The sequence below is a fragment of the Sinohyriopsis cumingii genome, unplaced genomic scaffold (assembly GCF_028554795.1).
Source record: "Sinohyriopsis cumingii isolate HCF-2022 unplaced genomic scaffold, ASM2855479v2 utg000233l, whole genome shotgun sequence".
NCBI lineage: Eukaryota > Metazoa > Mollusca > Bivalvia > Unionida > Unionidae > Sinohyriopsis > Sinohyriopsis cumingii.
Window position 1 is genome coordinate 29,932 of NW_028315880.1, and position 144,179 is coordinate 174,110.

Genomic DNA, 144,179 nt, shown 5'->3' on the forward strand with positions numbered 1-144,179 from the left:
AGAAAGAACCCTATTACGGAATCAAGTAATGAATTTCAGGTAAGTAGTATATCGTTGTACGCGTCACACGTTAGTCTCTATAAACAAATATGAATCACACAATTTAAATGAATAATAAAGTTAAAGCAGGGTAACTTGCATAAATAAAACAACTACATACAATAAGCTATTACCTGACACCTCTTTTATTTAAAAATAGCCTTTCGAGAAATAACACAATAGTTTGGAAAAGCAAAAGCAGATAAAACTGATATAACATAATGATACAAAGGTATTAGATTGTTTGATTGCTAAGCACTTAGACATATATTTTATATGTACACGTATACATACATGCATACGTGGATGATAAATACATACACACATGCATGCATACATATATACGTACATACATACATACGTTCACACATACATGCATTGATACTACAGATGCATGCATACATACATACGTATATGCATACATACATGCATACATACATACATACATACATACATACATACATACATACATACATAGATCCGTCCATGCATACAAACATACACACACACACATCCATCCATCCATCCATCCATCCATCCATCCATACATACATACATACATACATACATCCATCCATCCATCCATACATACATACATACATACATACATACATACATACATACATACATACATCCATGCATACATACATCCATACATACATACACACATACAAACAAACATACATACATACATCTACGAGAGACGATGGCATAGCTCCAAAGTAGTGTTGTGCCGACGCCGTACGACGACGCTGGAGTGTCCTCTCCAGTGGAGCTATGAAGCCTGGGCTGGGTGGTATGGAGAATCAGCTGTTGCCCATGCAGTAGATCCCCCCTCTCCACGCAGCTGGTGTGCCCAAGGGAACGACGAATGCCGATACAGCTTGGCACCAACGGCGTCGCAGGAGTTACCGGAATGACGTTGAAGTCAATGTCATACCGCCTTAGGGACTCCATCTCCGGATTTTCTGTCGGGGTTTACTCCCTTAGCCTTTCCCATGAGTGGGTATAGCCACAAGGCAGCAGAGGTTTGGAATCGGAGTTTTCCTTCTCCTAGATGAGCTACCATCCAAGGTTTACGAGTCCCATCTACCCGAAGCAACTGGTTTTAAGGCGCCAGTGGGCCGCCTTCACCCCTTCTCCTGTTAGTAGAAAACATGGTCTGCCGGGCTTCAAATCTAAGCCACTCGCGAAGGCCAGGAGCTGGATTTTAGTTGACAGAGGCAGTAAGAGACGCAGGCCGTATGGGGCATTTTGGAGGATTGGGGCGCTTGTCTCTAACTCCCACCCCGGGCAATGTCAACCTTAGACCACATACATACATACATACATACATACATACATACATACATACATACATACATACATACAAACATACATACATACAAACATACATACATACATACATACATACATACATCCATCCATACATACATACATACATACATACATACGCACATGGATACTACAACGAGAATATTAAGCTCTTTTTTCAATTAGCAAAGAAGAAATCAGTTCTTTTCATTTATATGGATTCTTTTTTTCTTCAAACCTTGCAATAACATGTATAATTATGTAAGAAAGTGTTTCATTTGTTTCTTCTATTGTTAGAGGAAATGAATCTCACTGGTGGCTCGGGAACAAAGCAATGAGAGTCGGGCGGATTCATACCGTGTGTGAATGGTTGATGTAATTGAGGAAAAATAATGTAATAGATGTCGAACTATGCCAACATAGCAAACGTATAATGATGCAATATAACGAATAATGCAGAAGGATTCACATTTAGAACCCAAGAGGTAAATATAACGTCTTTGGATAAACCCCGTTGTTGATTTAGTTTTCTATTCATGATTGCTGATAGCAATAGTTTGAAATGGAACCTAAAATTCAGGTCAATATACTTGTGAGAACGACAGAAAACATTTCTTGTTCGACTCTCGTAATTTTTGCGTGTACCGGACCTTTCTCTTTCTTCTGTTCTCAGCGCAAATTATTCATCTGTCTTGATACTGCCTCGATGTCTTGACTGACTTGACACCATTTACGTGATCAATTATGATATATTTCGGTATAAGACCCTTGCCTTGGCACAAAAATAAAACTATGAGTGCTCACTACTGTTTGTTATTTACCTGTTCTGAGAACTGCAAATAAAATGAAACCATTATTATTCGAAGTCTTGTTAAATATTTTATAACGCAATATATAACGGATACCGGCGCTCTCATTTGCGTCATTCAGATTGAAGGTTTGGTGCTTTCCCCAAACCGTGATACAGCAAATTGTCTCTAATTGCACCTTGTATGTTTGTACAGTTGATATAAACGTTGATATAGGAAACATACGTATGCCACGTTTCACAAACATTATATGACAATGCGGCTAGTATGCGCACAAAAACATTGTATATCCCGGATGCTTGTCACCCTGGATCATTTATTTCCTCATCATCTAATGAATTGCTGAATCGCAATCGTAATTCAAAAGAGCGTTAGTATGAATCCGTTTCGGAAACTGATTGTGCCCATAACCTTGTCAACTTCCTGCAACTGTTTCATTGCATTCTCGTACATAGAAGTCAGCGTATATCCGTATTTTGTTTTATCGTAATTGGCCATAAGATTAGAGTAGCCCTGCCCGATTGCTGCATATTTTATTCGTCAAAATAACGAGAATAAATTCTTTCATCATTCATGTATCCATTCAGCCATTTGAATTTATTCATGTATATGTTAAGTTATTTTGATAGTGTGCTATAATTTTTGTTAGACTCATACCTTTGCCAAAATTCTTCCACAATTTTATAAATAACTGTTATATGTATTCACTGTGAATTTTGCTAAAACATAGCATGGTTTAATACATTTACTTATACTTTTATGACAATACGTTCTGAGTGATTTTTGTACAGTCAAGTATATGTTACAAATAATATTTGTTTTTATTTTGTGACGCGCCTTACGTCATAAACAGTATGTTTTGTTCTGCATGTTATATGAAAAAGCTGCCTTGTTTAAAATGCAGTGTACATAAAAAGACATCTCGAGTACGGTTACAGTTAGTTGTACAATTGCACTTGTATGATCAAAAAGTTGTAATGTCTGAAGCACAGTTTGCAAAAAGTTGTTTTGTCAGAGGATTTGCTTATGGGAGAAAAAGTGAGCGTTAATCTATATTATACAGTACAAATGTGATGATGTGATGAGGTAGCCATTGTTACATGACCTGCGTTGATGTTAATTACTATGGAATGTGAAATTAAAACAAGACATTGTGAACAGATGAAGTGAAAGCCATCTTGACATTGGTCCGGGTTGAATAAGATTAAATTTAATCACATATGAAAACAAAACTTGGGGTTTCCTATAAAATAAACCAATAATCAGTCTGACTGAAGTTTCTGCTGATTAAATAAACGTTTCATAAAAATTAACGAAGCCAAAGAACGGAGATACTGGCAAAACTGTAAATTGTACATATTATTGATGGGGAGTAGAAATGTCCCAGTTGGATACAATGTGGGTTATTACTCTTTTATCACACAATCGATATATTTTAAATACAGTATGTGCAGTTCCGTCCTTTTGATACAACATCATAGAACATATTATTTTTTATAATGATTGGTTCAAATGTTCCCTTTAACTTATTACGCATTTTTCTGTATATATATATATATATATATATATATATATATATATATATATATATATATATATATATATATATATATATTATATATAGCTATTGTGATTCTAGACCAGAAGAGTTCACATGTTGGTCTGTTCACCATTGTACATACATCCATTCAGCACAAAGCTGATGCTATAGCAGGTACTTCTAAAGTACTTAGTGTATTGCCTTGAAACTTCATATATACCTTACGGTCTTATTGATCCTAAATGAAAATGGTGCTCCTAGGATACCTAACATGGCTACCACAATCGCCATATTTTAAACCTTGTTATCACTATGTCCTTTGAATAGAGGGCCATATCAACTAGGGCATTTCGCTAGAAGACTTTATTTGAATGGATACCACAGTTAACATCTTGGCAAATATTTTATCCAGATTCATCTTACATGAATGATTATATTAAAATGTAGTTGCCACTAAAAGACTTCGTATGTTGTCTAGTTGATCCCAGATTAAAATGGTGCCGAACTGATTTCTAATATGTCCGCGATGGAAGCCATCTTGTTATCACTCTTCTTGAAGAGAAAGTCATTTTGTCAACATGGGATTTTGACCAATAAACTTCATATATTGCGTAGTTTGTGTCAATGGCTGTCTTGAAAATATTGTTGTCACTACCCGTACTGAATGAATCATCATTATGACATGACATTTTCGGCAAAAGACTGTTATACCTACTTGTCCCCAATGAATTCGTATTATTGTATTCAATTTTAAAATTGTAAATGTAAGTACACAGCACGCACGTTGTTTATATTGTTGCAATACAAGATTTGTTTTTCTTCTAAGAGGGGTTTGAAGATAATGATGGTGGCGATAGAAACATAAAGATAGGATTGATTGGCTCATATTATAGCGTCAACCCTAATTACTGTATTCCGTTTAGATACTTATCTTTTCAAATAGAGATACATATACAGTTACAATGTAAAGAGTTGTTTTATAGGTGCGGTGGTTGTGATGGTGCTGGTGATGGGTGGTGATAGATACTGGCTAGAAGGTGGGGAGACAGATATGTCTGAAAGCTGATAATAGATGGTTTTTCCTATTTTGAATGTCAGACAAACTTTCCCTTTCATTCAATTTAACTTTTGGCTATATTTTAACCAATTATATAATAGAATTGATTCTATATGCCAAAGTAAGAGCTTTCCTTGTAGTATTTACAATCTTAATCAATTTTTACTATGCTGTTATATTTTTGAGTCTAAGCTCACACCAACTGAAATAGATTCCCATGCTAATCAGTTTGGGCAACGTTAGTACAGCTATACAATTTAACACTTTCTCTATTTATAGGAAAAATAGACGCTTAGATGCATGCAGAATAAAAGCTGAGATCTACACGTTACTATAGTGACTCTTTGTATTTCTAATTAGGTGCTTACAATAACTAACTATATACTCACCTCGTTTTCAGGTCTTTTATCAACATTATTTATAACCGTCGCTGCCAATCTTAAATGGATAATTCAGCCGTCTCGCATAGTATCACCTTACTAATGTTTGGTAAATTCTAAGCAATTGTACCATCTTGAAAAGTTGTGACCAATCAGATGGTCAGATGTTGTTCACAATTTAGTTACAGCCATGAACACCATACTGAGTGCGAATGTACATCACGAAGGAATGGATTACATCCAATTTTCTTCTTCTGACGCCGCACTGGCGCATTGCATGTATGTCAAAGGTCGGGATGTTCACATTTTGTCGAGTCTTCATTTCTAAGATTGCTTATATATTTTTGCATTAATTACATTTTTGCCCACATTTTTGTTTTAGACGGATATTACTTATTCGCGGTAAATACATTTTTCGTTGGTAATGCATACAAAATCTATAGAATATCAAAGACAAAAAGAGCTACTTCTTGCTACACGAGAAATATATAAGACAAATTAGTGGTTCTTTCATGGTTCTAATTACTGGCTGTATTTAAATTGATTTCATCTTATATACGAAAATAGGAAATGAGGGGGACAAATCAAGATATAGTTCAGGCGCAATTCAAAGTTGTGTTTGCAGGTTATTTTTGTTTGATCTAAATTTCGACACCGTCACAAAGTTCTAATGATACTAGTAGTATTAACAAAACAAACAAACAAACAGGCATCTAATACGCTTATTTTATGCATTGTAAGGCTTAATACTACAGGTTTTTATACGAACAGGCTACACTCTATATATTAACATACAAGCGTGTGCGTGCCGTAAAGACAAATTTTACAACTTTCTTGATGTAATAATGGTAGGTGTTTTTAGAAATTATTTCACTATTTTCCATTACAATTAATTGATTTGGAAAATGAATTGTTCTCAAAATATTGCATGGTGCTCATTTGGAACCATCAGTGAAAGAATTGCTACATTAATTAGAACAAATGTTATAGCATATTTCAGCCTGAGTGATACTAACTAAAAGATTGTTAGTTTTGTTGGGTATATAGCAGAAGTTTAAATAGTAAAAATTAGCACGTGAAAACAACATTATCTGTTTTTTTAAAGAAAATCAGAACGATTATCATGAAACGGAAAAACGAATTAAAAAGTAACTGTATACAAGTATCTGTCAATTTGTGTCACGAAACATAAATGCGCCTTAAAAGCTAAAGACATCGTTCTCAGACTGAGGAAATAAATTCTATTATATTCGTTTTATCAGAGTAACAAATATAGATCTTTAAAACGAGTTATCACTCAAATTATGTGACCAACTAATAGATTCTAATGTTTCATATGGATCAAAAGTGTGTGAAAAGTCCATGAAGGTTTCCTGAGAAATGTCTAAATTTACTAAATAAAACACAATGTATTATATTGCATAAACTTAATTGCTCACTTAAAATGGTTAACGTGCTAGTAGAATCATCACCAGGAAATTCAATGATATTGATTTACCTCTTATATGTTTCGCCACGATTTAAATCAGTGGCATAGGCATGATTTGGTACCTTAATTTATGACTATGTCGCAAAAATAATATTTTTTTAATTACAAAATGTCATTTTGAGTAAATATTGAACAGTGGCGCTTTTCAAAATACGTTAATTATATTCCGGCATAAGAACAATTACTTAATGATATGGGATCGTCTCAGCGCAACAACCAAAATACCGCACATAGCCCCTGCTACGGTATCAGTGATACTATTAGGAAAAAGAAACAAACAAAAAAGCCATGAATTGAACTAAAAACAAAAACAAAATTTTGGTCAAATACTTATGTACAAACTTAGTATGATAATACCATAAATGGAAGTCCTTGCGATGCATGATATTTCAGCATTAGGTGCACCTTATATGACAATGATATGGTCAATATTTGAGCATAGTGGCACCCTTTGCTTGTTCTCTAATCGGGTCATTTGAACTATATTTTCCTGGAATAAATCTAACCAAAGATAATGTAACGCATATTTAACATTTTATCATGAATTAATAAAAATGGTAGAACTTGGTTGCAAATAAACACGATTCAGTTACAAGACTAGAGTAAATAAGTAAAGATAATCGTGTTATCGTAATTATATCAAATAGCGCTTGGTGTTCACGCTGTGTAATACTGTTCATTGAAATCGCCCCTCCCGCTGAAGATGATCGTTTTCAATTTCGTTAGCATATAGTTGTTATTCTTCTTAAACACTGAATGGTAATTCCAATACAGTTCTGCTTCAGTTTCTAACCCATTTACTCATGTTTTTTCGTCATTATTGCGTTGACACGTTTTAAATATTTGGAGAAAATTTTATCAAAGCTACTTGCTGTGTTAATAAGCTTAACACATTTTTATATTGAAAACTTTCAAAATCTTTTTAGCAATAAGTTCAGGTGCAGTAACAATACGTATAAATAGGGACTATCACGATGATGGGATATTTACTAGTTTATATATATATATATATATATATATATATATATATATATATATATATATATATATATATATATATATATATATATATATATATATATATATAGTATTTACTTGATTTGCTTATCAAACGCCCTCAACAGACTATATCAATTTACAAAAGGGGTATATATTTTTCATAAGCATTTGGTTAATAATTATGTATATGATAGTTACTTAGGAATTACAGTTAGGCAGTACGGTATTAAAACAAAGCTGACAAATGGCGAAATGTATGACCTGAAAACAGTGAATGTATGAATTCGTACCATTAATTCTTCGTGACATACAATTGACACTTTTGCAAAAGGATCGTCTTTACAACGAAAATATTATTAGCTTTGGATGTTGTGTTTTAAGTGGCAACTTTGTCCCCTATAAAAATGTTGTATAGAAATGAACACCCACGTTTCATTTAATCTGGTTCTCATTTTTTTGTTCTAGAGACGTCTGTGGTACTCAGTTCCTGAAATTAATGAAATAAACAAATGCAATCGTTACTTACATTATATTGCAAAGTTTGTATATTAAAATAGACGCAAATGCATTGAACTTATTTATTCTGTACTTTACATGAACGAGACACTTTATATTGTCGTATTCTCCAATATTTATCAATCATTTTCTGAATTAAACATTTCGTGCAAAACATTTAATATAAGCATCGCTATTAAATTACGAATGCATCAACGGAACAGTTTTCTAAATATTATCTGGGCATATATGATGTGTTTGCACAAACCAGATATATATTAAAAAGTCGTGTTTCATAGTCATCAACATTTACCAGGTTATATTGCACCATCGAACATTCATGAATTTCACTATTTTAATTTTTTACCTATGGGACAAGTACTAACTATAATAGCATAACTATACGAAATACCTTATTAATTGAATTAAGAAACGTGATTATATCATTAATGATGCCAAAGGGACTTGCTTGCGCTATAAATCTTCACCAAAGGAAATACAGCATTATAAAGAGCGAGATTGGAAACTATATACAAATATAAATAAAGCCGAGAAAAAAAAATACAAAAAAGCACACATGCAACATGCACATACCCAAATTATATGAAACACCTTGGCACCGAATAAAATGGTTATTCTACTTGTATGTCAAGAATGTTACTAAATACAACAATTGAGAATCTATGAAACAATCTACCCATTCCCCTTTTTTATGAATCAATTACTTTACGTGATGTCGAGTTTGGTAAAGTCATGACAGTAGTTATGTGTGAGCAATTTGATAAGTACTTATTATCACTTATTTATTTTAAATTGTGATACTTTGAAAGCGATGTAACAGGCGTTTCTGTGTGTATGTATGTATGTATGTATGTATGTATACATCCATGTATGTATGTATGTGTGTGTTTGAGTGCGTGCGTGCGTATGCATGCATGTATATATGTATGCACATGTGCGTCTGCAGACCTATACATAAGAAATATATCATTTTCAGTTTTCTGCTATCCTAACATGTATATCAATGATGCACTCTGTTTCACGAATTTTCATTTCTTGAAGATTTTCTTTCCTTTTCAGAAAGTCAATTTTATGTTAAAGATACGTTCCTAGAAATTGATTGTGGTATCCTGCTTTTAAATTGCTAAAAAATGTAAGTTTAATTTGCCCTTCATTATAATGATCATAGATATATAAAGATAGAAAAAGGATAATTCTTAAGAAAATATAATACTTACTTGTTGATCGTTATTTGATGTCTTCTTAGTGTTCTTCCCGTATGTCGCTAATACGTTTCGTCTCCAACGTTTCGTTTTAATAGCATTGCACAACTAAGATAAAAGCAATACAAATAAGTACGAACACAAATACGTTTTGTTGTGCTTATTTCAATAAATGTATAATTCTTTGCTTATTTACATTTGGGCGAAGAATTGTAGTTAATTGTAAGATACATTGACTGCAACAATATGTATTGTATTTTTTATTTATTCTTTTCAAAATGGACCTACATTCTGCAGGTTAACAACATTTTATTTAATTTCGTTTTATTTCATGTATGCTAGGATTTCGCTATTCAAAATCTATTCTTATCAATGATCAAGCTATAACTGGACCTTGTGTTAATAACTGTTTTGCTTCCAAAACATAATCGATCTCTATCTTAAAATAGTAAAGAAGCTAAAATTGTATTTTAAAACATTGAAGAAGGTGTGTGCGCATAATACACCAAATGTTATCAATCGATACGTAAACAAATAGTCAGACGATATAAAATATAAGATATCATATTTTGCATTGATCAAACGTTTTGCAATTTTTAATCATTAACCAATTTCATTTTGAAAACCAATTCATATTCACTTTCATAATCACATTAATAATGCAATGCCTAAAGAAAGACCGGTTAAATGCAATAATATTATATTTCTTTATTTTGGAATCTATGGGGAAGATCGGTATAATCAGATTTAAATTAAATCGGATGCAAAAAATGTGTGATCTTCAGACAAATGCACAGCTCTAGCGTTATAAATCATAAGCCATGCAAAAACCGCAAAAGGTAGTAGAAACCAAGATGTAGAAATGGTCGATGCTACGTAAGAAACACGAGGTTTGACTTTTCTTCAGTGTGGATTGGCATCATTAATAAATCATCTTGAATTTGTGTTCCGACTGGCTGTTAGACATATACATCTACCTGACGCAGTCAGTAACAGATGAATCTCAACACCTAATTGAACAATTGCACATATTAATTATATAAAGAAGGAAACTATTTGAACCTCTGTCATGTACACCACGAAAATGCTTACCACATAATAAGGCATGTCCTGCCTATATCACAACACAGTTTTGGCTCTACCTGAGCACCCGGCAATGTTAGTTGGCTATATTCAGGGAAGTAATTAGTCTTATTACTCATTTACACATTATACTGACGAGAAAGTATTTCTTTCTTGCATATTGTCTGTTTGTGATAATTAAAATTCATCGCAGCTACTGAATCGTAGTTCATATGTAGAAAATGTTTTTACCTCCTACATGAGACAGTTCGGTTTTGAGTGTCAGAATTTAAATGTAAATAAACAACAAGGAACAAATGTAATAACAGCAGAAAAAATGTAAAGTGGTAGCGCATCAAACAAATGGACTACCCAAATACAGTGGAGGTAAAGAAGGGGAGGAAGCATAAAATAAATTAACTGTGACTCAAAATTCGCAATTTTTAATAATACATTTACATTTGTATGAACTGTTCAACATCTATACAGAGATTCACTTACCAAAATAGAAGCAATAGCTCGAATACAATATATATGTGCAAGTATTAAAGACTAAATTAACACCGACATCACTGATAAATTAAAAAATAAATTATCTTTATTTTTCAATTGTTGGTCCTTCTAATGAATAATTAGCAAAATACATAGCCAGACCAAGAACACTGAATGTCAATAGGTTTCGTCGACGATGTAGTGTGGTTATTTTTTTCTTCTTTCTTTTTTCAAACTCCTGAGATCTCATGCTGCCCACCTTATGATTAAATAGCAGTTGACCATTGCATACTTCCATTGGTCCAAAAGTAAGAAATAATTGATTAAGTTGTTTAATTAAACTTCATAATAATTGCCAATTGTTTTAAGACGAAATCAAACCAAAGAAACATTTGGAACAAAAGTTAGATATCATTTAAAACTGCACTATCGTCACATAAATGTCGACGCAAGTCTTGCCTACCTCATGAACGTAATAAAAAAATCAATCAAAAGGAAATCTTTGTTTTATATTGTTCAGCGTCTAACGGATAAACGTTTTGTTTTGAGAATTGTTTAATATGTTATGTTACCATTACACATCCAAAATGAGAATCGTCTGCTCTCGAGATCAAATATCTCATTCTGCCAATGGATGGGAGACCACAAAAATAAAAACTGAGCGAAGAAAGCTAACCAGTTATTTTACAAGAGCGGTGAATGTCAGACAAAACTAGCAGAGATACTCTATGTGTATCTATCAATTTACGGCTCATATGCAAATTTGAAAATGTTAATGTAGAATAAAGTTACATTGTGGACGTAGAAAGATGACTGATGCTAAAGACGATAATCAGCTTTTGATTGTGAGGAAACAAACAGTTGATATAGTTTTAGAGATATTATGGATAGTTTCAACCAATATGCACCTGATAAAACACCCATAAGGATACTCCAGTCAGAATGCACCATTATGCTATAACGAAACTCGGTATACGATAATTTCATGAAAAAAAATCGCATGTCGAAAAATATTGGAATACAATAATATACCACTGACTAAACATCGGTTATCGACAACCAGCGAAGAAGCATAGAAGACCCGAGTGCCTAGGATAGCATTGAAATAATGTCAGGGTAATTGTAGTGTCCTGAGGCTTTAGACAACATTGATGAAATAATTTGAGAAAGAATAACATTAATACTCTTAATGGCCATCGTCGTAAGTTTTCAAATTCAGAAATTATGTTGTTACATTTGGGTTCAGTATCATACGTGGATACATTAAAACAATGCAGACGATACTGAACACCCATCATAGAGGCCAGACCTCACCATAATTGAAAATATAAGCCATATTTTGCAAGTTAGATTTAAAAGATCTCTTTATGCAATTAAACCTCACTAAGATCGAAAGAAGTTATTCGGACACCGACCACCACAGACCACACTAAACCTTTATACGAAATCAAGCGCAGCATATAGGTAATAAAACATAAAGTGTAGAGGCCATATCACAAAGCCATTGAAGACTTTTTAGAAGGGTCAAGATTCAGTTTGTGCTGTTTGAATATTGCATTTTAAGTGTTCACGACGTTGACCTTGACAACATGAGTTTGTCATGTGCAGTACATCACTGTAAAAGAGTTGATTTAAAAATTTACTTACGCGAAGAATATCCTGTTACGTTGAGGGATTTGAAAGCATATAATTATGTACAAGGTGATTGCGTTTTGGTTTTCAATCATTAGCTCTTTCGTAAAGATTTGACCTACTCAGTATTATATTTAACTGATTTATTGACAAAGATGTTATTTGGAGACTTATTTTAAAACTCACCGCTTTATTCCCTACGCAGTGGAATAAGAAAACGAACAGACCCTGAAATGATAAAAAGACATGTACTAAATGGACAACTATAATTTGCATATGTTTTGAACATAACTTCTCACTGAATACATACATACATATATATATATATATATATATATATATATATATATATATATATATATATATATATATATATATTATACAAGAACAAGGAATATGCGAAGTTAGCTTTTGTTTGGTATCAATGAATATATCAAAATAAATACCTGGAAGGAGTTAAAGACGGTAAAGAGATATTGGAAAACCAATAGATTCTCGTTGACTGAAAATATTCCAAGTGCCCACGTGACTCCTGTGAGTGGCAACAATACCGCAATGCCTTTTAGACTTGCCCTGAAAGCATTAATAATGTATAGAAACAACATACGTTGCCTTTGTTTGAATTAATGTTATTAGGATCGAAAATGAATACGATAAGGTTTTATAATGATAGTAATGCATTTTAAACAGCTGTAGAAAATTGTGACAATTAAAGCTTCAAGCTTTCTGATTTCAGTTTAACTAAAATGACGACACTCTATGCATTTGAAACCGGCAATATAATAAGTAGACATGATCTGGATGAATGTACGAATGCCCAAAAGATGAAACAAACTTGCACAGTCATGCTCCTGTACCATTTATTGTTTTGAAAACATAAATTTAAATATTTCTTGACCCCATATACCCGCCTCTGCACGTATTTATATAAATGAAGTTTGATCTTATGAGTTTCCTAATCAATACAAGAGAAAATGATTTTCTAATAACATTACAGCAATACCTACATAAGTGTTGTATTGCCAAATAATTGGACACGATGCCCCTTAAATTATTTTACGCACGATAATATCCGCTGCGACTTGACAGAAAAATTATGTAGGCCTCTTTATATTAATAATATCGTTTAGTTCTTGTTGTTGTTGCTGTTATAGGGTTTAACGCCATTTTTCAGCACAAGATAGGTTATATATTGCGCCCAGTATTAATGGTGGAGGAAGAACCCTGGAAAACTCCGGGAAGAACCACCGACCCACAAAAGCTACTGGCAGGCTTTTTCACATACTGACGTTAGCCCAACCTGAGACTCGAACCCACGCAGTCGTTTTTTATTTTATTAGAAGCGACGAGGTTATTATATTACTCCATTTAAATGTTACATTCTTGGAAATCAAATGCAAATTATTTAAAATATTATAAGGGTTGTTTTGCCTATATTGGGAAGTAATTGCATCATGCTATACAATCATTGAATAAACTTCTTTTGATCATGCATCTGTCCAGTGATATTCATGTTCATGTTCATTTTTAGGGCAGGACAAATGTTGCACAATTACAAATTAGGTCGCAATGGTAGCTGTAAACTGTCAGTATATCTTACAAATATGTTCAAATATACAGACTAATAGTCCCACAAAAACATACAAAGGTACCTAATTAGATTATTCTCCAAAACACCAAAGAAAACCACACACAAGTTTTGTGTCCATATTGTCTCGCCCGTAATCTATTTCTCATCCATCCTTGGTATTGAAGGTTAGACATCAAGTCAAATTAGTTTACTTAATACAGTAATGTAAAAATTTGAATTAGGGCAAAAACCAGACATCGTCTTTGCCAAAGACATTGTTACATAACTTTCTCGGCAACTACCTGGCTCTTTCTTGCTTTGTCTTTGTAATTAATGATGCAGTACTGAGCAGTTTCCTTATAGTGATGCCAATTATGACTCCATTCACCTAAAAAGGGATAAAACATAAATAAACATAATATATAAACTGATGATTAGCATAAATACGACATTTACGAAATAAAACTTAAGTGCTTATTGTATGTTTCCAGACAACATATCATATGATCTGATAAAATCATTGCAAATCATCTTCATGTCATTTTATTCTCTTAGAAGTTATCAAGAGGAAAGTTACGAGTTTTAAAACGCTACTGATCTGTCAAGATGAAAATAAATGTACGGATTCTGATAAAATTAATTCTGAGTGATATTCTCTTGATACATGGTTTAATTTGCATTGAATAATAAACTATCATATAGTTGTCTTATAAGACAAATGTACAAACGTTGCAAACATTTATTTAAAAATCAGTTACAATCGATATGCGGACAGAACTGACTTGAAATTTTGAAAGGGCAATTGATATAATTTAGAGAATTCACAAATAACTAATGTGAGAACAAGGCAATTATTTTTGCTTTTCTACGGCATCTACTTACGACAATAACTAGCGCAGCAGGACCCGCAAAAGCCCAAATAAGTCCGTCGCTGACAGATAGCCAACAACTGCTCAGAAGAAAACCATATGATCATAGATTCACGGTTTTAAATCGAACTTATTAAAACGTATTTGATCATCTCTTCCTACCTATCTTGGAAACATATATCTTGTTAAAATTATTATACATGTACAAATTAAAATAAAGGTTTGCAGTGTGAATTCTCTTCAATGGTTTGTATTAGACACTACAAATATCCGCGCTTTAATTAAATCTTTTAAATCCTTTCCAGTCAAGAAGTTCATTTGGGAAAAACACATAATTTTATAAGAGATGTTAACAGTATAATGCACAACCTAATAGAAAATCTAGTCAGTACTAAAGGCATCTGCCGCAAAAACATATATGCAAAGAACACGTAATAATGTACAGCACCAAATGTGCGTATAATAATACATATTCATAATTAACTCAATTTGAGATTCAATGTGCAAAATGTTAATTTACAAATTTATTAGTTTTTCTCTTTTTATAATTACGAAATATACTAAGCTCTTTAAAAGGCTATTTACTGAACGTACAAGCGTTTGTTGCCATATCCATCAAGACGGGCAATGCCAAGTGAAATTCCTACGATTGGCACTGGGATCACTGAAATATAAGGAAACCATGCATATGTTCTGTTCCTCGACAAGAAAGCAAGCAGTATCAGCGGTGCTTCTGATTATTCTTTTTATGATGCTGTATATATTTTTTTTTCAGAAACATAATGTTTTGCTACAATTTTGATTTTAATCGCGTTTTATGTCATGGTTCAAAATTAAAGAACGATTAAAAATAGTGAAAACGCGATACTTGGTATTACTACTTACAACATGATTGACTTGCGTTTAAATAGGAGACATAAGTGTTCTTACACCATCCAAGTGGCAGTAACCAATCGAGGTAAGCTTTGGTTGCGAAAACATACAGTACAGATACAGCTACCCATATTCCCTGTACCAGCATGAGGAAGAAAACGGTCAAGAAGAAGTAGTGAAGAAGGGCCGCAATTACTGTACAAACAACCTGGAATAAAGCATCATATCAATTTTATTTCTGGATGGACTTGTGAAATAAATTAATTAAAACGTTGTATAAATAAAAACAACACCAACCCCGATATTATATATCGCAGTTATATAGGATTTTCTAGATATTGCTCTTTGCAAAATCAGCATCCACTTGGATTGCATGCAGTTTATCATATCAAGACAAACTAATATAAATATATGTTCATAGCTCGTTTGCTTCTGAAAGCATTTCGTTTAATGTCACCCTGTACAAAAGCGAATTTACCAGTGAGACTCAATAAGACAAAACTGGTAAGTGACCCAGTGGCTCAAGTTAGAGATGCTATTCATCACTGGCTGATACATCATCGACAAGGTTTTAAATGTAAAAGCGCGAACATAAATAGTTATTGCATTGTTATTAGTACAGGCAATAATATTCAATTATCTTTAATGTATTTGTTTTACAAACTTGGATAAACTATTGATAACATTCATTTACATATTTATATAGATTTCGATTAGGTAGAAGTTTTTTATTTTCTTTCTGGACCCATTTATCATGGGTTATATATCAATATTGCAGTTTCTAGTTTATTGAATACTACAAGTAATAGCGAATGAAAGCTAACTATTGCCACAATTATTTGAATATATTGATTACTATGCGAATTATATCTAAAGATTATGTTTATTTTTTAAAGCGTATCCACGATTAAGTCTTAAATTTTAGCAGTGAAAATTTTGATAGTGAGTAGATGGTTTTGGAATAAGAAATATGTGAACTTAATGTATGCTCAATAAATGTTCATTTCTATATTGTAATATCTTTCAAAATGTAGAGGAAATACTTCTAAAATAATTTTGCATTAACAGAATTGGTTAGAAGTCTGTTCATATTACAACAGCAGATGCATTTCGCTTATTGACAATTGCGTTTAATACTCATATTGTTTTAAAATGTGTATCAATTTGCTCAATGACATAATGATTGTACATTTTGAAACATTTTAATTAAAAGACTGGATGAATTTGTATGTAGAAGATTAATGCTTTGTTTTTGTTGTATGTTGAGCCCAAGAATAAGCCCAGTATGTTAGATTAAATACCAGGTAACAACTGATAAACCAGATAACCATAAAGTCCCATTTTGTGAAAGACACAAAGAAAGAAAGAAAATAAGATAGCAGTTAAAGAAAGACAAAGACAATTAGTAAAGACTGATTGACGTATTAGTGAAGACAATTTTGTTCATTCAGAAACTCTTTGTATTTGTTTCAAGAGAGCCTTAGGTAGAAGATCAAACACCAATTCAAGTAGGTGTGAGATACGATCAATTGCCATGGGTAAAATGTTGGCAGTCATAAATATTTGAAGGAAGTAGGCAACGAATTGGTCTAACTAGATGTTATACAATTTGTTAGATACAAATAATGATGTAAAAAGACTATCTTGAAAAGCAAACATCCATATACGACAATATATTTAATTCGAATATTATCGCAGCATGAAATCCATATATAAAATTAAGAACATTAATTTCTTTCTTTATTGTTATCAACTTATGCATTTTTAATTTTGCTTTTATTCACAAATTTAACTAAGACTTGCCTTGTTTTCGGTACGGTTTACACCTGCGAGAAATGTCGTATATGATAGAAGAAGGGCCACACAAATATTCATCAGAATATACGTCCTTCGGGATTTCACGTACCTATATAGTAATTATAAACTAGGATGTAAAACTCAGTTAACAGATATATTGATAAAATAATGTCGTCTAAACGTACTTCGATTACCACACACTATTCCAGATCCGACACGTTATTGTTGCGAATCGATATAATGTTAGCAATTGTGTGATATTCATTAAGAATAGCAAATATATGCTAATTCACGCGAAGGACGCTACATATACTTACTGTATTACTGCAATTAATATCTGTCAAATTAAATCTGCATAAATAGCTATATAAAGTTTAAATTTCACCTGGTAAACAGCATGTAACTACATAATCATATTATTTATGGAAAACTCCACATAATGGACAGATACTGAATTGTGAGACAATCAACAAATAAGGTCCAGCAATCGTTTTGGCTCTGCCGTCCCAATATTTACATATTTGTCAGGAAAAGTCGGGTAAAGTGAGTTAATGTATACCTCCAGACACTAAAATGACCCAAGAGAGTAAGCGTCAGGGATAACAACGACACAGCACAGCCAACAACAGAAATGATGCTAAGCGTGGCATTATGTTCTTGGTCGGTAATCTAGATAGAATAAAGAACAGACGTAATTATTATAGTATCATACGTGTGAGTCATTACACGGTTTTGCAGATTTCTCATATATTATTTGTGATCATCAGATTTTAGGAATCGTGATGTTACAACTGTAGTACAGTCAGTAGTCGAATGTACTCAAATTGCGCTTTGTGTTTTGTTCATAGTTTTTCTCATTAGTTTTGGTGAATTATTTCTTAATTATAATTATAAAACTTCACTGTTGATGTTTACAAACTAACAACCCCCAAACGTACGAATGATTGAAATATCATTATTTCAGGTTATCAGCACGTTAATGTCTACGCCACTTGCTATCACTATGTCAAAGAGTGTCTCAGATTCTTACATATATTTTCAAATAGCTCTCTACCGTGGCGCCGTCTAAAATGTTTTGCAAACCTATTTTAAAAATCTGGTAAATTATCATTTCAATATATCTCTGCTTTTTTGTTTCCCTTAAGATTTATAGAAGTGTATCATGTGGAAAACTGATGCAATCAACTTTGTATACTTAACAAAAGAAGTGAAAGAAGAATAAGAATAATAACAAACATGATGGACGACAAATACGTAAAAGACATTACAACATATTAGTCATTAAATATTACTATAATGATCTAACATTTATGGTGGGTGTAAATAGACACCAATGCAAATGAACAATTAATTCAGTAATTCAGCACATACCTCAGATGGGGTCATGATAATTGCGAAGTTGGTTAAGTGATCACACTCGCAAACAATGCCACTCGGGATTATCGACCCAACATTACAGCCATCATTTGACCAAGCTCCGCCTCCCTCAGCACTAAGATCATAAGACAAGTTTCGCAACTTAGATTTATAAGTTATCGAATGATTGTTTGAAAATTTAAGTAATTGTTCATCTTTGTGAAACACAATACAGCATTTACGCGTGGTACAAATACAAATTTTTGTATAACACTGGACAACAAATTTTTACAAAAGTCATGTTACTGAAATAAAATTAGTCAATTCTTATCAATTTTTATGTGCTGAACACGAATATGACAGTCAAATTGCAAAATTGGCTCTAGTTTTTTTGTAATCTGCAAGAAATTAATGTTTACATAACGAAATGCATTCCAATAGTAAAAGGTCAACTGTAATAGCCTACCTATAAAAAATCAAGTCATTGACTACATCTTAGATTTCTTCGCCTGTCTCTTGTACAGCTGTTCGGGAGCATCTCTGAGGAGTGTCCAGCAGTAGTCAGCCAGCATTGTAGTGGACCATTTTCCCTGGTATCTTTGTTCCATTGTTGCGATATCTTGATGAAAACGTTCGCCGTGTTCATCACTAACAATACCACAGTTGCTAAGAAAGAAATCCAAATGGGAATGAAGGAAGTGAATCTTTAGAGACATATTGCAGCCAAGTTTCTTATACTTCATCAACATGTCTTCTACTAGTTCCTTATAGTTTTCTGCCCTAACATTTCCGAGGAAGTTTGTAGAAACTAGGCGAAAAGCATTCCATGCTTGTTTCGCGTCACCTTCCAGCAAGTTGTTGAACCGGTCATCTTTGAAAAGCTCTCGAATCTGAGGACCCACAAAAACTCCCTCTTTAATCTTTGCTTCGCTGAGTCGAGGGAATTTTTCATGCAGGTATCGGAATGCTGGCAAAGTCCGGTCAATGGCTTTCACGAAGTTCTTCATCAAACCTAGTTTGATGTGAAGGGGTGGTAGCAAGATTTTCTGAGCCTCAACCAGAGCTGGGTGTTGGATATTCTTCTCTCCAATGGCTACATTCTGCCTGTGAGTCCATTCCTTCCTCATGTAGTGCATTTCCCTTGCTCGGCTATCCCACTCGCATAAGAAACACATGTATTTTGTATATCCTTGCTGCAGTCCCATTAAAAGGGCAACTACCTTCAAATCACCACAGAGGTGCCAGCTGTACTTGTTATACTCAATGGAATTCAGTAGCTGCCTTAAGTTATCGTATGTCTCTTTCATGTGGACAGCATACGCTACTGGAATAGATGGAAGAATGTTTCCATTGTGCAAAAGCACAGCCTTGAGACTCAGTTTCGAAGAGTCCACAAATAGTCTCCATTCTTGTCGGTCATGAGTGATTTTTAAAGCATTCATGAGGCCCTCAATATCGGAACAGAATATCAGATTACTTTCCTTTCTGAAGAAAGGCTCCAATTGCTGGTGGCGCTTTCGATATGCAGTAATTGTGACATCTTCTTCTAGAAGATTCCATTGTTGGAGTCTTGATCCTAGCAATTCTGCCTTGTTCTTTGATAAGTCCAAATCACGAATCAGGTCATTTAGTTCTTCCTGTGTTATTCTGTGTGGGGTTGATGATACACCACAGTGAAAATCTGGATCACTGCATGCTGATGGACCAGGAGAAGAACAGGTCGACTCACCTTTGTCTTCGTCAGATGAATCAAGAGAATATTCTGCTGGAGGTTCTGGAATAGGAAGTCCCTCACCATGTGGAACTGGTCTCAATGCAGACGGAATGTTTGGGTAGACTATTCTCGACTTCTTTCGCTTCGTTATTCCGCCGGAAAGAGGAGGAACCAAGCAGAAGTAACAGTCATTTAGGTGGTTGCTTGGCTCTCTCCACACCATTGGGACTGCAAACGGCATTGATGACCTTTTGCAATTCAACCACTGTGAAAGCTGTGTTGTACATGTAGCACAGCATATATACGGAGCCCAAGGCTTGTCTTGGTCACCAACCTTGCATCCGAAGTAAAGATGATATGCCTTCTTCACTTGAGAATTGATACTTTTCTTCTGGTTGGCAAATGTCACTTCCCCACAAATATAGCAAAAATTGTCCGCGGTATTAACACACTTTCGAGGCATTACTGTTCTTTATTGTACGTAAATGGATAAAATAATAAGTTTTATGTAACAGTAGCTTGAACTGTCTCGCACAACGTCTAAAATATTTTAAATGCTGAACCTATCTGATTGGGCTTTATATAGTACACTTCTTACGTCAGCTTCAGCAGCCGCCTGGCATTAGTATAATAGGCCTACACATGTATAGTACACTGCTGACGTCAACTTACTTCAGCAGCCGCATGGCATTAGTATTGCATTGCATCAGAAAATGATGCAATCAACTGTGGATGATGTGAGCATGATGGTATTATGCAATGTTACATCATTATTCCGGATGTTGCTGCAGTCCTACTGGAGAAATTTACACAGTGAAACATAGAAAATGAGGTATATGAATATCTTCAAAACGAGAGCCAATACAAATTTTTCACGGTTATATTCGTGTTCGGCACACCAAAATACTACAGATTAGGGCCTTTTCAAGTCAGTAATGATTTCACTGTTGACCAGTGTAATTAAATTCGCATGTTTTTCTACAACGTATTTAAGATATACATCATATAAAGTTTTTGACATTAAGTAAATAATTTTCGTTCGTTAAAATAAACTTCTGGTATTGATTTCCTTTTCCGTATTTGCTAAAGGAATACACAATTAGTTAATTCAAGACAATGAAACATGTTGCATTTTTATAGTGGATCTTGTAATTATTTACATTGTAAAAAAGAGTACATGCCCGTCAAGATTCATTTACGGAATGTTCAGGTTTATATTACCCCTGAGTAGAGAAAGTTGCTAAGTTTGCTAGTGCTATAATATTCTTCGCATGTATATATCTACTTGAACTATGTTTAACATGTTTACCTTAGAGCAGAAGGTCAGGTGCATAAGCCAGAATAGATCTCATAATCTCAGAAAGATAGCACTGTCTATGGTCATGGCGTTTGAAGTAAAAGTTACTTTAAAAGTAACTATGAGTGTCAAAAGATTATGGAATAAAGTTAATATGTCGAAATGAAATTTGTCAAACATTTTTTTTCTTCAACTTTTATATTAAATTTGTACAGTCAATAACATCAAATCAAATTGGTGATTTTATTTGACAAATTCCAACCACCCCATGAGCAACACATGATTATTGGTTGTCTTTGGAAACAATAAGCTAATTATATTCGTATGCTATTAAACTTTGCCAGAAATTGTTATTTCACATAATAGAGAAATAAAATCTTCCTATTTGTTGGGAAGTACTTTTCATTATATTCTGGTCGTCATAAGTTTTATTTATTTCATTCTTACAAATATCATATATGTTCATGAATTCACCGCAAGGACATCTAAGTTCAATAAAAATATAAAAGTTAAAAAAGCAGAGCCAGACTGAGACGGACAGCCTCTATTTTAGCAATGGTGTTTGTTCTAAAGTCGCAATGAATTTATTCGGTTGACATAATGCTACGCATGTAAAAAAGTAAAGACAAAATGATATAAGGGTATTTTTTAATTGACATGTTTAACGAAGAAAATAATTACACACATAATAATAATTGGAGGTAATTAGCTCAACGTGCTGTTAATAACACAGTAAGAAAACGATAACCGTTGAGCTACAATACAATTTAAAAAAAGAAAGGAAAAAGACTTCTCTAATACATCCATTAGAGCAAACATTATAACACAAATGATCCAGAAGTTAACAGGACAGAAATATACTTTAACACAAAAACGATTGTACTTATACGACTTTTTGCTATGTATGATTTGTTACACATTGAATAAAATGATGCAATGGTCAATTTAGTGTGTGCAAACTTACACAACTGTATATATATATATATATATATATATATATATATATATATATATATATATATATATATATATATATATATTTATATTTAATGTAGAGTAATAGAAGATTGTTTTAAACACTTCTCTTGGCAATTCATGGAGATTAATGAAAATTGAAACGTTATTTAAACTTACTTCGCATCAAATTTCCAGTAGCTACAAAGTGGACTCGTAAATGTGGTCTGGAATGTATGAAATATGCAGAAAGGACTATAACTATTTAAAGTATAAAGAAATAATTTGAACGTATTTGTTTAATATCTGAAGGATTCATTTGAACAGTGGTAAAAGTAAACGTAAATCTTAAATCATGGATATGGACACAAACGCTATATATATATATATATATATATATATATATATATATATATATATATAATTCTTACTATTAGTATTATTTTTACTATCATAATAATAAATCTCTCTCTCTCTCTCTCTCTATATATATATATGTGTGTGTGTTTGTGTGTGTGTAAGTGTGTGTGTTAAGCAGCCAATTATGCAAAACGTTGCTTGACTGGGTATCTAGGCATGGGTCTTGCAGTTAAGATGCAAGCCACAAGTTCTTATTGCAATTTAAGCATGATCTCACGAGAAGATTTGTTAGTATGGAGATTATACTCACATCAAAAGTTTTAAACATAAGTTGAAGAGGTTCCGATAGTTTCACAGGCTTTGGAGATAACTGAAGAGAAAGCACTTCTGGACTAATGTCAAGAGGCATATCATGTGTTGCCCTGAAAAGAACACGCCAAATTAAGTGTACTAGTGTAGATCCTTTCATCTGACTGTACATCATAGTGACTTTGTCTCTCTTTTTATCTCTCTTTTTCACTTTCTCTCTGTCTCTCTCTATGTCTATATATATATATATATATATATATATATATATATATATATATATATATATATATATATATATATATATATATATATATATTCCACCCAACTGACAATCATAGAGAGTTGATTTAGCATATATTCCTGCAGTAGATACTTTCTGGTATTAACTTGATATAGATCATACATCAATGCTACTATTGATTGAAATTGAAATTGCAGTGTACATTCTTACTAACAATTATCTTATATAAGGAAACCCAAACCCATCAAATAAAGCCATTTACTTTGTAGCATAAAGCCTCAGACAATTTACATGAAAATTAAGTCATATGATTTGACTTCGGACATGTTTGATTGTTTATTCGTGTTCTAAACAGTTATTTGGAACATAGTAGAAATTATCGTTCGAACGACACCTTGGTGATGACTCATTCAAGATCTACTAAATATAGTATTAAATGGAATCTGTTTGGCAAATGCTGGTCAACATCACCCGTCTTGTTATTTAAACATATATCTGCAACGTGGTCTAGATTTCCATTCGTTTTCTAGACATACACTTGCACTTGGTCCTTATCAATTTCGAACTCAACATTTTCCAAGCAAACATGCAAAAATGTAGTCAAACACATCATTTTACAAACATGGCTAGGTACCTAGGTACCTAAACATTTATCTGTTGAATCTATGTCTCCTAGATTTGTTACTTTGATAATGTGCGATGCAACTAATTCCCAAATAGGACGTTTTGTATTGGAAATGAAACTTTACCCATGCTGAAATATCCTCTTCGGCATGATATCGGACATATTCTTATACAAAACGGCAGTAATGGTATAATTGTTATCTGGAAGAAGAAAGATATAAATATCGTAATTTTGCATGCAATACTAAGATGATAAATAATATAATAATAATGTTCTAGGTCTGCTCACTTCAAAGTATTGCAAAGCATCTCCATAGGTTTATCAAGTTTACAAAATGTACATCATTATGAATGATGGGATTGGATATGACTTAAGTAATTAAGAATATAAAATAAGTATGATGTTCATAAATTTAAAGTTAAACTAGAAGAAAAAAAATGCAAGACTGCAGTAAATTATATCAAACAACATTGCTCTTTAAATCATAAATCAAACCTAAGAAATATACAATTTTAATTATGCATATAGCCAATGTAAATAATGTTCTCTTTTTTCTCATTTTATTCCTTTCGTTTCACGAGTAAACGTTTGTCATGCTGTGAGCAGGACAGGTGAAGGCCGTTTACATGGTGACAAATGAATGAAAATGCGACTGTCACAAAGCTGAACATTCAACGCACCCAACCAGATAAGTGTGTATAGTCAAACTTCTCATTTAATGTCTCTTATAAACGTAATCTTCATCTCATATGAAAAGATATAAAATCAGTTCTTCGCATTTTGGTAGTTTCCCCACTAAAATAAATTCTTCAATAGGATATTTGTCTGTTAAAGGATATGTGTATATATTTATTTATTTTGCAGCATAATATGTTTGCTTTCTGCCCGTTTTACTTTCATTTCAAGTTTGCATCTGGTACCTGTGCAAAAACAAGCGACATGTTCTGTACTGGCAACAGTTGGGCAAATTAGGCAAACTAATACATGACTGGTCTATGTTAAACCTTAATGGATATTGAACTTCGGAAATTTTTACGGCAGAAACTGTACTCGGATTCATTTCGTAGGCTTGATTCTGCATCCATCCGATGAAGGGCGAGAATATATTTAAGTTAAACTCGACCCAGTTTTTACCTGGTCAAGACAACAGGGCAAGTGCGTTTCTTTTTTCCTCAGATCTGTTAATCCTATATGTTTAAAATGTGCACTAGAGCTTCTTCTGTTTACTTTCATAAGAAGAAAGCTTCTCCAAAACCTGACCATTTTAGCACAAGTAATACTTTCTACACTTACTAAAAGGCTCTTCTGCGCGTGCGGAACAACTCTCAGTTACACCCAGATAATGTACAGTGTCTTTTTTAAGTCATTAAGTGAAAAGAGTATACATAATATCATGCAACAAGAGAAATTATCTTCATCTTTGAAAGTCATTCATTCAATTTGCTATTTGTGTGAAAGAACAAATATGTCGACGCACGGGAATAAAACCTTAAAACCTTAGTGCGGATAGTATCTAAAGTCAGGTATAATAAAACGACGCATAGAGATGCATTCGCACTGAAAAATACGTAAGACCATAACATTCAAAGTTTAGCAAAATGATAACACTTATGAAATCTGTATTTAAGCAGAAGTAATCATTTTGATATATGTTCGAGAACTAAATGCGAGACATGGGAGTAGCTCTAAACAAACACCATCCACAGTATTCAATGATTCTTCTCTGAGCAACTAACTCTTTTAAGACGGTAGTAATTCTGTCTAAATATGGATGTTCAAGGTTAATCATGTTATAGGGAAAATATCTTAATTTTGCTAATGTTCATTTTCTTGTTTGTTAAGTCATTATAACGATGCACTATTTCTTCACTTTCTTACCATATCACACATTTTCTATTCTATGCTATTCTATTATATATATATATATATATATATATATATATATATATATATATATATATATATATATATATATATATATATATATATATATATATATATAGTATGTAAGAAATGTATAAAATTTTCATCAAAAGAAAAAGAGGTTTTTAATCAGTTTCCTTTTAATGACATAATTTAAACAACGAGTGGTATATCCTTTATGCAGCGGATATGCTAAACATATATTGTATTCATACCACATACAAGTTTTCATTTTACATCGAAGATAAAACTAAAGGCCATAAACAATGCCCTTTAGGAGAGTGAACCCTTTACAACATCTCGCTTATATGTACGCTCAAACAAGAAGTTCTTTATTGATTCATAATTTCATGTACACTTCATTCATATTAACTGCTATATGTTTCCTTTAGCAATATTAAATGAAATGAAAACACAAGGCTGATAGCTATCCCTCAAATTAGTCTTAATAATGTACATGCAAACAAAGAATTTGCAGCGTTCGTTGTCATGAACAGTAACAGGCCGGCGATTTGCATGTATAGCAACACTATGACTCGAGCCAGAAACATCAAAATAATGAAGGAACAAAAGGTAATTTAACAACTACATTTCATTGATATCATTGCTGTCCATATTTCGCAATTCCTATTGACTGTCAGTGTCACTTTCAATAATTATCATACGTTTCCGCTGTGTGGGCCCTGTCTGAGTATTCGCGTGTTGAAAGAAATTGACCCATTTAGGAATCTCGTTCACGTTTTGCGGAAGGTTCATAACATGATCCATAGAATGGGTTGCTGATAATCTGATTCTGTTGAATATTACACGTTTGGGAACTTGATATGCTACAATCTGTTGCCCTGCAGCTTGAAATATCTTTATTGTGGGGGTGGAGTTGACAGCATCATTACTTGGGTTGCCCGTCATGCTCGGGTAACTGGAGTACGTCTGTTGTCGCTTGTCACTTATGTTTGAGTAGCTGTTTATAGACCATACATTTTTGTAGCCTGAAATTTGCATGATAACAGTTGGGGGAATGTTGTTGTCTCTGAACTTCTGAATTAGGTACTTTCGGCTACTAGTGTTTGTTAATTTCTTTGTTTCTGTAACATTTACCTTTTCTTTATATTTTTAAATAGTTTGTTAATACCAACTACTTGTTTCTTAAACCAGTTTGGGTTTGTCGCTGAGATTGACATAGTATTGGTCGCAATATAGCAGGATCTTCACGTTGACAAAAGTCTGCTGGTCTTAGCTCAAATCACCGATTATAGATAGGTTGTGCATCAATCTGGTTGTTGTTTTTGTTTTCATACCTCTTAGGATTACTATCCCTGATGTGCTTGTCCTTGTCTCCTGTTATTTTCATTCTGCCGGTCATTGAACTTAAGATACTCGAGGCCATTCACGTCTTTCGTTAGTGTAACATACCCCCATTTCAGATTGTAATGTTCAGCCACTCATCTTAAACCAAAATGTACAGAGTTGTTAAACCACAATGTGTTAACAATGGCTTCATGTGTTTCCATCCCCATTAGTTTTTTTTGGCTATAGAAGGCATGTATTTCTTCATTTGTGATTGGTTGACTCCGAGTGGGTTCATTTCGTTTACCTTTAGATTTTAAATCTTTTCGCTTAGCACGTTGAGTTTCCCTTGTTAATGCAACATTTGTATATGTTCCTCTAATGATTGCACTTGCATATTTTTTTACTTTAAGGTAGCTATCAATGGAACTGACGATCCTTATTACGCTGTACAGTTCAAACTCAGATCTATCGTTTCTCTTAACACTGAATCTAAAACCAGCCAGGTGCTGATCCAGTTCAGATGCGTATATCTCTTTTAAGTTTCTGAATTAATTTTTGGACTGCGAGAATTCTGCATTTAGCCTTACATAAAAGGTGAGTTTTTAAAAAAAGGTTTGCATTCTGCTTACTTTCTACAAATTTCAGTATATAATCAGGCTCATGGTGCACAAATATGTCTTCCCTAACAAGCTCACATTTGGACACAGAATGACCATTTTCACTTACAAATATCTCAGCCATGTCTCTGTCAAAATATCTAATTAAGTCACAGTGTAGTAGATTAAATGTTGCTTCATCATCGTTCTCTTTATCTGATGTCATTGTTTATTTTTTTCCGAGTTGCAGTGTTTGATTTTTGCAGAGGGAGTGACTGGAAACAGTAATGTTGACAGAGATGATAGCAGACGACAAAAAAAGTTGGGGCTTCGTAATTGTGATTTCCTTGATTGTGCATGTTTTTTGTGTGTATATAAATGTTAGATTATATAACAATATTTTACACGAAAATCATTTCCTTCTTATTTTCTCCTTTTGAAATCTAATATTAAAAAAAATCATATCCAGCTTTAGAGAGTATCATAGCTATAAAACATGACCATTATGCGTATTCAAACGAAATGTGCAAATCACAATTTGATATACTAATACTATTGATATATCAAGTTGCTTTATACCAACACTTCAGAGGCCATACTTTATATATATATATATATATATATATATATATATATATATATATATATATATATATATATATATATATATATATATATATATATATATATATATATGCTTTGCATTTATGAGTCTACCTTCTAGTATTGGTAATATGAAACTATTGGTGAAAGTTCTCTTTTCCATAGCCGAATTGTTGTTGTTGCGAGGGCGTTCTAATTGTAGTTTATATCCAATTTCAACATCTGAAACATGAAATACAACGCACAGTCATATTAATATAATTATTATAAATGTTGTTCAAGTCTTGTGTTACCTGCAAACGTTTTATATATGTCGCATTATTGTAACAGACAGATACGTACACAATTTGAAAACAATGCAGTTTGGGACATCAATGATTAAGTTCCAATTTACGCACAGCTGTATTAACTATAACAATGGTTAAGAAAGTGTAATATTTAAACAATTCAAAAACTATTTTACCACAAATAGGAATTTAAGTAGCATAAATGAATATTTCTAAAATATATATCGGCTATTATGCTCGACGTGCAGTTTAAATATAATGTTTAAAAGCTATAAAATAAATGAGGCAACGTAGGATGCCACTCATGCATGTGTAATATAAATGATTCATTATATATTAAACGTATATTGGCATCAGAGATATGTGTTTTATGCTACTAAAATATAATTTTCTATTGTCAGTGCATGTTTCATAAATGTGTGGTCATAATTGTTTATTACAGAACACAATTAATTAGAATCATATATCATATAAGAGCTTAATGATATTTCACGGACACTGGAAATATAATTGAAGACACTGTCAATTTGTAGAAACACAGTGAGAAAGAATATTATATTAAAATAGCATTACCTAAATTTTTGTATTTGAGTGTCAGAACACTACTCAACTCGTCTTTATTTACAGAAGCAGATATTCGTTGGAGAAATTGCTCAACAGGTCGCAATACTATCTCAGCGCCTAATTTCTTATTTGAGATCAACAGAAGCCATGATTCCTTGTTATTTACGTCTAGAATATTGCTGGCTGTCGCCAAAAAGTTCTGAAATAGCGCAATTGGAGAAATATCACAACAAATGAATGGACATATGCTTCATCCTGACACCGATTGAGTGATCATATTGTAGAGGAACCGGAAATATTTGACCGAATAAGCGTCTCTATTTAACCGTTGTCAAGATCGGTACTAAAAGTGATTCAGTAGCAAACGAGGAAACGATATAAAATGAACTGAACATAAGTATGAAATTAACCGTGAAAGTTTCATAAATGCGTGAATTTTACATTGCACAGGGGTGGCATTTTTTATCAAGAAAACATGCCAAACTATTCACTGAATAGTGTATCAATAGAAACATTGCTGTAGAGAAAGAGTTAAGAGGCCCTAATCATGTGACCTTCTATGCAACTCATTTGAAGTAGCTTAGAACTGAAATCTCCATTTCGATATACATTTTGGTTAAATTGTTGATAGTTTATTAAAAGGACTGTTAAAGTTAGTTGGTAGATCCACCAATTATGAATGAGTAACGCATCTTTTCAATGAAAAATATTCTTACCTTTTATTAGCATTTATGTTAAAATGCGTGTCTTTGTTATTGTGTCTTCTATTTTACAGTTATTAATACAAATTTCACACTTGAGATGATATGTGATACAGCTGGTGTCTCTGCGGAATTTTAATAATGCAAATCGCATCCAGGCTTTCCCTGACATATTTTCCACCGAAATAACAATGTTTTCTACTAAACATCAGTTATTTTTATCTTTCAATATTCCTGTTTACATTGTTTTAACGACAATATATAATCTTTTTATCACAATTCCTGGAGATTTCATTTCCGAGAACAATAATTGTTTCCACGTTGATATTCTGTCTCTGTCATATCTAATGTTTACTAGGGCCTAACGCTTTTACTTTTGTCTTCATTATTTTCGATATGTTTTGTATTGTTTGTCTATTTACATGGCAAAACAATACAATATTTATAAAAATGTTGATTAGAGTGAAGAAATCGCTTACTTGATATGCCGGTTTATAAAGGTTGAGAGATGTTTGCCTCTTGAATTCGATGCTTCACTCTCAAACATGATTAATTTATATCATGAGCTCCTATTTGGGCTTCTCAGATGTAAACTCTTAAACGTTATAGATTCGAAAGGTTACTTGCATCATACACCTTGGGAGAAGTAAGAATATCATCAGTTGTATTTATGCCCACGATTCTGTCCAATAAAGAGACGACAATTTCAATCTCATTTTTCTGTAGCACCACTTGACTGGGATCTGTGGCTTCATTTAGTTTTGACAGAACGGTCGAGATACTATTACCATTTGTACCATTTAAAAGCACTTCAAACTGAAAAAAACAAAACAACTGCAGTTGTTGATAACAATGTTCCTCAAATGGTATCACAAATAATAAAATGTAAAACGTTTACACAGATTATGCAGTTATATATACAACATCTGTACATGAAAGCACATAAGTTCATAACAACATATTGAAAATCTGCGCACACAAAATACACACACCTACAGAGGGGACCTATAGGAATTACAATATTATCAACCTGTTTGCTAAATCATTAATAATGAATGATAGACTGATGCATGCGTGTTAGCAAGAAATGCATCAACAGTTACAGAAATCAAATCAATCGACCACGTGGCTTTTCCCGACAATGTCCGATTCTAAAAATGTGTTTATCAATTTCGCATCTTGAAAACTAAATACATAAAAAAACCAAAGTGTTTCCGATTTCTCTAGCAATGCTGAGTTAATACCCCCATTTTCTAACCGATAAATAAGTTGTGTAAGCTATCTGTAACAATTTGACATCTAATCAGAGCCAATAAAACACATTCAATTGAATACAGTAGATACAGATGTATTTGGACCATTTAGAAAAGATGTTATTTAAATTACCTCGTTGTTCAGAAGCATTAACGTTTCGTTCACACAGTCGCCATAGTTCGGATCTTTCCACGTAGCACTAGCGTTACAGAACCTTGTGACATTGCCTTTGACATAAAATAAAAGCTGATACAATATGTTTATGTCACTAGCTGACAACGAAGTCATTGTAATATTATTTATCATGGAGTCCAAGTTAAAAAGAACATATTGATATCAACGCATGGTACATTTCTAACTGCGAACTACACTAAAATTGCATATGCAAAACAATTTTTTTATTATGCACATTTCACTCTATACTAGCCTAATAATTTATTTCCTACATCGATCTTATAATTATATGTGCAAAGCATTTTGCTCTTCGCTAATTGAAACAAAAAATGTCTCAAGTGCATAACTAACTACATATGACTCTTATTAAAAACGAAATGCATAAGTCACTGAAGTGATGAATTTAATTAATGGATTATTTAATAAATATAGGTCTCTGATAAGTTGGATAATGAAACTACTTGATGTATTTTCAACTTGACATTAGCGAATTAAAATGAGAGGTGTTTATTTTATGACAATGTAACTTTTTTGTTTAAATTTATTAGCATTTATATCTCATGAGATCATTGACAGACTTGAAAGTGTGGATATCATTATTCATGTTTTTAAAGGTTTTACAAAAGCATATTATGCTAAAGTTACCGATAAATCCAAATGGGCAGGGCATCGTAACATTGACATTTCCATATGTAAAATTCCACATAGTACCCGTTGAATCTGTACTTTCTTCACACCGGAGAAGGGGAACTGCGGATGTATGGTTATCTGTGCGGAATATAAGCAAATATTATTGGCAAGAATATTATACTTGAGGAGTCCTGTACGAAAAAAGTACAACTCTGACAGTATACTTCCTTCGTTCATTTATATAAAGGTAAAAATAGAAATGGTATTATAACCTAACATATACTTACTAATGTAGCGACTATACGCTTAGTGGTGAATTAAACGGATTTATTAGGTCGGTGTACATTCTTAACACAAGTAAAGATAAATCACCGTTACTAATGAAGATGACCTTCAATAACTAACTGAACCTATATTCATCAGTCCGACGGACTAAACTCTGCGTACCATATTAATAATATACATCTAAAATGTGAATGATTCAGCGCTCCTTTCGGCACGTAACGGAAACACCGTTAATGTCCAGCCTATGAAAGACCAAGAACAGCATGTGGTGCAAGAACATTTCAGAGCTCAAGCTCATTGTTCGATCTAAAATCAACAACATAGTTCATTTTTCCTACTATGAATGCATTGATGAAGTTATCAACTGATGCAATGTGTACAATGTCGAGTTCAGCCACAACTGTAAATTTAGCCATTAGCATGAGCGCCTTGTCAATATCACTACGGCATCTGTTCAGATGGTGTTATTTGGTATCGGTAGTGTTACATGCCTCCATCACATAGACTATAAATGTACAAGGAAAGGTCGCATGTATAGATCACGTTGATGTAGATAAAGTAATATATTCTGCTCTGCAAACAGATGTTATGACCTACCAAGTATTTTAATTAAATGCATGTCTTAGCATGCTAATATTCTGAATCTGTCAACTTTAAACCGTCTTTAAGTTGAGCAAAATTTAAGCAACACATGAGCCATAGTACCTCAAAAGTTATCATTAAGAAAAACGAAATACTAATAGACATGAAAAGGGCGCCACTTAATAACCATTATAAATACATGCAAAACATAAAAGCAATATCAGAAATTCTTACCATAGATATGATCGCCATAGATGCTGCAGCTGCTGGTACACGCCACAGAACTAGATGAGTTGACTGCACCAGGATTAGCCTCACATGAGTTAGGATTGCTCTGATTTATGACTTTCTTTCTGCACGACAAAAATAAACTAGCCGAGCACATTGGATCAAATGTGTTTCCAGAAGCTGTAGTAGGAGGTGCTGTTGTGTTCAGAGCAGCGGGGCACACACAGAGGTAAGAACCTTCATCCCATAATGTGGGAATGAAGTTATGTGGACTGAAGAGTGAGTTCGCAGAGGGGATTCTGTAACATCGATAATAATAATAATAATAATAATAATAATAATAATGTTCTTGACTCAATGCAATTCTGAAGTTAATCCTGAAATTGATGGACAAATAAAACAAATCGGAATCTATGATATATATAAAGAGAGAGAGAGAATATATATGCATATCATTGATATATCACGAAATGAATAATTGTTTTCATTAAAGGAAACGACGTTAGTCGAGTTTCATGTTGATGAAAAATGTATGCAACTGTAGCACTGTCGAAGATACAGCGTATATATTATACATATATCTTATTTATATCACATAACAATTCACATACTTGCATTTCCAAAGCAGATAAAGAATGCTAAAGGCAACTGGGTATTGACAAAATGAATAAAATGATTTCAAGATGAAAGACAGTTTAAATGAAAAAAGTGGAGCACTGCAAGGACATCAGGGTTAGGCTAGCGAATTGAACACTGAACGGGCAGCTATTCACTTACCAGCGAGATGGAAATATAAACTAAGCGAAATGACCAACCAAAATAAGGTAAAACATTTCAATGTATTTAAAGCTGATATAAGTCACTATTTTGATGGAGTAATATGTCTACCATTCATACATTTGTTTCATTCTCCATTCCTATTGTAACCCTTTCCGCTGATCATTGCGCCTTCAACGTTTACCATCATTCTTAGGTCCAGGGACATCATCGCATGGCACAGACGAAAATCCGCCATGCCAATTTTATAACGAATTTTCGTCGGTATCATCATGCGATGCTCCAGAGAAAGACAGATGCACACTATGATAAGACCGACTTGTTGAAAGATCGTCCACAAGAGAGAGAGAGAGAGAGAGAGAGAGAGAGAGAGAGAGAGAGATGGTAGTATTATGGTTGGGAAGACTAACAATAAAGGCATTTATATACAGTGGTACCTCGGGTTACGAACGCCTCAGGTCACGAACAATTCGGGTTACGAACAACAACTTCGAAATTTTTTTGTCTCGGGTAACGAACAGTGCCTCGGGTTACGAACGAAGGCGAGAGAGAGAGAGAGCAAGGTTTAACGTTGGAGACAAACGATCGCGTACAGTACAAACGAAGGCCACGCAGTACTAACATCGCTTAGCGACAAGAAACTCCTGAAACTAATGATTCAGAATAGCAAACAAAGTGACAAATTTCCCATGATCGTTTTCTTGGTAAGAAAGATGGACTAAATCTTTTTTTATTTTACATTTAATTTATTTGGTTGTTTTCTTTCTCTTTATTTAATACGTGAAGTACACGTATCCTTTGAGTTTTGTCAGGTAAACGACCGGATGTTAATAAAAAAGAACGACTCTTTCATCTTGAAACGGATTGTCTCTATTTCATTGATTTCAATGTTTCGGGTTACGAACGTTTCGGGTTACGAACCGAGTCCTGGAACGAATTAAGTTCGTAACCCGAGGTACCACTGTATTGCTCATCCCTATGTTACTTTGTGGATTAGTCTTCTGCCTTACCAACCAACACATGGAGTCAAAGAGACAGGCAAGAGTGTTAGCGAGATACCTTCTGACATTTTAATATTAAAGAATCTGTTTTCGGAACCATATTAATACGTTGTCGAAACTGGGGAGAAAAAACAAAACTTTATATAGATTATCGTATGTGTGCTCCTCTTAATCAAGACATGTACGTACAGACTCAATATACAACTTTGTATCATTTGTTTTGTGAATACTATCAAAATCCCATGTAGTGTATAGACCTTACCAATGCAAAGACCCAGGTTCTTGTAGGTATACTTGGCACAAGTTTTCTTTTTCTCTCTCACGCTACAGAATTCCAGTATTTTGATACTTGTCCGAGAGAGATACAGTTATCAAAGGAATAACAGAGGATTTCCATGAAATTGTGTACCATGTTTAATTCATTTATAATACATATGTTATCAATACTTTTCTCGTTATTTTATTGCGTGGATAATGCTTACACAGTAGAAATTCATCACTGATTTAGGGAGTATCAAAACAATAGCATACTGTTGAAACATAACATAATGTCGAAAGAATATGTTTATACGCGTACTAATACACCATGGGCTGAAAACATTTTGATATACTAGTACAACAGGTATACCAAATTGCTTTAAATCAACGACATGCTATATTTATAATGTGTTATATATATATATATATATATATATATATATATATATATATATATATATATATATATATATATAGATAGATAGATAGATAGATAGATGGTTGTGTAAAGCATTGTGGTATTGAAGTTTTTGAAATACAGATGTTGGGATACTTTTAAGATCGCAGAACTACAATGACTAACAGACCAGCAAATTACTTGTATCATGTTTCTTATATGTGAAATGCATCGATCAGTTGAATCAAAAGTAAAAACACTCTACTGGTCACTAGCAGAGCCTGGAATACGATTGCGCAATGTTACGCAAGTAAAGAGACAATTTCCAATCCAAACTTGCGACTGAAATTAATTTTTTTTACCAGTCTTTAACTTTGGAAGTTATAGAGACTGTAACCAATATTACAGCAGTACACCAACCAATGTCTTATCTAAAATGTTCCATTGGAAGAATAGTATTCAAAATTATTTGAAGCATCTTTTACTATTTGATCCTATTGGATACATATGAAACAAAAATGATTGCACGTTCTTTTAGATTGTATGCAACTGAACTGATGTGAGGGTGCAATAAGATCGAACTAGGTCGTAATGCAGTTACTCAGTTTTGTTATCGCTCTCTATGGGGCTTAATTATGTGTGGTTGTTGACATGACATCGGTGTGTAAATATATATATTTTTTTGTTTTCTCAAAATCGCTTATTATCTTAATAGATGACAAATACAGTTCTCGTGATTTAATCCAAACGCATAGCCTCTTAAAGTTATATTACATTAGCCAAATACAAATGAATTTTGATGTATCCGTTATCCATAATGGTATAACTGTCATAATAAATATAACATGATCGTTAGTAAGACATACCTCCAAGACGTAGCAAACACATTATTGTTGGATTCTGGAAGTCCCGATGGCAATTTAAAGTCGTCATCTTGGTTGTTGTTTAGCACACCACATAGACCTATCGTTTCATTAACATCGCTTTTTGACGGGTAAATCTCCACATTTATGTAAAGAGCAGACACAATGTTGATTTCCACAATAGTTCCAACTGGCATGTATACCTGATGGTAAAATAAGCAAGATTTAGTTTGCATTCCCTGCTGTTCTACATGATTTGTTGCATTTCATATATGCTGTAGTGTTTACATTTTGCTTTCAGCTATAGATCCCATCAGTCCAAACATTGCTAGTCAGGACCAATGGTAAAGCTTAAAGAATAAATTCCAACACATAATATAGTGTACAGGATGTCCAAACGTAGCATAAAAACAGCGTGTAACTATAAATGTCGTTTTAAAATGATAGCGTATTCCTATAAACATTAAACTGGCATGGTCAAATTTACTACGAATTCACTACCAGTACAAAACAAACTTATTCGCTTGATAAAGATTATGAAAGAACTTGGAGAGGATAGTCATTTGAGCATAAACAACACTCAGTGAAGCAGATACACTAAACATGAATCCAGGCACATAACAACGATTGACATTGATGTATAATATCAGATATGGTAAGCACACTAGTATGCCTTTATTTATATACCCATGATATAAAGGTAGCACATTAAGTCGGACTAAATAACGAAAGTAAAGATTTCTTTGGAAACTTGAAAGAGTACAATACAACCCATCCTCTATTATAAAAATAATCAAATATGATCTACTCTCTACTAATTCAATAGTATGTTTGCTCTTTAAACATTGCTAAGACTAACTGACAAGTGCAGCTTAAATAGATCGGGTAAAAATGTACCATACTGCCTCATATAATTTAACTTCTTTTGTTTTTTTTTTTTTTGTTTGACTGCTACAATAATATTTACAATGATGAATTTATTTTAAATATCTTAGGTGATGGATTTAGTCCCTGAAAGGCAACTTCATACAAGCAATTGTATTCGACGGCATTCAAGGGTTCGATTCTGCATGAAAAGTGATTCAATTTCACCTTTCTAACAACTTAAAATTCCTTGCGTATTTCATATTCATATAATCATTGATATAGATTCACCGCTTTTAATATTTCGCAAAGTTATATAGTACATGGAGATTTCTGGTGAATGTGAGTGTTTGTATATGGGCAGACTCTTTTTCTAGTATAATCTAAGACAGCAGACGATGATCATCTCTCTCAACAGAACGATGACCTCAGATTCCTCGATCACTATCTAAAGAAAAATAATATTTTGTCCGCTCATTATTTTATTGGTAAACGCGGTTTTTATATAAACCATGCAACTCCGCCGAAATCGGTCAATTTATGATATTACTAATTATAGTTGTCTATGTTCTTATTACATAAAATTAAGGCAGATTATGACTTATAATGATATTCGACAAAAATCATTGCCAGAGTTAACTCTCGTTCCTAGAATCTTACGAAAGCTGCATCTCTTGACAGCAATTATTTTAGGCACACAAAAATATCTCCCCTGCCGAAAACTGTACATTTAGCAACACAGTATAACCAAATTCGCCTCAACTCAACTATTTCGCATATTAATGATTGTATTTAGATAGGACGTGAAGTCTTTGCATTAATAATTATTGCATTGTATATTGTTTCATAGGTAGGCCACTCTATTGTGGCATTCGTGCTGAGATATTGTAAATAGGAGTGCATTAATTGTTAATACAACTAAAATGTTGCAGGCGGAATACAAAGTTATTGTGCACTGTTTCATAGTGATCGAAAATTTTCCTAAGATGCTCAGGAACTATACCTAGCAGTAGAGCAAACACCAGGTGCGAGACACGGTCTTTACAAAACTGCTTATTGCGGGACATACTAGCTACCTTCTCAGTTGCAACAATATTTTTATGGTGAATTTTGAAGACCGTATTGTCTATAATAACTCACTTTAATGCTATCTAATACATGTTGGTGAGATCACATAAGCTGGAACATGAGTCAGAAGAGATGAATTATATCATGTCAATTACAAAAGATGGCTCTAAATCGGCCCAATTTCATGGTATTTGACCTATCTCATAGCCTGAAGACGTAACTGGAGAAATCTGCAGTATACAGAAAGAATACGTAACTGCAACTGGTCTTTGAGAAACGTTATTTGCGCCAGCGATTAAAATATATTCTGAGATCAACAGAGGCGAAAACGTTGTTGACAACGACATCTGTATCAAAAATATCAATGGCTTTAGGTACAGTCCAGATTTGTTTAATGTCGACGGCAGAAATAATTGGCTTGTTAATTTCAAATGCTCATTTGTCACTAAGCTGCATAATACTTTTGAAGCAAGTATTGTCTGAATTAGAAGTTATGACATCGTACGGTCATCTTTTAGACAGGATGTTTCGCAAATGTTCGGTAGATAAATTTGGACTTTATCAGGTGTATGAAAAAATTTATATTAAAGACTATGGTCGTTATGAAAAAAAAATCCAATTGTGATCAGTATCATAAGATTCGCTAGTAAAGATGATTTTATTGACTTATGTAAATCAATTGCAGCGGAATGATCATTGCTTTTGACGAACGATTTGTATAAGGAATATCTTACTGCGAGAGTCCATGACCAGCTAGATTGCATTGCAGCTGCAATAGACGACATCACTAAGAAATACTCTGAAGGTAAAATCGAGTTGTTTCATGTCTTGTAATGGACAATTGTTAAGATCTCATACAATTATAGTTCTTGTGTTATGTTAAAACAGAAAATAATCAAGGGTTCTGTATCAAAATACCTACAGATTGTATTTAAACAAGTGAATGAAAAACCATAGCAATATAATGTATGTCTTTTGACTCAAAGAGAACAATGCCAGCACACAACGCTAAAGAATTGTTTTTTCCATTTACTGGAATACAGAAGATGTATGCTGCATGATACAGAAATCATATCTTTAAACTGTGCATACAAAATTGTAATGAACCATCTTAAAATAATTTAACAAGCTTCGAAAGAGCAGCTTGACCAGTCTTCATTTCTCTTGCAAAGATCACATAGAACAGGAAATGAATACCGGCCGCTTGGTGGCAAGAAATCTTTATATAATTTTGAAAAGGCATGAGAAGATGTCACCAAATGTTAAATCGCATTGCACACTATTTGCACCTTGTAGTTTAGTAGTTACCATCAGTTTCAGTGTCAGCACCCTTATCATGAAATATATGGTGAAGATTTATATCGCATACCTCTTCTCGTATTTCACTATGCATAAAAAACTAAATCGACAACGTCACTCCATATAATACGAAATTCGTTGACAAAAGCAGCCATGCTAAACATAGCACCATGCAAACAAGATTTGATCTGAATTAATATTTTTGTATACGTGATGTAATTATATTTGGACACAGTCATTTTCTTTTGAATGGTTTGGTTCAAGCATTCCTAAAAACACGCTATATGCATTTCAAGCTACTAATATACTCAGATGAAATGAATTTATGAATGCACCGGTTCTGGCAACACCATCCATATGTATCGTAAGCGAAATATCAACAGGAACAGGAAGCTAGTGTGTGATAGCTGCGATAATATGCAATAGCTGCATCACGTCTTTTTGTCAGAATAGTTGCTAATGTAACTAAAATCGATGACATGCTTCTTTTAAAAATATATTATTACTGTTCATGTTGTGGAATATCTGCTGGCGGCGTTTTTACTTCAGGTTGTTTTTCATCCTGTCGTAGGTTTTCATGATTAGGCTCAATATATGCAATGCGTTTATTCATCAGTTACTCACAACGCGTTGGAATTATTTGTCTAATAATATAAAGCTAAGCGTTAGCTAGTTTGTCCGGTATGGGATTAAGTTCATCAACCTGACCGTCTTTTGCTAATTCATTTTTCTCATATTTCGTTAGTTCCTGTTGATTAAATTAACTAGTAGATATCTTTGAAACGACAGTTATATTCAGCCTGCTGAAATCTTCTTTAGGATGCAGACAATTTCACATTGCCTTAGGATTACTATAAGTCTTTTCCTGCTTTAAAAGTTGTAAAATTCTTCTAATAATATTTGCAGTTTATATCATCTTATTTTTCAACAACTATATAGTGTTTTGGTAGCTCAGATTCTTATCATCAGGATGTGGAATTTCCGCTTCATGGTCAAGTTGCTGTGTATGAGTTCGGTTTCTACCTGCTCTGTTGCAGGTTCAACAATATGAGCCTGTTTGTGAATGGTTTATAAAGACGCTTTTCACCGTCTTGTCCATAAGACACTTACAGATTCGTTTTTAAGTCATCACATTGCAAACCAATCTTTTTTTATAATGATACCTTTAGGTGACTTATTCTAGAAGTCGTTTGTGTTTTTAAAGGGCATTTTTGGAAGAATTGTTTCCACATGCATGCGTTTCAACATCTAGATCTTTTGTATATTTCTGATTAAGTTTGGTTTATTTACTTGTTTTGAGTATCTCTTTTCTCCACAATTAAATTGTTTAGTATTTTGTTTAATAGTACTACTATGTTTCCAGAAGCGATGACATTTACTTGTCATTACAGAACTTGTTTAGTTTCACATACTTGCATAGCTCGCCCCGAAGCTTTAGCGATTTCATATTAGTTACCGAAATAACATTGAGCTTGTGATCATATATTTTTTCGCCTTCTCGATTTGCCAAAATCTTTTTGTAGGGTTGATACTTTTCTCTAATTTTGTTATAATATATCCTAGTCCTACATCATCAAAAGCCACACCCTTGTGTTGTTCTTCAAACAACAGCGAGTTAAATTCTTGCGAACTTTTGTCGTCTCATATACATGTTGAAATAAGATCATCTAGGTAAACAATCTGATAACATGACAGACATGAATTTATTGACATCGAGAAATGCAATACAATCTGTAGAGGAGAATTTTTGGGTTGCAATAATCAACGTAGCGAGAGCTAACCATAATGCATCCATACTTGTGTAAATTGTGTACCAGTTTGCGTTTTAATTGGACACTTCTAGATGCCAACTGTTGCTAAAGCCGGTTGCATTTGATCGGCCTCTAAGATGAAATTACCCATTGGTAATATCCAGAGGACAATCGATTCTTTTCCAAAAATTAATATAAATGAATGTTGTACCCTATTCGCTTTTTGACACATTAAATATACATGTGGTCAGATACATTACATAGACTGCTGAATATTTAGATTATACGGCGGATAAACGTCCGTTGTGGTTATTAGGATGGGAGACTGCAATGGAATATTTTCTTTGGTGTTTTTGAAGCCACATACCGCTTATCTTGTCGCATTTATGTTTCAAGTTGGCATGCCCAAATTTATATCATTGCATTATTTACGTCTAGTCACTCTTTATTTGATGCTTTGAAACCTTCTGACTCCTAGACGATTAATGACCTATATAATTCCACAGATGATCTTTCAACAAAAATATAAGCTTTGTGAGCAAACTAAAACTAAATCGCAGTCATTTATCTACCGGCTGATCCGCAGTCATTCTCTTGTAGTCGTGCATTAGACCTGCACTAACCTTTGTATCTGCATATCATTTTATAACTACATCTTTGTCAGCTTCTTGTTCGGCTAAGATTTGATTTTTACAAATCATGATAATATATCCAGACCAGCTGGCTGCAAAACATATGGCGCTATCACTAAATTGCATTACCAAAGAGTATCGATGCCAATTGTTGTCTTACAGCGAGTAAGTACCCTCGAGGAAACTTTGCTTTGGCATCTGCCAAAAATACGTTGGCATTTACATACTAATATACATACTGCTCTTTTTGCAGCTGTGTTATATGTTGACTGCTGAGGTTGCATCAAGATTGTTGACTCTGTACTTGAGTTACCGTTGCCAATAAATGTACCTAAAGCTGTATAATGACTAGCTATATATTGGACGCCGCCAGATATATGTCCCATTTTATATTGGATCATATACTTGCCCATGGAATCCTTTTGCATAATCAACTTCATGTTAATGATTGGCCACTTCATGGGCCAGGAACAATTTAACCATGTAGATTCCACAGCGATGCGGCATGACACTTGAGACCGTCAAAAAGAAGAAAGAAAAAACAATGGGATAAAATTATGCTTGATGATCTAGCGGTATGTAAGCCAACTGGATTGAGACAGCGCATGAACAATGTTTTTGTCAGAGGTGCTATTAAACCTACTGAATAAACTTGAGGTAGGAGCAGTAAAACATAAAGCTAGAAAACAAAACACAATCAGGCCAAAGGTTAGCAACCCAAAGGCCAGAAAGTAAACATAAGCTGATTTCGCCCAAAGAAAGTAAATGACGTGCATGCAGAAGAATTATATAAGCAGGTAAGAAGCCATTTTGCTAGGTGCAGTGATTGATAATTGTTTTGATGATATTTGGTCTGTTGATTTAAGCGACATGAAATGTAATTGCAGAGAGAACAAACGTTTAAAATACCTGTTAAATATTACTGACATTTTCATTACACGTGGAGTATGCCTCTAGAAAATAAAACAAGCGCTGCTATAGAGTTACTTTAGCATCTTTAGGCCAGCAAGGATCTGGGTACATCACGGTGAATTTCATAGTGATACCTTTAAAACCTGACCTAAGAAAAACGGAATCCATAAATAGTATACGTTTAATGATGGCAAAGCAATTGTCGCTGAAAGACTTAAAAGGACTAGACAAAATAAAATAAGACAAAAATGAGGTTGCTACAGTCACTTGTGGGTTGTTATCATGATACGAAAGACGGGAGTAATGAAATGAGGCGAGCTGAACATCATGATACCGAAATTGAAGACAACGTAGCAAACAAAGATATCGTTAGGAAAAAATTAATATACACGATAGAGTTAGACCTAGCCCAGCCATGACGAAAGCTTGAAAAGGGTCGTACGAAGAAGTGGACCAAACAAAGGTTTCGTTGCGTCAAAACTATTAAACGTAGTTAAGTTTTGACGTATAAACTAGCCGACCTTAGTGAATTATCCACAACATCTGATTTAAATCATATTCACACTCTGCAAACATTCATTATATTTGCGTTCTGCAATAAATAAGAGCGTCTGCAATCTGTGCCGTGCATAGAAATTATATTTATTTAACGTTTTCAAGTAGGTATTGAGACATAATTATGCCGTATTTTTCTATTATGTATTCTTGGCTACGCGCTAGCAAAAAACAGTCTTATCTGCCATACCAAACATCATAAATAATCTTTGTAATATATTATGGAAAGTGATAATATTTTATTGCCATGGAAAAATAATAAACCTATCAAATTTTGCGCAGCCTGTTTTGAAGCTCGTAAAGAAGACAAAATTTGTCAGATATATTGCAGAAGAAATTTGTGGCAATAAGCTGAGTAAGCAAACTTGTAATGACGTCATGAGAAATATTTGACTAGATAGCGCTGTCAGTTAAAAAGAAGTGTACAGCTAGAAAGATGGGGCTTATATTTCAAATGAAGGCAACGAGCACGCTAGCTCATTCTGGAATTCAGTATAAATAAGGTAAGCGGGTATCATTATCTGTATGTCAATTCCGACATGCGGCTGCTTTTTGAAGTGCGTGACAACTTTCATGATCAGAGTATGTCGTATTATATGTTACATCATGATTAGTATTATGCTTGCTCTCGGAGGTCATGTGATGCCACGATCAAGCTGCCAACCATTAAGCTGGAGTTGCTCACTCATATTGATATGTATACTTCACACATATTGATATGTATACTTTTTTGGAAAATGAAATATGAGGCGCGATATTGGCATCACGAAATGACACACTGTAGCCAACAATAAATGTCTGCCATGTTATGACGAAACGCGAGAAACAAAACACATCACGTGTTAGGAAGGTAACACTCTTTAGTGTTTGGCATTGTAAAGAAAATTCATGGTGGGTATATGTCTTAGATGCCAGTAAATAACGTTACAGAAAACATTATTAAGTAGCAATGACGACGAACGCTATGTACTTGAGTCGGATTTAGGAAATCCAGCTGGCATTCATGTCGCTCATAATGAATATCCTCTGGCACAAGAAAGTATGATGTTGGATGATGATTTGATAAGTCCGTATTCTGTAGCGCTTAACGAACAATTGACGTAGGAAATTTTAGGATGACTATGTTAATCCCAAATTCGCTCGATAGGATGCGTTATGGAATTCATTAAAAGAATTCTGAGACAGTGCAGACCAGGTACTGCATCAAATCAGAATTCATCTCCTCGAGAAATCCAAGCAAATAACTTGGCTAAAATGTTATACTGAATTTTGTACGACCAAGTGAGCCGCAGCAACAAATGAAACTGACCTAGATAATTTTTTGAAACTGATGAGAAATTCTATATTTGGAAGAATCATGGAAAACATAAGAACGCTAGTAACATCGAACTAGCCAATGACATAGTGCGATATGTCAAGTTAATGGCTGAACCTGGCTTCCTTTCAATGAAGTATGTAGCATGGTGTCCCACCCGGTTACATTCTCCTGACACCAGGCCAATCAGTCATAACACTAACCTCTTAATGCTGAGCGCCTAGTGAGGCAACTGTTAGTACTATTTTTAAAGTCTTTTGTATGGCTCGGTCGGGGATTCGAACCCACGACTTCCCGCATCCGAGGCGGACGCTTTAACAACTAAACCACCGGAGCTGTCTGATTTTACGAGAACTTAGTTGACGCTCATGGGAAAAATAATGAAAGAATTAACAAAGAAAATTCAAGTTTTATTAACTGTACTTGAGTTTTCAATGGTTTTAACGTTGACGTTATGATACAATCAATACGAATTATGGCAGCTATTACTGACATATACCTCCTAACTTAGTTGTGAAAATGTTAACGACTATCTTTTTGCCATGTGAGAGTTTTGATTTTCTAGAGAAACAAAGTAATCCGCTTAGCAAGTACTATGATGCAAATAATATAAACATGTACGCAAGTGCAGGGAAGAACACATGACCAAGATCGAATAGGTCCATTGCAATAAAATCTGAACCGAACTTGCTAAATGTTTATGATAACTTGGAAATTCGATGGGCAAAGAATCAATAAATATCTTCAAAAGTATGTTATCACGTACCACGACTACATGACGGAGCTCTTTGGTGACAAACAATATGTCAGCGTAAACTTTTCAGATCGGACCACAACGTGCCTAGTACAATCAAACTGACGAAAATTGGTCTATCGGTCTACGACGATAAGCGCTATATTCTAGAAGATCTTGTACTCACACTGGCTCACTGCCACTATTGAATAAAATCAAATAACATGGCGCCAGATATTATAGATGCATTGAGTCTGATCTAGAGCAAACTAATATATGACTAAATATAGAATACATTACATAAATTCTAATGACGACCCCGAGGCAGGTGTAAAGTGTAGTAAGCGTTATCAACGTTTGACAACGATGTTTGTATTGTGCCTGTGCAGCAGTGTCAGATGTTACCAGATTGCGTGCCAATATAATCCAGCTTTTCATATGGATGTAAATGTTTTTGCTCTCCTGTTTGAAAGTTGAGTAAGATTTGTTTCTTGTCCATCAGCAACACAATAAGATAGTACTGTGAGGGAAACAGTAGCCAATATCTCTTGATCTTCATAATCTAGATAGATTGCGCAGACCAGTCGATCTGTCTTTTTGTGCGTTTCTACATAACCACCCATATTATTTGTCTCCAAGCTGTTTTATACAAGTATAGTTCTCTGTCGAGTTGTTCATTTATCTTTTGTAAGCTGTTATATAAGGCCAAAAACACCGTAACATCTTGCATGTAGCATATGCGCAGGTAGCTATAATACGCACGAAAAGAAAAAGTTGTGCAAAAGACATGTCTCGGGGATTGAGCTGGCCCTACTAAATATTTTATTTCTCATCAGCTTAAAAACATTTCTGATAGTGTTAGCACTGAACCCGGTCTCTACTTTGAACGTCTCTCTCATGCGGGTTTGGGCTAATAACCTTGCAAACTTTTGATTGCGTTCACGTAAGTAGTTAAGACAGAACTCCTATCACTTAGAACGAAGGTCAAAACAGAGCGGCCTACCTTTTGAGACACTATATCATGGTTTATAATGGTATAGCTTCTAATACAGGAACTTCACGTTGTATACAAATACGTTCAATACTATATCAATAAGTTTGCGATAATGTGAATTAGCAGAATTTGTGTTGCTAAACTTAGAATGTGCACAGAAGATGTAACTCTTGGGTGCAGACAAGGAAGATAAATCTTGTATGACCAAAAAATGAGGGCATTGGTAGTAACTCTTGTGTGCTTCAAGCGAGGGAAGGCTTTGCCATTCAGTTTTGTCTAAATGACTTATATATGAACATCAGCCATGGTTTAGTGTAAATAATAATATAGGCAAATTGAATTGCATAGGGAAAGAAACGTTCAGGGTCCACTTGCCTAGTTGTCTAGCATCGCAGACGCTTTTACCAGTTACAGAATGAAGAGACAAACTTAACTTTCCTTTTGATGATGAGCTAGGACCCCAATGTCAGCATTGTCGCGAGGAAAATAGTTATTGTCTGACGTACTAGATTATATTGAAAAATTGTCTGTCTCTTATAAAGCTATGTAAATGAGTCAGAACTCTAAAGAACCTCTAATACTTCACAATACCACATGCAATTATGTATTTATACATAAAACGTGTTAGATTACATGCCATTCGATCGTTTCAGAAATAATAATGAATTTATGTCCTTTTGAGTTCATTTAGGGGTCTATTTTTAGTTCGGATTAATTTCGTTCAATTTGATCGTTTTTCTTTCCATTTTGGTGTCTAGATATGCCCTACTTAAACTATCACGCACTTTTGACGAGTCATTCACAATGATAAAGAGTGCATCATTAAAGCATGAATGCGACTGAAAAGTTGTTAACATACATATTTTTGCTATGCATTATTTGCTTGTGTCTTAAAAACGTTAAAGGTCTTAAAACTGTCTCTTAATAAAGTAGGAATTGCATTGCTAGCTATGACAACTACTTCGGTATAAATCTTAGTTAAGTCAAATATCAAAAAAACAAAATAAACCTGTAGAGAATACTCAGATAAGATGTTTCCTATCAGTACTTTTTGTATCTACATGTGCTCATTTACTTATAGCCGATGGTTTTCTGGTACCGGAGAACATTTGGATTCAAGGTTAAAAGTGTATCAGTATAGATTTTGATATTTTAAAGTCTCATCTTTTTCCCCATTACATTTGTTTGCAAGTAATATAGGGGATGATATGTGGCAAGATGGTAAACTCGATGTTAAATTGAGGTTTTCCATACGATTGGCATATGAGATATTAAATATTTTCATAAGTGTGTCATGATATGAATCTATAATGACAAGATGGGAAATGTGATGTTTACATTTACAACGACAATGTGGAAAACGTAATATTAAAAATGGTCATATGTGTAACCTGCTAGGATTTATAGCGCCAAGATGGGATAGGCAATCTTAAAATGCATAGAAACAATATGGGAAATTACATGTGAAAATGTACAGGCACAAGATGTAAAAAACAATGTTGATCATGTCGATAAATTTACCATAATAGATCTTTATACGGACAAGCCCAGAAATTATTTACTATTTAGCACATAGCTATCTACACTAATATGTTCATAAAAGCATCTTTCTATGTTTTCATTTTTTTTATAGTGAAATCTCTTCAAAACAGCTCACTGCATGTTCAAGGATCCAAGAAAGCGTTGATGAAGAAAATACATTCGAAATTGTCCACACGCTGTTAAAGTGGGTCATTATAATATCTCATTATTGAAATGAGTTGATGAACCATTTCCTTTCATCAAGTCAATGATCTTTCTTCCAGAGGAGGTAATCCATAAGAATCAAAACATTCCACACTATGGTCTTTAGGAAAGTAAACAGTTATCCGATGGGTTTCTAAGCGATGACTGTCGTCCGTGCTGATGATGTGCGAAATCATTGTCTTACTTCTTGGAAATGTATACTTTTTGATACGGATGTCTAATGTATCTTACGGGCAATCGGAGTAAGAGTAATCATCGGTTCAAGGTGTCAACAAGGCCGATACGTTAAAGGGAAAAACGCAGATGAAGTGTGAAACAATTCTATGTATCTATATATTTTATCGTCTTTCTTTCTTTTTGTTTTTCTTCTGTTGCCGTCTGGCTACATATTTTATGGTGAAAAATTTGAAGACGTTGCAATAATTTTCCGTACTGTTACGACTTTTCTGTTTCTGAAAAATCTCTTTGACTAGTCAACATTTGTAAATCTTGTTGCTATTGTGGTGACATCTAGGTGAGATGAGAATAGTATGTAAATATAGCACAAATTATTTTTACCAACGCTGTATTTGTGATCAACAAAAGTTAAAGTTCCTCCTTGCATAAGAAACAATGCTGTAAGTGTGATGTCCTTCCAGAAAAGTATGTATTTATTTTTTTCTTCATCTTAACACCACTCATAAAGGATTCCATCAATCGATCTTAGTATGGGACAGCTTGGTGATAATCGATATATAAATTAGAAATCAGTGAATGAAATTAGTCAGTTTTCACGTTTTATATGACGGTTTAATGGTTAGTTGGTAATTGGTTGTGGCTAAATAGGTGATGGCTAGTAAATAGACAGGGGTGTAATGTAAAACTAGGTATTGGTCACCGAAAAACGGCATGTTGGATAGTAGATGTAGTTTAAACATTACATTTCAGATATTGTCCCTAAACGGTCCTTTCGCGTTAAACCTATGGACAAATATGCAGCCTGTGATTTCGAATCTTGCCCCTCTAGAGTCCACCACATATTAGCCCTCTGGAAAACTCAACTTCCCCCCAACCGATGCCCACACCCCATCGCTACAACTTCTGCATCTTCCATCGATCATGTTTTTTCTTCCCTATAAGGCCGAGTGGTCTAAAGTGCTCACCGTTCCGGATCACTGCCATCAAACCTCTGTCTCCGTGGGTTCGAGTCCAGGTTCGGCTAGCGTGGGTACGTGGGAAAGCCTGCCAGTAGCTTCTCGTGGGTCGGTAGTTCTTCCCTGGGTTTTCCAGGGTTCTTCCTCCATCAGTTATACTGGCCGCCATGTATAGCCTATATTGTACTGAAAATGGCGTTAAAACCTAGAACAACAACATCAACAACAACCTTCCATATAAGAATTACGATCTTAATATAGGAATCATTCAATAGAAGTAACAATTCACACCAATTTCTGTATTTCATCAGAACATTTAAATTCACACAATAATTGTCGCATCAAATATGCGATTCCTATGTCGACCCAAGTCTTTCATATCGAAGGAATTTTACATTAACCACATCATAAAAATAAAACCTAATGTATATACTTGCTAATAAGTACAATGGATCAGTGTTTTTCTCATTTTGTCGCGATTTATATACATACGGTAACACTGATGCTACTACTGTAATATACAATATAAAATAACAGTATATAAAACTATGACGGCTTTCTTCACAATACAATATATACAGAAGTGCACACGTCTAACACCTAATATTATAATAGATTATAATGTTCTCTAACTATTCGGCATCGCTTCCTTATCTTTTGTACCTCTGTCGGTATATGTTTTATAGGCCACTGATTTGTGAGATAAATATAAATGAAATTACCAGTCTCATGCTCTCTCGTAATCAATACATTGAATATACTTTTCATCATAATGTCCCATTACAATTTGACAAGTATAATAACTAGACGATATATGTTTAATTTGCTTTTGCGACCCTGTAGAAGAAAATGTTACCTTGTAAGAATTAAAATGTATGCGCCTGACTTGGAGAATTGAGTCCCTTCGTGAAACAAACTCAATCAGTCTCGGTGTGCTGCAGATATTGATGATGAACAAGTCACCCCCTGCTCGAAGAGCAACAGCGCAAGTACAGTTTAGCACGTACAAACAGGGCTTTATCCTTATTTGAACCTATATATATATATATATATATATATATATATATATATATATATATATATATATATATATATATATATATATATATCACTTATAACATTCAACGTTTCATCTAACCCACCAATCAAGCTTATTAAATTTGCTCTTAAATGTAAATCAGCTGCAACAAAAACTAATTCATAAATCGAAATGTATCAGGAATAAAATTAAAATTATACTTCAGAAATTACGTAATTGTCAATAACTTCGTAATCAGAGGACATTTTTTAAACGTAAATGAGATCTACAACAATATCGCTGATTAATGTGAGCTACGGTACATAAACAATTGATATTTGAAATTGACTTATTTTTTAATATGAACATACTCTATTGAAAGAGTTAAAAAGTAATATGTACCCTAAATACAAGGCACGACAGACGGGAGATAGTTCAGAAGATGCCAACATTGACTACATTTTCGCGATTGTTTTTAATGTATTTGATTTCGCTTGGAATGTAGTGATATGCCAAAATAAGTGTTCTGTATAAATAAAAACAAGAAGGTCATATTTTCATAAATGGTTTCCTTGATCGTTTATTTTTCACTCCATATATAAGACAATTTGTTTCATCCATATTTGTCGAACGTATTCAGAATCAGAATTTTTTGTTATGCACCATTTTAAATATGATATGACAGAAATGCATATGCATTAAGACTTTTCATTCATAGAAGGGCAAGCAATGGTTTATTTGAGACACTGAATTAAATAAAGACATACGTTTAGCTGAAAAGAGCGCTATTTTTATGACAAATTGAAGGAGGAGAATATAATAACAATTATGTAATGACAATGTACCGTAATTGTCTGTTAAATACAGATCGGGTATCTGATACTCAACAATTTCTTACAGCAAGTTATTCTCGATTTAAGTTTATAACTTGCAAACATGGTATATTATATTTGTATTTATATAAAAAAAACTAACTCACTTCTTGCTTTTTAGAGCCATGGCGATACATGATGAAATCACCGCTGTTCTCATTTTCGTAATACCTGCCAATTAAGATAAAGTGTAGAATTTAGATGTTATTTCATGAAGAAAAGTACATAGAGTAGTCTTGTTTCGTTCTGGGACACTAGTAGATATAATATATTATCTATATAACAATTTCAGAACTAAAAGCTAGTTTTAATATATCCTACGTTTAATTTCTCATTCTTCGTGTACATAAGTATCATGTACATGGGTTTCCCCCATAGCAAACTTTCAGTTTTGCAAATCATTCTGGATTTACATTCGAATGATATATATGATTAAGAGATTCTCTAGGAAACGAAACGTATATATATATATATATATATATATATATATATATATATATATATATATATATATATATATATGTGTGTGTGTGTGTGTGTGTGTGTGTGTGGGTGTGATTGTGTGAGTGTGTGGGTGGGTGTGTTTCAAATGGTTATAATACCATATGAAACAGTTCTCCCTTCTCCCTCCGTGCAAAACTGCACAACAGCTTGCTTATTGTACTTGTTTGTTATATATCATTTGCGCATATGCTGATAAGTAGTATGTAATAAGGGGATTTCGCCTGTTTTGTTCTCTGTGGGCATCACTCCTGTCCTCTTGTTTGCCTCTATAAATGTTGCGTGTTGATTTTGTCCGCGCACACATGTACACACTCACATGACGTTAGGGATACAGTCATGGAGGGTTATTGTCTCGCTCGGATGGAATTGTCCCAAAGTCTTGGAAAAAAGGCAAAAAATCCCAGCCTTTGACAGTACATTATTCTGATTGTAGAAACCAAATGCAGATGAATGTACCTAGACGGACAAGCGTATTCACACACACTGAGAGCTCAGTACTAATTGTAACTATATTATATCAAAAACGCCATGTACGGTTTTTCAATGCTACACAGTACGGTATAGTTTCCATAACATAATTTGGTACTGACGATAAAAGGTGATATATTAGTCGATTTATGATTATTTACATATTGAAATAAACGCTCTGGTGGTTTTTATTAGAAAATCAAACAATAGCCAGACTATTACCTACCGAAGTATACAGAAAGAATTCATGGAAGCTTATAACAGTGAAATAAACCTGCCAAATGATTGCAATTGAACAAATGACGTGACTGTTAAACTGGGATCGCTTCATCGTCTGAATGTATCAAACTTGTTTAGTAAAAGGGCACAAAATGTCTTGTTTCCGTTGTGTGAAACAAATCAAGAACACATTGATTATTTGGTTAATCGGGGAGTGACCTTAGAAATAGAACGAGATAAACTTGTGCAGATTTTAAGGCAAATAAAACTAAAAAGAATCTGCCGAATATCGTGCATGAAGAGCAAATCCGAAATAGGCAAATAGCTCTCCCGCTGCTTCTGAAGCGAGTTATGTTTATGATGAGTCAGTGACGAAGATGTTCAAAAGCAGGCTAATTAAAACCATGCCTTGGCACGTAAGTATCAGAATGGCATCCATACTCACTACTATTCAGTATCTATAAGAATGGTAATATCAGGATGCAGAAGAGGAGAGATGCAATCACAATTTTCAGAAGCTACTCCATAAAGCAACGGAGCAACATCAATTGGGGACATTTGCCAGTGCTTTAGGAAATATGATGTTATTGGATTCCAACGCACAGAGTGGCCGATCTCTGGTTGGTGCAGTACTCTGTTGTGATGATACTGTTCTTTATTGTGATGGGCCCTTCGAACTCATTTGGGCTGATGAACCATTGGAATTTATCTTATCTGCATTTGCAGTGGAATTTGACGATGCCAATGATAATTACGAGCTTTTCAATCTGCGAAAGCGTGATTTGAAATTTCGGATTAATATAAAGTCAAGACTATCCATCTAGCCTTGAAATCAATGTTTCACCTGATATGGATGAGGGGATAAAAAGCGGCGCTCGGGCATTCTGAACTAAAGCGGTGTTTCCTTCAATTAGATTAAATGCTCGCGCGTATGTATAGGAAGCTTCATGGCACTGGGATGCAGAAAATGAAAATTTGCCTGCCTTGGAAAATACGAACGCAGTGGCAGAGTGTGCCGTAATAAATACTGTAAAACACATTAGCAGTTGTTACGTGATGGTCTAGGTACAAGACTGCTTTAAATGTGGCATCGGAGTCAAATCCCGTAATCGGTTTTGTCAGCCTTGTGGATTTCTTCGTAAGTACCATGAGACATGCAGAAACAAATACAATCCACAAACTTTCACAAAAGAATGGAAACTTTTGTCGGCGATATATCTGGTCAACGACAATCAGGACATGCCACGACAATATCAGCAACACCTGAGTGAACTCAACATTGGTGCCTCTGAATTTCCTGCTCAGCTTAACAAAGTCACTGTGAACAAATCTAAAACACTTAGCTCAAATATCGATGTTAATGTGTTCAGTTTTGACAAAGGCTTTTATCCACTATCATTATCACCACTTGGACAGAACAGGAGAAGTCTGATCGATTTGTTATTGCTGAGCGAAATGTAAAAATCAGAATGCTGCAAAAACAAGGGGAAAATATCAAGTAGTGATTGTTACTTTGGTGGTATCAGTGAAAATCCACAGTGCACAATCATGCCAGTGACTGGTAAAACACGGACACATTTTCTGCAGTACAATGAAAAATGAAACTCCCGTATATCATATACGCGGATTTTTAATGCCTGAATATTCAGTGGAAAACTATGTTAACAAAGACACAAATGCACTTGATATCGACCAAACATTGCAGGTCGCTTAACAAATTTTATGCGTGGTTTTGGTATAAATTGGTACGATGCGATGGAGAAACAGATCAGCCAGTGCTTTATCAGGTCAGAGTGCTGCTTTCTAAACACATTTGACGTGTTTCACAGATCGATCGAAAGTACGGCAATATGGATTGTCAGCGAATATATTTATCAACAGAGGCAAAGACGACGGATAAAAGCTTTCGTGAGTTTTCAACATCCACTCATTGCTGGTTGCGTGGAGAAGCTTTTACTGAAGAGCAAAGCCCATCCAAGATTGAAACTAAAAGTACCGTTTTGAAAGTTTGTGATCACTGTCATATTACTGGTACACACAGAGTTGGTGCACTTTCAAAGCACGACTAGAACAAATTTGCAGTAATTCAGTTGCGTTTTATTCATCTTTGTAACAATATTTTAGAACAAAATTACGAACAAGCAAAAACGTTTGTCCAGCATTCGAGTGTAAAACCTTATCGACTATCACGATCTGGATCTGCACTGATGTTTTGTAACTGGCTGTCGCGTTTGAGAAACGTCATGATATTGTCATGCCAGTGTACAATCGCGATCATACGCATTAAGTTTGGTCACCGTGTATGGGTTAGTGTGCATTTCAAAGACATTCCCCAAAATCTGTTTAGGGCGCAATAACGTTTTAGCGAAATATCAATGTCAAGTCACAGATAAGCTCGTGTCAACAACCCAGACTGATGAGTGAAATTTTGTCTACGAGAGGTAGAACATCATAGTGCAATCTTGACTTTCATGGCTCCTTTGAAGACCCATCGTGCGATCCATTCTCCCGAAGATGTGTTAATTACATTCAAGGCATGCGTAACATCCACGTCGGTAAGTTGATATCTACGGATGTCAGTGGATGCTTACAAGAAAGGTCATGTCGGTACCACGCGGTATCAACGCGGTTAATAGTTTCTTCGCCAGGCTTTGGTTGGTTGTGATAATGGAGTCGTACATCTAGCCGTGAATCAGTCATACGGTAATTATATTCAGGAAGATGCTTTCCAGTGGTATATTTACTCCTGGCAAGTTTGTTAATGCAGCCACGATATCAACCACGCATACTTTTTTTATACAAAAAGCCGTGCTTGCAGCTTTCCTGGTGGACGTGTACTTCTTAGCTCCACATCAAACACAAGTTTCAGTAATCGCTGTTCGTCCATTACGTGCTTAAACTCAAATTGTATTTGAGGTGCATGTTTTCGCGCCACATCTCACGCAACATGAAGACATGATCGTTATATACGTCAGACAATTATTCAATGTAATCACGCAAAAGAAAACTCGCAGATGATTTTGGAAACATCAAAGATACCTCTAACTGGAGAGCCCACATGAAAAAATAAGCACGAAAGACTTATGATAAATACAGGAATATTGAATGGACTAAAATGGCATTTAGCGAGTGTCCTGGAACTGAACAAGCTACCTGTATTCAATGCATTCATCTTGAATAAATACTTTATGTATGTTGGAGTGAAATGTATGAGGAAGGCGAAACGTTATGGAGAGTTTTTATGAGAGGGTGGGGCCCACCAGTGACACAACTACAATCACAGTTTGAATTATCAGGGGAACACACGGCAGAAAAAGTCTCACGTCGCAAATACTTCAGCCAGTCACTAAAACACAGGAAGAAAAACCGGAATTTCAGGACATGAAAGAACAATTTAACAAGTGGCTAGGTGAAAAACCTAGACCCAAATTTAGCTCATCAGAAGAAAAATAGAAAATAGTGGTTAGATGAACAATTAAGATTATGAAAAGAATAACAAAGACAACCTACTACACATGTGCCTCCATCAGCAAAGCCCAAAAAGGGAAACGATCTGAGCAAGCACGTAACGAAGCAAAAACTTAAATGTGGACGTGTAACACCAATCCTCGAAAAGTTAACTGCAAATGTTGCTGAGAAAATACAAATTAATGAACGCAAATATAAAGAAGAATGACAGAGGTGAATGCACAGACAAGAAAGAAACGAAGCGGTTTTTGTGGACTACGTGACCCTAACAATATTGCGGATCGATTGGAAATATTTGTGGGATCAGTTCGTGAGGGCAATAAAACACCTGAAGTCATTAACGAAGCTTCATCAATTTGGTTAAATTCAATGACAAAGGTGGAATAAGAGACAGCCGCGTGTCAGTTGCATTTATCAATGAAAATGTTGATAATCGGCAATGGTGGAATAAAACAACACGTGGATTAGCAGATCGCTAAAGTGTCCGCACCACAACACGTTATAACGTCATGAAGTTATATCTCTGGAATATTAATCACATTCGAAAAGGAACACACTGTCGCAGACTTAGCAAATGATCGACTTATTTTATTTTCTACATATGCTAGTTTTGATAGACCTTTGAGTCAAATCTTAAAGGATACGTGAGTCCGGATCATATCTGTATATCATAACCGGAATTTAATGTGCGTAGTGATGAATGTGCAAAAATTAAAAGCGTCATTTTGATCTTGATTATATACCACTAATATCACGTGTTACAGGCCGGATAGCACTGATATGGAATCTTACACTGTTGCATCATCAGTGTCGTGGGTCACTGGAGATAAACTGTAATTTGAAGTGCTCAACACTTGTGCAGAAGAAATGTTAACCGTTTTTTGTGTTTTTGTTTAAATTAAATTGTATCATTATGACATAAGTAATGAAATATGCCCGTGGTGATGAAGTTGCTGAAATTTACCAGAGACCGAGTACTGGGCCAATTGGCAGCGTATGTTAACATGGATTTTAACATGGTTCACAATTTTGCTCAACTTCTCGAGGAATATCTGCGTCAAACGGTGTTACCAACCCCTCGTATAAATTGTCGTATAATATTGTTAAAGGTCAAGTAGAAATTGCAATTTAGAATCCCCACGAAGTATCACTATCAACTCGAGGCCCTCTTAGAATAAACGCACGTGCACTTGGAAGTACTCAGCGTTGACTGCAGCACCAAGTGAATAAACACTCCGGTATTGTTTCTACAATGGCGAAGTGTCATTCACTGATGTATCCGCGCCGGTTACATTCACCAACAAATTTTTACACCAGTATTAACTCATTTGAGACAAAAATGATCTCGACTGTCATTCCACAAAAACGCACTTGTTCGTGTAACAGTTTTTGGGCAAAGACGACCGTCAAATGTTAAAGGTGCTCGCGTACTCACTGTGTTTTATAGACGATCGTAATGGCAAACCACTAGAATCCACAAAACAGCTGCAAAATAAAATTACAAAGAGAACTGCGCTGATTGTGAAATAGAAACGAAAGTGTTTATCGTAAATGCTATGTATGGTCTTCCCGCAGCAGCAGCTGTTTGTCTTGTTGTGACTTGAATCAGGACCTAACAAACCATTGTAGGTGCACCAATCGGTATAATTGTCGGAACTATATCGATAGTAATCAGTATCTCTGGTAGCAAGAGCAATTATATTCTCTTCGACTGCATTCAAGAATAAGCCTCTATTCCGAATTGTTTTGCTGCCACACAAGACAGTCTGAATACAAAACATAAACTGAATTCAGTTGCAAACGAGGATAAAATAATAGTGCAGCTGAGTTTGAAAATGTGTTGACAGAGATGGAAAATCACAGACAGTTACGAGCGTAAATAAGAAACAGTGCGGATTCACAGACAGAAAAGGTAAAATATAACATGAACTTCACGCAGAGAACTGGTTATTGCTCGAAATCACATCGAGCTCGCAGTTTGTGTGTGTATTGATCTCTACCATATGCTTGCCTGGATAAGTACACTATGTTGGATTTTCTTTCTGCAATCACAATAAAGTACTATTAAAGGTTATGGCTCTTTGGCCTTTTTTGTAAACCCTTTGGGGCGATTCCATCCGGACGCAACTCTACCCCAATTACTGGATCACTCACATCACGTCAGCGTGTGCGTGTGATCGTTTGGACGAAATCAAAATGCAACGGTCACTTATTGGCTGCATATGGCATGGGGGTACATGCGAGGATGGGTGCAATGGTCCCAAAGGGAACAACAATGGCAAAAGCCCACCTTCATTCTCTTTGATACTAGTAATTGTATAAATTCAATGTGCATGTATTTTTGCATAGTTCACGTACACCAATATATCAGAAACGAGCTAATGCTGTTCTAGCAAGGTCAGACGCATTGTATGTACTATCATACATATTAAATGTGAATGATAAAAAATGGTAAACATACAATATCCAAGAGTTTAGAAAATACAAATCATATGGTAATAGATCGTGCAGAAAAGAATCAGTATTAGCAAGTACAATTTATACAACGATTGCATTTTTATATATGTTTGAATGTGATGGTCAAAAATTATCTCAACCAAAATTTTCTAATGCTAATATTTAACTGTTATAATTTTTCTCACTATTTCGGCTCACTTAATAACCTTTCAGACCTTTATGTACCCCTGGTGATAGCATTATTGAATCTGACAAAAGCTATATTTGATTGAATTAAAATTAGATAATTCTAACGATGAAATTAGTGAAGCAATACAAAAAATGAATAGTTGGAAAAGCATTGGATCAGATATAATTTTAAAAGAATTTTTCATACACGTTTACTCCGGTCCGATACTTTGCTAATTGAAATACGTGTCGTTCTTTAAATATATAGATGAATATAGAATTGCTTAACCCAGGAGTTACTTTATTGAAGAAATAGAGGTGTTAGGCTACCATATTCAGCAGTATATATTTCCACAATATAATTAATGTGAAATTGATGATATGATCCGTATAATTAAATCCGAGTTAGGTTTTACAAAGAATATGGGGAAAATACACTATATTTATTCTGCATAGCTTTAGTTACTCATAAGACAAATAGTGTGAAGTAATAATGTTTTTGATTCAGTGGTTTTATAAAAAAGACTTTGATTCTGATGTTTGAGATAAAATGCTTTTTAAATTGGTTATATCAGATATTTAAAGCAAAATGTTATTCACCAGATGTTTGCAAATTAAAAGTCAAAGATAACGTATCAGAACGCACTTGGTGAAGGATTTTCATGATCGCTAAGTGCATGAGAAGACAAATGTCTTTTTCAGTTGTCAATTTCATTGTCAATGAATGACGTATAAAATGAATTCTACCTTAATAGTGTTGCTTGGATGAAATTTGCGTTTTCATTATCTTTATTATTATTATTATTATTATTATTATACAACCCGTGTTCTGTTCTAAGTACGCAGTGATAGAATGATCAAAAAGCTAATTATTTGACTCGATCGCTGCATAGCTAGAAGGCAGCGAGTATAATATCACATCAGGAAATTCATTTTATATCGTCCTTTACTTTTGAAAAGATAGAGAAAAATACCAAAACCAGACGTTATTACGTATAATCATTTGGCTTTGTTTTCTGTCTTCCTTGTTTTAGTTTGCCTTTTTGTTTTGCGCTTTGATTTTAGAACAGGACCATTAGTAGCAAATATAACGTTAACAGGAAACGTCTCTGAATGCGAAATTTCATCATTGCATCCTGACACATTTCTAAATTCATGATGGCAAAATAAAGTAAACAACAATTTAGAATATACTGGCCGTTTTGAAATGCACAAAATCTGAAAATGTCAATATAAAGCCCATTTTTTCTCGCGCAGCGTTTGTGTGTGTATTTGTGTGTGTGTGTGTGTGTGTGTGTGTGTGTTTGTGTGCGTTTGTGTGCGTGAGCATATGTATAACTAAAATGAACCCTATTTGTCTTCCTCGACTCCTTGCATATATTGTGAGCTCATGCATGTCATTTATATATGCAGGAGAACTAAATATTTGAATAAAATTGACCACATCATGCAAGTCAAAGTATTGTTAACTCGTTTTCATACCAATTTATTCGAACAATAAAATAAAATGTATTACAATACAATACAAACCTTCCATCAAATGTCAGCATATGTCGACTTGTATTGGAATAGCATATGTTTCCCTGCAAGGACGCTGTATGCTCAACAACCACCTAAAGTAGGCCGTTAAAAAGCTAATATTTAAAGACCTGTAGTAATTTGTTGTTTAATTATTCTTTCTATCATTCAGAGAATCATACCATGATCAGCGCATATTTTCCCTGCCTTAGTTGCTTTCAATACAGGAGCATGACACGTATGTACAAATAAAAGTTGCGCGATTTATAATGAATAACAACATCAAATAAAATATGACCAAACATTTTAGGTCATGTAAGATAGCATATTTGTACTAAACAGCATTTGTATTCAATTTATATCTGAACCTAACACATGCGACTAATCATATTTTCTTGGTGTCAGTTGAATAAGTAATTCTCATTATTTCCGTTTAACACTGCAACACAATTGTTATGGTAATGCTGTCATTTCCTAGACTTCAATTCAATGGTGCTATATATTCTAGATTGTTAAATTCATTGCAGTATATTTTTAGTACTTACATTTATATCGGTCAAAATGTTTCCTTGAACTATGTCGTTTGCTGATGAGGCCTGCTCTGTAACTAGCTTTAGTACAAAGCTGATACGTCCCGAAGTGTAATCATTGGTATCCTTGGTAGTGATTGTCATGTTTGTTATAACGTTCGTGTAATTTTTTCCGTCCATGAATTCAGTATAAGTCAAGCCTGGAAGATACAACCCACATACATGGCTATTTCTTACTGATATGCTAGAACCTAAACAATCGTATGCGTCATACGGATCATACATGACGACGGATATACCACATGGAGGACTCGACTGAATAAAAGCGGTAGTACATCCGAATGGAAATGTTGCACGAAGTTGAACTGTTGCTGTGTGTCCTTGCTGCACTCTCACATTAGGACTGAGGACCTATAAATATAGACCATGATATTGTATTTAATGTATGGTGATTGGTTATTGTGCTTGCAGCTGTACAATTTTTAGAGATATTTCCGTAATCATTATGCAGTTAAAGGAAGCAATGTTTTAACATATCTAAGATATGTATAACTTAGTTTTACTTTTTTTACTGGTATATATGAGGGAAAAAAAACATAGTCTATTTTTCTTTTCGAACGAACCGTTAAAAATGTTCATATTAAATTCGACAGTATTTTAAAAAATGCAGAAGGTTGTAAACAGGATCACACAAATAGGAGTTTTACATTTCGCATTGGTAAAGTGCAATACTATATTTATAATGTCTATTTTTATCAATGCAAAAGTAACACACTTTTAGAACCGGAAGGTTCATCATTACCTGTATACCCATCCAGTACCCTGCACTGACTGTGCGATTTCCTGGAAAGCCGCTCTTGCTTGTACTTGCGCGAACAATACATTTGATCTGCAAAAGAACAAACATCTCAGAAATGTGGAATATAAATGCAGATTTTCTTGCAATTTTTTACATGAAAAAGATTCAATAAAAATACAATCAAGCAAGGAGCTTGAACTACGTTCTAACAATAATGAAATATTGCATTCATGTACATCAGACTGGCCATATTAAAATAGTTATGTCAGTAAAGAACGATTTGAACATACATAATGGTTATACTTTAAAACTTCATTGTATCATTTTATTCACCAGCTAGAGTGTAATACATTTTATATTTTTAAACTGTTTCAAAATAATAATTTCCACTGCCTAACACTTGTCTAGAGAAAAACTGAGATAGATTTCTTGAAGTGAAAAATGTATTCCCATACCATACTGTGTCCTTGGAAAACGACAAAAGTAAATGTTGTACTTAATCAAGCAACATTCAGCGTTTTTTTTTTTGTTTTTAATTTTACGTTATCATTGAAATAAAATTGTATTTTAAACAACTGAATTTCAAAATTGTGACGGTGTCGAGATACGTTTCGGTAAGTGATTGTCAAGGCATATTATATCCCCATGCATATTCAGAAAATGTTTAAATGTACACGATAATACTTGTCATGTCCCTCTTATTCATTCGTTTAGTACTACTTAAAATAGATTAGTATTGAGTAGCTTCATACAAAAAATAAAATATAAAAAGCATATGCAAGGCTGCATATCTTGAGCTGAGACGCATCAGCTCCATTCGCAAATATCTTTCAGATGATGCCACTAAAACACTTGTGTGTTCATTAGTACTTTCAAGACTGGGCTATTGTAACTCAATTCTGTCTGGTTCATCTTAATATCTACTCCAGAAACTGTAAAAAGTTCAAAACACAGCTGCTCGGACCATACTTAGAGTACCACGATCAGAACACACCTCCACGTTGCTCTGTACCAACAATGACAATCCATTCGATCCAGAAGAATTAAACACAAAATTTGTTCTCTGTACAGCGTTTCGCTGACGGACTCCAGTCCAACATACCTATCCGACCTCACCCATGTGTACACACCAACAAGATACTTACGCTCCTCTTCTGAGAATCGTATACTCATTATTCCCACTATGAAAACAGAGTAATATGAACAGTGTTCTTTTGCATACCAGGGCCCATCAACGTGGAATGAATTGCTCACTGAACCTGGACACAAAGACACAGTGATCCCATTCAAAAGTGCTCTTAAAAATACTTATTTCGACCGCAAGAACAAACTTAAAGACCTAATAATGTTTCCTACCTGAACTATTTTCAACATGTTTTTTATGTTTTCTAATTGCATGGTGTTTCTTTTTGTAATCATATCATTATATTTGTCCTCTATATTATAGATGTTGTCAAATGTTGTAAATCACTAGAGCTTCCAAAGATTAGACGCTATACAAAGTCCTCATTATATATATATATATATATATATATATATATATATATATATATATATATATATATATATATATATATATATATATATATATATATACTTACCATGATGTCCAATTTGTAATTTAATGCAATTAACTCATCTTCGCGCAAATTTGTTTTGTCTCTCAAGGCAAAAAGTTCAGGACCTTCTTGTTTCAAGAATACGTCGTTAATGTACCTAATGCATTTGAACAAAAATAAAGTGATTACAGATTATGCCGGTAATAAAAAGCTGTTGCGCTAACTATTTGCTCTTCCGACCAATTAAATACTTCCTTCATTTCTTTGAAAATAATACGTCATTTCTACATCATTTTTGTTTTTCCTCTGTGGCGTATGTATTTTCCGTTTTAATAATGGCGTGAATACAGATAGGCCAGATAACTAACAGTAAGGCCACGTAATATTCATCTATGCAATCATTTATACATCTATTTATATACTTTGTAAGCAAACACACACAAACACACACACAAACACACTGTAAGGCACGGATGAATTATTAAGCCAGCACTTCAAGAAATATAAATTGCATTGTATTCATCAAATATGAATGGATAAAATATTTATCAAATGATTTGGTTTAATAGTTGATTTAGTTGTTGTCTTAACGCTACGTAGCCTGTAACGTCCATATACTCGTAATACACACTATATTTGCAACTTTGTTTTTCTTTTCGTAACATATATTAATAAGAACAAGAGTTAATGAGTGGAATAGGGTATATGGGTCCAATCATTTAACCGTACATTTCGATTAAAATACCAATAACCGTTGGGTTCTACAAATATATATATGATTATTTTGAGAGAGAAAAAACAATTACCATAATATCGAATAAAAGAGTTGTTCTTTCTGACTTTCTTTAAAATCACACCAGAACTTTAAGCGAGGTTTAAAAAATGTCCTCCCACTAAACGTCGTTTCCTCAGTGAAGTAAAGTTCGGGCCGAACCGCTGCGTAATCAGGCTTGAAAGAAGGAGGTGCTTCTGGCGCTTTAAACAAATAAATGTATACATGCATGTTTAAAGCTAAATCAATCGGACCGTATTGGCTATTTTTGTTTAACAAACACAAATATCGGATGCATGTCGGTGTAGTAATCTGCAGAACAATCTTACATTTTGTTAGCCAGACATTTCTTCGCAAACGCAAAAGGTTAAATAAAATATTTAGACCACCTCAGCTATTGCTACGACTAGAGGTTGAGAATGAAACATTAGATGCATTCTCAGTTTCTCGGTCAATCCTTGTTTTTTTAATAGATCTAGTGGTCCGAATGACAGCTAAGGGTAGCTATCATTATGCATTCGAGGTACGATCCGAAGGATTTACGGAGCAAATGCAAATGAAACTGAATCTAACAGTTATATTTCCAACTATACACATTTGATGAATTCATTTTAGTTCAATGATTATTTTAGTTGAGTAAATTGATCATATACAGTCTTTAAGAACATAACTCACCAGCATCTGTCTTGATATTATCTGAAAAGTAAATTAATGCATATATATATATATATATATATATATATATATATATATATATATATATATATATATATATATATATGTGTGTGTGTGTGTGTGTGTGTGTGTGTGTGTGTGATTGCGTGTGTGTGTGGTTGCGCGCGTGTGTGTGTGTGTGTGTGCACATCTAGTGTGTGCAACTGGGCCTACGGTTCAACAGCTGAAGCTGCTTATCTATAATTGACAGTACAGTTTAGAAAAAGACTAAGTTTTGTTCATCACAAGTGTATGGCACAGACCATTAATTAAAAATGCTGATACGTCTGATTTGTTTTCTCAAATTAATTTATTTTTTTATTATGCTGTTGAGTTTATCATAATGAAGAGCTTTTAATCGACAAACTAATCTCATTTAAACGTTAGCAGCAAGACAAGCGTGGGCAGATACGTAAATGTGTTTACACGGGAGTAAATGATTAATTTTTTCAGTATCAGAAGTGTCTGATTTTTTAGAAATGTTATCAGTTTTGTTATCTAATACTGGATTCCAACGTGCTGAACAAATCTGACTGAATACATATGAAACAAACTATATACAGGAGCGATCAATACTCAGCGAATGAAGCTTGGGCATTTTGTGGGTTAGCGATTAGATTTTGTGCACTCTATTATCAACAATCAAAATCTTTTGATATTGTACAATATTATATATAAACGCAGAGTGGAGATTGAATCTGCATACAGCATAATTGCAATTGCACCGCCCACTTCAGTCTTTATAGGGAGCAAAGATATACGAGCACCCAAATAAGACGATCTTTGCATGGACTTGTAACAACGTTGGTGCACTTTTCGCATGTATCGCAAATTTTATAGAGTAATATGAATCATATGCGCAATATGTCACATTGTGAAAACTACAGGAAGAGAAAATGGTGTTTCAGATTCAGCTGTTGGAATGAGGTGATGGTGCAATGTTTAAGACAAATCACTCACCAAAGCAGTATCCACTTAATTGAACCGTTGGTACTAACTTGTACAACATAAATGTGAGGCAGTTCACAACCTCTATTGTCCATACGGGGCAGCAAACGTCGGATGATGAAAATACGCAAGCCTTGCGGGTAACTCTTCCGTGACTTGAGCCTGGTATTACACCTTGCAAACAAAGAAAATGTAAGTATAAAAGGTGTCCCCAAAGACATGTTATATTTAGTTCGCATTCAAAATTTTGTCTTTTGGTAAACGTTTCGTGTATATAATAAAATCAATCTTTTTAATAATTAACAAATCCCAACATAATCCATCATTTCACAATTTGCATATTATTTCTCAATTATATTTTATTTGACTTTCTTACTTTTATTTCTTTTGTCAGTTTAGTCAAAGTTGCGCATTATGAAGTAATATCAGAGCAATACAAAAGCATAAAAAACAAAGAAATGACATAATGCAAAGTCCCCATTTTCAATTGCTATCAAAATTTGATGAAATATCTAAGAATAAAAATAATACTTTTAAATTTATTTATACGATTGGGCAAAATAGAAAAATATAAATTTAGTAAAAAGCACAAACGACTTAAATAAACAGAGAGTTGAAATAAGTGTTAGTTGCACAATTGATATAGATTTCCATTAGTGCTAACATTTCATTCAAAATCTTTAGCATGGCTGTATATATTTTAATTTTCAAAAATCATGACTCAAATTTCGTAAATTGTTTTAAACAGCGGACTATTTAAGATAATAAAACTGTAACAATATTCTTCTATGAAATACTTCAAGAACTGTAATAATATATAATACGATACAAAGGTAATTAAATAATAGCCATGAAACCAAATTTTCATAAAGAAGACACCAAGCAGAACACGCGACTTTCATGTTACCTGGCATTATATATGAGTGTTCGAGAAAAAAGAGGAATTTATCGCTTGTAAACATGCCTTGGAGTCCCGCAGATGTAAAACGGTTCTTACGGATTCAGTCTTAGTGATGATACATACGGCTGTATAAAATTAAAACTTTATTTTCGCCGGAAAAGAATATTTGCAAACTGATGGCAGGGCCATAGGTTCACGCCTGAAAATATGAACTATGCAAGGATGTACATGAGACAATGGAGAAATTGTTAGAGCAATCAAAACAATTACTAAATTCATATTGGCGATTTCATGACAATATATGGTGTGTTCGGACCAATGGACATCATGATCTTATGAAAGTTTTATAGATTAGCTAATGTCTCACACCCAAGAATTCAACAGAGTTGTGCAATTCTTCTGAAAAAAATAAAAATTCTGTACGCTATCACGTTTGCATATAAGGATTTCATCAACACAAACCTATCAAGCACATCGATAAACATGCGTATCTACATGTTAAATCAAATCATCATGAAGCAATGAAACAGGCAATACCTTACGGACTCAGAATACGAATAAACGAATTTGTCCGGGAAATGAAGGATACATGAAACCACGGAACGTGCAAAAGTGCGACTATGCTCTATAATCAAGTGAGCATCAAATGCAAAAAATGCAGAAGTTAAATAGAAATCATCGTTCGAAGAACACATCGACGGAATCAATTGCCCTTGTACTGTTATAACATTCCTTCTAGAGTACTACACAATATACATGATCTATTAAAGAAACACCTAAAACTTTCCATAGTCAAAAAACTAAAGAACATCTTCGCACGTGTCCCAAATGTATCAATCGAGCGAGATCAGAACATGATGGATAGTTTGGTCAAGAAGAATACAATTGAAGCACATTTTTATCCCAAAGAAGTAACTGCTTATAAATACTGCTGAAGGGAGTGCTGAATGTGTAAATATGTGACGAAATACAGAATTTCAACGGGTCCAAAGGGAAATAAGACAAATTCTTTTTTTTTTTTTTTTTTTTTTTTTTTTATTAACCCCGTAATAGGTTGACCACTGGGTCGGGGAACCATCCCAGGATCACCTTACAATCAAACATTTCTGGTTATCAGATAATCTAGGGATAATAAATATAATCTACAGAGAAAGTAAAAAAAGAAAAACACACACACACACACACGCATATACACATGCATATGGCCAAAATCTAGGTGACATGGCTTTTGTGATATTACAGTATTTTGTTCCTGTTTACCCTCAAGTCAGAGACAAGTTAAATGTTCATTGTTGAGGTCCATTTTTGAAGAAATTGGTCCTCTTTTTTATTTACCTTGGCAGTGTAATTTTCAATGTTCTTATGCATTGCAACTATTTGCTTAAAAGCAAAAATAGAAGGATTTTTCATATTGAATCTGCAAGTATAAATATAATATTTTGCCAAAATAAGCAGAAAATTACCCAAACTGTCCAGTTGTTCACTTCCTAAAAATGTTTCTTTTTTGGACAGATGTACAATATTTGGGCGAAAAGGTGCAAAAACTTCATTAAAACGGTACCAAAACTGTGAAGTAATACTGCAGTCATAAAAGAGATGCTCAATACTTTCAGTTTCACTCTTACAGAAAGTACATTTGTTGTCATCAAATATGTTAATTCTTTTAAGAAAATCATTAGTAGCGATTATTCTATGGATTAATTTAAAGTTAAAAGAGATCAACTTGGTATCCTTGGTACAGCATTTTGCCCGGCTATATATATCAGACCACTCCTCACTACTTATATTTTTATTTAATACTTGCATCCAAGTTTCTTGCTTCGCAGTGTGTTGCCTTTTAGCTTCCTGTAAAAGATCTTTGTAAATAAACTTGAGTGAATCTTGTTTTCGCAAGTTCGTTATTTTATCCTCCTGCTTATCAAAATTATTATGTACTAGGTGGTTTTTTTATGGCATCTTTCCATGCTTTAGGAATTCTGGATATTAAGGAGAAGTATTTCAAGAAATCATCGCTTCCAGTTTTTTGTTTTATTATCTCAAAAGGTATTAAATTACCGTGAACATCTACTAGAATTTCAAAACCAGCTTCTGTCCAGGATTTGTATTGATAGATCATTTTAGGGGGGACAAAATTTAAAATACTCATGGATAGATACTCGTTAGGATTTTGCGGTTCTTCTTTCCATTTAGATACTGCCAAAATTACATCTCTCCAAAAACTGTTTTTAATGAACTTACAAAATTCTTCTAATTTCCTTCTCCCCAAATTCCAAATATCCTTTTTATTTCTGAGTATAGTTGTATTGACTAAGTTCTGCCACGTTCCATTTTCCTTTTCCAGCAATCTTTTAACCCATCTTATCTTAATATACCTAATGAATGAAAATATGTGTATCATATTTAGTCCTCCCTCGTTTTCTTGGGAAACTAGTATATCACGTTTTATTCTCTCTACTTTTCCACCCCATACAAATTTAAATAACATGCGATTTAGTTCTGCTTCAACTTTTGCTGATGGGTTAGGAAGTGCTGAAAAAAGATGTATGAATATGGGCAGAACAAGAGTCTTTACAACAATTACTTTACCAACTATTGATAGATGTCTTTGACTCCAGCTTGCCAGTATTCGTTTTGCCTTTGTTAGTTTCTTCATATAATTGATTTCCACCATCTGTTGTAAATCTGGAGAAAATTCTATGCCAAGGAGTGTAAAGTTAGAAGAGGACCAAATTAGGCCCATTTCGGGACATAGTCTTTCATTAGAAAATTTCCTGTTTCCAATCCAAATAGCTTTTGTTTTTGTTATGTTACATTTAAGTCCCGATAATAGAGAAAAACCTTGCAAGATATTCATAGTTGCTTCAAGAGAAAAACTAGATCCATCAAGAAGAATAAAAGCGTCATCGGCAAACTGACCCAATTTATATTCACTGGCGTCAAAGATTACTCCCCGTACATCCACGTTTTGCTTTAAAGTTATAGCTAAAATCTCAACTCCAATGATAAACAAATAACGTGCAAGGGGATCTCCTTGACGACATCCTCTTTCAAGTCTGAAAAAAGATGACATATGTCCATTATTTATAACACAACTATTAGAGTCATTACAAAACAGTTTAAACCACTTACAAACGGAATCACCAAAATTAAAAGATTGTAGAGCTTCTTCTACAAAGATCCAGTTAATTGAGTCAAAGGCTTTTTCGAAATCTATTAACAATAATAAACCATATCTGTTTTCATTCTCAAGTTGGTCCATGATATCATATAATAGTCTGGTGTTTTCTCCAATGAATCTACCCTTCATATATCCTTTCTGAGTATCGCTGATTATTGATGGAAGAACCTTTTTAATCCTAGCTGCAATTGCTCCCGAAGCAATCTTATAATCAGTATTTAAAAGTGATATAGGTCTCCAGTTTTTAAAATATCTTCTGTCTTTTTCCTCCTTTGGTAGACAGGTGATGACTCCTTGAGTCTGAAAATCTGAAAGTTTTCCTACAGTATATCCGTAATTTATTGATCTACATATAAATCCCCCCAGAGACTTCCAAAAGAATTTATAGAACTCTACAGTGAATCCATCCGAGCCAGGACTTTTTCCATTTTCCATCCGTTTTAGAGACATACCAAATTCATTAATTGTAAGCAGACCCTCGCATGATTCTCTTTCCTCTCGACTAAGTTTAATATTGTGATTAAAAAATCTATTTCGAGTTTCATGAATAGCCTCATCATCAAGCTGAGCAATTCTACTTTTGAACAATTCCATATAAAACTGTTTTTGTGCTTCTAAAATATCTATTTGGTCAGATATATTTGTCCCATCATCTAAAATAATTTCCTTTATTGTCTTATTAACATAGTTTCTTTTTTCAAGATTTAAAAAGTACTTTGTGCTTTTTTCCCCAAATTCATACCATCTAGCTTTAAATCTTAATATAACACCTTCTATGTATTTTTTCCTAGATTCCTCTAATTCTGCTTTTTTTCTCTCTAAATTTTCCAGAATTTCCCCATTTATGTTATTCGACAGTCCCCCCTGAATTTCTATTATTTCCTGCTCAATTTTCTTTAATTTTTCCCGTTTCTCTTTTGATTTCCTAATAGAATAACCTATAGTTTCAGATCTTATTTTCATTTTCAAAATTTCAAAGAACATTTGGTCGTTACAGGAAAGAGAAACATGGAGAGAGTCATCTTTATTTCCCTCTACATAATATTCATTTACAGTGTCAGTTATACACTTTTTGACCAAATCAGTATACTCAATGTTCCTCAACAGTTGGTTATTAAATTTCCAATATCCTTTTCCCCTTGGAAACGTTGAAAACGCCACACTCAAAACAATAGCTGAATGATCAGTCTTGTACCGTGGTAAGATACATGCATCTGCTGTATTCATATGAATGTCATCTGATACAAGAAAGTAATCTAGTCTACTTTGTTTCAAGGGAGATTTTTGCCTCCAGGTATACATCTTTAAGTCTTGGTTGGAATTTCGCCAGGGATCAATTAATTCCAATTCGTTTTTCAGGTCTTGAATCGCTGCCCTAGACTGTTGGTGTTTGTCATGTAAAATATTATAAGTATCCAAATCTAAGTCTTGAACAGTATTCCAGTCTCCGCACATTATAATTGATGAGTTCTCAAAACATAAAGTCTCCTCCTTTAACTTTCTAAAAAAGCTAGGATTATCATCATTATAACCATACAAATTCACGAGGGTTATTCTGTTGCCATTAATTGTAATATCTAAAATAATAAATCTCCCTTGACTGTCACATCTTTCTCTATGAATTATAAATTCAAAAGTATTTCTAAAAAATATTGCAACCCCAGCACTCTTACTAGAGCAATAGCTAAATATACATTTGTATCCCCATTCAGCTGCCCAATATATTTCATCGTTCTTTGTACTATGAGTTTCTTGCAAGCATATTATAGATACATTCTTTTGTTTTACCCAGTGAAAAATATCCCTTCGTTTTAAGACTGAACCTTGCAGGCTTCTAACATTAATAGATATAATTTTTATTTTATTATCCATGAAAACAGCAGAAATTTTACACATACATATTCTTGTACAGGAATGTATGAAGTAATTATCACCTTGAGTTTATCATATGCATGTCTTTCACACTCACACTCACACAGAATACAAACATCCATAATAAAATCATCCATGGTGTTACAGTAAAGGCTGTAGCTTTGGCTGCATTTGACATTGATACAGTATACTATGGACAACAAGTGAAACAACTCCATTTGTGATAACTCTTATGCACCTCTGACAGACCTTTCTGGAGCTAGAGATAGTTTTGTAAACCAAACGGCACAGATTAAAAAGGATATAAATTACAACTTAATGAATGAAAAAAAGGGGTAAAAGGGAAGAAAAAGAAAGAGTGAAAGAGCGCATACAAGGAAGTGGTGGGTAATTGAATGTATGAGCAAAAAATGTGAGACTGAGAGATTTATCATGGAAGAGTAATGTTGAGAAAAGTGAGTAAACAACTTAGTAAATGTGTATATGAGAGTATAAGAGTGAAAGATGATTTATAAACTAGTGAGAGAATTCATTAGGGAGAGTTATAACAGTGGACCAGTGAATCATCAGACATATAAATTATGGATAAAATTGGTGAGGGAAAGAAGTGTCTTATACACAAAATATTAAAACAAACTAGAGTAGAAAAAGGAGTATAAAAACGAAAGTTCACATACCTATTCGGTCAATTTCATAAGTTCACAGAATTGCTTATTACACTTATAATCTAATTTTCTCATCAATTTCATCATAGATGTCAAATTTTATCCTTTTTCCTGATTTGGTTTTACCATACACAGATCCACTAAAGTACCATGCCCTGTCAATTTCTTGATGCCTAGATAATTTATTTATAAGTTCAGTATTCAGCCTGGTTACATCCTCTACCAGTCTAATTCCTTTGTACTGCAGAAAATCCTTCCGCTTCTTGATAATTGGAAGTTTACAATCCAGACTCCAGAATTTGACAATCACTGGCCTTGGTTGTCCCTGTCGACCTGGAATCCTATGCACAGCCACTATGTCCCTGTTATCTAAATTAATTTTTGTGACTTCCTTCACCAACTTCGGAATTCTTTCTCTCAGATTTTCATTTTCCTCCTCCTCCAGCCCTAAAACTTTTATGTTCAGCTTCCTTGAATATTGTTCGAACTGGCTTGAAGCTGCACTTGCTTGCTCTGATCTCCTCTCATAATCTTTCATATCAATCCTCATTTTATCATTTTCCTTCTTTGCTTCTTGTAATTTTTCTAACAGTTGGTGGTTTTCAAATTCCAGTGAATCCACCCTGTCCATCAACTCTCCTGTCCTCTCCTTTATTACCCTCTCACTTTCTGCTACTATCTCCTTTCTCAGATCTTCCTTCACATTCTCTAACAGTTTCCTCACAATAGTTGTAACAATTTCTGCTAGGTCATCCTTTTTCACCAAGTCAGCAATAGCAGATGTAAAATCTGCTTTTGAAATGCTCCCTCTGAGACTTTGCTTTATTTCATCCAAGTCCAGCTGAATTGTACTCAAGGTTGATTCACTCATACTTGTGTCAGATGTCTCCATTAGGGTGCCACTCTGTAATCTGGTTTTTATTTGTTGCTTGCCTTGATCTTTCTTTCCACTCATACTTGTAGATAATCTTGTTTGGACTAATTTTTTCTCACTACTCAGTTGTGACACTGACATTTATTACTCACCATGTGCCAAACAATTCTTACAGTTGAAGGCAAACTACACTGAAGTAAGTAAATGAGTCAAACAGATCAGGTAGGGAATGTCTCAAAACTGCACCACTAAACTTCCATCTCTATTCCATCATATTTGAATTTTGAATGGAAAAACAAATTTTTTTTCAAAACTGATTAAGATCTACCAATAATGTTGTATGTCCTGCATTCCTTGAATATTCACACATAATCCCAACAAGTATGAACCATTTCACTGTAAAAATAACCACTTATAACTGCCAAAATCTACAGAGCCCACTTTACTAGCTTCCACCTATAGCCGCCATTACTGCAGAACCCAAATAAGACAAATTCTACGTTATTTAGAGTGTCAGTATGCAAACTTGTTTGCTCTGTTATCTCTAAGAAGTGTAGAAAAATGATTCATCTGGGTCAAACAGAGGACTCTGTATACGAAAGAGTACAGCTATCATTTTTGCAATTAGGTCCAGACAAAATGACGACCCTGTTGCAGAACACTTTAAAACAGAGAGTCACTCTTTACGATACTATTTAGCTGTGTGTATTGGGAAAGTATATGGCTGCACAAAATGTACGTTGCTAAAAGAATAATTTGGAAGAAAAGAATAAACCATTCTGTCTCCAAATGAATTAAATTCACCGTGTGAGTTGTGTTGAAAGTTCCAGCAATCATGACATGTAGCGAACGTTTATAGTCTGACATTACTGTACATGACGTCACTTAGGAGATGGTTACATTCACGATTCACTGATAAATCCAAATTAGAACAAAGGTATGAAACCTCTTTATATATGAGTCATTTCTTTCTTATGACAGCATTAGTGTCTGTGTGTGTAAAAATGCAAAATTTAAGGAAACTATTATTTTGTTTAAATATTGTTGTTAAATACATGCATTTAATGAAGAATACCTATAAAAAAGAGACTTTCCTACAGAAGATCGTATCCTGTCACATGAACAAATACAGTTGCTCCACACAGAAATACAGTCCAGGGTTACGCGAAACATTAAAGAAATTAGACACCTTTATGAATTTACTACAATTATTAATGATATACAAAAATGTTCAACTACTCTGTATAATTCATAATGTTCACAGATCATCCAGCAGAGTAACTTGTATACAGAGTTCACAAACATGTCTGTACAATCAACGTTAGCTGTTGGACAACACAGCAGATGTTTACAATATCCAGGGCCGTAGAGAACGATAACGGGTCCTGGGGTAAGAAACACCAGGGCCTCTCCAAGTTCCTGTTCAGACAAACATTTTCGTTTATAAAAATTACAAAGTGTTCTTCGTCCCGGGCCCCCTTACGGGCCCGGACCCTGGTTACCCTCGCCCCACCTCCTCTTGTCGGCCCTGACTATATCTAGCCTTGTATGCACGAATTATGCCCCGATGAAGAGGCTGTGAATGTGATGTGTTAGCTGGTGGGAAGTTTAAAGTCATGTGACTCAGACGTGAATTAGATATATGGTTTTAGTGATTGTTCTCTACTGAAGAAAATACTTAAATTTTAAGATTGGTGGAATTGCTAAAATCACCTGCATGATTCAACTCCATCTTTGCTTTAACAATATTTATACAATTTATATAAGGTAAACTTTCAATACCAAGAGCTAAACAAATACATCATTGATACATGTTTGTGTATTAGATTAGTGTACAGGAGGAGCAATGTGTCTCAGTAACATCATATGATGAACCGAACTGCAGAACACGATTAAAATAATGGTGTGTTATATTTAGAATCTGTCCAATGATTGTATGAAAATTACGTTCTAACACAAGAAAATGAATCAGATGTTCAGCTTTGTTTCTGTGGTCCCCATAAACTAGTCAATTAAAGATATCTCAAAATTGTTGAACATTTCATAGCTGATGATGTTTAATGTCTTTCAAGATTTCATACCATTTAGCTAAATTGCCTTCATCAATGGCTTCTGAATACAAACATATTGAATACCTGTACCATGTACCGCAGACATATGCCACTTTTGTGATTAGTTGCATCATCTAGTTGGTCCTTGTACCTCAAGATCTAACTGCTAACGTATAATAATGCTGCATCACTAAATTCGTACTGGAGATTGAATTTGTAGCTTACTGAATAGAACGAATCACCTTTGAAATAATATGACAACACAGGCATGCATGTAAAGAGAATACTGTACCAATCCATAAGAGTGAGACACAAAAACATTGTAAGTACCATTGTTATATTGGAGATGGAACTTAATAAGCCACATGATATCTGCAAAGAGCGGTTTTTTTTCAGGTTTGCTATTATTATTCTAATATGAAAGATTTAGGCATGAAAAGGAACGTTTTTCGGTTATTTTGTCCTGAGATGAATCAAATAATACACTATATCTGCTTGTAATACATTTCATAGATTAACAGAAAATAAACCTACCGTCCATCCATATTGGGAAGTAGGTCCCACACATACCTACATCTATGTTTGAGTAATTGGTTGGCATGTTGTAGAGACTAACATTATACCATTTAGATCCTAGAAGGGCATCAGACACGTAGCTCTCATTATCAGCTAGTACATAGTTTCTGGAGCGACGCTCTAAATCCGGAAGTGCCTCATAAATGCCAGTACAGTCTTGCCCTGTTGAAGTAATCGGTAAAGAACATATCAAGTAACGTAAAATGAGTGACTTTTAAACCTTGGTAAATAAATTCTATAAAAATGTATTTTGAGCGCAATTTCTTTTATATATAATAACTTCATAATTATTCCTCTAAGGGAACCGGTACTAATTATATATATATATATATATATATATATATATATATATATATATATATATATATATATATATGGTTGTAGAAATCAACTTTCTGGGACAAGCTTCAATTTAGCGGCTCGTGCAAACCCAAATTTCCAGGTAACATGCCTATGCCAGTCCAAATAACTGAGTTGGGGTTTATTTTTCCAATACTAATTGAAACCAGTTTTGACAAATAAGGAATAAATATTGTTATTCTGACTTATCAGTTAAATTTTAATCGTAATATTTCTATGTATCTGGGATTAGCCGACGTTCAGGTCCCTAGCCTAGCCTCGGGCAGTTTGTTAGGTGGCCGAGTATAAAGATTGCTTTGATGCACGTGGCCGTCTTGATATGAGTAAACCGTTAACTGTTAATAATACAACTTGTGAAATTTCATGGACAAGTGTGTTTGGAAATAAAACGCACTAGTCACAAACGATTAACCACCGCGATTTCATTCAAAGCATGCTCGATGAACCGAAAATGTAACTCCCACACGAGGTGTTTATGATCTGTGTTTCATGTGGTTAATTAACAGGAAACCGATAAGCTAATAATACTTCGCAAACAATTAAATGGATATAAATAACGTTGATGCAAACAATGCTATAGAGAACTGGAAGACATATGGGGAATCGGACCGAAAAATCTACTCTATACAAATGAAATAAATGTTACAGAATTATACAATGACTTGATAGATAATATAACTTCAACCATGAAATCTAAACGATTGGACATGTTCTAATGGCATAGATAAACCAGTGTAAATATATTATCTATGGATGGCTTCCCTTGCCTGCTTATTGAGGAGGAGGAGGGAGCCCATACGGTATGCCCCTACGCTTGGGAGGTGTAACCGAAAGGGAGCCGTTCTGGGACCACCAGCTCCACTTTGCTGACCCCATTTGTTTCTTTGTCACGGGGAAGGGAAGCTCTCCAAAATCTAAATTAACAAATGGCACAACACTAACACACAGAGCCCCATAGCAACATAAACTTTAACTCCATAGGTACAAAACAGTAAATACACGCGAGAGAGGAAGGTGGCCCAACTAAGTAATGAGTAAATGATAACGTGATGCCAAAGCCTAATCTCCCCAAAGTGAAGAACATAACGACACCACAAATTCGGGGGTACACGAACACTGTACTAATGACTACGAGGTAGCAAAACCCACATAGCAGAATATGCACTCTTACAACAAATCACTTTACTCTTTTTTATGATTTCATTTTGATTTTTCTTTATACACGACACATAACATATGGTGAATCTAGATCGCGAAAAACAAAGGTGTGAGAAAAAGGGGACTTGCCTCCGGGGTGGTGAGAGTTGGTGGTGGGCCGCCATCTGTCACCACCACATGCAGATCCTGGGCTCCCAAGCAGGATTTATTTTTGTTTCTTTTAGATCGGTTTTTGAAATAAAAAAGACAACTCTTAGAATGATTCAACCGCGTATAACCAGTTTTAAAAGATACACACGAGTTAATGAACATTACAAATAGTGTTACGAAATGCCTGATATGGCTCATTTAGTCTTCCATACTTTTCATTTAAATCAGGTTGTCCTGTTTCACGCGCCGTAATATTTCTGTAAATGTAATTTTTCGTCGTATCGCGTGACGCTTTTATTGCTCGCGCGGCACGTGCGAAATAATGTATTATTGCGCACTACTATATATATCGGGTAGAGATATTGAAGGGCACAGCAAATATAGAGGGAAGTTCTTAAACATATTCAGCTGTCGGGCAGGTGCCATTGTAACTTAGTTAGAGCCAAACAGTTGGCTCGCCGGTTATGAGCAGCCGGATGGGCTTGTGAATACCATGACGTCTGGTGTACCATTACTAGTATAACCCACCAATTCAGTGCCAGCGTACGGGTACAAGTGCGGAGGGGAAAGTGACCGTGCCAGAGAGAAGGCCGTGTCAACGTGTACTTTCCAATCAAGTAGTGTTTTGACTACAAGTAAAGCACAATAACAAGTATTGTTTTGACTACAAGTAAAGCACAATAACAGGTAGTGTTTTGACTACAAGTAAAGTACAATAACAAGTAGTGTATTGACAACAAGTAAAAGAACAACAACAAGTAGTGGTTTGACTACATGTGAATTATGACAGTAGTGTCTGACTACATAAATGTTTGCAACCAGTAGTTGATTATATGGGTTTGCAACAAGCATTTGTTTATATGAAAGTTTGCTAGAGATATTTGTATACATGAAGTTTATATGGAGTTGCAAAACTTTTTGACTACATGAATGTGACATAGTAGTCAAAGTATATTTCATATGTGTTTTATATTCATTTCATATGCTTTTCTGTGTTATTTTCATATCATTAGTACCAGTGTTTAATATATTGTCATTTGTCATCAACGAACGTGTTTGTTGTTTCTTTAAAACCCTGCTCGGTCTCAAAGGGTCAGCTCGACTACGTTACAAATAGCACCACGCACAGAGCAAACACAGGACATACATTGGTCCCTGGAAAGGATCACTATGTAAATGAAACTGCTCGGAAACTAGCAAGGGAAGTACGAGCCTTAAGACATAAGTTAGGGTTAGGTAGCAGACAGAACCCTAATTCAAAATTTATTTAAAAAATTCTCAAAATTCTTTTGATTTTTTTTCTTCAAGATTGCACAGAACAACAGAATATGGTGGGAATAACATAAACACACAGATGGCTTTATAACTTTCGGAACAAGGGGGTCCATTCAAAATTAGCCACCTTAATCATAGCCGGACGACGAAGAGGGGTCCGTACCAATAACAGACGACACAGAAGCGGATGCAGACATGTGAGTGGATATATAACATCCTAGAAGTACCTGATAGAGTGAACTCTTTGACGATTTTGTGACTATTTCAGTGATTAGCTTTATTTTTACCTTGTTTTTTTTTTCTCGTGGCTGTATAATTAAATATGCATGATCAGTTGAACTTTATTTGTAAAGATAAAGAATAATGTTATGTTAATTATGATTAACATGGTTCAAATGAAATTAATGCTACTCTGTTATCGGTTGTTTAAAATTCTCTCTCTCTCTCTCTCTCTCTCTCTCTCTCTCTCTCTCTCTCAAAATTCCAGCTACTTCGAAATCGATTTCTACATTGCCATTTTGGGGACAAATTCAATTGTCTTAAAGACAAGTTCAATTTTCGAGTCAGCTTTAGAAATGTGTAAATCCCTGAATATATTTATTTGCATCGATCTCAATTGATTGCCACATGAGTATCGATCGCATATGGAAAGCTTATCAAAGGGAACCTGTATGTAGTTTTTAAAAAATGCGTTAAAACAATGCGTATGAACCTATAATTTCGTTTCTCAACATAATTCACACTGAACTCCCTTCTGTTAATTATGCGTTGTATATTATTCTGCCAAAAAATATGAAGGGCGCATTTGCATTCAGTGATATTGTAGTAAAGATGTGATATATTGCTGTGATGAAAACCACGCTTGCTTTCATGTATGTGTTGCAAGTCAAGTGGTACCATATTATCAGTCAGTTGAATTTTTTTGACATTATGTAATACCTGCGGCGAAATCGGTGCCCACGTAATACGTACGTGGGTGTTGATGGACTATACGCAACAGAAGATAAATGGAATCTTCAAAAGGAAATATTCATGAGATCATCGGAATTCTTAGCACTGTTATGGTTACATGGTGAAATGGAACAGGAACTGGATGTACATGCAAGGCCGTATAGAGCGATCACGAGGCCTGGGGTAAGAAACAATCGAGCCTCACCTAGTTATTATTCAAACAAAAAATTTCTTTCATAAAATTAAAAAGTGTTGTTTGGACCAGTGTACATCCGCATAGGTTATCCACATTCTGCTGTTGGAGTGTTGAGACCAGAAATACGTTGCAAATGTTTTTGTCGATGGTGGCAATGATTAGTTTCGTAAATTGGCCCCTGTTAAATTTCTTAACTTAAGGCTATGGTGTGACTTATTCATGTATTATTGTTTACTAACTAAAGATATTGATATATTTGTGAACTGTATGTTTTGGGCTTGTGTAGTTCTTTAAATCTGTGTGAGGCATGTGCATCTCCAATAGTTACTCTGATGTATGTAGACAGTGGAATACTAATAGTCAGCTAAGAGGAACAGCTAGCCTCCCCCCCCCCCATAGCAGTAAACACGTGGGTTCAGGGCAAGTAGAATATTTCAAAAACGTCTTGAATGACAACTATTTCCTATTACATCAGTCTGTTTACTACACAATGTTTATCACAATTATCACCTAGGAAAAGGGCTTGTGTTTGCACTGTGAGCATCGGATGGTATCAAAAATAACCTTCGGACTGAAAAATGCTTGTATAAATTAAGAGTTGGGTTCATAAATTTCTTTTGCTATGAACAGCCATTGGTTTCTCTGGTCAAGTTCATAATATTCTTATGCTTTGTTTTAATATAGCTATTCGAAAATATGGACCTTTTCGACCTCATTTGTGTATCTTATTTTTTATATTTTTCTACTAGGCCGGTGATGCGGCATTAAATTTGTGCATAAAAACTGTGCCTTGCACTCCATGCATTAGGTGCGGACATAATTCATCAAGATATAGTATTCATCTCTGCACTGATTTGTTACTGATTGGCATTGTGTATGTTGTCCTCATGTACACACATGGAGAAGTGTACACATATGGAAAAGTGTACACACATGGAAAAGTATACACACATGGAAAAGTGTACACACATGGAAAAGTTTACTCACTCTGCTTGTGTTGTGAGCATTCCCAGGAAATATGTATCAACAGCGGTGGACCTTATTACTTTCATTGACTAAGCAATCTAATGTTTAAATATAGACTCTTTCAACGTTGTTTTAAATTTTTGGGACTGTTTGTGTAATTATGATTGAATCGCAAAAGTGCATGTTCCTTTGATTTAATTTAAATGCAGTTCAATTACAAATTCTATACCAAACACAGTATTTATATATATATATATATATATATATATATATATATATATATATATATATATATATATATATATATATATATATATATATATATATATATATCTATGTGTGTGTGTGTGTGTGTGTGAAGTTGCACTGCTGCTATTTCTGTCATGTAATGTTCACAGGATATCGAGTCTTTAGTTGTGATCAAATAAACTTTCCAAAAGGCGGAAAATATTATCTGTGGTATTATCAAAAACGAGAAAGGCGTTCAGCTAAATATTCAATGTTTATATGTCCGTAAGTATAAAATCCGTTGCCTCTTCTTCCAATTATAAACATTTAAGAACACATTAATTTAAATTTAACAAGCTGAAAAGTATTATAAAGGAAATTATTTAGCTTACAGCGATGAATATTATATGCTTGTTTTGATTTAATTGTAAGAATCGCTTCCCCAATCTGATTAAAATCATCATTCCACTGTCCTACGTGATGATCTGACAGTGGCTGCTTAGGAGTATGTTCTAGTGACCTATGTTACTAGCACAATCGCTAATTTTATTAGACTGTCAGATAAAGTTACATCTTCATGTTTGGAAGAATGAGCAGTATAGCTGAAGGGCATCAATGCGTGTCTAACTCTTTCACTTTCAGATTTCTGAAATCTGCATTTCCACTGGCTAATTTAAGGGTTACCGGAATATGAACCTTAAGCAATCGTTTTCAGATCTTCACATTAGACAGCGGAAATCAAATTTTAATCAGATTGATGGTTGCGCATACCATTGACGAAGCGCAGAAGGTACACTTGGACAACTAATAGAAACGCATTCATCTTACTGGCATGTACTAGACCAACCGTTTCCTTCTCTAGTGAAACTGCAAAAAGAATATATAAATTTGATTATAAACTAATATGGTATGATATTGAAGACATTCTCATAAAGTCCTTAATTCTTTGGTTCCTATTTCACATTTAGTCCGTGATTACTATCCTGAATGATTTATAACAGTGTCTTTATTTTTCATCCCTTTGCATATTTTTGAAGTTTCTCGAACCTTTTGTCAATGATAATACATAGTTCACATCAGCACGACTTTGCATACCCTTTAGTTAAACACACAGTTGTATTATTTCTAGCTAACGTAGGAAAGCCTTATAAAGTCAGTTCTTACAGACGATATTTATCTGCCCTGCAAACGCATTTAGTAGTTAAGTAAGAAGAAAAATCAGACTTCATAGTTGAAATAATAGACATTTCTACATGTACAGGCACCCTTTAACGTTAACAGCAACATGTGATATCCACTCGCAACAAATAAATGTGAAAACATGACAATCGCACGTTGTTCATAAGTAAATCCAACGAATACACTTTTATTGAAGCTATAATTACAATCGAACGTAGAGACCACTTTTGTCAGTTCGTGTTGATAAGTTTTCCCTTAGTCCTTCTTCATGTGATATGTGCATGCATGTCAAAGGAAGAAAGCTTTTTACGACTGCATACGACATATCCACATATACCGTTTGTAATCATGACGGTTTTTATTTTCTAATATAAGAATAGTCATTTTTCTTGAGTTCCTCTTACAGCAATAATGGACATTACGTTTAATTTTGAAAATAATTAATTGCAAAACATTGTGTGCTTTTCTTTCTACAAGCTAGCCTTTTTATCTGTCACAGAAGTGGTTTAAGGGTTTCCCCTTGTAGAACATGATTAAATTTACGTTTTAAAATGTGTTTGATATCATTAATTTCATTGACTGATGAGGAAAATACTTATATATCGCATCGTGACAAATATGAAATAGTAATGTATTTTTAAACAATTAAGGATTTGTCTTGTTTTGTTTTCATTTGCACACAAACTTAGATTTAATCTGTATCATCTCTGGACACCTTTAACTTCATATATTCTATTGAATAACACGTTCAACACTTGAGAGGAATATTAAAACGGCTTTAAATAGCAGAATGAAATTTATTTCATACTGTGACGAAATAAGCGATTTGCGGCACCTGCTTATATTACAGAAATATGGCAAGTATATACATATAGTATACTGGTTACATAATTTCTTTCGAAATTCTGACACATTTCTAATCGATCATAACTGGCCATTGCAACTCCATTTGCATATGAGCCTTAAATAGCATTGAAACCGTTGATAATAATATTTATAAAGTGCAATATCGAACATCTTATTTTACTTGCTTTTATTATTCTTGTTTTATTTATGTCAGTTATACATCTTGATAGCTACCCAACTAAACACGTGCGTCCGTGTATGTGCTTGTGTGTGTTACTAATGCATTGTGTTTGTGCGAGAGTATTGTAATATGCTCGTATTAACGACATTGACCGTTTAAGAACTTAGATCCACTTACAAATGAATTAGAACTGAAACTAACTTAACAGATTTGCAGTCTAATAATTTACCTACCCTTCCAGACACGTTTTAAACTACAAGGAAATTATTTTTCAACACAAAAGACTATTTGATACACGTAGACAAAGCGCGGCAGATAACTGACAAGATGTCTTTCAATAACAATCAGTTGCAATATTGTGGGCTAAATTAACTGAGGTGTAAATAACTCATGGGGAGATCAAGGTACGTAAATTTAAACTCGTTTTAAATTGCTTTTGTACTTTTTTCGAGACATGTGAAAATGCCATCAATACTACGTTGAGTAAGATTGTGCAGATTAATAGGTCTCTAGTGACTGGCGATACAGAATTCATATAATTAACATGTCAGAACATTTACTTCAAACTAACCGGGTTTTAATCGTTCAAACACACACAACATAAAAAGATTTACAGATACAATGAATTGCTACGACGACTTATTAACATGGGTCTATGCAATTTGACGGCCTTAAAATAATCTTGCAAATTCAGAGTCCTCGTTTAAAATCAAAATATTATCTCCATGCTAAATGTTGTTCAGTAGAACTATACTTTGTAGAAAATATTCTAAACTTCACAGGTCAATATACAGGTTCAATGCATAACTCGTTTTACCTTATCAGTAAGACGAATGTGGGGCGATGTGTAGTCCTTTGTACCTGTGAGAAGAAAAACTGAGCTCTAATAGTTAAAAAAACAGATATCTGACGTACTGTAGTTGAAACTGTTTTATTCTTTCCACTAATTAGAAACGTTTATGTCATATGAAAATCTCCATTGCACGCGGTTACTAATCTTCACTATAGATGCATTTAATACCCATGTTTAGTGTTATATTTATACCGTGATATTGTGCAAGGTGTCCCACTAGGGTGAAGCTTTGAAAGATATTTAAGAATTATCCGAAACTGAATTTTCAATTCGGTACATAATGCAAGGGCCATTATATCGGAAACCATTTCCAACTTGTACCCTTTAACCACACGAGGTACTGTGCTGCTGCGATCACACACACACACACACACACACACACACACAGACACTAATATGTATAACAATCAATGAACAGACAAACGAAACGGAACAAAACTCACCTCCTTTCCCGAAAATTCCGGTAGAAACAAATCTTCTTTATTTGGCAAAAATACCTTTAAGCCTATAAAACTGAGGAGCAGATGTGAAATGTGATTTTGAAAGTGGTGGCTCGAATTATACTTTAACCTGTTCTTCATTGTTACCACGCTAAGCTTCATATTTCTCTTCCTAGTTCATTTCCATTGGATAGTCCATGTTTTGTTATTAGTCAGTGTTAGGCTGAATCAAATGCGTACATGTATTATGTATCCATAGCTAATCGTATGCTTCACACATTTGTGTATATGATCTTTTATTTAGAACACATCGGGCTGATGCTGGTATTAGTTTAAATGATTTCGAAGAATGCAGTGCCTACCGATTAAACATAATTCAGTATAAATTGCTTGCGCTGTAAATGCGTATGTGTATTTCGTAATATAGCTAGAATTATCTAATCGTGATATTGTTATGTATATTTACTTTGTATTATGTGATTGTCCTTTGTCCGTAATAGAGGGTAGATGTTTGGGCGTAAGTCAATAAAGTTCTTTTTGAGTATACAACATATTAAGCTGCTGATTCTTTTCTATGATGTTAGATTATATTTTGAGATCAGTATTACTTAGTTAATCATGAATTACAGTAAAAAGAACGAGATTTAGTTAGTTTAAGAATGCTTCAGCTTCCGAAGAAAAGTATGCAAATGTGGAAGGAAAAGACAGACATATCCAAAATCAGAGGAGGAAAGATACACATAAAGACAGAAGAGAGAGAGAAAGATAACCAGAAGAGAAGCAAATGCAACTGCAATTGCAGAAAGATGGAAATAAGTGAGAGACAGAGGGGCAAATGTAAAAGTAAGAGAAAAAAATGCAAATGCGGAGTAACGCAGAGACAAAAAGAAGAGAGAGGAATGCAAATGCAAAGATAAAAAGAAAGATGATAAATGCAATTTAGATTTTAAAATAAAGAACTGGCAGGTGGAATGCACTATTCTCTTTTACACTCATTTTCAAGTTTGATATTAGCAGAAAATTAGGTTAGCACCCCATTTAAAACAAAAGCGAGCAAATCATATTTTTTAAAATTTATTTTGAGTTTATTACTGAAAATATGAAATGGCAAAGACAGTATTGGACTTATTATTAAAATTGGTACCTACGGACAAATCTCGTGAAGTCCACTCTTCACTATTGGTAAAACAAAATAATGTTTATGATGTGGTTAAGGAACGTATCTTGAAATGATTGTTAGTTGATAGGAAACATAGCAACAGAGGAATTTTAGGAATTGCAGAAAAGAAACTGGACAGACCCATATCGAAGTTGCAAGTGAAAATGAACAACGACTTATAAGATATGCTCAACCGGAATACGAGTACGTGGAGTACTTGGAAACGGTTGCTAGTAGCAAACTATCCCGCAGGGACAGAAGTGACACTGACAATCAACGGCTGGAGTGTATTCAAGACAGCACGATACCAACTGAATAACCAAACAGCCAAGGACATTGCTTGCTATCTATCTTCTGGAAGCAGAATCATAAATTTAATCTCAATGAGTGACGGCCAAGTCGAAGCTCCGCAACAAATAAAGTTTGGTAAAATGACACGAGCACATCAGGAGTAGGTTGACAGGATGGGCGGATGACGCCGACCCTTACAACATGTTGATACTTAACCCAGGTGGGATAAACAGAGCCCCATGCTAATACTGTAGCCGAAATTGTCGAGGAAACCAGAACCATGACAGCCAACGTGAGAAACCGTAATTGCAATTCTGGATTTGCCACCAGGCGCTCTCTCACAGACAGTCACAATAAAGTCGACATCATACTAAGGTATCTTTCTGGACGCAAAAGGTGGCTCCGTCTATCCATCACACGCTTGATGGCACAGTGTACCATGGCGTGGATGGTAGCTACGTTCCCAAGCATCGAACTGCCCAGACGAAACACAGATCAGTAAGAAATGACAATAAGGACTTGACTTGTATTGCTGTCGGAGTCATCAGCAGACAGTATCCCGACTTTAATGTAATTTGAGACCACTTAGCAGACAGTATCTAAGTTGATAATTCTTCGCAGGTATATGCAATATCAAGGTGTCGATACGGGAACTTAAATAACACTAGAAAAATACGCAAAGTTGCATCAAATATTTTAGTATGATGTTTCATAGAACGTGCAACGAACAAAGGATACCGTGGTTGATGTTTAGATCAAGTGGACTATAGTTCCTGATCCCGTCGAAACAACAATTTGTATGTAATCTCACTGAAGACAGATGTCACACTTTGGATGCTCTCAGTGATAAAATGACGATCGTGTAACCTATGTTATCAAAACGTATCATATACTGAGCTACATCTCAGTGAACATTATTTAATGTCCAAATACTAGCTTGACCATTAGGTGGGTGAACCATCCCCAAGTCACTTTACAATCTTACATAATTTTGGGACAATAAACGTATAGTAGGAAAATCAATAAACACACACAAGCACACGTGCGCACATTCATATAGTACACACTCTCTTTTTAGATAGACAAATACAAAACACATCGTCTAGGTTGCATCTACTTTTTGATATTATAGTCATCTGTTCCTACTTACCATCAAATCAAACTCAGTGAACTATTCTTGGTTAGCTATTAGCTTATAATGGAACACAATAACACATTGTACATTACAGCATGATGCTATTAAACATGCATTTGAGTTGTAACACATAAGTCTTAGTTACTGGCGGAATAATAGGTCCCACTGTTCCCTAATCAACATAAATACTTCTTTTTCAGATTTGAGTGCAATATATTTGTCCAGATTATACTGGTCCTTAACTCCATCTAATCTAGGCACATCCCCGTTCATTTTACATATATAGATGTAGCATTGTGCTAGAAGAAAACAAAATTGAAACGGTTGTTCATATATTCCATCCCTAATTGTGTCTCCCATTGTAACAGTTTTTGCACTTGGCACAACATCTATGTTCACTTTATTCCTAATTAAGTGGAACACACCATTCCACAGCCTGACTGTCACAATACACGTTACATTACCAAAACAAATGCAGCATTGTTTCCGGGGGCCTTTTTACAAAAAGTACATTTATCAGAATTGAACAGTTTCACTGTATGCAGAAATGAATTCATTGTTAAAATTCTGAGTAACACGAAATTGAATTCATTGTAGTTTCTTGTTATTTTAGAAATATTAAGAAAATACGTCATGTCATATATCCATATTCAAATTGATTTCATTTCATTTATTTTCATTAGACGGTTTAATATCCTTTTAAAGTGTTATGCAATAGTCTTTAAAGCATTTATTTTCATAAAATACACATTCTAAATGGAAAGGGATAAATGTTCTGGCCAGCGTCGTTATATCTAACGGTAACGTTTTGCATAAGGACTTTACACATTGAATTAAACATTGAAAGGCAAGGAAATTCGTATTGACATTATGTTTAGCTTTCAAGCTATTTAAGTCAATAATAGTTCCCTGATCTGTAAATATATTACCAAAATAGATTACAATATGTTGAAACTATTTCCTCTAAAAAAAAAGTGGTACCTTGTTCGCCTTTATAAGCTAGCTTTCATAACATCTTTTGGCGGGGTATATTTGTCTCTATTGACAGTTTTCCAAGCCAGTAAAACATTACTCCAAAAATACGTTTTTTGTCTTTTTCGATAAGGTCTTCACATTTGCATCTCCTAAAATGAACAGGTACTTAATCTCAAATATTTCATATTCAAATAAATGGATCAATTTTCTGTGAGGTAAAAGAACTCTACGAATCCATGTTATTTTCAAAGCTAGTATCAATTTATCAATATCTGTCATCGCAAAGCCAAATTTAGAAAACATTTGCACCATGACCTCTCTTTTAATCTATGTCCACTTGTGATTTCCATATAAAGATGAAATTAATTTATTTAAGTCCCATATAAAATGTTGTTAAATCAAGACGTACTGAGTGCTGCAAGAACAATTGCAAGTTTGTGAAAGACATCTTTAGCAGAAGCTGTCCAGAGCAGACGGTTGGTGGCTGGACTCTGACGTGACGCAAGTATGCTGACCCATATAATTCTTTGGACAAATATCGTGATGTAAATAATCGGTCCATTTTTTAGCAAGAACTAACTAAATAGACGTCAAAGGGATGCAAATGACAATTTTGCTATTCGATAAAAATGTACATGATAAACCAGCCGCATTAAAGCCACATGCTTTTGTCAGATAGCTATCGGACTTAAACGTCATCTTGGCGTAGGACCGTTCAAACCTAGAAAACCTAAGATTAGCAATCCAAAGGTCAGCAAATCTTAAGGGGAAAAATAACAGCCTAACAAAACTTTTAATTGTTTGCAAACGAATTACACAGGCAGGCAACTTGACGTTTTCCTAGGAGCAGAGTTCTTGCTAATGGTGTTGATATCAGGTCGGCAGATCCCATAGACATACAAGGAATATTCCAGAGAACAAAGGCATCAAATACTTGACGGCAACAGTAAATACGCGTGGAGACCATGATCTTGTCAACTTCTTTCAACCTTTTTTTTTGTGTTGACATTGGGAGTTAATACAGTCTTCCTAAGTATATGTGAGCCCGAATGTCATGATTGCTTGGCCTTCACATTGAGGCACCAAACACCAGATCATGCAGTAACATTATATTACAGAGAATTTAGGCTCTATATAAATAAGCACTCCATTATGTTGGCAAGTTTGAGGTAAAGCAAATTTACATAATTTGCATTACTTAAAATTAAGTTCAAATAAGGGAGTCACCTTAATGCATTCAGTGGTGGTAACTATTGTGCTCTTATCACCAACTTCGTCTAAGATCAATATGTCATCAGTTTTGCATGAACAAGATTATTGGCTAGTCTAAATTTTAGAATAAATATACGTTAGCATTGAGTTCACCCTTGCATTACTGCAATAACTGAGCAGAAATTTTTTTCGGATAACAAAATTGTGTATACATAATTCGTTTCCTGGTGTGAGCTAATGGCGGTACCAGCATCTCTCGAGGTCATTTAATCATGGTCTTCCCTGTCAAATCATAGGGACAAAAGCGCTCCGTGCTCTTGTAATAACGACTCAGAAGGGCTCATCCTTTAACTATAATATTCATGACTTTCCATAGTATTTGCGGACGGGGCTGTTGTTTTGGTTGGAAAGTCGATTACGACTTGATTTATATGAGCAATTAATGTGAGAAGAAATATTTGGAATCGGCGGAATTAGTAAGTGAACATTTGTAAAATTCGTTTCATTAACATAAACATTACGCTGTTGGTGGTTAGGTCTTGGAGGGCAATATGTCCACTTTGTTACATTAATTATTTTCTTGGTTTTATTTCAAGCCACCTGCATTAATTTCCTCTCTAAATCGGTTCCTTTTCTCTAGAAATTTATGAAGTGTTAACAGATTAGGGTTAATGGAAGATATAGATTTTGCTTCCAACGTTGCTGCTCGACCCAAGCCTTCCATATACAGTGTGACCTCGCTATGACGCGCTCCGTTTTAACGCGAATTCGGATATAACGCGGTTATGGCGTGGCTCCTGAAATTTTATATACATGTATTTTTCTTGTGCAAAAAACAAAAATCTAAAAAAGTACGGAAAAAATCTTAAAAAATTGCTTATCATTTTGGGATAGAGATCGCGTATGAATAAAAAATGCAAGATGATCAAGGCTTGGCTCCTGAAATTTTATGTGTATTTTTCTCATACACGAAAAAGTACTTTTTCTTTCTTCTTAAAAGTAAGAAGAAGAAAAAGCGCATAAAAAGTTTGTTCTGGGATCGCGTAGGTCTTCACCAATGTCGCAAACTTGAATTGTTTTTCCTTATTGGCTGCAAAACATACCACGTGGCTTCTTTATTTGTTGGCGACATTGTTGGATGTTTAAACTTTTATATACAACCATTGGTTTGGAGTGCAGAAATTCTGAGGCCCCATGAAAGGAAGCCGCAAACTGGATATAAAATGCACTGAAATTTATCTATTGTTACATAAACAAATTCTTTGTCTATACTGACAAACCATCTAAACAGTGCATTGTTATCATAATCCGCTTATCCTGACATCTAGCACGAGTTCTGTATGTTGTGAAATATCTGCTTTTTTGTTGTTGACATTTCTGGTAAAGAAGATAAACTGGACGAGGCATTTTCTCGTAATCTGTCTTTCATCGGATTTTCGGCTGCTTGCTAGTAATTAATATATTTACAAAGACGCATTTGTGTGTGGATGGTAAGTAAAATTCCTCTTCTTTTCACTCAGAATTAAATCCTTCAGAACACTCACGTTTTCTGTAATAATCCATGTCGTCAGAACACCTGCATCTCTACCTTCCGTTGACCCCTTCTTAATTTTCAGACGCATGCATAGAAGGTAGCATCACACTGCTACCACAAATGTAAAAAAAAAATTAAAAAATTCTTATTGGTTTATTCAGTAGGCAGTAACTAGAATAGTCTAAACGATGGCCAAATCCTTTTAAAAATGTATCCAGATAAAATAGTTTGCTGAAATTTCAAGGGAAACAGATTACCTTTGAAGCACCGACTGTTATGAAAACGTACTCAGCAAATGGAAAAAATCCCCGTCTCAATCATACAATTATTTGATGTTGCCACCACAATAAGAAATGGGCATTCGTTTGGTTCTCCAAAGCTGTTCTTTAGCGGTGACTTCAAAAGCGCATGCAGCCTTCATCAAAGAAAGCCGACTACAATCTTTCAATAACAGCAAAGAAGTTTTCTTCAAAGGAAGTCAGTACCAAACTTAAATAAAAGTGATGGAATCTGAAGGATTTTTGCATTTTCCAACATGACTGGAACAGTTTAACTGTGCTGTGAAAGTTTCCTTTTTGTAGGAAAAAAGTATATGCCAACGGCAGCTTAAAACACAAACTAACTTGTACCGACTTCGAACGTACTTCAAAGTAAATGTGCTTCGTCATTTGTTGTGTGATTGTGCTATGTTTTTCCACCAATATGACCTGTCACAAAATTAATGAATATTCTAAAGCTGTGTATGCATATTTTCGATGGAATCACTTGTATTGTGGATTCAATGTATATGATGAGGTTCGCAGGCAAGTACACTGCCTTGATACTCTGATCATGCTATACATTAGACATTTATATATAAACAGTATTCACGTATATGTACCAATTCATGGTTCTCTAAATAAAGTATGATGTCTTCTCTCTTTTCACTACAGGTGTATTTCTCATTTAATATGCATTAATTCAAGATAGCAACTATGCTGACGAAGCACGTATTTTACCGCCCGCATGTATTACCCCCCCTTTTTTGTGTGTGGAGGGGGTTTACATTTTCTTCAGCTGAGTTGGTTGCATAAAACACGGTTCGGTTCATAACACGGTCGGATTCTATGGCTTCCAACTACCGTGTTATAGCGGGGTCCCACTGTATATTAAATTTGCATTCATTAGGACTCTTTTGAGAGCTGGTCTTAAGTAACGTATTGACATCGTTAATAACATCTGCTCTGGAATAATTTTAACTGTTTAAATTTGTAACAGGATCAAAACTATTTCAGTTTAAACCTGTTGTATGTGATAATCTAAATTGACATCATCATGCACAAATTTTGACTTAAAGGCTTTAACCATACTAGACCAGGTGTCGTAATGGTGAAAGTTAGCAAGACATACAATATTTTAGCATGCACTTGAAGATGAAAAAGAAAAATATTTAAATCATTTGTATTAAAACAGACATAGAATTTAATGCATTGTACAAAATAATCTAACAGTGTAACAGGAGAGTTTGAGGCTGGTCACCATTAAAAACATTTAATTTGATAACAATAAACATACCAGTGGCCGAGAAGATAACGTCTGCTGAAGAATTTGCACACAATGATAAATTGTTGATAGGATTAAAAGTCATTAACTAGATTAGCCGCCTGAACCCCAAACGTTCTTGACAACATAACAGCACCTGTACTGTTTAATGAAGTGCTATTACATATAATGTTTCATGGGTTCGACGTTTTAAGAGTAATGTTAGGAATCATTATCACTGGAGAAGAGGTCAGTGATAAGGGCCGTTGCTGGCTTGGGTTTCCAGGAGTTGTCGGCGCCAGAGTAGTGGAATCATGGTGAAATGGAATTTGGGTCACGGGAGCTAGAATGGGTGTTGACACTGTATTTGTTGCTGTCCCAGATAGTGCAACAGGAATAAGTTTATGGAATTGACGGTCGATCTTTTAGATTATGTTGTACTGTAGCTTGCCGAGGCATGCGTTGTTACTGATATAAACATGTCTTGTCAGAACAAAGTAAAGTGCCCTGGATGCAAACATTTTGATGCGACTCTTTTTCATGAATCGTAGATATGTGGAGTGGAGCGATGTTTTCATACATTATCCACCATTTCTTATGTTAATTCCTTTGTTCTGCATGTTATAGTGTTTGCATGATGCTGAGATTCTGATTTCCCAATTGCTCTCATATAAATTTTAGGCAGGAAACACTAGGATCGAAGAAAAGAAATAGTCAAAGTATTCTGTCCTCTCCAAGTGAGGTGTCATTACCTTCTCATGTGCGATGGTTTCACATCGCCGGTACGCGAGAGGCTACCAGGTTCAAACTGTAAGAAACAGGGAGCTCTGAAGATGCAGGTACGATATTGTTTTATTAAATTAAGCAATACTCTTTATAGAAATTTCACAAGTAAAATTATAGATTTTAGATACAAAATCGCACCTAAAAGTATCACATTCATTCAAAGCTTACTAGATTCATTACATTCTATAATTCCTGTCTTTAAAATGCAATGTAAATGATATATCTGTTGAGGCAAAGATAGCAAAAATATACTTAAAAACTAGTTCAAATTAGCAGGAGGCAAATATTTCTAACTAATCCTGAAATTTTTATGGCAAATATCGAGTGTTGGACACAAAATACCGATGCAACGTGGTTTGTAAATTTGAAGATTTCATTTCTAAAATGCATTATCCTCGTGCATAGAGATGTCAGCGACATTTTTTCCAACAAAAATCTAATATTGCATTTACAAGTAGATATAAATTCTTCATAAATATTTAAACAAGGGAACAATAAATTGTCCAATTGACAACATAGAATAAAAAAGAATACAGTATGTCCATAAAGTGTTATATTTTACAACTGACAGTAATGAAAGAGTACAATATGTCCATAAAATAGTACCCAGCTAACAATTCCACATTGCAAAAACATTGCAGTAAGGTTGTAGCAGCGTTGTCAAATAATGTTGTGGCAACTTGATTTCGTGAACTTGCTGGAATGTTGCTACAATGTTGTTGTTTAATGTTATAAAATAACCTTCCTGCAACATTCAAAACCTATATGGAAATCTGATGAAAGCTGCTTGTGTTTCTGAAACACATATTCCACACTGCTGGTAAGAATTTCCAAATCGACAACAATACAAAAAATGTCAACATTACCATCCATCAAGGAGTTGTGATAGCAGGAATTTCAGAAGTGCCGTTGTCACCATATTGGGTGTCAGTTCTCCACCATTTTCATTTATGACAAACCAAACATCACCAGTCATATGACCATAATAATAATAGTAGCAATAAGTAACTGTTCCAACATCGTACAAATTTGAACTCTGCATGAAATGATGCGTGACAACTCTCACAAATTAGTTCAAAGTTGCACATATAAAAATGCACTCTGCACAATATAGAAATTCTTAACTATCTGTTCATACACTGAAAAAGAATCTTAGATAAAATAGTAAGGATACTTATTTAATATAAATACATACGTCCATTCTGAAGTATGCAGTTTCAGTGCAGGTGTTCTAACATGGTTTATATGCAAATATTGCTTTCTGTTCATAGTATCAAATCCTCTTGCTGGGTTATTTTACTAACAGACACTACAGCAGGGCCATCCATTAGATTTAAATGTGGCAGGTAAGTTGACAAAGTAGGCGGGGATTTGGGGGAAACTACCCTAATGGGGATACATTTTTCTTTTTAAAGTAACAGGGTGAAAAATAAAAGTAGATGGGTAAATCACATGGCCTTTGCCTAATAAGGAACCACCCTGAATTTACAGATTGACGGTTCAGACATTTGCTTTTAAGAGACAAAAAACTGAAAAAAGGAAATAATACAACATATATTTTAATATTACTTTTTGTTTATTTTCTAGATTTAATTAAGAACATAAATCAGAATCAGTCTCCTCCACTCTAAAGTTTATCTGTTTCTTCTTCTGCTCAGGCACCTGCAAATTAAAAAATAATTTGAATGCTTAAACAAAGTCACATATCATCTCAGCACTGCTTACATATTTAAAGTCACGTTAACTAGCGTTATGAAACTTTATGAAACTTTCTTCACTGCACTTGTGCGTCCCTTAATATTGCTAAGCCTAGTTACAAGGTAACTTTGCATTTACTTGTCATTTCAGGCAAGTGGATGGTGAAATCATTTTACGCAAAGATGATGTTATTTTGTCCAAATATTTCATGTGAATAAAAATTCCAAGTGGAAGTACTTGCCCGATCAGACATGATGGCTGTAAATTGTTAGCTGTACTCAAGCTGTGATAGTCCTGGTAACTATGAAAAGCTGATTTTGTTTTCCTTTAGAAATGCATCCGCTTTGTAAATACCATGCTTTTAAAGACAAAATTGAATCCAATATTGATGAAATAAGAGTCAAATTGCTAACCTTGTATTTTATCACGTGTTGGTTGCGTGCATATTTGTGGGTCTCTGATATGGGCAGGTCTCTGATATGGCCTCTTCAATTTCATTTGCTTTTGCTTTGTCATTATTTTTCAAGCAGGCTCCTGCAAGAGCAACACAATGTTTTAAGATAAGTTTCACAACAATGGGTGCACTGCATTGCTCTAAATGTCAGCAATAATCAATGGAGTATTTATAAAACATGCACTTTGAAATGTGGTCTCAAGTTCTTTCACATACATGTATCTGCAGTGCATGCATGAAGAAACATGTAGTACTTTATCCATTCATTTAAAAATCCCTGGTGAGTCGCATGAGAAACAGACAACTGAAATCAAGTCATACTTACTTATCACAAGCTCTTGAAATACTTTTATCCCTTTACGTCCCTTTAGGCTATACTCTGACCAGAGTCTTTTTGTTGCTTTTTCATCATCCTGCGGACACTATCACCAATACCCACCAAGGAAGCTCAAGTAGTAAATCTGAAAGTAATAATAATAATAATAATGTGACAAAATATTCTTTAATATTGTTCTTTTCTGTCCTGGTTTTGCATACAGATTTGTATACTTAAACTTGAAACAATTTGCCAACACCATCTATGCAACACAATGTACTAACAGCAATTATAAAATAAATTAACCACCATGAATCATTTAACTTCATGAATGACATTCAATCTAAGACTGAATTAAAATAGCCCAAAAATATGTAATAGTGTATATGTAGTAAAACACCTGTACATGTTCATCTGTAAACATGTTTTGGCCTACATCCATAAAACATAATAGCTAACTAATACATGCACCCCCACCCACCCCTGAAAATAATTCTGCAGGTGCCCCAGGGCTTGTATGATGCATATTGAGGTTCACAACAGCAAATTAAGGTTATAGATATGAGAAAATAAGGCCCCGAATTACCATCTTCTTGGAGAGTTTGGGATTCTCCTCCAACCTCTGGCCAAGGCCCTCTAGTTCCTCCACTGAATCACATGGCACTGCAATAATTTCTTCTGTATATTCTATGTCTGAGCCTTGTGTATTAACTAAAACTTTCCTTAGGAGGGCCAGCTGCTCCTGCCGATTCTCAATAATTGTGTCCAGTTTCGTAAGTACACTGAACTGGAAATCTGTAAGAGATTTATGATACCATAAGCATCTGTTTTGAAAGACCAAAATCATTATTAACTCCTTGTAAATATTTGTACAGTGAACATGGGTTTAACAATGAAAAATATTTACAAAATGAAATACAAGCTCTTTGTATAATTTATTTGAATAGAAATAAAACTTACTGTCAATGCAATCCTGTATTTTTTTACTCCCTGTACATGTTGTTTCACTAATGGTGTCTGTAAAATTTGCATTTAATGTATATGGTTTTGGCATCAGACTTAGAGATGACAATGGTGTACCTAAAAAAGGAAAATAAAAAAACCAATGGAATGATGAACAGAGTAGACACATCAATTAAAATAGATTCCCATGTAAATATTGTTCATATGTACAATTAAGTCTTGTACATTGTACATTTTTTAATTACCTATAATTGAACTAATTACACATCTCACAATGTTCAGAAATAACAGTGTCTAAGCAACAAAAACTTATACTTCATGTCATAATTTTCCATTCCCAAACAAATGTTGATGTTGACTCAATGTATATGGCCTTAGTATTGAACACTAATATTTATAATGTCTACAAGATGACAAGATTAATATCAACTGAAGCGACAACACACCAATGAGTCTGACGTGCATTGAAACATAAACATTTCTAGATGCTGCTAAATGCATGTTTATTTTACTGCTGCAAATTACCCAACATTTTGTAACACAAAACAGTTCTATTACCTTAGATTAGAATTAAATTCATGAATACATATTTAGAGAGTAGTAAATGAAATAAGAGATTATATACAAGTTAACATGTGTATTATTTGTTTCAATATTCTCATGTACACTGTTTCCCCATCCTCAATACTTACTACTTGTAGAGGAGCTGGCAGAGAGAAATTGTTCCATTCTCCGCTCCAGTGCAGATGGGAATGGTGATAGTGTTGTCCTTTTGGATGCAGCTAAATATACAAAAATAATCACTAGTCATTAATTGCAGTAAAAGAGAAACAAAGAAATGAGCCCGGATTTTTTGGCAAGTAAACTAAAATGCATACTGATCACAATGAGCATTCTATATTAGGCAGTGATACAATAAACAAAATATCTAATCTCATATATACAGCATGAATAAGAACTCCTAAATACATCTTATTAAAGAGACAGATAAATAGATTAAATTTATACATACTTTTGAAAATGCATTCCCAATTGTAGCATGGTTTCATAATTACCTTTCTTCTGCTATGCATTTTAACAATGCAAATCATATTGAAGTTTGTAAATTAAATGGCAAAATCAAGATATGTATCTCAAAAGATTACTAATCCTCAGCTTTCGAATTACTGCTAAGCACAAGTATCAAGTCATGGATTTAGTCTCTCCACTCCAATAAATGCATTACAGAGTAATCTTCATATATTCAGCTTGGATAAATATTTTTTTAAAAAAGTAATCACTGTAAGCCATAATTAAAACAATGGGATTTTGTTTTCTGATCATAAAAGTATAATTATCACTGAAAACATGCCAGTATTAGATTATATACAACCAACTATAATTCATTTCTCAATTATCAAACTTTTATTATCTTTAAAATGCATTTTCTTTTATCACATCTATGTATATCAGCATTGTTATGCATATGTCACAACATAAATTCATTTAAATTTCACTTGTGATTGATTTTTATATTACTTGGTATTTAAAATAAAAAATATTGGTCAAGACCGATAAATCTTCCACTCTTGAGCTAAGCGCGCGTAATTCGAAATGTTAGCCTAACGGTAGCAACAGGGCATGATTTTTTCATAATTAGAGAATACATAAAAATGGAATGTTTTCTGCATAATCTGAGTGTGCAGATTTCAAAAATGAACACATCTTTATGATATCTTTTCAAATAAATTCACAGGAAGCATTCAAACACATGTACCATCCACCATTTTTAATATTGGTCTTTGGCAATTTTTGAAAATTCTTGACCTCATTTTATTTCAAGCTGAAATTTGCATATTTCTTACATATATTTTATAGAGAAATTTTCTGTGAACATTCAGCTTTAAGAATAAATTGACTTTCTATATGTTCCAGGTAATTCAGAAGCCCCCCTATGCCTTTTTATCAACCCCCCCCAAAAAAAAAACTTTTTTGCATGAAATACTATATTTTTGAGTCATACACAAGTTGAAATTATATATTGTTTTTAAAATGGAATGTTTTCTGCTTAATTTGAATGTGCATATTTAAAAAATGAGCCTATCTTTTTGATGTCTTTTCAAATAAATTCACAGGAAGCATTCAAACACATGTTCCATCCACCATTTTTAATATTGGTCTTTGGTCACTTTTTGAAAATTCTTCACCTTATGTTACTTCATGCTGAAAGTTGCATATTTTTTACATATGGTTATATATAAATGTGTTGTGAACATTCAGCTTCAAGAATAAATTTACTTTTTCTATGTTCCAGGTACTTCTGAAGACTTTCTGTGCCTTTTTATCACATGTCCCCATACATTTTTGCATGCAATAACATAATCATGAGTCATACCAAGGTGAAATTGTAGGTTACTCTTAAAACCAATAGTGCATATTCATTAGTGTTCTTGTACATATGTACATTTATCTGAAATCACAATTTAGTAAATAACAATTGCTATTTTAGAATTTAGTTATCATAAGATATATTTGGTCAGTTTTCATATCTATAAAATAAAATCAATGACAAAAGGTTTTCCACTAAAGTTTTCATTACAGTAAGTCAGGATTTCTATAGTGTCAACTCAGGATGGTGCAACATTAAATTTTGGATGGCCTAAATTTAAGTGATTTTCATAATAATTCTGACCATTGTTTTGAGCAATATTACATAGTTCATGATGTAAAGACAATTGTGGTATCAGAGATAGAGAAGAAACTGGCACTGAGTTGGTTATAAAGAATTATTTATGATTATGTATTTGTTTAAATGGAGAAATACTACAGATCGATTCTCTATTCCTTGGCTTATGATGACAATATTCATACTGATATTTAAAAAAAATAGCATGACAATTTTAAATGAATTTGTTTTCATTCTTCAAAATTCTCACAAATAGTTGAACATTTACCTCTTTTCCATCCCTACTAAACATGAACATTTTAATTGTAATACCAGTGTCTCTAGATAAGAGCCGTACGTAGAGCAGATGACCTGACATTGATAATATCTCAGTGATCACAATCACGTACATATTATCAATACTGTCTAGTCTGTAACCTCGAAAATATAGTACACAACAAAAGTTTTACAAATATTTTGTAATAAGTGTGGTATAATGAATGAAGACAGTACATCTGTATAATCCAATTCCTTGCAATAAACGTCTGCCTTTTCATGCAATCAAGTTTTCGTGTGTTTTTGAACCCACATTATGTCGTATTGTTGTCATTGTTTACATTTTGTCAGTACCCATGTGCCGGGAAGAGTTATCGTTCTTGCTGGCATGGGTGACCTTTGAAAAAGACGTAATTCACGAGTTTTCCGCAAATATTCGCACACATTTTACCATTATTCTCGTAAAAAGAATCCCAAAGTATCTAAAAAGTAGGCGTAGGTGAGCGTATATGTTCGTTTATTTAGTTTTTCAGCGTTTTGAAGAATTCGGTTTTCGGCTGAATAAGTTGTAGAAATAGCCCAGTGTCATATACGGTAAATATAGACATTTGACCTTTCAACCATGAATATATTCGGATGTAATAATGTCGGCTTTTTACATATTAAAGCGGAGAAAGTACCAGATGTAATGAGGTTGACATTTTGAGAAAACGTTAATCTTAATCGCCATTGCCCTCCAGCGGCGTCCCCTGTTAGTTGCCAGATACGCGGTTTTTTCGCCCAATTGGGCTCATTTCGAAATTTGGTTGCGTGAAAAATTTTGAGATTGCGGGTTGCGGTTTTTTGGGCTGGTTTCTGATTTGTGTCGCCGTAATTTGGGCTGCATCAAATTGCTATTAAATTCTCCGCATTCAATTTAAAATTGGCGCTAGTGACGATAATAACTAAAAATCTTCATGGACGTATCTCCATACTTAAATTTTTTTAAAAATTCCGGAACCGAAGAACAAAGCGCGCTTCTAATTCCAACCATATTTCCGTCGTGGGGAGCAATAATAGCGTTTGATCTAGAGAACAGGTCTAACCATTTACCTTTAGCAGCGATCAACTTTGGCATTGGATTCAACTTGCTGCTGCACGACTCCAAAATTTAGTGCTCTTTGACAGACCAAATAAAAGAGCGCTGTCGTCATTATCTGTTGGAACTACTAAGGCAACTGCTTCAGATATTGCCGATAAATGTTGAGCAGCTTGAATCTGTGGCTGATCTCTCACCTTCTGTCGTCCTTGGAGCACAGAAGCCGCAGTTGTCAAAGTTGTCCTTTTTACCTCTGTACAAGGGAAATTTGGGAGATCTGGAGCAGCAGTGGATGCGAATAAGTTTAATCTCTTGGCCACACTATAGTCATAACGAAGTTGAGCAGTTTTGGATAACTGTAGCAAATCATACGGACGCTTGCGGAGTTTTTGACTTTCTACAACTGGGACATTTCGCCTTATGTGTGTTTGCGTTGCCTTACAGTCATGCAGCCGTCGAAAGAACTTTCTCTCAAATGAATCTGATTAAAACGAAAGTAAGAAACAGGAAGGGGCAAGGCATGATGGAAGCTTTGTTACGCAGTCGAAGCTATATGAAGCGCAACGGGATCTGTTGCAACGGATTTGTCCCATCTACAGCAATGCTGAGTAATTTCAGTTCGAAAATTTATGCGACAACTGAATCTGCTGATCACGACGAGGACGTTCTACCTGAGGAATACTTTGAAGTTAAGATGAATAAATGTTTGTAGTGATACTTAATTTATGGTATTTGGTTCTTATTTACTCTTCAGATTTTAATATATAAATTAGGCGGTTTTTGGGCTGCTTTTTAAAGGTACACGTGCGGGAATTTAAAAAAGTATCTGGCAACTGGGCACACTGAGTGTTGCTACTAACGGAAGGCATTTTACCACGGTAACCTATCCTATTCCTATCCTCGATATTTTTCTTTCCAAAAATATACCAGTGTAACTATATAATTTACTTAATACGAGTCGGATAAAAGTCACAGAAATATGTCAACCAGTTAGGTCATTTTAGGAGTTGAACATGTTGGCATATATTCCGGTTTTCTTTCTTTGAAAATGCGATTGCAGCACCGCCTCGCGACTCGCTCGTAGCAGTATGCATGTGCATAATTGCATTAAAAGACATCAACCAATAAATAAACGTTATTTTCTGCAACCAAAAATGCGAATTTACATTAACTATTTAATGTTCATACCTTGGTGGTTCAAAATAGGGGAAACAGAAGATACGTCTCTGCCACAAATGTGATTCGGTCGGTACAGGATGAGCTAGACTTCGGTTCGTAGATACGTAATATATTAGTAGTTAATAGGGATACATTAGCGACAATGGGAATTAGCATTAAAAACACCCCTGGGTCAGATTAGCGACAAGGGAAATTTAACATGGAGAAAAATCGTGGGTCAGATTAGCGACAAGGGGAATTAACATGGGAATAAATCGTGGGTCACTCTAGCGACAAGGGGAATTTAACATGGAACTATAGTGTGGGTCTGTCTAGCGACAAGGGGAAATTAACATGGGGGAATAGAGTTTGGGTTTTTGGGATTTTTTTTTTTTTTAAATTTTTTTTTAAAAAAGGGGTAGGCAATTGAAAGGCTATCTCTTTTCGAGAAATATGGCTGGCACTGAAAAGGGCCTTTGGGTTTTCTTCTTCTTCTGCTTCTAATTTCTTCTTTTTCTCCACCAACTTCTTATTTTATCTCCTACACTCTTTCTCTTTTTTCTTTCTTTTTTTTCTCCTCTTCTTTCTTCTTCTCTTCCTCCTCTTCTTTCTTCCTCTTCTCATTTTCTTCTTCTTTTTCAATTTTTTTCGTTCCATTTGCGTATTCTTATCCTTTCCTCTTCATCCTCCTTCTCCTCCTTTATCTCTTTCATGACACCACTTATCATGTCCTTTACCTTTCTTAAGTTATTAATTTCCATCTTTACACGATGGGGACTATAGGAATAGTGGTCTTCAACGAGTCTTATTAACATCTGCTCCATCATTCCTAAATTGTCCAAAACGTCTTGCAATGTTTGCATTTTGTCAATTTGGTTAGAAGCCATCTTCTTTGTAGAATGGTTTGAACGACGAATACTGTGGGTTCTTATAGTGAAAGCGCGGACGTGATTGAAAACATCCCCTAAAACATAAAATTGATCTTACCTAGATCATGACCTAACAACGCGCGGACGTGAAGGAAAACATCCCCCTACTTTTCTCATTTCATATAATAAAACCCTAACCATACTCTCCACATACGCTAAAAAAACAGTAAAGGAACCCATAATCTACTATTCACACAAACTTACGTGAACTGTTACAAACACAAACGCCAATGTGGGCATGTGAGAAAGCCTGCCAGTAGCTTCTCGTGGGTCGGTGGTTCTTTCCGGGGTTTTCCGGGTTCTTCCTCCACCATTAATACTGGCCGCCATGTATAGCCTATCGTGCTGAAAAATGGCGTTAAACCCCACAACAACAACAACAACAAACACAAACACACAAACACATGCACTCGCACTATAAAAAAGAGTTAGTGTTTATATTCACACTACTCTACCAACACTCATTGACAAATGGATCGTTATTTCTTTTCTAGAGTATTGGGGTAGCCCTGAAAAGGGCTGTTTTTTTGTTTGGAACTTCATGGACACCTGGTTAATGGTGGCACCTTCCAGGCCTGGCGCCACATACACATCTTATCCCCCAGTTACTTTTTACCTTTTGGGTGGAGAGAGCAGAGGCAGGATATGTGAGTAGTAAGGTGGGTCACCCTAGCCTCAATGGGAATTATCATTACAGAGACCCCTGGGTCACTCTAGCCTCAATGGAAATTTAACATGGAGAAAAATCGTGGGTCACTGTAGCCTCAAGGGGAATTTAACATGGGAATAAATCGTGGGTCACTCTAGCCTCAAGGGGAATTTAACATGGGAATAAATCGTGGGCCACTCTAGCGTCAAGGGGAATTGAATATGGAGAAAAATCGTGGGACTGTCTAGCGTCAAGGGAAATTGAACATGGTGGGATTGTCTAGGGACAATGATGGTAGAGGGTCAAACACAACAGAGACAGAAACATACATACACTAGTACAAGCGTGAGATTTATATATAAAGCATTACCAAGACCTGAAATCTTGCTGGGGTGTTCAAAAATTTGCATAATTGTAATGATGCTATAAATAGCTATAATCAAGGAAATGCTCAACGACAAAATGGATGTGACTAAAAGTAACGTTAAAATGACGAAATTGTCCCAGAATTTAAAGGAAAATAAACATATCCCCGAAAATTAAGTTACAATGGTTTAGACTAAAATGGATAAAATTAGTAACTACTTACAATATCAACTTCTGTGACGATCGTGGATAAATACCTATGTATCTATAATCAGCTGAAATTCCTATGAAATCCCACTATCTATTTATAGCTCCAACTTGTGGGTTTTTCCTTTGGAAAATCCCACTATCTTTTTATAGCCTCAGCTTGAGTGACGTTCCTGTTTATGAATTCTAGTATATATGTATAGCTACAAAATGTGGAAATCCCCAAGTCGATATTTATAGTCTCAAAATTTCCAGCGTCAGTGACGTCACTGTACTGAACACTAGGGGATAAATGGCAACAGTGTTGCAAGTGGCTGACCTGAATACGCGCTACTGTAGGTAGGTAGGTAGAGTGTATCTGATAGGGATAAAGTGAGTTTTATAGGGACAAACAGAGACCAATACACACACACACACACAAAACATACGCGCGCAGACACACACACACACACACACACACACAGAGGGAAGAGGAAAAAACAAACCCCAAATATACTATCCACACTCGGGAGGAAGAAATAAAACAACCAAATATACGATCTACACAACGTACGCTAACACACACACACACACACACACACACACACACACACACACACCACACTCGCGCGCACACACACACACACACACACACACACACGCGCACCACAGAGGGAAGAAGAATAAAACCATTATACACTATCCACACGGAGTGAAGAAATAACCCTTTACATATGCTATCAACAGAGAGTGAAGAAAATAACCCATTATATTCCATCAACAAAGAGTGAAGAAGAAAAAGTTTTTTGAAAGCACCTAAGCCCTCACCTGCAATGACCAACTCTGCCAAACACCTGCTCCCCACCCCACCCCCACTCCCAACACTACAAAACCCATTTAACCCGTTATTTTATGGCATCAGTGTGTGCTTTAGGAAACATCAAGACACAAAAATGATGGATGAATAGACTGACTATTGTTTACGAACTTGCATGCCTAAAGAGCGTGCGTGAAGGAAAACATCCTTCCATTTCAATTCTAACTAAAACATGATCCAGAGGGATAGAGAGAGGTGAAAGAGCACAATTTCATAAAGTGTGAGTAAAAACAAAACACGCCATCCTTATTATACAATGTCAAGACCAAGAGACACTTACGTTTTCTTTCTGGTCTATTCTCTTTTAGAAGGTAGTATGAAATTTCACATCAGGGCCAACGCATCGGCTCACATTGTCAATTTTTCCATTTCCATGTCTTTACTGGCACAAGTTCTTCATCATCTTCAATTTCTTCTTCTTCTTCTTCTGAATCCCTCTTCTCTGTTTCGTCTTGTGTTTTGTTTCTTCTCTTTTCTCGTAGGGCACTCTGAATTCCAGTGTCCTTTCCCCTGACAACGATATTAGGTATCTTGACTTTTGTCTCTCTTTCTTAGACGAAGCAGGTATTTTGGAGACAAATACCCATTTACCTTTGCAGATATAGCAAACTTCATTAGCACACACTTTCGTATGACTCTCATCAAATCAACGACCAAAAGAGTAAGTTTTGTTGCCACTTTCGCCTGTGAATTATGCTTTCGTATGACTTTTAGCAAATATTTGACCAGCAGGTCGATCTGTGCTGACTCTTCCATCTTCGTGATCGTTTGAGAGCGGAATGAATACCCTGACGCTAAGACACTCTCCTTATATACAGGGACCTGCTGCGTATGAAACCTAGTCAAATGTAATTTTGCAATAAGATGTAACGATTTCATTGAGGAAGTAAAAGGCAATGATGTACCGTATCGCCTCACACAAAACCTGAAGTGTTAGCTCAGATACGTGTCAGCAATTTCGAAGACGACATAACTGAGCTTTCATCAATGTTCTTCAATTATGCCACTAAACCACGAGTCCTGATTCACGCCAAAAGAAATTTCGTTCGGTCCATAAAAAATAGTATCACATCTGAGAAACGCAAAAAGGAACTTCCAGAAAACTGAGAACGACGTCTTACACCTACAACGTAAATGTATGAGTTCAAGTAGTGCGTAAAACTTAGTCAAATTAAATTTTTATAGTCAAGACGAAACGATCTCTTTTCGAACAAGAAAGCAGACACCAAGCGACAATGGCAATCCGTGTCACACAACACTTTTTAAAATGTATATGATCAGAGGTTTGTTCTAGCGATCTGCACGGTTAAATTAAATGTTGATGTATTTTGCAATAAGACGGACACGATTTCCATGGGATCGCCCATGGTACGATTGTTCGTGCATTAGTTTAATTTTTTAAAATATTTTTTTTATATAAATCGCCTATAGGATAGACCCAGTAAAGCATGGCCATTCTCGTCACTGTCTGAATAGCTACTCAAGTCAATTCGAAGTGAACGCGGTAAGAAAATAAGTAAAGCCAATGAAATGGCTTACAACGGGTGATGCATTGTTTTGTTCTAGGACTGTGTGGCATAATAATCCCTATGTTCTTGCGTTGTTACCATTACAGTACAGACAGACTGAAATGTGAACTTACAAGCCCTCTTTGTCTGTGTTGTACCATTTCTTCTTACCACATCAAAATACTGAGCGTCACAGTATTGGTTCGCGTTTTCAAGCTGACCATTTTTTTTATATCTCACTTAAACATTTTAACATAAACACTCACACTCACATCGGTAGAGTCAGAACAGATGTGTTACAGTATTGAGGGGCATGTTATCTTTTTTTTCAAACTAATAAATTTGGGGTTTGTATGAAGTAAAGAACCGAAAGTACAGTGAAACTCAAGGATGATGACCCAATCTGTCTGTCTATTGATGCGTGTATTTAGTTAAGAAGAAATATGACGTCTAAAACACAAAGAGATACGGCAAGCATGATTAGAATGAACATAACGATGTTTTCCTTCCCGCCCGTGTAATTTAGAGCTTCAATCCTCTTTGAAGACAAACTTGGTCTCCTTTTGTAGGGCTTGAAATAATAAAAAACCTGAAAAAATCTTAAGCACTTTGCTATAGATAATTTCATCAACAGACTAAACAATATAAATACCGTTACAACACTAGAAAGCCTTAAATCTTCTATCAAAAAGAAATGCATCAAAAAATTAAAGATTAACGATAACTAACCAATGAAACCGAATTTAACAAAGGCAGTGACATGTGAAGAAATGGCTCTCACTTTGGAAAGGTAGGCGAATGTACTCTGTCATGCACCATCAACATGAAAAAAAATTATAAACAGAGAGAAACCTGAATTCAAAATTCAGTTGTTTTTTCTTATAAATTGTTTCGTTTCTTTTTTCTTTTTTGGAACAAATCTAAGCACTAATATAGAGTGGAAAAGGGAAAATGCACATACAAGCTTTGATATTTCTGAAAAAATGAGGGGATATTCCTAACGTTCATAACCACCTATGGACTTGGACTTGTCTGTGACTTATCCACAAAACAAGATGTACAAATTTCTGGTCAAGCTGCAAGTGTGTGCGTGTTTTTGAAAATGGTAAAAATTGGATATACAATTTTCTCGTGACACTTATAAAGTGAAGAGTCTGTGCAAGTGTCAAAAGCCAAAGTCATATAAGTTTTGTATTTTGTACGGCTTGTAAAGATTTCCACTTTAGAAAATGTGAAGTATCACAAGTTATTATCACAAACAGAAGTGGAACATAGGGGCTTGCAAGAAAGAAAATAACCCAGACAGTTGGTGTCATCAAGAGTGCTAGAGACGGTACCCGAACTTGCTTGCTTGCTTACTTGAATTAAAGTGATTTTCGCTCTAATGGAGCATATATCACTGGTTTAATAACGCACCGCGTGATTTTTAATTACTCCTGGGGAAGGAAAGAGAGCCTCATCCCCCAGGGTTTTATGTACTCACAGACTACTTTTAAATTTAGCCACTCAGGTGTAGGACTAACTAATCCTTAACAACCTGACTGAAAGGCTTTAAACATGAGTGGGAATAGTCTCACCACACACTCATTTTTCTGTCCGAGCGTGGTAAAGGAGGGAAAAGGTGCTCAGCAAGACAGCCATGGGTATTAAGTACTCAACAAAATGCTAGCCCGTACTTATTTCAAATCAAGTCGTGTCACCAAAAAAGACGACGTGTACGACATCAAAGGCATTGTCAAACGCAGAAACCGTAAGTGGGCAAACGACGTGTCAAAGAAGTCAAAGTACGTTGGAAAGGATATCCACCCAGTTTTGATTCTTGCATCGACGCTTCGCACTATAAAAAGAAGTGACCATCATGCCCTTTCACACAGATTCAGCTACTGCGATCACTCCTTCACCCAATTCTTCTCTGCAAGATTTACAAACACAACCCTTGTGGGTGTGGTATGGAAAACGTGTGCTTAAAACGCAAATAGTCTTTTTCTGCCAAACCTTCGTGGTGTATTGTGTCATCGGTGCAGCCATTGCCAATTTGAGTTTGCAACAAGGAGACAAACACTTGTGGACCATTGTATTGAGCAGTTACATCGGTTACCTGCTTCCTAATCCCTCCCTGAAATTCTCCTCGAACGGGAACCACGGGAACCTAGTGTCCAGTGCCAGTGCCAGTCACCAGTCGAACAACAACAACCACAACAACAACAACAACCCCATTTTGGGCGGAGACACTCCTCTAACTTCCAGTATCGCCTCGGAGAGCCACAAAACTCTGGAATTATGAGCAATAACAACCAATTTTACTTAACCTTACCCAGTGACAGTTCCATGGAGGTGTTTCCCAAGAACACGTTGTGCTGTTACACGGTCAAATTACCTCAGACCATCCAGTTAGATCACGAAGCCCATTGGGAAGTGGCTTTAGTGGAAATCATTCACCCAACACAAATCAAAAACATCACCGAAAAGCAAAACACTTTCGAGGTGGAAATCCTGAATGCCCAATTGGAGGAAGAAATCTACAAAATCGGGTTTTTAGGGGACACAAGACCAGCCAGCAATCCAGCCTTCATTATCTACACCTTGAAAATTCCTTCAGGTTATTATTTTAGTGGTGAACATTTGGTGGACACTATTGCGGACAGGTTCAACTTAGCCTTTGGCAAAGCACTGAACAGAGCCAAAAAAAGTGTGAAGATTGAGTACCATAAAGTGGCTCATCGTCTCGTGATCAAATTTCAAGATACGGACACATTGTCCCTCAGGTTCAATGATAGTTTGTTTGAAATTTTGGGTGGACATGCAGAAATGGTCGCAAACAATATGAGCCCCAAGATCAAAAGTAATATGGATTTTTACAGAGCTTTTGGAAACCCGGTAGAACTGAACCAAGGACTTAATTTGATCTTTGTGTATTCCGATGTGGTGGAGTACAACGTGGTGGGACACACCTCTGTGCCGTTACTGCGTGTCATTCCTTTCAAAGTGGATAGTACCACAAACAATGACCAGGAAGGTGCAAACACCTATCACGTACACCGTGAATTTGTACATCCTCACTATTTGCCCGTCAGTAAGTCGTATTTAGACACTGTCAACATTGCTATAAAAGGAGATCTGGGACAAAATATTCCATTCTCCAAGGGGAAAGTTACAGTGAAACTCCATTTTCGAAAACGGTTCTCTAACGAATTGTAAGTCAAGACAGCGAAGAGGGACATTTTCACCCTATAAAATCCGGCCAGATGCGTGTGGAATTTCAGTTTGCAGAAAATCTACGCGCAGATAATACGGTGAACGTCATCCTGTATGCTGAATTGGACAATACGATATAAACCAACAGTTTGAGAGAAGTCATTCCAGACTATTAGAAGTCATGGAAGACTTTTATCAATGTTTGTATAGTAGGGATTCTTTGGACATGGAATGTGAAGATCCTGAGGAAGGAGAACCCCAAGACAAAGACGAAGAAGTCATCATGATGAAGTCTAGATGGCCAGAACAAGAATCACATTTAGTTTCCTGTTATGCTATAGTCTTGACAGAAAAAAATTAAGGAATTGATCAAGAAAGATTGCTATGGATGTCATAACGATCATCCCAGTGAAATTCAACACGATAAATGCCTGATGCTGAGTCAAGAAGAAAAATTGGACGAATATCTGGACGAAGCTTGGAGTCTCATCTCGGAAGAAGACGTGTTACAACAGTGGTATAAAGATTTGCGTGAACATTATTGTCCTGCATTAACAACTCAAGAGATCCATCGCATCGAAGCTCTGTTGGATCAGAGTGAGGAGACAAGGTGAAGAAACGGTTATTTGTCAGACATTTTCAAGCAAAAAGTCAGGATCGAATTGATGACTTATCATTACCTGTGAAGAAGAAAAAAAACAAAAAATGGATACCTGAGAACTTTATTACCTTTTGAACCACAGTTTGTACACTGCTTCTTGGAATCCTGTCGTCTGTACTAAAGATGAACTCCCTCATTGCACACCTCAAAACCATCAAGCCTATGTGATCAACACGGACGACAGTCATCTCCCAGGAACCCACTGGGTAACCGTCTACTTTCCTCAAGAAGGATGTGTGGAATATTTTGATTCTTATGGACTGCCCCCTTTGGAAGACGATATCATTGACTTTATGAGAAGAAATGCTCAGACCACACGATTCAATAATGTGAAATAACAAGGCACATATTCCTTGGTGTGTGGACAGTACTGTGTGTATTTTCTGCATCATTGCAGCCTGGGCTATTCTTTAGAACATTTAGTGACTCATTTTGATCCTCGTCATTCTTCTAGAAACGATGTGAAAGTAGATCGATGGTTTTGTGACCAGTATGCTTATCTTTTGTCTCTAACTAGGAAACGTAGTGTCCATCAATGGCCTAATGACTTCCAACAGTGGAAATCACAATTTCATTCACAACGTTGTCAGCCCTGTTTAAAGTAGAGTGTAAATTGAAAAAAAAATGTTTGGTATTTGAAAAAAATGTTTGATGTTATAATGTTGGATTATTGTTAAAAAATGTTAGAGTTGTTTGTTTGTATGAATAAAAAAATGTTGTGTTTTGAAGAAAAAAATGCCTTTGTGGTCTGTTTGGCTATAGGAATGTTGATTCATGCTCTTTGACTTCTCTCTATCCCTCCCATAACACTATTTGAACGTTCCGGCTAGAAAACCGTATAGTAATGTTTTCCTTCACGTCCGCGCTTTGACTTTAAGAACCGGGGAAGTTTCCAGTCTGCCCATCCATTGTTAACTCATTCTCCTACGAAGATGTGCTCCAAACTAGCTAAGCTAAACGAAGCCCACGTGAATTTGCATAGGGTCAGACACAGTCTGATACCGAAGCCAGAAGAGATAGAAAATGTGAGAATGCTAAAAGTCACTGAAGCCCTGAAAGAAGAGCTCTTCAAGGAGGAATTCAAGAAGGAGAAGAAGAATGGATGGAGAAGTACAGACTTCATAAACAGCAGAGAGAGCAGCAACAGCAGCAGCATGAACCTGACAGAGGCTTTGTCAACAGTTGTATCGACACCAAAGAGTTCTTCTTCTCTTTTCCGAAGAAGCAGACCTTATCCTGTGAGAAAGCCTGTCGTCAGAGGAGGTAGCCATCTTATAACCTAAGCGACCGCCATAGCTTCAAGTTCCAAAAAAAAATATTCAGGGCTACCCCATACTCTCGAAAAGAAATAACATTCCATTGCCTATGATATGTTAGTCAGTTAGAAGAAAAAATACAGAAGTGAGTCTATCAGCACATGATTTCTTTATCTTGGTTAGAAAGTGCGACTCTAAGTCCTTCGTTTCCGTCGCTTATCAAAATGTTAAAAATAGTAATGTTCTGTAAAAAAGTGAGTGAGTGTTTCTTTTAGGTTTGTGCGTTGTTTTTTTTTTGTTGGTGATAATATGGATAATGTAAGTTCGGGTACAACGAAATTAAAAGAATTAGGCCCAGAACTCGGTGTGGAGGGAAGAAATATACGCAACAGTAGCGGGAGCAAGAAATGCAGACCTAGCCAGTTGGCACTCCACCCACCTCGAGAACACAAATAACATCTAGTCAACAGCCGACTATACCTAACAAACAACCTGCCCCTTAAAGAGTGGTGGCAAAACAAAGGTCCAATTATGTTAGACAAACGGTATGGCAAACTCAAATGTAATTATCGGAGGCACTACGTTCTTTTCTGGGGCCCCGAGTGGCCGAGTGGTCTAAAGCGCTCTCCGTTACGGATCACTGTCATCTCACCTTTGTCTGCGTGGGTTCGAGTCTCGGATTCAGCTAATGTGGGTATGTGAGAAAGCTTGCCAGTAGCTTCTCGTGGGTCGGTGGTTCTTTCCGGGTTTTTCCCGGGTTCTTCCTCCACCATTAATACTGGCCGCCATGTATAGCCTATCGCGTGCTGAAAAATGGCGTTAAACCCTACAACAACAACAACGTTCTTCTCTCACTCCGATACTACAGGCAATCTCAGCTGAAAGAACAACCACAGCAACAATAACAGCGACAGACACCATAACAGCGGATTTGAAACTATCTACCTCAACTAAAGAATTAGTATCAGAACCAGAAGAGGAAATTGAGGCGATTGAGGGGGAGGAGGAGGGGGACGCTGACACTCGTTGAGAAGTACACCGAAATGGGACTAGATCAAGCATTGTATGACGTCAACAAAGCAGGGTAGTTTATTAGAGCCATACAATACGTTGCCTACAAATCTCTAGACACCTTTAAACCAAGACCTTCTCCATGGGGATTAGGGTCAGAGTTCTTCCCCAATTCTACAGACAAACATACACTGGATACCCCCTCAGTCAACTGGTAGAAGCCGCTGCTTACATTGCCGCCCATCATGGCTACGCATTTCCTGATATCAAAAATCATGAGACTAGGAGTGCGGGAAAGAACGTGAAAGCAAAAGAGAGACGTGTTACCTTCTAACAGAAAAAACAGCCTTTTTTAGGGCTCCAAAAGATTGCTTTTTATTAACTAGGGAACCATATTTGGCTTGGTATCCCTCCTTGACTAAACTATTCTCGAAACAAACTTGATCCATTGGAACACCGCAACAAACTTAACTTTTTAAACCTAACAGTGACCAAACTGGTATATGTCGCTTAGACATAATAATTTAAATAAGATCAGTATGGCTATTTTTATGTACACTAAGTACTAATATTAGATAGATATGTTAGGAAGTAGGAAATTTAACAGAATCGTTAGATTTGAACTAATTGCACAAGTGGTTAACACATTATTGGTACTTTTTACTGTCCATTAGCAAAAACGGGACTTGATTTGAAATAAGTACGGGCTAGCGTTTTGTTGAGTACTTAACACCCATGGCTGTCTTGCTGAGCACCTTTTCCTTCCTTTACCACGCTCGGACAGAAAAATGAGTGTGTGGTGAGACTATTCCCACTCATGTTTAAAGCCTTTCAGTCAGGTTGTTAAGGATTAGTTAGTCCTACACCTGAGTGGCTAAATTTAAAAGTAGTCTGTGAGTACATAAAACCCTGGGGGATGAGGCTCTCTTTCCTTCCCCAGGAGTAATTAAAAATCACGCGGTGCGTTATTAAACCAGTGATATATGCTCCATTAGAGCGAAAATCACTTTAATTCAAGTAAGCAAGCAAGCAAGTTCGGGTACCGTCTCTAGCACTCTTGATGACACCAACTGTCTGGGTTATTTTCTTTCTTGCAAGCCCCTATGTTCCACTTCTGTTTGTGATAATAACTTGTGATACTTCACATTTTCTAAAGTGGAAATCTTTACAAGCCGTACAAAATACAAAACTTATATGACTTTGGCTTTTGACACTTGCACAGACTCTTCACTTTATAAGTGTCACGAGAAAATTGTATATCCAATTTTTACCATTTTCAAAAACACGCACACACTTGCAGCTTGACCAGAAATTTGTACATCTTGTTTTGTGGATAAGTCACAGACAAGTCCAAGTCCATAGGTGGTTATGAACGTTAGGAATATCCCCTCATTTTTTCAGAAATATCAAAGCTTGTATGTGCATTTTCCCTTTTCCACTCTATATTAGTGCTTAGATTTGTTCCAAAAAAGAAAAAAGAAACGAAACAATTTATAAGAAAAAACAACTGAATTTTGAATTCAGGTTTCTCTCTGTTTATAATTTTTTTTCATGTTGATGGTGCATGACAGAGTACATTCGCCTACCTTTCCAAAGTGAGAGCCATTTCTTCACATGTCACTGCCTTTGTTAAATTCGGTTTCATTGGTTAGTTATCGTTAATCTTTAATTTTTTGATGCATTTCTTTTTGATAGAAGATTTAAGGCTTTCTAGTGTTGTAACGGTATTTATATTGTTTAGTCTGTTGATGAAATTATCTATAGCAAAGTGCTTAAGATTTTTTCAGGTTTTTTATTATTTCAAGCCCTACAAAAGGAGACCAAGTTTGTCTTCAAAGAGGATTGAAGCTCTAAATTACACGGGCGGGAAGGAAAACATCGTTATGTTCATTCTAATCATGCTTGCCGTATCTCTTTGTGTTTTAGACGTCATATTTCTTCTTAACTAAATACACGCATCAATAGACAGACAGATTGGGTCATCATCCTTGAGTTTCACTGTACTTTCGGTTCTTTACTTCATACAAACCCCAAATTTATTAGTTTGAAAAAAAAGATAACATGCCCCTCAATACTGTAACACATCTGTTCTGACTCTACCGATGTGAGTGTGAGTGTTTATGTTAAAATGTTTAAGTGAGATATAAAAAAAATGGTCAGCTTGAAAACGCGAACCAATACTGTGACGCTCAGTATTTTGATGTGGTAAGAAGAAATGGTACAACACAGACAAAGAGGGCTTGTAAGTTCACATTTCAGTCTGTCTGTACTGTAATGGTAACAACGCAAGAACATAGGGATTATTATGCCACACAGTCCTAGAACAAAACAATGCATCACCCGTTGTAAGCCATTTCATTGGCTTTACTTATTTTCTTACCGCGTTCACTTCGAATTGACTTGAGTAGCTATTCAGACAGTGACGAGAATGGCCATGCTTTACTGGGTCTATCCTATAGGCGATTTATATAAAAAAAATATTTTAAAAAATTAAACTAATGCACGAACAATCGTACCATGGGCGATCCCATGGAAATCGTGTCCGTCTTATTGCAAAATACATCAACATTTAATTTAACCGTGCAGATCGCTAGAACAAACCTCTGATCATATACATTTTAAAAAGTGTTGTGTGACACGGATTGCCATTGTCGCTTGGTGTCTGCTTTCTTGTTCGAAAAGAGATCGTTTCGTCTTGACTATAAAAATTTAATTTGACTAAGTTTTACGCACTACTTGAACTCATACATTTACGTTGTAGGTGTAAGCCGTCGTTCTCAGTTTTCTGGAAATTCGTTTTTGCGTTTCTCAGATGTGATACTATTTTTTATGGACCGAACGAAATTTCTTTTGGCGTGAATCAGGACTCGTGGTTTAGTGGCATAATTGGAGAACATTGATGAAAGCTCAGTTATGTCGTCTTCGAAATTGCTGACACGTATCTGAGCTAACACTTCAGGTTTTGTGTGAGGCGATACGGTACATTATTGCCTTTTACTTCCTCAATGAAATCGTTTCATCTTATTGCAAAATTACATTTGACTAGGTTTCATACGCAGCAGGTCCCTGTATATAAGGAGAGTGTCTTAGCGTCAGAGTATTCATTCCGCTCTCAAACGATCACGAAGATGGAAGAGTCAGCACAGATCGACCTGCTGGTCAAATATTTGCTAAAAGTCATACGAAAGCATAATTCACAGGCGAAAGTGGCAACAAAACTTACTCTTTTGGTCGTTGATTTGATGAGAGTCATACGAAAGTGTGTGCTAATGAAGTTTGCTATATCTGCAAAGGTAAATGGGTATTTGTCTCCAAAATACCTGCTTCGTCTAAGAAAGAGAGACAAAAGTCAAGATACCTAATATCGTTGTCAGGGGAAAGGACACTGGAATTCAGAGTGCCCTACGAGAAAAGAGAAGAAACAAAACACAAGACGAAACAGAGAAGAGGGATTCAGAAGAAGAAGAAGAAGAAATTGAAGATGATGAAGAACTTGTGCCAGTAAAGACATGGAAATGGAAAAATTGACAATGTGAGCCGATGCGTTGGCCCTGATGTGAAATTTCATACTACCTTCTAAAAGAGAATAGACCAGAAAGAAAACGTAAGTGTCTCTTGGTCTTGACATTGTATAATAAGGATGGCGTGTTTTGTTTTTACTCACACTTTATGAAATTGTGCTCTTTCACCTCTCTCTATCCCTCTGGATCATGTTTTAGTTAGAATTGAAATGGAAGGATGTTTTCCTTCACGCACGCTCTTTAGGCATGCAAGTTCGTAAACAATAGTCAGTCTATTCATCCATCATTTTTGTGTCTTGATGTTTCCTAAAGCACACACTGATGCCATAAAATAACGGGTTAAATGGGTTTTGTAGTGTTGGGAGTGGGGGTGGGGTGGGGAGCAGGTGTTTGGCAGAGTTGGTCATTGCAGGTGAGGGCTTAGGTGCTTTCAAAAAACTTTTTCTTCTTCACTCTTTGTTGATGGAATATAATGGGTTATTTTCTTCACTCTCTGTTGATAGCATATGTAAAGGGTTATTTCTTCACTCCGTGTGGATAGTGTATAATGGTTTTATTCTTCTTCCCTCTGTGGTGCGCGTGTGTGTGTGTGTGTGCGCGCGAGTGTGGTGTGTGTGTGTGTGTGTGTGTGTGTGTGTGTTCGCGTACGTTGTGTAGATCGTATATTTGGTTGTTTTGTTTCTTCCTCCCGAGTGTGGATAGTATATTTGGGGTTTGTTTTTTCCTCTTCCCTCTGTGTGTGTGTGTGTGTGTGTGTGTGTGTGTGTGTGTGTCTGCGCGCGTATGTTTTGTGTGTGTGTGTGTGTGTGTGTATTGGTCTCTGTTTGTCCCTATAAAACTCACTTTATCCCTATCAGATACACTCTACCTACCTACCTACAGTAGCGCGTATTCAGGTCAGCCACTTGCAACACTGTTGCCATTTATCCCCTAGTGTTCAGTACAGTGACGTCACTGACGCTGGAAATTTTGAGACTATAAATATCGACTTGGGGATTTCCACATTTTGTAGCTATACATATATACTAGAATTCATAAACAGGAACGTCACTCAAGCTGAGGCTATAAAAAGATAGTGGGATTTTCCAAAGGAAAAACCCACAAGTTGGAGCTATAAATAGATAGTGGGATTTCATAGGAATTTCAGCTGATTATAGATACATAGGTATTTATCCACGATCGTCACAGAAGTTGATATTGTAAGTAGTTACTAATTTTATCCATTTTATAGTGTGTGTGTGTGTGTGTGTGTGTGTGTGTGTGTGTGTTCGCGTACGTTGTGTAGATCGTATATTTGGTTGTTTTTTTTCTTCCTCCCGAGTGTGGATAGTATATTTGGGGTTTGTTTTTTCCTCTTCCCTCTGTGTGTGTGTGTGTGTGTCTGTGTGTGTGTGTGTATGTGTGTGTGTGTGTGTGTGTGTCTGCGCGCGTATGTTGTGTGTGTGTGTGTGTGTATGTATTGGTCTCTGTTTGTCCCTATAAAACTCACTTTATCCCTATCAGATACACTCTACCTACCTACCTACAGTAGCGCGTATTCAGGTCAGCCACTTGCAACACTGTTGCCATTTATCCCCTAGTGTTCAGTACAGTGACGTCACTGACGCTGGAAATTTTGAGATTATAAATATCGACTTGGGGATTTCCACATTTTGTAGCTATACATATATACTAGAATTCATAAACAGGAACGTCACTCAAGCTGAGGCTATAAAAAGATAGTGGGATTTTTCAAAGGAAAAACCCACAAGTTGGAGCTATAAATAGATAGTGGGATTTCATAGGAATTTCAGCTGATTATAGATACATAGGTATTTATCCACGATCGTCACAGAAGTTGATATTGTAAGTAGTTACTAATTTTATCCATTTTAGTCTAAACCATTGTAACTTAATTTTCGGGGATATGTTTATTTTCCTTTAAATTCTGGGACAATTTCGTCATTTTAACGTTACTTTTAGTCACATCCATTTTGTCGTTGAGCATTTCCTTGATTATAGCTATTTATAGCATCATTACAATTATGCAAATTTTTGAACACCCCAGCAAGATTTCAGGTCTTGGTAATGCTTTATATATAAATCTCACGCTTGTACTAGTGTATGTATGTTTCTGTCTCTGTTGTGTTTGACCCTCTACCATCATTGTCCCTAGACAATCCCACCATGTTCAATTTCCCTTGACGCTAGACAGTCCCACGATTTTTCTCCATATTCAATTCCCCTTGACGCTAGAGTGGCCCACGATTTATTCCCATGTTAAATTCCCCTTGAGGCTAGAGTGACCCACGATTTATTCCCATGTTAAATTCACCTTGAGGCTAGAGTGACCCACGATTTTTCTCCATGTTAAATTCCCCTTGAGGCTACAGTGACCCACGATTTTTCTCCATGTTAAATTTCCATTGAGGCTAGAGTGACCCAGGGGTCTCTGTAATGATAATTCCCATTGAGGCTAGGGTGACCCACCTTACTACTTATGTGGCTTCAGAATCCCAATTTTCGCTCTCTGGGATTCTGAGATTTCTTCTTCGTCTCTCCTTTTCCTCTTCCTCCTGTTCTTTGTATCTTCTCTCTTCCTCTTTGTATCTTCTTTCCTCTTCTTCTTTATATCTTCTCTCCTCCTCTTCTTTGTTTCTTCTTTCCTCCTCCTCTTTTATCCTTCCCTCTTCCACAATGGCTTCCGCGGCCAGTTCATTTAATATGCGCCTGGCATATTCCAGATGCACATGAAGTTCCAACAGTTTCTCCAGTCTCGTGTTCATTTTTGGTGTTGATCAATCAACAAGGGTAGTTAGACTGCCGATCGAGTTTCAATTTATAGTGAAAGCACGGACGTGATGGAAAACATCCCCCTAAAAACATAAAATTGATGTTACCTAGATCATGACCAAAAAACAACAACGCGCGGACCTAAAAAAACACTCACTCACTTTTTTATGCTACCCATCATTATTTTAAAATTTTTTATAAATCACTTCAATAGACTATCCACATACGCAAAGCAATCCAATCTAACCCCAAATATACACCTCAAACACCAAAAAAGACATTATTTTAATCTACTATTGACCCAAACTTACGTGAACTGTTACAAACACAAACACACAAACACATACACTCTCACTATCAATAAAGAGTTAGTGTTTATTTTCACACTACTCTACCCACACACATTGGCAAATGGATAGTTATTTCTTTTCTAGAGTATTGGGTAGCCCTGAAAAGGGCTGTTTTTTTTGTTTGCTATGGCATTCTTTTTTAGTTTCTAAGAATGCGATGTCCTCTGAGGATAGACTTTCTGGCGATAGGTCTGCTTCTTCGGAAAGAGAAGAAGAACTCTTTGGTGTCGATACGACAATCGACAAAGCCTCTGTCAGCTTCAGGTTGCTGCTGCTGCTGTTGTTGTTGTTGTTGTTGCTGCTGTCTCTGAAGTCTGTACTTTTCTGTCCATTCTTCTTTTTCCCTGTTCATTTCTTCTCTGAAGAGCTCTTCTATCAGGTCTTCAGTGATTTTTAACATTCTCACATTCTCTATTTCTTCTGGCTTCGGTATCAGACTGTGTCTGACCCTATGCAAATTCACGTAGGCTTCGTTGAGCTTAGCTAGTTTGGAGCACATCTTCTTAGGAGGATGAGTCGACAGTGGATGGTTAGACTGGAAACAACCCCGGTTCTTAAAGTCAAAGCGCGGACGTGAAGGAAAACATCCCCCACACTGTTTTCGAGTCGCAACATTCAGTGAGTGTCATGAGAGGGATAGTAAGAAATGAAAGAGCATCAGTCCAACATTCTTATAGCTAAACAAACAACAAAGGCATTTTTTTTTAAAACACAACACTTTTTATTCAAAAATCACTTAACACTAAACAACAACTCTAACATTTTTAACAATAATCCAACAATATAACATCAAACATTTTTTCTCAATTTACAGTCTACTTTAAACAAGGCTGACAACGTTGTGAATGAAATTGTGATTTCCACTGTTGGAAATCATTAGTCCATTGATGGACACTACGTTTCCTAGCTTGAGACAAAAGATAAGCATAATGGTCACAAAACCATCGATCTACTTTCACATCATTTCTTGAAGAAGAACGAGGATCAAAATGAGTCACTAAATGTTCTAAGGAATAGCCCAGGCTGCGATGATGCAGAAAATACACACAGTACTGTCCACACACCAAGGAATCTGTGCCTTGTAATTTCACATTATTGAATCGGGTGGTTTGAGCATTTCTTCTCATAAAGTCGATGATATCGTCTTCCAAAAGGGGCAATCCATACGAATCGAAATATTCCACACATCCTTCTTGAGGAAAGTAGACGGCTACCCAGTGGGTTCCTGGGAGATGACTGTCGTCCGTGTTGATCACGTAAGCTTGATGGTCTTTAGGTTTGCGATGAGGGAGTTCATCTTTAGCACAGACGACAGGATTCCAAGAAGACGTATACGAACTGTGGTTCAAAAGGTAATAAAGTTCCCTGGTATCCTTTGATTTGTGTGTTGTTATCTTCTTCACAGATAATAATAAGTCGTCAATTCGATCCTGACGTTTTGCTTGAAAATGTCTGACGAATAAACGGTTATTCGTTCTGTTTCCTCACTCTGATTCAGGAGAGCTTCGATACGATGGATCTCTTGAGTGGTTAATGGTGGACAAGAATGTTCACGCAAGTCTTTATACCACTGGTGCAACACGTCTTTGTTCGAGATGAGACTCCAAGCTTCGTCCAGATACTCGTCCAATTTTTCTTCTTGACTTAACATTAGGCATTTATCGTGTTGAATTTGACTGGGATGATCGTTTTGACATCCATAACAATTTTTCTTGATCAATTCCGTCATTTTTTCGACTAAGTGTTTGGCAAAACAGTAAACTAAATGGGCTTCTTGTTCTGGCCATCTCGACTTCATCATGATCACTTCTTCTTCCACAGTCTTCTCACATTTCATGTCCAAAGTTTCTCCACTAGGTAAAGAGGGATAACAGTCTTCCATGACTTCTAGTAATCTAGAATGACTTCTCTCAAACTGTTGATTTCTATGGTATTATCGAATTAGTGGATGTCAGAGGCGTGTCTCCGCCCAAAATGGGGTTCTGGTTGTGGTTGTTGTTGGAGTGGTGACTGGCACTGGCACTGGACACAACGTTCCCGTTCGAGGAGAATTTCAGGGAGGGATTGGGAAGCAGGTAACCGATGCAACTGCTCAATAAAATGGTCCACAATTGTTTGTCTCCTTGTTGCAAACTCAAATTGGCAATGGCTGCCCCGATGACACAATACACCACGAAGATTTGGCAGAAAAAGACGATTTGCGTTTTAGGCACACGTTCTCCACACCACACCCACAAGGGTTGTTTTTGTAAATCTTGCACAGAAGAACTAGGTGAAGAAGGAGTGGTCGACGTAGCTGCGTCTGCTGTGTGAAAGGGCATGATGGTCACTTCTTCTTTTTATAGTCGATGACTTGCGAAGCGTCGATCCAAGAATCGAAACTGGGTGGATATCCTTTCCAACGTACTTTGACTTCTTTGACACGTCGTTTGCCCACTTTACGGGTTCTGCGTTCGAGAATGCTTTCGATGTCGTACACGTCGTCTTCTTTTTTGGTGACACGTTGTAACTCGGGCAAATAAAACGTTCCTTTGAGTACTTCTCCGTTCATGTCTTCCAATTTATAGACGGCAGGATTACGGCCATGCACTCGTCCAGTGACGCGAAACAATTCGGTCGTCCAGTTAGGTAAGTAACCTTTGTCGAAAGTGCGTTTGGTTTTGCCAATGCGCACCCAATCTCCTGCGGTCAACATTCCACTTTTCTTGGGGACAGCCCTCGTCGGGGACGTACCAAACAGACGCTCAAACACCAGCACTTCGTTGTCGGGAGTCACGTCTTGCGGGGCACGTCCGATGCTTCGATGGTAAGATTGGTTGTACGCTTGCACCAGGTGTGGTAAGATGTCGATGTACTTCAGAGTGTGGTGATGCGTAAAATATTTCCACATGCGTTCTTTCAAAGTACGTTGAAAACGTTCGACGATGCTGGCTTTGGTTTCTGGATTCTCGGTGGTAAAAAAATGGATGTCACGTTTCTTTAATTCTTTTTGGAAAGCTTGGTTCAGAAATTCGGTGATTTTTTGTCCGTTTGCCATCGAAGAGGGTGACGACCGCTTTGTTTCAACACTCGTTGCAGGGCTCGCACTAACTCGCTGCTCGATTTGGAAGTCAAGGGCACGACCCAGGCAAATTTGGAAAAGACGTCGATGACACAAAACAAATATTTGTAGCCACGATTGTAGCTGGCCAAATGAGAGACATCGGCTAAATCGGCTTGCCATTGATGATCGATGCCTTCCACTCGGGTGCAACTTCTGGCAAACTTGCGTCGAATGGGTTTGTGTAAAGTGTAGGTAGCTTGTTCTTGTAACCATCGTTGCACTTGAGGTAAACGGAGACTTTTCAGTCGAGTTTTAGCAGCACGATACAATTTTTGAACTCCTGCGTAACCTGCAGGATGCGAGGGATCGTAGTAAATGCTGGCTAAGACTTTTTCCATTTTTTTTGTGTTTGTGTGTTAATAAGTCACCCACTCTTCGGTGATGCTACTTTGGGTGGGTCGAAAGGGTGGTTTGGAAACGGATTTACCTGTCCGATGGGCTACGGGAGTAGAAGTCGAAGGTAGTGGTGGAGGTGGAGGTGGCAATGGAATGGCTTTGGTTTTCTTTTCTTTTTTCACTTCTGGTTTCCCTTCTTTCTTTTTCACTTCTGTCGAAGGAGGAGTGGACATCATCTTTTTAACCCAAGCTTTCATTTCTTCTCGTTGGGGTGTGGGGGACGGGGTCAACAAGGATGCTGCAATCTTACTCGAAATGAGAGCTGTTGACGGTGTTTGAAACACTTCTCGCATCTCTTCTTCCTCAGTCCTTCGTGTGCTAGCATCTCTGGTGACCCCAGGGGATGGTAGTAGTGGTGGTGGTAATGATGATGGTGCTGGACTTTTCATCAAGGTCTTAAAATCTTTCAGAGTGGGAAGAGCTGTTTCGTCTAAAGCTTTCTGGTGAAAGAGTTGCTGTCGTTGCAAGAGTTGACCGTACTTTTGCGATTTTTCTGTTTCGGACAAATCTTGGCGATCCATCAAGGACTGCAATTCGTGTTGTAACTGGGACATCTCGCTCAAATTGGGATTGGGAGGTAAATGCGGGGTGCGTTGTTCTTGCCACCGATGGTATTCCATCCATCGTTTGTAAGGCACTAAAGCTAGTTTTCGTCCTTCCATGGGGTTGTCAGCGGTCGATTCTGAGATCTTGGGACTTCCGAGGGCCTTTTTATCTTGCTCCCACCAGTCCTCCCAACATGGTTCCCAAGACTCCTTTCAGTATGGGGCCTAACAAGAGAGGTAAAATGCCTCCACGCTGCACTAACATCTTCTTTTTTTGACGAATGGGAATTTTCTTTTGAACCATTTTCCGAAGAACGTGACGATGTTTGCCTAAGCATTGTTTCTGGTGTTTGGACAAAGGGATCGTGCCTTTCAAAACGTTCAAACAACATTCGCACACGGTATCGATGACCTCTTTGGAGGCCGTTTGAATGAGTTTTTTTCGTAGGGGTGGAGAAGCTTTGGACAGGACAGATAACATGTCCCCATGTTTGACTAAACGTGGAGGTAGTCCTTTCCTTTTCTTTCCTTGGGGTTTTCTGGAGGGTGACATCTTTACTTGTGGGTTCCGGGACATTCACCAAACAAACACTAACGTCGATGACTTAACACACACCCTTTTATCTTTTTTTTTTGGACTATCGCTTTGTCATAAGGTGATAATGTTTTTGCCAAAATCGCCAAGGAATCCTCCCCTTTGTTGACGCCTCTTTTTCTTGGAACGACTGTGTCTTTTCTTAGGGTAACGTCTATGCTTGGCTAAGCGCTTTGTCGGATGACGCGTCTGCCTTTGTCTCTTTCTTTTTTGGCTTCTTGGAGGTGACATCTTTTACAAGTTCACTGATACCCCTACTTGGTCACACTCCTTTTTTATACTGGACGCGTCGCCACTGATTGTCTTTACGGCGTATCAGTTTGAGGACAGGCATGACACGTCGTGCAGGGGTACGTAACGGACTAAATCGAGCCAGTTCTTGCTTGGACAAATCCAGTAAACTTTGTAACATGCCCGATCTTTCATGGACTTTGATTTTGGGAGAAGGTACTTTGTGAGCAGCAGCCACTGCCACTAAATTGGAGGGTCCTGCCACTGGGGAAGTTCTTTTGGGGGTCATCAACGGAGAAGTTCTTGGTGTAATCAACGTCTCCAAGTACTCTTCAGTTCTGGGTGTCATCAACGGAGAAGTGGATGAACGTGAGGATGCCGGAGACGCAGTCACTGCCGTGGCAGGTCGTGGTTTGCGAGTGTAAGGTTGCGTACTGGCCGAAGTGCCTCTCTTGCGACTAGTTTTCTTCTGTGGACTTTTCTTTATCTGGGGACTTTTTCTCTGTTTCTTTTTCTGGGGGCTTCTTTTCTTTTTCCAGGGTGGTGTCTGGTAAGAGGAGGGTCCCGCCACTGGAGAAGTTCTTGTAGACACGGGTCTTTTTGGGGACCTGGTCTTTTTCTTTTTCTTCTTGGGGCTTCGTTCGACTTTTGTCTTGGGGATAACTTTGGGGGCATTAGGATCCCATCTTAAGAGTGAGCGAATGATGACCCCTCCTAGAGTACCGCTCCCTCCAGGTTTCAAAATGATTTGTTTTTTGGTTTGAGTGTCGATGCGGGGATCGGCCAGTTGGACCAAAGCGACTTTGTTTCGATCGAAAAAGCGTTTGGTTTGATGAGGAATCTGAATGATTCCTTGGAGTAATTGACGTGCCGTCATCGTGAACCATCGTAAGACTTCTTTGAGACTAGCTTCTAAGACACGAGCTCGTGTTTGTGGGTTTTTTTCTCGACTGATGCCATACAAGGCACGAATCAATTTGACGGGAAGATGCGACTGAAGGGACGTCATGTTCACACTGTGTGTGTGACAGACGAAAAGGGTTTGAGGTTTTTATAGATTTTTTTATGGGGAGTGAAATGAAGTCGAGGACGGAGACGTGTACAGGACAGGCCCTCCGTCTTGGCACCAGTGGTGAAACAAGTGGGTACGAAATCGCAAATCCTCGGGGGTCGTAGGTTTCAAATCGACGAGTAAATAGGCGTGTGGCGTTTGAGTGGCATCGTCGTACGCCTGAGTCAGCCAAGGCGTTCCTAACTGTGTGGCTAAGACTTGCACTTGCGATTTATCTCGAGGGCTTTTAAACAAGACCACGTAATGCGCATTGAGACTGATGGTGCGATGGGCTTTACTTTGTTGAAACAAATTTTGGGTGATGTAAACGACACTGGCATTACGGTGATGCCCTTTGCGCGTGAACCACAATTTAATTTCTTCTTCGTCTTCTCCTAACATGTCGTCGAAAATGACCAAATGGGTTTGACGGGAGTCAGAGACGATGCCGTCGTCTTCTTTAGGAATGCCTTCCACAAACACGATGGAATCGCCTTGACTTTCTCGCAAGAGGCTGTACGCCGATTGCCACTCTTTGTAACACCACACGATCCGTTGAGGTGGCCGATCGATCAAATGATGTTTATGTTCGATCAAACGTTTGACGAATTCGGTTTTGCCTGAACCGCTAGGTCCAGCAATGAGCATGTTAAAGGGATGGCGAAGATACAAAGTCTCCCAACTGGCACGATCTAAGTGTTCGTCGATGACTTTGACAGTAGAGGAAGAGGGAGCAGAGACAGCGGAAGTAGCCATAGTGTTAGGAATGTCACTTGTGACACGAAAACAAACAAGACGAGAGTTTATATACTTTTTTTCAGGACACGTTTATTGAATGTTTCAAATATGAACAACACGAAAGACAAAAATACATAAAACCCAAATAGTGATGTACAGGAATAAAAAACACATCAAAACGACCAAAGTGGAATATAAACAAGTCTCTGTACAACATGTTTTGGGTAACCAAGATGTCCTAGGGACAGTGTGTAATGTTCTTACAGTCTCTATATGAGGTATTGTCACACAAGTGTCCTCCCGGAATGACCTTTCAGGAATGTTCATGACAGTCCTGTTCTGAAGCGAGTGGTTGTTCTCGGTGACGGGTTCTTCTGGCACCGTCACTAACACGGGTTGAAAAGTAACTTTTTTCCTTGAACAACTCTTGTGCATACTGGGCCACTTTTTGGGTCCAAGCCTCAAAACCCCCCTTTTTCCAATCACGAACATCTGTCGAATGAGGGTGTAAGTCACAAGCTACACACACATCCTCATACACGTCTTCGGTAGCTAAAAGTTGACGAATCTTTTTTTCCTGTTGAGGTCGAGAAGTATCCAGATGAAACCGCAAGGCTTTGAGCAAAATGAGTTTTTCGTGACCATTTAAGGCCATTGAGGTGGTAAGTACTGATCGTAAAGAGTCCACAAAGAATCGGCTGGTAAACGAATTCCCAGAAAACAAGTCACTAAGACACACACCACTTGTCGTCCCCAACTGAATGGATACAGTTCTTGTAATAATCGATGGTAATGATCCACGGTTTGAATATGGTCATTGAGTTCCTTCCACGGAATCTGTTGAATGATATGAGACATAATCCGTGGCATGGCAACTTGATTTTATAGTGTCTTTGTTTCGGAAGCAATAAAGGTAATTTCTAACCAAACATGTTCGTTCTCCAGTAGGGAATTTAAATGTTACATACTGTAACTGAAACGTCAGAGTTTGTCTAGATGTTTCGTCTTTCTCGAAGCAGATTCCATGTAACAAATGTTGGTAATCCTTTAACTCGTCTTCCTCAATACGTTGCAGTAAGTGAATCTCGAAGTAACCAAAATTACGAACGTCTAGTCGATCATCATCCCCAAACTGAAAGTGTTCAACAAGGTCTGACCAGTGAAAAAATTTCTGACGAATCAGTCCTCTTATACCATTCAGGTACCAGTGGTTAAAGATCTGGTGACGTAACGGATGCAATTGTTCTTTACGTTTCACTTGTATTTTGACCAGCTCTCGGTAAATCCTTTCTCTCAATTCCACAGGCAAAGCACGAATGTTCTCTTGTAAAGTATTCATGAATAAGTCAGTCCGTACAATTCACAATCTTCTCATAGAGAGCAAAAGTAATCCACATAGTGAGTAATTTCTGACCACTGCCATTCAGGGTAACGTCCAAGAATGTCACTGAACTCTTTTGATGTAAACGGTCTAAAGCGGTATAATAGGATGAATGCACCCTTGACCCAAAGAAATCTAACACACTGGTTGACTTTTTTCACTTTCCTCTTATGAATTTCTCGACACAAAAGTTCTACAGTGACCCATTGAGATTTCACTCTGGCAAGTCCCTGCCAAACTTCCTTGTAAATCTTCTCTTGCAGTTCTTTAGGCAATGATTCAATATCGTTTTGGAAATGAAGTTTAAATGCTGGTCTCGGTGATGTCCAACATTTGACTCCTAGCCAATCTGGTTTCTTCTTCGTCAACGACATGGTAAGTTACTTTAATGTCTCGGTCCCACTAAGGGTAAGTAATGACAATTCGGTGACCATCGAGCATGTTCAACGTAGGCCGAATCTTGCGGTTCCCAGTGGTGAAGTGACACACCGCAACTGAAGCACTTGACTTTATCTCCTTCGCCCAAGTAGAAAAATCCGGCTCTGGCTAATTCTTCGGGGGTCGGTCCTCCCAGATACATAGGCCATTTTCCTTTGAACGATTGAAGACGATTTTCAAAGTCGCAGTATTCCGACAACGCACAGGGAACGAATATTCGTCTTTCACAGGTTCGTTTCGATGAGGGTTGGGTGACATGAACAGGAGTTTGCTCAGGGCTGGATGACATCCGTAGGGGGGTAGACGTGAAGGTGAACATTCCCCTTTAAACCCGGTAAAATGTCTAAGAGGACGAGCGGCATCGCTTTCGCATCCCTCAGGTTTGACACGCACAGCATCACTTTCCATGATAGGGGCAGTGACACTAAAGTTCCCATGATGCTTTACGGCATCGCTAAGGTCACAACGTACAGCATCGTACCCATCGCAAGGCTCACAATCGCACTCGTCTGCAAACTCCGTTACGCAATTACAATGGTAACCACATGGACAATCGCAGTTTCCTTCCGGACATTTTCCGTCGCAATGCCTGGGTCTTATCCATCCAATATTAGTCACACTAGAGGAAGATACAACTTTTTTATAATCCCCAAACTGGATCGATGTCTCTTTCAAAGTATTCATCTTGTTCGCTTGGTCTTGGTAGTCACAATGAACTATCGATCTTGACCATAGCCCCCTTTTTATACTAGTCGCAGTGCAGTCTCCAGCTTGTACATCTTTCCTTTTTGACGTTTTTTATGTCTTGTTCTGGAAGGTACCGTCTCTAAGGTACCGTCAACATTGTACCGTAGTGTGATGGGTGGAAAGGCCATAGAAAGGTAATGGCAGTGCGGAGACCATCGAGTATGTTCCAGAATAGCTGAATCTTTATAGATACATAGATCCATTCGTAACTTCAGTCCGCAAGCGAAACACTGTACCTCGTATCCCAATCCTGACTCAGGTCCCAAGTAGACAAATCCTGTTCTAGCTAAAACATGCGAAGAAGGTAATCCTTCCCTATCCGTAGGCCATTTCTGAAACGTGTCCAATCGACGGGCACAATCACAATAGTCAGGTAAGAAGACTGGAAAATGGTAGGGTTTGAACTTAGAGTTCTCATCGGGTTTCTCACTCGATTCTTGCTGTGGCGAAGTCATCTTTCTGGTGGGTGACTATCCTCTTACAACCAATGTTTTATACCAACGTGTCCATACGGTAAGGTGAAATGATTGGGAAGTCGAACTCGCTTCTGGTACACGATTTGATAGACTTTTTCCAAGGGCCGACTGACGATGTGGTGAGTGGGTAAACGTACAATCTTGTTCGGTTGGTAAGTGGTCACTTTAAAGTTTCTATCCTCTCCCGATTGCAAGGCTTCTTTCAATACCCCAAAGTTCACCACTCGACTGGTACGATGATTCAGAGTCAGTCCTTTCACTTTGCACGTCGTGTGCACTTCTCCTTGTTTGTCACGGTATTCGTAGCCGTAATTTTTGGGACCGCCACTGACGAAACTTAGAATCTTGTCGTCGGGATGCTCGTCTGTCCAGGCTCCTAAACGGTCTCCTTCGATGTCAGGGTGATGTTGAATCGGGTGATGGATGTAAATGCAACTGTCCGTGTCAAAGTACAGGACGCGTTTCCCTAACAGTTCTAAAGCTTCGTTCAATTTTAAGCGAGCATGAGCTGTCACGTAAGCCGCAATGATGACATTTCCAAAAGGGTCGTCTTGTACAAAGTCCAGATCTTCTTCGTAATTGACCAAGATCAAATCCTCTCGAACGACGTCCACGTGTTTCATGTATTTGGTTTTGTCGTGAATCATCTGGAAGTAGCGGGAAGGTTCTGTCAAATATTCCGTCTTGGGTAAACACGGTCGTTGTGCCATTTTACCCCACAAGCAATTTAACATCACTTTGGCAAAAGATCGCCTGCCTTCGTTTTTCTCGATGTGGTCTAAAGAGATGCCTTCTTGTTCATAGTATTTCTCTTTGAATTGTATTTGGTCTTCGGGAGTGTGACACCAGGACGGATAGCCGCTGGCTTCTTGTTTCAGTTTCAAAAAGGCATCCACGTAGTCAGCGAAAACGCCTTTCTGCGTGGGGTCACCCTTGTGGTATTGTTGTGTCTTGGGAAAGTGACAAATTTCGTACACTTCTAACAGTTGGTATCCCATGTCCAGAGCTTTGAACAATTCTACGCTGACCCAGGTTCCCGTCAAGGCACGTTCTTCCTGGGTGTGATGGCAAGGCTGGTCTTGGTTGCACGTTTCGGCACAAGTACGGCACAATGGAAACATCAGTTTGCCTTGACAATGGTGAGGTAAGACGGGATGGTGTAGGTTCGTGGGAGGCAAAACTTTGCACTTGATTAAGCCTTCGTATTGTCGAATGTTTTTCAGGTCGATGTGTTTCGTCAGCAATTGCGGGTGCTCTACAGGAAAGCGACAATATTTGCACAGGTAGGGATACAGCGAACACACGTCCAAGTATTTGATTTCTTCTCCTTTCTCTTCGTCGGCTTGGTACAGCAAACAGGTGGCATTTATCCTTCCTCCGTACAAACTATCCCTCGGGTTCAGCGGGTCCATGAACTGGTAACTTTCCACGAGGCGTTTAAACTCGGGATCGGTTTTCATACGGTGATCGTACTCGTGTTCCCACATTTCCACCACTTGGTATCCTTCCTGTTCCAACTTTAGGCGACGCTGACAAGTGGCCTGGTACAAGTCTTCCATGGTTCGTTGCAAAAACTGATTTCTAGTGCCACGGTCAGGGTAACAGATGGGACATCCGTGAAATAAGCAACCGTTAAACTCGTACAAGATCTTAGGGTTTTCTAAGTCCCAGCCATCGACCGAATACGTTCCAATGGTCTTTTCACCCCCTCCGTTGCGGGCATGCTGAATCCATTTGTCTTCCTTGTCACACAAGTAATGTAACCAGCGTAGGGCTTTGACCGATTATTGACGCTTGACATAGTGGGTCGTTTGTGGGCTGATGACAGTTACGGTGTTTTCAGGCATGAATCGTTGTCGGTACACTAAGGAACACGCTTTGTCAATGGTGCAAGCCTCTTTCAAAGGATCGACCCCTCCGTGTTCCATGAACAGTTCTCGAAATTTTCCACAGCAACGCCGTAAAATGTCCACGTCGGAACGACAATACTTTAGCATTTCTTCCTGAAAGTCGAAAGGGTCCGAGGCGTGAGCCTGGTACCAAGCGTAGAAATCTTCTCGTTGTTCGGTACGCATGTTGTTGGGGTCGTAATAGTGACCCTCGGGTAAATGGGGTAGAACGGCGTGTTGATTGGCTTCCGTATTGAAAAAGTGTGGAAAGTACCCTTTAGCCATTTCTGTCATTCCAAACGTTTTAGGCATTCGACTCAAAGGCATGGCCAAATAGCTCATCGAATCTTTAAACTGTACTTGTCCCACTTGCATAAAAATGATTTTGGCTCCGTTCAAAGTCACTTTAGGACGCTCGGTGCCTTGTTCCGTATACTATCTGAGAAGAAACTGTCCATCGTATCCGGAAAAATTGTGAGCCATCACCGTGGCATGACGATGACAATCTCCGTAACGTTCGATGTCCTCTTGGCTCCACGTCTTGTCGATGGGGTCTAAGACCCATCGAGCGAAATCGGCTAACGTGTTCGGTCCCCGAAAGATTTTTTCACGCCCTCCAGGAATCTTGCTGCATTGAGGGCAATGACTGAAGATAGGTTCTTGAATGCACTTCTCGCACGCTCGATGAGCCACGCAGAAATTAGGGATGTGAATGCCGGTCTCTTGCATGCATTCGATATCGAAAAAGATGAAATTGCCTTTCTTCTTGTGACCGTCCTCTTTCTCTGGTGGGGGTTGGTATTTTTGCACGTAGCATTGGTGTTCCAAGTCCACGATGTGGTGACAAATGTGACATTTTTTCTTTCCTCGACATACGTGTGCCTTGGCAGTATTGGTACATATGCCTTGTCCACAGGTAGGGCACAATTTCAGGAGTTGACAAGCACATTTCTGCTGTGAACCTTGCGTTTTCAAATGTTGTTGGTAACAGGTAGGGCTGACAAACGTACGCAGAGAAGTTGAACAAGGCACTGGTTCTTCGCTCAGACAGGGTGGAGAGGCCAAACATCCTGGACATTTCATTCCACAATGCTTGTGTTGCTCTCGATTGTTATAACCATAATCACATTTCTCACAATAATAACCGGATCCCAGGAATCCGGTGATGGTGGTAATGGTATCGAAATGGTCATCGTGATAATAAACATGAATGTATTTTCCGTCCTTAAAATCTTGGCCTCGAAACAACAGAGGCCCGCGCATTTCTTGAGGGTGCACTTTCAAGGTGTAGCGTGGAGCTAGGACATCTTGCAATTTTTGCATCTCAGGAATGTCACAGGGTGTGTCTTTGGACAGTCCGGCTTGTTGCAACAGGAGTTCTGCTTCATTTCGTTGTTTGGCTCGGTCGGATCGTTGAATAGTTTTCCAGGCTCTTTTCCATTCTACCGTGTCGTTCTTGTCGGCATAGGTTCGTCCCACCACGATGGCACGGGCTAAACACATCTGGTCTTGAGGGTTGTTAATTCGGACGAGACTCTTTTTGGTGTTGCGAAGGTCGTCCACCAATAACATTTTTTTGCGTCCAGTCCCTTGAGGAGGAGAGACGTGGGTCATGTCCAGTGTGGCTTTTCCATCGGTGATGTCAAACTGGTCATTAGATTGTTGTACGTGTTGAATCTTGTCCATGACTTTTGAAGCGGGCAATTCTGCAGGGGTGCTAAACTCGATCCAAACAGGGGATTTCAAACCGTCGTGTTGTATGGAAAGTCTCAAGCGATCGTCTTCTTTGGGTTGACATTGTCGCTTGAGTGAAGTGAGCAAAGAATCCCACACCCCAGTGATAAACACTTCTGCTTTCTCTAACGGTACTTCGGACTTAAAATCTTTAAACTTCACCGTGTATTTGTAAGCCGTGGTTCTAAATTTTCTAGAGGAGCGCTTTTCCGTCTCTCGAATGGAATAGTATTTTTCAGGGTTGACTAAGGGTGGCAAACTTGGTTTAGAGGTTTCAAATTCTGGTTCACTCATGTCCTCTTCAAAATCACTGGCATGAATTTGTGCCAAGATTTCAGCCCTGGTACGAGGCGATAGATCACGTTTCTGCCTCTTACTTTCTTCTTCTTTCTTCTCAAAAGAATAGGATCGTTTCATCTTGAGTGCAAAACGTCAAATGACTCAAGTTTGAACACCATAGACTAATTTATAGTCATGGCAGACCAGCGTATATAAAAGGGTGTGTGTCTTGTCCTTTCACTATTCATTTCACTCTCAAGCCGAGCAGAACGATGGAAGAGACTAACCAAATCGAACGTTTCGTCAGAGCTTTGCGAGGGGTCATTAGAAAATTCTCTTCAGACCAACCCACGGACTACTCTCCTTCCTTTCGAGATAAAAGTCAAGATACTTGCTATATCTGTAAGAAGAAAGGGCATTGGTCTTCAGAGTGTCCAGACCGTCAAAAAAGAAAAAAAAACAGGGACTAAAAAAGACAAAAGTAAAGATACCTGTTATTATTGTAAAGAAAAAGGACATTGGTCTCCAGATTGCCCAAAAAAGAAACAAGAGGAATCAGAAGAAAAGAGGAATTCTTCTTCAGAAGAGAGAGATTCTTCAGAGGGAGAGAGGGATTCTTCAGAGGAAGAGAGGGATTCTTCTGAGGAAGAAAGAAGACAGGTGAAGAAAAAGAAACAGGAGAAGAAAAGAAGAAGGGAAGAAAGCGAGGAGGAAGAAGAAGAGGAAAAGAGTGTGACGGTGAAGAAATTCAAAAAACAGAGAGACTAAACAAGGAGACAGAAGAAGTCAATGAACTTTTAATTAAAGTGTTATGTTGTGAATTGTGAATTGGATTGTAAAAAAAATGGAGAAAAGAATAAATTAATTATACAAGGTAAGTGTCTTTGAGTTTTGATTTTAAAATAAGAAGCTACACTCACGCACTCATACACAGACACGTACTATAAGGGTAAAATGGGTGGTTTTTTTTTTTGAGTGATTGGAAAATTGAAATTGTATTTCTTTTCGAGAAATGTGGGTGGCCCTGAAATGGGCCTTTTTATTTTGGTGTAGGGGTGAGTTTAAGCAATCAACTTTAACTGCCTTAAGCCTTTGTCACGGCCAAGGCCTACTTCTGGGCTGCGTAATGTTGATGATGATGATTGGGTTGAAATCACTAAGGGTGGTACGGTAGGCTTAGTCACAGGGTTGACGTGTTTAGCTCGGGAAGGTCGTATTCTCTTCGGTCGTAATAAAGAAGTCTGATACATTTGTTTCAGACTTCTTAACTCCGCTAAAATATCCAACAGTACCGTGACCGTTTGATTTTCACCCTCTTGTTTCTTTGCTGCTACTTCTTCTTGCTGTTGTTGCTGTTGTTTTTTTCTTACCTCTTCTTCTTGCTGCTGTTGCTGTAGGAGAAAAGCTTGTTCCGCTTCCTTTTGTCGTTGTATAAATTTCTCCAATTCTTCTTTCTGTCTCTGTCTAAAATTCTCCACTTGCGGTAATGAAGAAGGTAACGAAGGTTCCGGAACAAATTCTTGCGAGGTAAGAAAATCCACAAAATCCCAATTCACCTCTTCTGAAAGTAAGTCCGGGTTCCCTTGGGCAGTCTCCCCTGTTGGTGCACCCCAATGGATCGTTTTCTGAATTTCCGTCATGTTGAATCACTGTCGCATAGATTGACTGCACACAAGCGCTAGCGAATCTATATAGACCAACTGACGTCACAGACTGCTCTCTTCGGATTGGATGCGGGCTAACTGAATTTTGTAACGCGTGTTTGGATTGGTGAATGAACTCAATCCGTTTCAATGCTACCTCTACCTATAAATAAGCGCAGTTCAGTGCATTGATTCACCTGTTCTCGTCGCTTCAAGATGTGGACCGATGTGCAATCTTCTACGCTTGTGTCTTCCATGATGTTCCGGACGGACATGCTCATGTATGTCCGATCCAAGTGGACCGTTGTCCACAGGACAAACACCAGTCTGTGGATACGTAGGATCTACGTCGAAAGACAAGGATGCCTGAAAAGAGTGCTGATTTACGGACCAACAGTGAGACGCAGCCTAAGGACAAGAAGAAGACCAATGCGGTGCCCTTTATGTTAATGGATACATTAACATAAACCCAAAGGCCCTTTTCAGGGCCAGCCATATTTCTCGAAAAGTGATAGCCTTTCAATTGCCTAACCCTTTTATAAAAAAATTTTTAAAAAAAAAAAAATCCCAAAAACCCAAACTCTATTCCCCCATGTTAATTTCCCCTTGTCGCTAGACAGACCCACACTATAGTTCCATGTTAAATTCCCCTTGTCGCTAGAGTGACCCACGCTTTATTCCCATGTTAATTCCCCTTGTCGCTAATCTGACCCAGGATTTTTCTCCATGTTAAATTTCCCTTGTCGCTAATCTGACCCAGGGGTGTTTTTAATGCTAATTCCCATTGTCGCTAATGTATCCCTATTAATTACTTATATTGTCAAGGCAATGACGGCATATCATGTTTGTTATTTTAAAAAATCTGACTAGTAAAATATTTTCCTACAAAAGTTGCAACCTTCTTTTAGTTATTGGTTTTGAAAATAAAAATGAATAAACTACGAAACTATGATTTTCCCCCTGATAATGTAAAGTTAACCACAACATTGGTACAACGTTCTCACAACGTTATATATATTATCGTTGTAAAATTATATTATTTCTCGTCCATATATTTATCTTTGTAATATCTATATTATTTATTTCCCGTGCTATTAGGATCAATGCATATACATACCATTTGTAATTTACTATATCTTTTAGATCAGATCATTTAAGATCATGTTCATGTGTAACGTTTTAGCAACGTTGCCAACACATTATTTTCCCACGTAACCAAAACACAAACATATAGCAACGTTGTGAAAATGTTGTGTGTTCGCTGGTTACATTTTACATTTGATATTATAGAATAAAAGAATACATTATATCTAAAGAGAAAATTGAAATAGTTTCTATGATATCTTAATACAAGCATTTTTTGTGTGCTTCGGTATGAAAAGAAAAGGGCATTAAAATTATCAAGCTGTAACACTACAATTTGATAACAATGTAATAGTGTCTTGCCTGTAAAGGACAGACTGAACTTTGAATATGCAGGTATGATATTGTTTATCTACGCATTTTGGGTTGCAGTTTATATAGAACCTTATATGTTCATCTTACTCCAAAATGTCTACTGATTAAAGTAAATTGACGCACCCTTTCTCTGTCGAGTTGCGAGATTGTAGCATAACGTATTCCTTGCCCCAAAATGGTCAGCAGGTAGAGTAAAATCTCACTCAACATGACTTGAGATCTAGCTCATGACTGTCACAACACTAACATATGTTTGCAACGTACTGGGGTAAATCGTTGAAGAATTTGCTAACATAATCTAAAACAACGTAGCTCTTATATTTTACTGCAAGTAGTATATCTTAAAAATGGCACTTAACTTATTAAGGTAGAATATAGGTAGGATCACTCTAATATAGTTCTCTAATGAAAAACGTAGGTAGAGTTCGGCTACTACGCATACTCTGCCTTCTGAAAACTAGTTATAGAACATTATGTTACAGCAATAAAATCGGTATTATTCAAACTCGTCACAAATTCAATCGTAACACACACGTCTGAACATAGAAATATTTTACAAGGAGCTGACTAACATTATTGAAATAAAAGTAATGGAAAAGGTTGGGAAAATGAACACTTAAGCATTTTATTACGAATGCCCGGACCTTGATTCTGGACTGGCAGTGTTTATTTTCGGCCTGTTCATGAAAAGCGCCACATCCCACCAATAACATATATTTTAATTACACTTTAACCCGAAATCCAACTCCAGGCCTTCACGAGTGGCGGAACCTGTTTAAACTGACTGGAGAAGGGATGACAGGCGAACTTCTGGCGCCTCAAAACCAGATGCTTCGGGCAGATGGGGCTCGTTAACCTTGGGTGGTCGCCCATCTAGGAGAAGGTAAACTCCGATTTCAAACCTTCGCTGCCTTGCGACTATACCCTCTCGGGGGAAAGGCTAAGGGAATAAACCCGAACAGAAAATCCGGAGTCGGAGTCCCTAAGGCGACTTGGCATTGATTTCAGTGTCATCTCGGAAACTTCTGCGACGCAGCTGGTGCCATGACGTATCGGCTTGTCCTTTCCCTTGGATCCATCAGCTGCCTGAAGGTCATCATCACCAGATCGTGGTCACTTCCTATGTCCGCTCTGGGAAAGCTTCTAGTTTTGGCGATGTTTATACTTGACTGTAGGCGCCCTCTTCACCATGATGTAGTCGATCTGACTGTGATGGTCTTAGCTTGGGCTGTGCCATGTCCATTGTCTGGATACTTTGTGCTGGCCAAAGGTGTTTGCCAGCATTAGGTCGTTGTAACTTGGGAATTTCAGGAGCCTCAGTCCTTTCTCATTTGTCTGTGCATTGCAGCAGCGCCCACGTGTTCCTTTCCGATTCATGCAAGAGTCCTCGCCTATCTTGGCATTCCAATCACCTTTCACAACCAGGATGTCTTTTTTCGGTGTTTTATCCACAGTGTCTTGTAGCTGGTCATATAAGTCTTCCACATCCGCGTCATCATAGTCTGATGATGTGGCGTATGCCTGTATTATGGTGCTGTTGAATGGAGTTGCCCTGAGGCGCATGGTGATGAGCCGACTAGACACTGGCCGTGTACACGATACAAACTTGATTATTTGGTCAGTAAAGGAGTTAGCACAGCAATTCAAAAAGTCAATGATGACAACACAACTATACCAGGTTTGCCTCCAAATTGCGACGTTGTCTTTGCTTGCACAGACTAACGTGGCCATGTGTTTAGCTCCAAAAAATACGATTGTAAACATTTCTGCAAAACCGAAATATGTGACTGAGGGGAATCGCACACGATAACCCCAACGAATCCCCAACGAGCTGTGAGAGACACTGTAAACATTCAGAGTTGAAATTCTGGTTGGAGTATAACAATAGGCTTTTGAGCATCTCCTGCAGTGTTTCTGACGTTTCAAATAGTATATGGTATGTGATCTGCATAATTAGACGAGTCCTTATAAACAGTTGGTGCAGCTGATGTTTCATGATCATTACGGCATCTAGATAGTCCATGATCCGTCGTAGCAATGTCAACGTTGCCGAGAATTAATTCTAGTTCCTATCCGTCGATGGAATAGCGTGCGCTGTTGAACAAATGTTAACAAATCTAACTTGAGCATAGCGGGACAATCGGCGTTATATTTTTGTACAAGTTTTCACTTAATTTCCATGAGCGACTTATATAGAAAGAAAAAAAAAAACACCTTACGGTGTCATGCACTTGTACTTTTATTTTTGTTGAATAATATCCCTAGCAAGGCATGAGATATACTGAAAATATTTTTTACTGCGATGCGATCCACTAATAATACATCTGCCCCCATCACTAAATACGGGATCTGGTGTATCTTTAATTATTACTTATCATCGATCACTAATGCTCAGTTATATCATCAATATTTCACTGCAAAGATCTAACATATGCCCGCCTTAATTCACAGGGGTAAATCAAATATTTGTCAACTGATTATTTGGACATGAATAATACACAGGCATTGCATAAGTATTTGATATTGTAATAAATCTGGAGTATGCGCATTTGGTTATAGCGCCCCATTTTAAGAATTCTTAGATTTGTGTGATTACTTGTGTGATTATTGGAATTCGGCGCAATGGAAATATTCCTAGCCCGAAATAATTAGCCACTTATTAGGAGCAAATATCACGGAGTGAAGTGTTAGTAAGTTTCCATGATGCCATGGTTCACTAGTAGTGAATTCAGGCCAAAACCGAATGAATGTCTCTGTCGTAAGATATTCCATATTAAAATCTAGTGGTGTATATTGGTCGTGTGACTGCAATGGCTTTATTTACGGTAGGACACCGGCAAATTACACAAGGGGACGTCCATTAATTATGTCAACAATTTTTAGGCAATTTTTTACACCCCTTCCCACCCTTGTCAACAACTGTCAGGCTTTCAGTAACCCCCCTAATAAAATGTTAACAACCCCCCCCCCCACAAACTAACAATATTGTATACGGCTGGCTTTTATGCTAAAAATATGCTAAAAATAGAATTATGGAAATTAAAATGTCTACAAATAAATTTTAATACATTTTTTTATACTTGTTTAACAGATTTCAAATTGACTATAACACTTTGAATTCATGAAAAAATCGAGCGTTTATATTCTAGCTTCTATCATCTTCCCATAGGGAAGCCAAATGTTCCTCAATTGTTTTAATGGGCATAGTGGCTGATTTTTTGTAAAATATAACATTCTTGACGTCAATTTATCTTGAACTCCCCCTCCACCATGTCAACAATTGTCAAACTTCTTCAAACCCCCTCCCCCCATTTTGTTGACATAATTAATGGACGACCCCCAAGGGAATAGATAAGAAGGGACTTGGCAGGTACGGTTTATGTCGCCATGGGGGCAAATATGGTGCAGTTATATTTGCGAAATGTGCATGGAAAGCATACATTGACTGGCCTAATGTGGTGGAGTTAAACCAGTCCCCTGTGTTAGGGGATACTCGTATATTTTCTAAGGCGTCAACAGTTGGCGGTACGGAAATATGATGAAGATAAACCATGCAGTAGTGCGGTTGATAGATATTTGGCAGGTTGTTTTATATGTGGTCTTATATTAATTGGAGTGAAATTTAGGTATAGAATGGACACGTCGGGCTTTCTAATTTACAACTGAAGTTGCATGGAAGTCTTTGGAAATTGGGGGTAAACTTATGAGTTCTAGCAAGAATCGCGCCAGGGTTTGACAACCGCTCGGTCAAGTAAATACCCCTGTGCGTGTAACAATATCAAATCACATGGTTCCATAGCTAGTTTCACACTCCTCACTTGTCTGGTCACAAAATCCCTTGTAACTGGATATTTCCATTCCTTTTCTACTGTTTCCACCACATATACTCCATCTACTATCCAAAAATAACTGTGTCTCAAGTTGTTGAATAACTCTGTTACAACTACCATCTTCTTTCTCGTTATTCCGTGGAATGGTTCGAACATCGAACCTTGTGGGTTCTTATAGTTAAAGCGCGGGCGTGAAGGAAAACATCCCCCTAAGACATAAAATTTATATTACCTAGATTATAACCAAATAACGCGCGGACGTGAAGGAAAACATCCCCTACTTTTCTCATTTCATATTATCTACTATCCACATACGTGAAGCAGCAATAAACAAACCCCAAATCTACTATCCACACACGCAAAGCATTAAAATGAAATCCATAATCTACTATCCACACAAATGTACAAACTTACAAAACCCCATAATCTACCATTCACACAAACCTACTTGATCACTTACTAACACAAATACATACACTCGCACTAGGAAAAAAGAGTCAGTGTTTATATTCACACTACTCTACATACACACATTGGCAAATCGATTACTATTTCTTTTCTAAAGGTTTGGGTAGCCCTGAAAAGGGCTGTTTGTTTTTTAAACTCCAGGGCACCTGGTTAATGATGGCACCTTCCGGGTCTGGCACCACAGATACAACGTCTACTCAAATCATTGGTCCAATTCACTTGAGTCGTTGGGAGAGCAGACGGGGGTTGAGTGGCTTCACTATCCCACTCCTCCGTTTGCGGAATAGTGAACACTTCTTGTTCCCTCTGTCTTCTTTGTCTTCTATTCCACACTCGAGGATGAACAACTGGCCTCCTTGCCTCCTGTGGGTCCTGTACTGGTTCTTGTTGTTCACGTTGTGACTGTGGTTAAGCTACAGGCTGGGGAGATGTCCTTGCCTCAGGTGTCACCTTGCACAAAGGGTTCATCATAGGATGACACCTGATCTCTCTCTTTCTTTCCTCCTCTTTTTTCATTTTTCTCTCTTCCTCCTCCTGTTCTATCCTGGCTTGTTCCACAAGGGCCTCCGCGGCCAGCTTGTTCAGGAGGCATCTGGCATACTCTAGATGCATCTGAAGTTCCATGAATTTAGTCAGTCTGCTGCTCATTCTACTCATTTTCTAGTGTTGATCAATCAACAAGGGTAGCTAGACAGCCTAGCGATTTTCAATTTATAGTTAAAGCGCGGACGTGAAGGAAAACATTCCCTAAAACCCAAAATTTATATTACCTAGATCATGACCAAACAACGCGCGGACATAAAAGAAATACTCACTGACTTTTTTATACTACCCATCAATATTCTAAAAAATTTCACTAAACAAATAATATACTATCCACATACGCAAAACAGTCAAATCAAACCCAAAATGTACTATCCACGCACGTCAAACAGCAAAAACACATGATCATAATCTACTATCCACACAAAAGTACTTGAGCTCTTACAATCACCCACACACATAAACAGATACAATCACACTAGAAAAGAGTGAGTGTTTATATTCACACTACTCTACATACACACATTGGCAAATCGATTGTTATTTCTTTTCTAGAGATTGGGTAGCCCTGAAAAGGGCTGTTTTTTTTTTTTGCTTGCGTGAAGTTGAAGCTAGGGCGATCTTTTAGTTTCTAAGAATGCGACGTCCTCTGACGATAGGCCTTCTGACGATAGGTCTGCTTCTTCGGAAATAGAAGAAAAACTCTTTGGTATCGATACGACAGTCGACAAAGCCTCTGTCAGGTTCAGGTTGCTGCTGCTGCTGCTGTTGTTGTTGTTGTTGTTGCTGCTCTCTCTCTGCTGTTCCTGAAGTCTGTACTTCTCTGTCCATTCGTCTTTCTCCCTGTTAATTTCTTCTCTGAAGAGCTCTTCTATCAGGTCTTCAGTGACTTTTAACATTCTCACATTCTCTATCTCTTCAGCCTTCGGTATCAGACTGCGTCTGACCCTATGCAAATTCACGTAGGCTTCGTTTAGCATGGCTAGTTTGGAGCACATCTTCGTAGGAGGATGAGTCGACAATGAATGGTTAGACTGGAAACTACCCCGTTTTTTTAAAGTCAAAGCGCGGACGTGAAGGAAAACATCCCAACACGGTTTTCGAGCCGGAACGTTCAATGAGTGTCATGAGAGGGATAGTAAGAAGTCAAAGAGCATGAATCAAAATTCCTATAGCCAAACAAAAGACAAAGGCATTTTTTTCTTCAAAACACATTTTTTATTCAAAGTCACTTAACACTAACAAACAACAATAACATTTTTAACAATAATCTAACAATATAACATCAAAAATTTTTTTCAAATACCAAACAATATTTTTCAATTAACACATTATTTTGGACAGGGCTGACAACGTTGTGAATGAAATTGTGATTTCCACTGTTGGAAGTCATTAGGCCATTGATGGACACTACGTTTCCTAGCTTGAGACAAAATACCAGTATAATGGTCACAAAACCATCGATCTACTTTCACATCGTTTCTAGAAAAGAACGAGGATCAAACTGATTCACTAAATGTTCTAAGGAATCTCCCCGATTGCGATGATGCAGACAATACACGCAATATTGTCCACACACCAACGAATCGACGCCGTGAAATTTCACATTATTGAATCGGGTGGTCTGAGCATTTCTTCTCATAAAGTTAATGATATCGTCTTCCAAAGGAGGCAATCCATACGAATCGAAATATTCCACACATCCTTCTTGAGGAAAGTAGACTGCTACCCAGTGCGTTCCTGGGAGATGACTGTCGTCCGTGTTGATCACATAAGCTTGATGGTCTTGAGGTGTGCGATGAGGGAGTTCATCTTTAGCACAGACGACAGGATTCCAAGAAGCAGTGTACTAACTGTGGTTCAAAAGGTAATAAAGGTCCCAGGTATCCATGTTTTGTGTGGGGTTTTTTTCTTCTTCTTCACAGGTAGTAATAAGTGATCAATTCGATCCTGACTTTTTGCTTGAAAATGTCTGACAAATAACCGTTTCTTCGCTTCGTCTTCCCACTCTGATTCAGGAGAGCTTCGATACGATGGATTTCTTGAGTGGTTAATGGTGGACAAAATGTTCACGCAAGTTTTTATACCACTGGTGCAACACGACTTCGTCCGAGATGAGACTCCAAGCTTCGTCCAGGTACTCGTCCAATTTTTCTTCTTGACTCAGCATCAGACATTTGTCGCGTTGAATTTGACTGGGATGATCGTTTTGACATCCATATCACTCTTTCTTGATCAATTCCGTAATTTTTTCGACCAAGTGTTTGGCAAAGCAGGAAACTAAATGGGCTTCTTGTTTTTCTGGCGATCTCGACTTCATCATGACAACTTCTTCGTCTTTGTCTTGGAATTCTTCCACGGTCTCCTCACATTTCATGTCCAAAGTTTCTTCAGTAGGTAAAGAGGGATAACAGTCTTCCATGGCTTCTAATAATCTATAATGACTTCTCTCAAATTGTTGATTTCTATGGCATTATCAAATTCGGCATACAGGATGACGTTCACTGTGTGATCTGGAGGTGGATTTGCAAACTGAAGTTCCACACGAATCTGACCCGATTTTATAGGGTGAAAATGTCCCTCGTTGCTGCCTTGGTCTGGAGTGAAATCAAAACCCCACAAAGCATAGTCTCCTACATAATCGTCGTACTAAATACCGTGACTGGTGTTGGTTTCTAACTGTCCCGTGGCTTCGTACAGGGACAAGTACGATCTCAAATAATTCTTCGCGACACCAACGTTCGGCTCAAAGGGTCGGGTACACATGGTCTTGCCGTCGCGACTGACTTCGATCTTGGACACATTGTAATGTTGAAACTCAAAAGGATTTTGATCGTGGGTTCCGTTGAAGGCTGAATTCCTGACGATACCAGCGATCAAACGTTTGGGTAACTGTCCTTGGAACAGATGATCTTCGATCATAGATCGCTGTCCAGCGGGAATGGTGAACGTTTTCACTTCTACGCGTCGTATCGGATACTTGGCGGTCGTTCTGCTCAACATGTGACTGACGTCGTTTCCCACTTTAGGTAACACTTCCACACTACGCACGTAAAGTCGGGCTTCTTGAATTATAGTTTTGTATTCATTGGCATGGGCCATCAAATGGAAACTGGTACTGCTACGATTCAGTCTCAGGCGGACATCCACCCCGTTTAGCAAATACTTTTCTTGTAACCACATGTCCAAATGCAAACAATCCATGAGTTCTAAACTTCGCCCTTGCAGAATTTTCTTACGAAAGTCGTTAAACCCCACATTGTGAGGATTGTCATCTTCTGTCAGGACTGTGTCGCTAAACGTGGCTACTCCGGCCGTGTCAGGTTTC

The 144,179-nt window shown here is 36.4% G+C and overlaps 2 protein-coding genes and 1 long non-coding RNA gene across 5 annotated transcripts; 1 reads left to right on the forward strand and 2 right to left on the reverse strand.

Annotated features, from left to right (window-relative positions):
• Positions 1-7,677: 7,677 nt before the first annotated feature.
• LOC149774388 (uncharacterized) lies at positions 7,678-84,955 on the reverse strand. Of its 2 annotated transcripts, XM_089945314.1 has the most exons (32): positions 84,829-84,955; positions 82,098-82,193; positions 76,001-76,204; positions 65,938-66,099; positions 64,939-64,959; positions 64,298-64,466; positions 63,534-63,648; positions 61,936-62,022; positions 61,149-61,544; positions 60,616-60,698; positions 51,909-51,972; positions 36,913-37,112; positions 33,620-33,912; positions 32,534-32,656; positions 31,847-31,941; positions 31,088-31,276; positions 29,769-29,958; positions 29,023-29,130; positions 24,621-24,696; positions 23,632-23,743; positions 23,142-23,188; positions 19,012-19,132; positions 18,200-18,309; positions 17,647-17,749; positions 15,901-16,051; positions 15,565-15,634; positions 14,984-15,050; positions 14,404-14,489; positions 12,978-13,104; positions 12,718-12,759; positions 9,361-9,453; positions 7,678-8,114 (listed from the first exon to the last, which is right to left on the reverse strand). In XM_089945314.1, exons 2-32 carry the CDS (start codon positions 82,147-82,149, stop codon positions 8,076-8,078), a joined length of 3,795 nt encoding a protein of 1,264 aa, XP_089801440.1. In that variant the 5' UTR covers positions 82,150-82,193; positions 84,829-84,955; the 3' UTR covers positions 7,678-8,075. The 2 variants fall into 2 exon arrangements, 1 of the variants encoding a protein (XP_089801440.1); XR_016416865.1 differs by lacking the exons at positions 7,678-8,114; positions 9,361-9,453; positions 12,718-12,759; positions 15,565-15,634 and having other exon boundaries at positions 13,053-13,104.
• Positions 84,956-93,339: 8,384 nt separating this feature from the next.
• Positions 93,340-100,013, forward strand: LOC149774389 (uncharacterized). Its single transcript, XR_016416866.1, has 3 exons — positions 93,340-93,491; positions 95,287-95,433; positions 99,163-100,013. It is a non-coding gene; the product is annotated as an uncharacterized LOC149774389 (long non-coding RNA).
• Positions 93,695-101,583, reverse strand: LOC149774390 (uncharacterized). 2 transcript variants are annotated; one of them, XM_089945317.1, is made up of 7 exons: positions 100,882-101,583; positions 97,562-97,651; positions 96,867-96,986; positions 96,493-96,701; positions 95,916-96,051; positions 95,550-95,670; positions 93,695-95,100 (listed from the first exon to the last, which is right to left on the reverse strand). In XM_089945317.1, the coding sequence occupies exons 1-5, from the start codon at positions 100,904-100,906 to the stop codon at positions 96,016-96,018; spliced, it is 480 nt and encodes a 159-aa protein (XP_089801443.1). In that variant the 5' UTR covers positions 100,907-101,583; the 3' UTR covers positions 93,695-95,100; positions 95,550-95,670; positions 95,916-96,015. The 2 variants fall into 2 exon arrangements, with proteins under 2 accessions (XP_089801443.1, XP_089801445.1); XM_089945319.1 differs by lacking the exon at positions 100,882-101,583 and adding an exon at positions 100,027-100,693.
• Positions 101,584-144,179: the final 42,596 nt, after the last annotated feature.

What these genes read in the sequence shown, in the direction of transcription:
- LOC149774388 (XM_089945314.1), bottom strand. Translation starts at nt 82,149, where the DNA reads ATGAATGCGTTTCTATTAGTTGTCCAAGTGTACCTTCTGCGCTTCGTC. An exon ending in TAATGCTTCTGAACAACGAG is followed by an intron (nt 31,277 to 31,846) that starts GTAATTTAAATA and finishes TGTTTTTTTCAG; the next exon opens with TTTGAAGTGCTTTTAAATGG. An exon ending in TAAACCGTACCGAAAACAAG is followed by an intron (nt 16,052 to 17,646) that starts GCAAGTCTTAGT and finishes GCTTTATTCCAG; the next exon opens with GTTGTTTGTACAGTAATTGC.
- LOC149774390 (XM_089945317.1), bottom strand. Translation starts at nt 100,906, where the DNA reads ATGCCAAAGTTGATCGCTGCTAAAG. An exon ending in AAAGTTGATCGCTGCTAAAG is followed by an intron (nt 97,652 to 100,881) that starts GTAAATGGTTAG and finishes TTGTATATTTAG; the next exon opens with CTGCATCCAAAAGGACAACA. An exon ending in AATACAGGATTGCATTGACA is followed by an intron (nt 96,702 to 96,866) that starts GTAAGTTTTATT and finishes AATCTCTTACAG; the next exon opens with ATTTCCAGTTCAGTGTACTT.